General features: G+C 42.1%; 4 protein-coding genes across 5 annotated transcripts in view; 1 reads left to right on the top strand and 3 right to left on the bottom strand.

Annotated features, from left to right (window-relative positions):
- Positions 1-5,155: 5,155 nt before the first annotated feature.
- Positions 5,156-40,883, bottom strand: LOC130485468 (trifunctional purine biosynthetic protein adenosine-3). 2 transcript variants are annotated; one of them, XM_056858674.1, is made up of 21 exons: positions 40,738-40,883; positions 37,064-37,159; positions 35,248-35,422; positions 35,011-35,122; positions 32,217-32,285; positions 31,247-31,372; positions 28,970-29,057; positions 28,278-28,363; positions 27,823-27,991; positions 26,647-26,878; positions 23,578-23,672; positions 22,461-22,570; positions 21,119-21,317; positions 19,350-19,601; positions 18,567-18,719; positions 17,252-17,455; positions 16,699-16,812; positions 15,200-15,330; positions 14,015-14,156; positions 8,022-8,137; positions 5,156-5,383 (listed from the first exon to the last, which is right to left on the bottom strand). In XM_056858674.1, the coding sequence occupies exons 1-21, from the start codon at positions 40,880-40,882 to the stop codon at positions 5,186-5,188; spliced, it is 3,012 nt and encodes a 1,003-aa protein (XP_056714652.1). In that variant the 5' UTR covers position 40,883; the 3' UTR covers positions 5,156-5,185. The 2 variants fall into 2 exon arrangements, with proteins under 2 accessions (XP_056714652.1, XP_056714653.1); XM_056858675.1 differs by lacking the exons at positions 5,156-5,383; positions 8,022-8,137; positions 15,200-15,330 and having other exon boundaries at positions 14,028-14,156.
- A 12,777-nt stretch (positions 40,884-53,660) lies between these two features.
- Positions 53,661-92,803, top strand: SON (SON DNA and RNA binding protein). The gene is made up of 12 exons (XM_056858218.1): positions 53,661-53,760; positions 59,102-59,262; positions 62,843-70,693; positions 72,240-72,403; positions 72,849-72,992; positions 73,656-73,838; positions 74,249-74,359; positions 76,447-76,563; positions 85,363-85,510; positions 87,608-87,676; positions 87,758-87,873; positions 92,277-92,803. The coding sequence occupies exons 1-12, from the start codon at positions 53,681-53,683 to the stop codon at positions 92,433-92,435; spliced, it is 9,303 nt and encodes a 3,100-aa protein (XP_056714196.1). The 5' UTR covers positions 53,661-53,680; the 3' UTR covers positions 92,436-92,803.
- Positions 92,804-97,493: 4,690 nt separating this feature from the next.
- On the bottom strand, positions 97,494-109,679 carry DONSON (DNA replication fork stabilization factor DONSON). The gene is made up of 10 exons (XM_056858219.1): positions 109,359-109,679; positions 107,059-107,136; positions 106,076-106,276; positions 103,500-103,678; positions 102,322-102,500; positions 102,103-102,226; positions 101,302-101,409; positions 99,824-100,022; positions 98,227-98,439; positions 97,494-97,646 (listed from the first exon to the last, which is right to left on the bottom strand). Exons 1-10 carry the CDS (start codon positions 109,677-109,679, stop codon positions 97,509-97,511), a joined length of 1,740 nt encoding a protein of 579 aa, XP_056714197.1. The 3' UTR covers positions 97,494-97,508.
- Positions 109,680-121,979: 12,300 nt separating this feature from the next.
- The window catches only part of CRYZL1 (crystallin zeta like 1), a 41,173-nt gene continuing 18,973 nt past the window's right edge, over positions 121,980-144,179 (bottom strand). The window contains exons 6-12 of the mRNA XM_056858430.1: positions 143,158-143,291; positions 141,023-141,134; positions 137,748-137,846; positions 135,159-135,277; positions 133,424-133,529; positions 130,906-130,951; positions 121,980-122,148 (exon numbers count right to left, since the gene is read on the bottom strand). Of these exons, the coding sequence (XP_056714408.1) occupies positions 122,049-122,148; positions 130,906-130,951; positions 133,424-133,529; positions 135,159-135,277; positions 137,748-137,846; positions 141,023-141,134; positions 143,158-143,291 (716 nt within the window). The 3' untranslated portion in view covers positions 121,980-122,048. The remainder of the gene's footprint in view (positions 122,149-130,905; positions 130,952-133,423; positions 133,530-135,158; positions 135,278-137,747; positions 137,847-141,022; positions 141,135-143,157; positions 143,292-144,179) is intronic.

The following is a 144,179-nucleotide window of genomic DNA, read 5'->3' on the forward strand; positions in this document are numbered from 1 at the left end:
TATCAGTTCACCTGGAGAAAATGGCCGCTTTGGCAATTGGACTCTATGGCATTGAAGTCCCACTCCTCCCCAAACCCCGCTCTCCTCAAGCTCTGCCCCAATCATCTCCAGGTATTTCCCAACCTGGAGCTTGCAACCCTAATATCACAGCAGGACACCTGCCCAAGCTTTGTGCATGTTCACCATCCCCTCCCTTCTTATCCTCTTTAGCAACTCAGTTCCTGTGTACAGTATGTGAAATCTAAAAATGGGACTGAGATACTGTCAGGTTAAATGGGGCAGTTTAGGAGGGAAGGTGGCATGGTATAGCCCAGGGGTCGGCAAACTCATTAGTCAAAAGAGCCAAATATCAACAGTACAATGATTGAGATTTCTTTTGAGAGCCAAATTTCTTAAACTATCTAGGTAGGTACACTGTTTATTAACTTAATAAACTTTAATTAAAGTTTTAAGTCTTAATTAAACTATAGGTACACTGAATAAAACTTGATATCATACTTAATAGTGATCTTATTTATTGATAAAATTAAATTGTAAGTCCCTGCCATTTCCCCCTCCCCGTCCGGAGTCCTTGTCTGGAGGCCTGGTCTACCGCCATAAAAGCCTATTGGTAGACCTGGCCTCCAGCTGAGTCCCATTGGGAGTCCCATTTCCCCTCCTCGGAGTCCAGGTCTACCACCAAGAAAGCCAGTGGGTAGACATGGCCTCCCAATGGGACTCAGCTGGAGGCCAGGTCTACCAAAGGAAGCCCGCCCCGCCCAACAGCTGATAGGCGGGCAGGCCCAGGAACCGTCGAGCAGCCCGCCCAGCAATTGCCGGCTAGAGGGGAGGGGAGGCTTTAGCCTCCCAACCATTGAGGGCAAGGGAAAGGGGGACCCGGCCATTCTCCACAGCAGGGGGGAGAGACAGCGCGCCCGCTCGCCTGCTCTCTCGCGCTTGCTCTCTCTCTCAGAGCCTGGCTCCGCAGCCTGGCTGCCGGTGCGAGAGTAGGGGCTCCAAACCAAGTTCGGAGAGCCGCACTCAACGGGCCAAAGAGCGGCATGCGGCTCGGGAGCTGCAGTTTGCAGACCCCTGGTATAGCCTGATATCATGAAGCTAAACAGGATTGGTACTTGGAAGAGATACTACCAAGGAAGACTTTGCAGAGGAAGGCAATGGCAAACCCCCTCAGCTTATGCATTTGCCTTGAAAGCCTCTTGCTGGGGTCGCCATGAGTCAACTGAGATGATGGCACTTTACACACACAAATAGGGCTGTTCAAGGTCAACTTGTAGTGGAGATGTAGTAGTTGACCTAGATAGAATAAACACATGCATAGGGACTAAACGTATCTCAATTACATATTAATCTGTTCAAAGACAAATTGTTACCTTTGACTATGTTTACTGACCAAAGAGTTCAATCCCATAAAATTATGAGTTAAAGTGAGGAAGAGCTCCTGAAGAACCTAGGTTGCTTTCATTGCCTCTGCACCTTTTATTGTAGGACAATTGACTATATAGACAAAAAATATGCAAACATAAACTGGAAGAGCTGTGCAGAATCTATACTGGGCACCCAGTTACCAGAAGCAGTAAGCAAGGAGGTGCAGGTGAAACTGGGCTTGTTCATGTGAGCTACAGGCTTTAATTTAGTGCACAAATCTCCTCTCTGCTGTGGATCTACACCCCCTAGGTCTCTCTTTTCTTTCAGCTGACATTTTGCAAGCATTCTTGTACAATGAAAGTAGGGAAAGAAAAATGACTTGTAGCAGATCCTCTTCCTCTGCCTTTCATGTAGAAAGGAAAACTTCAGCAAGTAATAAATTTGTAGCAATATTTATTTTGCTTGACATTAGTCTCCTAACATGATCTCCAGGCTAGCCAGTGAATACAATTTATCAATGGAATGTGTAGAAATTAGTTTTGTCTGCTGCTTTCTTCTAATTAAACTACCACAGTGAATACTATTTTCTCTGCTTCTCATTACCGCATGACAATTCAATCTAATAAAGAACAGCCTTGGTAATATTTGGTATTATTAGCCACTGCCCCATTTTTATCCTTGTAACTTGTAAATACAATGCAGATCAATTCCTTTCCTCTTCAGATTCTACTGTCAGATGTCTATTTCTGTCAGGTCTGTGTCTCAGTTTGTTTCGTTTTCCCACCAAGTAGCCTTCAAGGTTTGTTTTGCATTTTTGGACTCTTTGAAGCCGACAGTAACCCGTGAGAACCATGGCGCCTTTGTGCTGTTTGTAATCTGTAATCTCTTGAAGCTGTACTGTGCTGTTGAATGCTTTTTTCAATGCTTTTATATTATCAAGTGCAAGCCAATTTGCCCCATTGCTGTCTTAGGTTCTCTGTGCTCTGTTAACCTATATGACCAGTAAAACCAGCTTCTTTGGACAACTTCGTCTCCTGTTGTGGTTTGTGGTTCTTGTTAGGCAAAGTGCTCACATTTTCAAACAACTTAAACTAGACCTTTTGACAGTGGTTTTACATATTTTGCATAACAGATCTGAATTTCCTCCTAAATAACTTCCCTCATGAAATTTGTGCTGATCACCTAGCATATGGTGCCTAACTGGAGTGTCAGGATTCACATACATGTCACAGAAGCCAGATTGATTCTTTCCCCACTTTGTCTGTATTTAGCTTTGATAATTCTCATTATCCAAAGAGTTCATTACAATCAGGTTCTTTAAGAGTACATCAATAATATATCTAATTCCCAACATGGCCCCATCTGTGGATACTTAAGGCTGGAGATTGGAGTTATGAACATACAAGACAAATCTTTCTACAAACTTGATAAAAGCCCCAGGTTTCCAGAAAAATCTGAACTCTAACACAAAAAATACATGGGGGGGGTGTAACCTCCCCCCAAATAAGGAGCACCTGTACCTTTAAGAAACTACTGCCTTTTGCAGTGGCCTTTCTGGGGGTTGCTAGGCAATGATAACAAAACTGCCAGCCTTCAAGCCTTGATTTCTGTCAGTAAAAGGCAGGGCCCTTTCCAGTCCTGGCAGCAACCACTGACAGGCCCTGCTGCTTGCTATTATACAACAGCAGCCTCTGCAGGAAAGCCAGCGTAGTGTAGTGGTTAGAGCTTCATACTTGCATCTGGGAGACCCTGTTTTGAATACCCACTCTGCCATGGAAGCTCACTGTGTGACCTTGGGCAGTCACAAACTCCCACCATAACTTACCTCACAGGGTTGTTGTGAAAATAAAATGGAGAACAGGAAAAAACTGTAAACCGCTGTGGGTCCCCACTGGGGAGAAAGGTGGGTTATAATGAATAAATAATCAATACAGCTGAAGTGAGGGGCAAATATAAGGTGGTTTGGGAGGAGACAAGGAAGCAGAGAAAGGGAAGAGGATGTGGGGGATGCCAGAAAGTGAGAAAGAGGAAATATTGGGGGAAGGGAGACACTGAAAGATGTCCTTGTGGATCTCCCACTTGTTAAACCCATATGCAGGGATTTTTAAGACAGCCTGGATAAATATTGTACGCACTTTGGTTTTTGTCTGTGCTACATATTCATTTAATTAAAGTGTCCTTATCAAATTATTTAACAGGTACAGTGGTCCTGATGTATAGATATCCCTCCCACCACAAAAGGCCTACGGAGCAATCCTAAGTCAGTCTACTCAGAAACAAGTCCCATTTAATTCAATGGGACTTACTGCCAGGAAACTGGCTTTAGGACTGAAGCCTTGGTAATGCAGTTGAATGGAGAAATCACAGCATTAGTAAAAGGACAGGTAAACAAAGCTGCTCCCCTTATTGAATGCAATGGGTAAGCCTACTGACTTCATGCCTGCCTGCCAGCCAGAGAGTAGAGCTAACCACAGGTTAGCTGCTATATTGTTTTTCCATGACAACTCCCTCTTGATAACATGACAAAAACATTGGCTGTAATCCAGGTACAACATGCAAGCTTGTCTCTTTGTATGACCTTGTGAGTAGGTTTAAGACTGCTGTTTAGAACCTGATTCTCAAAACCAGAAGCTCGCAGGCTTGTTTTAGGCACCAGTTTTTCATGAATGCTTTTTTTGTACACACTTTGCAGGTTACCTTCCACTGTTGCAAGGAGAAAATATTGTTTATCATCTAGAAATTTTTTAAAAGTATACTTTCATATTGGTACAACATTTTATTAGAAGAGATTTGAGATCACAGAACATTTGCATGTAAAACAGGCCACAGAAATGTATCAGTAGTGTGGCTCTACTGGTGCTTGTTAGTATTTTTGCAATAGCATAAAGCGCTGTACAATGTTCATATCCATTTGTTCCTTTCACCAGACCAGGAAATGCTTTATGAAAAGCACAATGAATATGTTCACTTTCCATTAACAGGAGTTAGGCAAGTTTCCACGAGACCCAACTGGCTTACTAACCATGATAAAATCAACACCAAAGTGATGAGTTAAACTGTAATAGTCATTCAAATGTGTCACAGTATTTCATATCACATATTTTGAAATGTGTGTGGCAGGGGGGACCAGAAGAGCAATCTAAGAAGAGTTACTAACTATAGCACTAGTCTTTACAAATACTGCAGAGTGTTTTTTTAATTTTTTCATAGGGGATTACCAAATACAATAAGATTTACCACCAATACTATGAAAAAAAAATGAATGGGGTTGATTTTGCACTGATCTGGTATTTAGCTGGAAAATAACATGGTGAGTGTTAATTTGATAATACTATATGATCACAAATAGTTTTAATCTGGTGGTACTTTCCTGAAAACGCACTCAGTCTATTAAAACAATGGTTATGAGGCCTAATTTAAGAATGGACGTGTCGCATGGCTGACCACTACAAGCAGAACCATGATGTTACACACCATGTAATCTGTGCCCTATTATTTGAGTGCAGAGGTTCCCCCTGCCAGTTAGGAAAACATTTTATGCACAAACCATCACAATGGTGTGGATGGACTTGTATAAAGCACAGAAATAGCTCGCTGCATGAATCTGCACCCGTACAGTTCTGTTTTAAGCAGCCAGAGCCTGACCTCTGGATAGTACAAAATACATTCCTTTCTCAATCTGGTTCTGTCAGCATTCTCACCTTGGCTTGGTCAAAACTATAAGATGCTGCTGCCATAGGCTAAAAAATTAAACAAACAACCCCCCTCACCCCCAATGCTATCCCTTGCTTCTTAACACCATTATAAATCCTGCAGTGGGTCAGTTTTGTTTTTCCGAAGTCCAGATTATCTTCCCATCTCCTCCTAGCCATACTGCTCCACTTGCCACTAGCTGCATAGCAGAAGGGAAGGCTCTGTGCTCTGCTTCCTTTACTCTTTCGGACAGGGTCTTCTCTGAATCTCCAACCTTCACTGGAACTGCCTCTTGAAAAATGATTGCTCCAGCATCAACTTCTTCCTGGAAAGAAAGGTCAAAAACTTTGGAGAGGGGGACAGGCAGTAAACATTATACATTCTAACCCAGGACATTCCTTTGTATGAACCTGTGCTCTGAGTTCTTTGCAGCAGCCCCCTTTGGGGGTGTCCTCCAATTAGACTGTACATATATCCTCCACCCAGTCCCGGATCTTTTCTCTGGTAGCCCCAGAACTTTGGAAGGGATTGCCTGAAGTAAAATGGAGGATACTTTCTCTAATAATTTTTAAGAGTCTACAGTACAGCTTCAGTTTGTATGGCATTTATGGACATAAGAATAGTCCTGCTAGATCTGACCAGTGGTCCATCTACTCCAGGATCCTTTCGTAACCAAAGGCCAACCAGTTACACTGGAGGGCCAAGAAACAATGCCTTCCCCTGATGTTGTCCCCTAGCACTGGGTTTCAGAGGTTTCACTGCCTCTGAATATGGAGGTTCCCTTTACTCTCCATGGCTAGTAGCCATTGATGGACCTCTCCTCCCTGAATCTATTTAATCCCTTTGCAAAGCCATCTATGCTCACGGCCATCATTGGCAGCGAATTCCACAGTTTAATTACTTGTTGAGTAAATAAGTATTTATTTTTGTCTGTCCTGAACATATTGCTCATCAACTTCACTAGGTGCCCTGAGTTATCGCATTATGGGAAAGGAAGAAAAAGCTTCCTCTATCCAGTTTCTCCTCCCCATGCATAATCCTATCAAGTCCCCACTTGGCCTTTTTTTTCTAAGCCAAAAAGTCCCAGACTCTTCATCCTTTCCTCATAGGCAAGGTGCTCAGATCCCTTGATCCCCTTGGTTGCCCTCCTTTGTACTTTTTCCAGCTCTGAAATATCCAGAACTGTACACAGTATTTCAGATGAGGTATTTGTTGTTCTGTCCTCAATCCCTTTCCTAATAATTCCCGGCATGTTTACCTTTTTCACCACTGACACACAATGAGTTGACATTTTTATTGAACTATCCACTATAACCCCAGCTCAGACCTCATCAGCATATTTTTAGTTAGGAGCTGTTGTTCCAGTGTGTACCAACTTACACTTACCAGCACTGAACTTCATCTGCCACAGTGTTGCCCACTCACCTAATTTTGATAGATCCTTCTGTAGCTCTTCACTTTGGTTTTCACCATCCTGAATAATCTGATATGATCTGCAAATTTGGCCCCTACACTGCTCATCGCAATTCTAAATTATTTATGACCGCCATATGGGACCATCGTATCCGTGGGATGGGACTCTCCTGTTAAGTCCCCCAGAGAGCTCTTTGTTCTGCTGGAGAAAATCTGCTAGTGATCCCAGGCTTGAAAGATGTCTGTCTGTCCTCACCCAGTGCCAGGGCCTTTTCAGCTCTGGCCCCGTGAGATTTGGTAGGGCTGCCAGCCCCACTCCCTTGTCACCAGTGGGAGCTTCGTGGAGGCAGGGCTGGCGATTCGTGTGCGGCGGCACAATGACATCACTTCCAGGTTTACCCTGGAAGCACTGGCATTGCACAGGACACTGTAGCACTGTTCTCCAAAAACTATGGAAACCATAGAGATTGGGGGGGGGGGAACGCTAGAGCATCCCCATAGTGATGGCGGCGCTTCTGGGGTAAACCCAGAAGTGATGTCATCATGCCGTGAAAACCCGGCATGTGCGGATCATTTCCCCCTTTCAGTTGGTCTGCTTCCCCGCCCCCCCACCAGATGAGGGGTGGCAGGCAGCTCAGTTAATTGGCGGGCAATTGCAGGTCATACCCGGACAAATGGGAAGCCTAGATCCTGCTCCTGCGGGACAAATCAATTTTGCAGGGCCTGCAAAACAGAGTTGCTCCACTGGGGATATAGCAACAGTTTTTGTCCTGCTGGCCTCGCTTCTCTTCCTTCCTCCTCTTCTTCCTCTACTGCTGGGGTGTTATAAATGAAGGGCGCTGTTGATTTTAACTGATGTTTTAGCTTAACTTATATATTTTCATTTTAACTGTATAACAATGTTGTAAACCGCTCTGAGCCTGACTTGTCAGAACAGAGCAGCCTAAAAATCTAATAAATTATTATTATTAAATTAAACAGCACTGGTCCTCATAATGATCCTGGTGGGACCCTACTGCTTACTGTCCATTGTGAGAACTGTTCAGTTATTCCTACTCTCTGCTTCCTTTAACCAAACTTTTAAGCCATAAGACAACCCATTCTTTTATCCCATGACTGCTAAGCTTACTCAGAAGTCTTTAGTGAGGTATCTTGTCAAAAGGAAATCCAAGTAAATAATATCTACCAGATCACACTTATACACTACTTATAAAGGGCGAAAGATATAAAGATGTTTGTAAGTTTTGTGGCAATTTGTTATGTTATATTTTTGGACTGATGTGACACTCTATTTAGGTTTAACTGTGTTGAATTTTAAGCTTCTTTACACTTAGGAAAAGCAGGGTACACATTTTAAAATAAATACAATAAAATTTTCACAAACTCTTATCACACAATTTTCTTGTCAAAGTTTCCTGCAGTAGTACAAAACACTGAGATAATAACTTAATTCTAATGGTTAAAAAAAGAAAAATGTAGGCGAATTAGCAATTCACAATGCCTTCAAACTGGGCTTATTATTAACAAAGCATTAGAAAAGGCAAACTTACAGCAACAAAGTGAACCGTGCAACCAGTGACTCGAACGCCAGCCTCCAATACCAGCCTGTGGGCATTGGCGCCTTTAAATGACGGCAGCAAAGAAGGGTGAACATTCAATATTTTTCCTAGGGAAAAAAGGAATGTATTTTTCTTCATTCTCACCCCAATTCCCTCAGAACCACAGAATTGATGCTGCATTTATCAAAACAAAGCAGGCAAAAGTGAACACTATTTCCTTTTTCTTGTACATCTTTAGTTAAACAAATAGAAAGATAAGCAACCCAAACTTTGTTTGATCTCTTTATCTTTCATATTCTTGAAAGAACTGATGGCAATTAAAAACACACTACATGCTCTTTTATTTGGCAGATGTCTTTCCTTTAAGCCAGTGGTTCCCAACCTTTTTTTGACCAGGGACCACTAGGACTTTTTTGTTCAGTGCAGGGACCCCAAGGTTCAAAATAAAAATTCCGAGAATTTGAAAATAAACTTTAATCATAACGGTTAGTTAAACATTAAACTTAGAATAATATTTGAATATATATTTTTATAATAGAGAACTTTTAATTGAAAATATTAATTTATTATGGGTTTATAACTTTGTTTCACGGACCTTAATTTAGTTCTCGCGGACCCCTGGGGGTCCACGGACCCCTGGTTGGGAACCAGTGCTTTAAGCAAATGTAAGTGCAAATGTCAATGAAGCAGTCAACACAAGTTTTTCATCTGTGCGCTAGCATGCCCCCAACACTCATTCCATCCTGTTTACCATGCAGTGGACACTTGAGTCAGGATCCAAAGAGCTGCTCAGGTTCACCCACAGGGCTTGCACTAATGCTGTGGCATTTTTGACTTCTAGTCTTTGACTTCCCCACTCCACAATAAGTTCTATAAGCACTTTTCTATGTGGTATTGGGGGAAGAGAGGTTGCTGTTTGGGGAACATAAACCTAAAGTCCCTTAGGGTACACAGAATTAGTTCCACAGTTCTTTGAATGCTTGCCTTGTGATTGGAGGAGACATGCTGGATCAAGCACCAACATCACATCAGGGTAAAAAAAGGCACACAAAAAATAGATGTATTATACCCACCTGTGACGGATAAGGGGATAAGCAAGAGCTGACAGACCAAGAGTGGGAAGAGCCAGAGAGCTCTGAGAGACAGAAAGCATTCGAAGCTTGGGACCCAGCCTGGATAGGAGGCTGTGAAGAGAGTCGAAGCTTGGGACCAGCCAGAGAGGGCTGTGATAGATTGGAAGCTCGGTAGCGAGACTGAGCGGAAGCCAGACTGTACTCTGTGAACCTGAGGGGTTCTTTTAAAGCCAAAGCTATTGACACACACAGCCTGTGGGAGTGACAGGAGTGAGAACTGGGTTAGAGAGGACCCATTCTCAGGTCACAAGGGGAATCAGTCTCTGAGGTAGAGCTATTCCGGTAGCAGGGAGGTGTGGAGGATTACAGCCACTGAGGTGGGGGGTAGTCAGAGAGAGCTAGGCTGGGGACAGAGTCTGAGCGTCTGTAGCTGAATGACAGAGACTGAGAGTCTGAAAGTCTGAATAATAGTTCTGAGGGATAGAACTAAGCTTGAAACTGAGAACTGAAGGAACTTGAGTGAAGAAAACATCTAAGCTATTTCTCTGAAGTAATCTTGTGTATATAAACCTAACTTTGAGTTTTCCCTCCAATTTCTGCCTTTTCTTGAAAACCAATCTCTGTGAGTTCTGTTCAATAAACATCCCTGTTTTGTCTGTTTAAGTTGAAAAGCCTCTTGTCTCCTATTTCTCACTGAGGTAAATACGGGGGTGGAACTGGAGGAGAAGGAAAACAATCTCCTCACAAATATACTCAGGTCATACGGCCGGGCTGAGTGAGTGGGATATTAAAGTGGTTGAAAGGGGGGATGCGTCATACCACCACAACAACCTATTCATGCAAAATGAAATTAAGCGTTTTCTACAGACCATGTCAGCAATGCATGCTTATTGCTTATTTACCTTATTTAGACACTCCCTTTCTCCCTAATGGGGACCCAACATGCCTTACAACATCTCCCCCTTCTCCATTTTATCCTACCCTATGAGGTAGGTTAGACTGAAAATGTGTGACTAGCCCAAGGTCACCCAGCAAGAGCCAGAGTGGTGTAGTGGTTAAGACTCGAATCTGGAGAACCAGGTTTGATTCCCCGCTCCTCCACATGAAGCCTGCTGGGTGACCTTGGGCTAGTCACAGTTCTCTCAGAGCTCTCTCAGCCCCATCTACCTCACAAGGTGCCTGTTGTGGGGAGAGGAAGGGACTGTGATTGTAAGCTGCTTTGAGACGTCTTAAGATAGAGAAAAGCAGGGTATAAATACCAACTCTTCTTCTTCCATGGCAGAGCGTAAATTTGAACCTGGCCCTCCCAGAGGAACAGACCATATTAGCAATGCATGTTTGTTGCAGGTTGGTTACTGGCTTTTATGCAAGTGTAGACTATGCTATGGCACATGCGCATGAATGTATATATATCCAGCATCATCTATACTGGTGCAACTGAAAACCCTCATCACTATGTGACAGCATGCTACATTTTACCTGGTAGATGAAAGGAGGCAAAATTCTTTCCTCCTACCTGCAAAGACTATTGTCACTATGTGGAGGGGGTTTTCTTTGATTTGCATATATGCACAAAGATGTGCTGCTTCTCACCACTGTATTTTAAAAAGTTAAGAGGTAGATAGATGGGTCCCAGCCCAGAAATCCAGTTAGCCCTTTAGTTCATTTTTTTCAAGATGGGATCTATAGTGCAACCCTCCAACAATTACAACAAAATCTCTAAGATGGAGGTGAGCTTTAGTTGTGACGCCGTCTCAAACAGGCTGTATTTGCATAGCTGTTAAACCATGCAGACACTGACCTTGGAAGTATAACAAGGGCCATTAAGTACAAATAATAAATGGTCTTCAGAATAGGGGACTTTCTTTAAAGGAAGTTGAGGTGCTAAGACTTCTGTGTTTCCTTATTCTATTTATTTTATTTTCTCCTTGAGGGAAAAATTAGAGGGTAAAACACTGAAAAATATGTATTTGCCATACCTTCCCTCACATTGTTCACAAAAACTCCTATCTATTCACCTAGCCTAAAACATCTCCATTCATATCCCTGGACTGTGTACAAGGACCTTTACAATCTTTTCAGATAGAGCTTCGCCTTAATGGTATTTGTTATGCTGTTTTGCATCCAATGTGGTGCCATCAGCCAAAACAACACACTTTGGGTTCAGAGATAAAAATAAAATAAAAAATTCTCTATAAAGGCATTTTTTATGGAAAAGGCCTGTAAAGCTTGAAATTAAGTTTTATCAGAAATAAAAGTCAGTTGTAGTTATCTTATTATATAAAGGCTCAGAAAGGGAATCTCTCACTCTCAGGCCTCTCTGATGTATTGATCTGGATGGAAAGCGAACAGGATTTGTTTCCTTATTTTTTTTCTTCAAGCAGTATCAAAATTAAAGAAAACAGAATTTATTGAATATCACAGTAAAATTAATTGGTTCTCGTAGGTTATCCGGGCTGTGTAACCGTGGTCTTGGTATTTTCTTTTCTGACGTTTCGCCAGCAGCTGTGGCAGGCATCTTCAGAGGAGTAACACTGAAGGACAGTGTCTCTCAGTGACAAGTGTGTAGGAAGAGTAATATATAGTCAGAAAGGGGTTGGGTTTGAGCTGAATCATTGTCGTGCAAAAAGTAACAAAGGTAATGTGCTAACCATTGTCCTGTAAGTATCAAGATAATGTGCTAATGAGGGTGTGGTATGTTAATATGGAACCATTGTATCCTGAAGTGATCTGTTAATGTGTGAAATCCAAAGCTAATCTGCATGACTATTGTGGACTGTAGTCTTTGTTAGTCTGGAGGTTTTCAAGACAGGAAGCCAAGCCTTATTCATTCTTAAACTCTCCTCTTTTCTGTTAAAGTTGTGCTGATGTTTATGAATTTCAATGGCTTCTCTGTGCAATCTGACAAAATAGTTGGTAGAATTGTCCAGTCTTTCAGTGTCTTGGAATAAGACCCTGTGTCCTGTTTGTGTCAGTCCATGTTCAGCCACTGCTGATTTCTCAGGTTGGTCCAGTCTGCAGTATCTTTCATGTTCTTTTATCCTTGTTTGTATGCTGCGTTTTGTTGCCCCGATGTAAACTTGTCCACAGCTGCAAGGTATACGATATACTCCTGCAGAGGTGAGGGGGTCTCTTTTGTCTTTGGCTGATCGTAGCATTTGTTGTATTTTCTTGGTGGGTTTAAACACTGTTTGTAGGTTATGTTTTTTCAAAAGTTTCTCCATCCTATCAGTGACTCCTTTAATAAATGGCAAGAATACCTCTCCTATGGGAGACTGTTTTTCCTGAGTTTTCTGATTTTTGTTTGGTTTAATGGCCCTTCTGATTTCATTCTTGGAATAGCCGTTTGCTAGCAGTGCGTGATTTAGATGATTAGTTTCTTCCTTGAGAAACTGTGGTTCACAGATCCATCTTGCACGGTCCATTAATGTTTTTATTATTCCTCTTTTCTGTCGGGGGTGGTGGTTGGAGTTTTTGTGTAAGTAGTGATCTGTGTGAGTTGGTTTCCGGTAGACCTTGTGACCTAACTGAAAGTTTGTTTTACGGATGACAAGGGTATCAAGAAATGGGAGTTTACCCTCAATTTCCTTTTCCATGGTAAACTGAATGTTTGAATGGATATTATTAAGATGGTTTAGAAAGAATGCCATTGAAATTCATAAACATCAGCACAACTTTAACAGAAAAGAAGAGAGTTTAAGAATGAATAAGGCTTGGCTTCCTGTCTTGAAAACCTCCAGACTAACAAAGACTACAGTCCACAATAGTCATGCAGATTAGCTTTGGATTTCACACATTAACAGATCACTTCAGGATATAATGGTTCCATATTAACATACCACACCCTCATTAGCACATTATCTTGATACTTACAGGACAATGGTTAGCACATTACCTTTGTTACTTTTTGAAGGACAATGATTCAGCTCAAACCCAACCCCTTTCTGACTATATATTACTCTTCCTACACACTTGACACTGAGAGACAATGTCCTTCAGTGTTACTCCTCTGAAGATGCCGGCCACAGCTGCTGGCAAAACGTCAGGAAAGAAAATACCAAGACCACGGTTACACAGCCCGGATAACCTACGAGAACCAATGAACTCTGACCGTGAAAGCCTTCGACAATAGTAAAATTAATGTCGTACCATTATGACTGAGGAGAAAACTATCAAGAAATAACTTTTAATGTGTGTGTGTTGTGTTAAGGGCCATCAAGTTGCTTCCGACTCATGGAGACCCAACTTTTAATAGCATTGTAGAATCAGTATTGATGGAGGCAGCAATAGTGTACTTGGTTTGTTAATACCATGTAGGATACTAATGTTCTTCCATCAAATCTGTAGGAAATGTCACAATCATAGAACCATAGAGTTGGAAGGGGCCATACAAGGCATCTAGTCAAACCCCTGCTCAATGCTGCTGCTTGAAGACTGCCAGAGAGGGGGAGCTTACCACCTCCCTAGGCAGCTGATTCCATGGCTGAAATACACTTACTGTAAAATTATTTTTCTTAATGTCCAGTGAGTACCTTTCCGCCCATAGTTTATACCCATTATTGAGAGTCCTACCCTCAGCAGCCAACAGGAACAGCTCCCTGCCCTTCTCTAAATGACAGCCTTTTAATTGCTTAAAGAGAGCAATCATGTCCCCCCTCAAGGTCCTCTTCTCCAGACCAAACATTTCCAAGTCCCTCAGCCTTTCCTTGTAGGGCTTGGTCTCCAGGCCAATGACCATCCTCATGGCTCTCCTCTGCACCTGCTCCATTATGCCATTTTGAAACTAGGGAAATAATACAAAATCTCTCCGATTAAAAGTGACTCCATTATCTGCCTACTTCATATGCTATCCACAATGCTGAATCATATACACATTTTAAGATAATATACAGATTATTCCCATGCACTTACCAGCCCACTTCCTGACAAAAGGACCAGATAAGATTCGCATAAAACCTGCAAGACAAATCAGTTCAGCCGAGAACTCTTCAAGGACTTTGTCAACTGCACTGTCAAACTCTGTACGACTGCTGTACAGCTTGTGGTCAATTACCTAAGACATGAAACAGGGCAAAAGAAGATTTGTGGGGGGAATTAATTTAGTCTTTTTTCACTGAAGTGCAAGGAATGCTAAGAATTTTGAATAAACAAGCGTAGACATTTAGAATTCCATATGAATCTGAATCAAGATATTTGACTACCGCAAAGGGATCGAATTCAGGTTGTGAGCAGAGCTTGGACTGCAGTACTGCAGCTTACCACTCTGTGCCACAGGGCTCCTATAATTTTTATACCGACATATTAAGTCTGTTTCTCCTTTGTGATAGAGAGATTATACATTCAAAATCTTTTGTTATTTTATATAGTCTTGCAGAAAATGCCCATCAGCAGTCTATGTTGGGCAGAAAGGGCTGTATCTGAGAAAAGATTAAATGGGCATAAATCTGTAATAAAAGAACAAAAATTATTTTAAGAAAATGTATGGGCAAACATTTTTGTCTCTCAGTTGATTCCACCAAAGACCTTAGATCACCCCTTGTCAAAAACTGTTGTTTGGATGGATGTATGGAATTCTAGTTGGTAGACAGGAATTTATTCAAAAATGTGAAGGTCTCATTCAAGGCCTGAACAGGGATTATAATTTAGCTTCCCTATCTGCAATCCTTATAGTTAAAATCCTTACTGAATGCCTTTTAATTACTGTACACAAATATTCTGCTAAATAATTTCCCAGTCTACATCTAATAGTCCCACCAATGAAGTAGAAATTAACTTATAAAAATCATGCTGCATAACTAAAAACATTAGCTTTAGTGGTGCAACTGGATTTTCTTGATATTCAGCTTCACATCTTGGTTTCCGATTCTGATTCGCTAGCCAATCACAAATCTTGACTTGTCAATTCAGACATAAAACAAAGCCATAATTACATTTTATTATTAACCTTGGGTTGGTGCCACATCTCAGTGAGCCAGTATTAATGGCATAGGATCCAAATGATAGATTTAGAACTGACAACAAATAAATCCTCTTTTTGTTACTATGTTTGCTTCTTTCAGTCAACAAGAAGTGCTAAGTTAAACATGAGCTTCTTACTTTGGTAGGAATGCCAGCTCTTTCAGCTTTCTTCAACCCCTCCACACCAGCTTTGTTAGAAATGACAAGAACTATTTGTGCATAGCTGCTTGGCTTCTTAGTGCTGGTTATTAGAGCTTCCAGATTTGTACCTGAAGAATCCCAAACAATAAATATTGAAGATGTATTTACATGTTCTGAAAAAGTTACAAAGCAGTAAAATAACAGCCTTAGTCAACTCAATAAGCACCTTAAAAAAATAACACTTTAATAACGAATCCAACCTACCCAGTATCTTCAGAAGGACATCCATCCCTAGCTATGCTGTCGTTTAAATAAAAAAACAGCAGTGCATCCCTAAAAAGACCCTGGCTGAGATGGATTTACATGGGTATAACTCTGTTTAGGCTTACACTGTTAATCCTACAAAAGAAGATTACATGCAGCCCATTCCAATGAATATTTTCTCAGAAGTGAGCCCCACTGAGTTCAATGATGCATCACCCATGTAAGTGTGCACAGAATTTCAGGCTTAGCATTTCCAGTGTGGTACAATAGATAACATTTTGCAAAATGTTATCCAAAAATTTCAGCCAAGCTTTTTTCTTCCCTACCACTTGAGGCATCTGTTTTTAATCAGCAGCACTTCCCTAACACTTGCAAACTAATAGATGATTTTAAAAAATTCTGCCCTACTTCTCTTTCAGATCCACACTGATGTAATTCTAGGCAACTGTATTTTCATTAGGACCGGCATTTGATTTGTGCAGCATGCGTTCTGGTGCTAAGAGATTGCCCAAATCCTGTGAAGATAGATAAGAACACTTACTCCCCATCCCCTCAGTCTGCATGTTCCCTCTCAGTCCTGACTCACAAGAGTCAGCTTGCTTATTTAGACAGCCACCACTTTGCAATGTGTGTTTAGGCAGACCACTTACAAAAACAGATACCCAAAATGGAACACAAAGGTTTCTTTGCGGGTTGATCTGCCATTGTTTATAATTATCATCATGATTACCTTTATTAATAACAAAAACAGAGAATCTTGTCCCTATTTAGTCTCAGCAGCCTATTTTAAAGTTTAATTGCAAAAATTATATCCAGTCTTTCTTATAGGCAGGCAGTTAACATAATATAAAATAAACATAACCTCATTACATAAAACAATGGACTGTTTTCAGCAACTCTGCTGACATCTGAGCTTTTCTCTGCAGAAGGAGCTTTCTACCAAGAGAGGAAATCTCCTTGCACCAGCAGAACTGAGTAATTGGATATCCCTATATCTCTCTCTCTTATTGTTTAGGACTTTAGGTTCTTATTATGTGATCTCACGTTTGTTTTGTTTCAGCTTGTCATTAATGCTTCTTTAGTGTTTTGTAAGAAATCTTGTAAACTATAAGGAGGAGTTTTTAAAAGTTCAACATTTTTAAAAAGTTGCCTGCAAGAAGATCATTGACTAGAGCCCTCAAGATGCCCAAAGCCCCCCACACACACACTTTCGTGCAATGCAGGTGTTTCACCTGTTCCAGAGATGAGGACAGCCACTCTTGTTTTGCTTTGTTGACCGTGCAGCATCTGTAACCTATTTGCATGTAAGGCTTGAAGCAAGTTATTGACTTCAACATGGGGAGACCCTTGAATTCACAGAAGAAATATTAGATGAAAATAAACAGGATGCACTACAAGTATACAATAATGACTGGACTTCTAAAGTACTATACTTAACCCAAAACACTTGGATACACACAAAGTTCATGTCACAGTACTAGAGGGGATCCAAAAGACCATTTGAGTCAATCTCCTTCCCCAAACCCAAAACATTCTATACCTAAAGCATCTCTAGGAAACACCTATCCAACTACTTCTTCCTAGGGCTAGGAAGTTTACAAATTTCACATAAACAGGGTTCAAACAATGAGGAAATCTACTTCCCTTCAAGTCACATCTATCTATTCTGTCTGGCAATTGCAGAATTCACAGCTGCTACCTTAGCACATCACAGTTATCATATAATATCTACAGGCAAGCAAGCTTCCAAAAAATCCCCAGAGAGATGCAGTTCAGCACAGTAACCTGATCGATGGGGTACAACTTTCCCAATCAACCATGCATCTTCATGCCTCTGGATGTCCTTCAAAATCTGTCCAGCAAGCTCTTTCTGCACAACCAGGATTGCCCCAATCCCACAATTAAATGTTCGAGCCATTTCCTCTTCTGATAGATTTCCTTCTTTTTGGAGCCAGGAAAAGATTTCAGGTATCTTCCAACTCAAGGCATCTGAAAATAGAGTTGTATTTTAACAAACATTTTCAGTCAACAAGAGAGATAAATATAATTCTCATGTATCAAGTTTACATTTTGGATGTACTTCACAAATGTAAAATACACAAACCCAAGAGCAACATCAGCTTCAGCAGACAAATGAGAGAGAAAATATTTCGTCCCTAGCTTCTTTTTATCCCTGTCTTGGCTTAGCCATAGCTTCAATGGGTAGGATATGTCTCTAAGATATAACTAATAAAATATATGAAGTTTCTTGGGATACTTTTTTGGTAATTTTTAGACTGATGGCTGCAATATTAAGAAGAGAACAAACTGGGATGGAGATTCTCTTATTGCAGTTTTTGCTCTGAATTTGTGCTTGGCATATGGCCTATAAAAGTTCAGTCTTCTGAAGTCTAGGTTTATCAGACATGCAAAGAATTAGGTAGAATAATCAAATACTTTCAGATAAAAAAATGAAAGCAGCTCAAAAAGCAGCAGAAAACTTTGTGGGATAATAATTTATTATCTCCCTTAAATCATGGAATCTGCAATCTATTACAAAAATGTACATTTTTTGTTTAAGTGGAAAACTTGCATTGTTGAATTGTTCACTTTTTATACCACTATTGAAAATCCTTTCCTGGAAACATGTTTGCGCCTTAGTTATATAAATTTGAACATTGTTTCATTTCTTAGCACAATTGTCTAGTGCACAAGAAGGACTGAACTCGAAATTGCATGTATTGTGTGAATGTAACACAGATTGCTCATTCGAAATAGCATGTATTGTGTGAATGTAACACTTTCTGCTTATATTCTTGTTTTTGTGTATGCATTTAGTTTGCATAAGTAAAGGGACACCAACGCATTGTGAGTATATTCAGTATCCTTATTAATAGAGCCCTCGTGCTGCTTTTTTGGTATAACTAAGTTAATACAGCATAGGTTTTTTTGTACTTATTAGTTATATAAATGCCAGAAGAGAATTTTTTCCCAGAAAAGCAAGTTACTGAAAATGTGTCTCCTTTTAGTTTATCAAATCCAATATAGACAATAAAGGGGGGGAGCAGTACTTGAGAAGTAAATTTCATTATCATATTTACAGATGTTCAGATTTCCTTACCTAAAACTACACCAAATGATCCTGGGAGGACACGTGGAATGTTCTCCAGCAACCCTCCTCCAGTGATATGGGCATAGGCCTTCACACAACCTGAACGAAGGACTGGCAACAGAACCTTGCTGTAGATTTTAGTAGGGGTAAGCAGTTGTTCTCCTGTGAAGACAAGTAGTTAGAGAATCACTGCAGTACAATAAACACAAGCTGAAACAGGGTGTGGGGGCCTTACTTCAATCTTATTAACAATGAACAACATGGAGGTATATGATCGAGAAAAACAAACAGAAAGATAAAATTACTCCAGCACAGAGTTGGCAACCTCCAGGTGGGGCCTGGAGATCTCCCAGAATTGCAACTGGTTTCCAGATGTCAGAGATGAGTTCAGTGGAGAAAATGACTGCTTTGGAGGGTGGATTCTATGACATTTCACCTTGATGAGGCCCCTCCCCTCTCTAAACCACACCATCCCCAAACTTCAGCAATATCCCAGCCTCAAATTAAAGTCAAGTGATTCAAATTTAGTAGCCCATAAGCCATACACTGTAATTTTAAGAATTAAAAATCACAGTAAGACAGATGTTTGCCATGCCAACAATACAATTGGCAACCTACGTGAACATAAAGCATAAATAGTCATTTTCACCACCGCCAGAGTTTCATTCAAAGCAAAGCCTTAGATACAAGGCTCAAACAAAACTATTCCAGTAACTGTCAACAAATGATGGCCAGAACTAATCCTTATGTTTTATTCAGAGGATCAAAAGTTTGTATTTACACAGTTCTTACCTAATGTCTGGTCCCCGTGGCCACCCACTGAAGGAGAGGAAAAACTGAAAGGGGAGTTTTCGACGATCTTCCTCACAAGGCTAAACCCATTGCTATGAATGCCAGAAGAAGCAATTCCAATAACGGCATCCCCATCAACAACTCTGTCTAGTTGTGGGAGCATCTGCCCCCGTTCTACGGCACCAACTGCAAAGCCACCAAGGTCATATTCTCCAGGGGGGTACATGCCAGGCATTTCAGCAGTTTCTCCTCCTAGAATGGGATGAAGGGGCAGAAAAAGAAAATGCGAGGGCTAGATAAAAGTCAGTGTGGCCATCAGGAGATGCCTGATTGCTGGATTCCTATATGCACAAGGTACAGCAAGCTCAACCAGTCATAAATATGTTTTTCCTTAAACAAAGATACCTGTTGTGAATCACACTATGATAAACTGTTTCCGGTTCTGAACAAAAGCGGACTAATGAACAATGGAGGTTTCTTTCTTTCTTTCTTTTTTAAGGAACAGTTTGAACTCTGAGGACACAGCTGTGCTTTTAGGGGACGTTTTGTTATGGGGAGAACCTAGAAGGCCATACACTGAGAGGAAGTCGAAGCATCGAAATCAGGAGAGTCACATAGTAGTTCCTGATGAACTTTAACGGATGGCTGGGAATCAAGTGTCTGAATGTTCCTCGTAGAGGGAAAAACCCTTCATGGCTATAGAAAACAAAACGCACAATGTTGGTTTCTAGACAGAAGGCAGCACAAAGCATAAAGAGGCCTGAATTAAGGCACACTTTGGTTTACCCAAAAGCAGCCCCTAGATTCTCTGTAGAAAAGCTACTGCAAGTAACGAAGTGTAACTTTTATCTGTATTCATAAGAGGCAGTAGGGAGTCAAAACGCAGCTAGGCACCGAAAGTCATCAGTGCAGGGTATTTTATCATTTCTGTTTTTCTTCTGATGAATAGGATAGCTATTTGCTTTCCACACTCCCTTCAAAGAACAAATGTGTGTGTGTGTGTGTGTGTGTGTGTGTGTGTGTGTGTGTGTGTGTGTGTGTGAAGTGCCGTCAAGTCACAGCTGATTTATCGCAACCCCAGCAAGGGGCTGTCAAGGCAAGAAGCAGAGGTGGTTTGCCATTGCCTTCCTCTGCAGAACCTTCCTTGGTGGTCTCCCTTCCAAGTACTGACCCTGCTTAGCTTCTGAGATCTGACAGGATCGGGCTACACCATGCCGCCTTCCTCCCTTCAAAGAACAAATACCCACTCCTTTTCCCCTTTGGTTCGATAAGCACTTAAATCTGCCCCCTTCTTCTTTTAAAAGAGTTCATAGAATAAATTCTACTTGAATTGTTGGGTGCTGCTGTTCCCCAAGGAGTCCCATGTCATGTCAGAAAAGGATGTCTATATGGGTGTAAAAAGCTGTGCAAAGAAACAAATAGTGTGGTTTCAATAAATATCTTGAAGGGAAAGTGGCATGATCTTAATGTCAGTATTCAAGGAGATAACATACAATTGGCTCCCATTTCTGTCTCCTCACAGAAAGCATGTCACAGGGCAGGAACACGGCACTAACCTAGCCTGCTCTCCCTCTCCAGACAGCTGCCTTTCTCAGTTCTTTCTATCAACAATGCAGTACAGACTGTGATAATCCATTACAAAGTCAATGTGCAAAGTTCATACTAATGAAGACAGCACATGAATTCTCTTGAACAGCAGTTGCTTGTTTTAAACTACCAGGGAGTATAAAGCTTTAAAAAAAAAATCCAGAGAGAAAGTGACATCATACCAAGAAGGGCACATCCTGCCAGTGTACAGGCTTCCGCTATTCCAGCTACGACTGCCTGAGTCACCTCAACATCTAGTTTCCCACAGGCGAAGTAGTCAAGGAAGAAAAGGGGCTCAGCTCCCTGAGCTAAGATATCATTTACACACATGGCGACCAAGTCCTGGCCAATTGTGTTGTGTTTGTTGCACAGTTGGGCAATCTAGAAGGGAAAAAACCATTTCAGAAGTTGACACAGATCACTATGGGTAGCCGTGTTTGTCTGTATCAGTAGAAAAGAGCAAGAGTCCAGTAGCACAAGTGGGGGCCCACAAGACTCACAGGGGGAATCCCATCCTCCCCCCCCCACTTGCTCGCTGAGCCCTGCACAACTCCCTGTCACCGCTGTAGCCACCTCTGTGCCAAGCATGGCTCCCAGAGTCCACCGCCACCATGGCTGGGCCTTGTAAAGCTCTTGGAGTCTGCCACTGAGGCCAGGCCCCACTAACCTCATGGCGTCTGCAGCTGCTGCAGCTGAGCCCAGCCTGGCTCCCGGGGTCCACTGCGGCCAAGCCCAGCCCAGCCCAGCTCCCAGTCACCACCACAGATGCCTCCAGGTCCCACATGCCTCCTGGAGTCCTCTACTGACGTGGCTGGGCCCAGCGCAGTTCCTTGAGTCTGCTGGTGTGATCAAACCTTGCAGGGAGCACTGAGTAGGCCATGGTTGAGAGTAGAGGGGCAGGGTGGCAAAGCCCCTTGAGGGATACTGTTGTGCATTAGTTCCAGTTTAAGAATATGACACATATAATGGAAGAACAACACAAGCCATCAGGCTTTTTCATGTAAAATTGCCAGTAACCTGGAGAAAAAACTTACATTTAACTCCTCCTCCGAGGAACCTGGGGAAACAGACATGGTTTCCCCACCTGCTGCCGTTTAATTCTCATGACCATCCTGTATGATAGATTAGGCTGAGGCCAACCACCTTGTCCCAGGTCACCCTCTGAGCTTCACACCCCTATGAAAGTGTGAACCTGGCTCTCCCCAGGCCTAGTCCTGCACTGTGACCACCACACTACACTGCCTCTCAGAAAGCATCACAAGAAAACATAAGGGAAAGTCAGAAATACAAACCATGACTTGAGATTGTTTTTAGAAAAATTAAGCCAGCAGTGATTTTTCAGTACTGCACTCTGCATACCGACGCAACTATTCACACATTAGTGGATTTCCTAGTTTCTATCAATATGTGAATCTTGAGGATTCTAAATCTTGAGGAATCTTGAGGAACTAAACATTCAGTTGCTAAGCAAGGTGCCAGGTGTTAAGGTGCAAAGAAATCCATCCATGCCCTCTTCCTCATTACCTTGAGCTTTGTTCCAACACCATCAGTTCCAGATACCAAAATTGGATCTTTGTACCCAGCTTCTTTCAAGTCAAAGAGGCCAGCAAACCCTCCAAGGTCAGCATTACAGCCTACCAATTAGAGGAAAGAAGGGCTTGTTAACAACGTAAGGTATATGTTGAGTGCCCTCAGTCTTCTTTTTCAAATGTGATCTCAGGCTTGCTTTTTCATAAGAATAGCCATGATGCATCAGACTAACTGTCCATCTGTCTAGCAGCTTGTTTGACACAATGGTCAGAGAGATGCCCCTTCAGAAGGGTTACAAATAGGGAACTCCCCATGTTGTGGCCTTCAAACACTGGCATTCAAAAGGTTACATTAAGTCCGCTTCCCCCTTGCTCGGATCCTGAAATATCACTGTAGAAAGCAGAGCACAATGGGCACACAGAAGGACAGAATGTCTTTTCACTATAAAACTCCCTCTTATTGTCTTCCATATATGTAGTTGCCAACTGAAGGATTATTGTACAGTCAGTCAGAAAATGATAGCTGAGGAAACAGACCCCAATTATCCAGGGTATCTTTTCTTCACTTTTATCTTATCAGATTTGTGGGTAGAAAGTGCCATCAAGTCGCAGCTGACTTATGGCGACCCCATAGGGTTTTCAAGGCAAGAGACTAACAGAGGTGGTTTGCCATTGCATGTCTCTGCATAGCAACCCTGGACTTCCTTGGTGGTCTCCCATCCAAATACTAGCCAGGGCTGACCCTACTTAGCTTCTGAAATCTGATGAGATTGGGCTAGACTGGGCTATCTAGGTCAGGGCCTTTTACCTTTCATAAAAAGCAAAATCAAAACTGATGCAGAGATGAGTTAAAGGATTGTTATGAAACACTGAATAATTATGCCAAGGAAATACTGTTATTAGATGTATATTTGCAGTACAATTAAAAAACCACTGCATGGTGACTAATGGGGATGCTTAACTTTGACCCCTCAGTGGAAGTCACAATAATACAAATTTTACATTATTACAAGCCATTTGTGAATATTGATATTAAGGCCTCAGTTGTGAATGAATTAATGACACAAGGGTTTGTTTGTTTTTTAAATTAAATGAACAAATTTTTTTCTTACCTGGTCTGGACGTGGCAGCTGCTAAAGGCTTAATTTTCTGAACCAAGGTGTTACCAGCTGCAATGTCTACACCACTGTCTTTATAAGTCAAGCCCCTAAAAGGGCAGAATAGCTGGTTATCAATGGATGCATACACAGATTTATTTTATAGGGCAAATGCAAGGCTGTAAAGAATTATCTGGAACGCTACCAGGACTGCCTACTGGCTCGGCTCTGGTGGCTCTGGTGTGAGGACCTGTTTCTCAGATGGTGGACTATGGGTGTGTTCTGATAAATCTGAGAGCAGAGATCAGTACCTCTGTTCTAGTGTCTATGGTCCCTTTGCTCCTGTTTATGTGGTAATTTAGCTGGAATCGGTTCCCTGGAAGTTCAGACAAAGAATAGTTCAAATGATGGAGTCTCACTCTTCACGATTCTGGATGTGCACAGTACAGCTACACTGTGGTATCGATAGCATGGGAAAGCGGCTTCCGAATATGCCCTAATGTGGAGAGAGTAGGGGCCCTAAGGCACTAGAGCTTTAGGAAATCAGCTGGGATTTGAACTCAGGATTCCCAAATCCAAATCTAGCACTCTCTTGAATGTACCACACTGGCTGTTTCCAACATAAATACAGTGGGGGGGGGGAGGAGACTCTTGGCATATTAAAATGGGGTTAAAATGCAGAGAGATACATTGCATATACATGTCTGTGAAAGTATTGTTACTAAATGCTTTAAGTACATGTATGACCTGCTCATTTACTGTGCAGTCCTAAGCAGAGTTATATTCTTTAAAGCCCATTGATTTCAAGAATAGTGTAACTCTGCTTCAGATTGCACTGTCAAGAGACAAATCACTCAATAGCTTCCGAAGGGAGGCATTATTTGAGGTTGAACAATGCTGAAGCCCAATCCGGAGCACATCATGTGGAATCTGAGGTCTCTTGACATCTTTCTCAGCTCTAGCGAACCTCTTAGAACAGGGGTCACCAACGCAGTGGCAGTGGTTGACACGACGCCTGCCAACACCTTTCCTGATGCCTGCCAACTGCTTTTACAAAGTGGGTGAGGCCAGGTGGGGCTTTTGCCCAGCAGGGCTTCTGACTGGCTCTACAGATTTTTTAAAAGTTACTTTGGCAGCACCTGCCACCACAGCACAAGGATCTTAACTCTGTGATTGAAGAAGTATGCCAGAATTTTTTTAAAAAAACAACACAACATTTTTAAAGGCCTGTTAAACAGAACAACTGTTTGAAATGTCTTGAAGACTTACTATTAGAGGTATGCATGACCTCACTCCCTGACGTTTTGTGGTTGGCTCCGCTTCCTGCTCCTGTGGCAGACATTTTATGGTTACACCCACCATCCTGTGTCAAAACTCCAAAGATGTCCACAGGCTCAAAAAGTCTGTGGTCCCCTGACTTAGAAGCACATGCTAGATCACCCACAACCGTTCAAGCACCATGCTTAACATACATGAGGCTATATCTGATGTGATGATGAGTACATGGGAAAATTTATCTCTCTGGACATACTGCACTACAAAGGTTATTGTCATTGACCAATACAATACATTCAGGAAAGATAAAACTAGATGTTGTGCCATTTTTAGTATACAAGTCTATTTTATTGTATATATCATACAGTATACTGATGTAAGGCCTTTTCAAGCAAGGACAGCTTTATATCAACAGCCTTTCATATGTTTCCAAGTAGCAGTATTGTTGTAATGGTTTAAAACTGGCAACACCAGTCAAAAGAGGCTGCTGAGTCTGGTTTTTAAGTGATGGAAACATTAGATTAATTTGACTGTGGTGGTGTGTTTGTGGAAGACAGTAATTGAAGCAATTGTACTGGTACAAATATCTTTCTCTCACTCAGTGTTTACAGGAACAGTCTCTATAAATACTGTGTGTGTTAAGTACCATCAAGTCGCTTCCGACTCATGGCGACCCTATGAATGAAAGTCCTCCAAAATGTCCTAACTTTGACAGCCTTGCTCAGATCTTGCAAATTGAAGGCTGTAAATCCATCTCTTGTTGTGTGTGTAAATCGATCTCTTGTTGGGTCTTCCTCTTTTCCTGCTGCCTTCAACTTTTCCTAGCATGACTGTCTTTTCCAGTGACTCTTGTCGTCTCATGACGTGGCCAAAATACGATAGCCTCAGTTTAGTCATTTTAGCTTCAAGGGTCAGTTCAGGCTTGATTTGATCTAGAACCCACTGATTTGTTTTTTTGGCCGTCCACGGAATCCGTAACATTCTCCTACAACACCACATTTCAAAGGAATCTATTTTCTTCCTATCAGCTTTCTTCACTGTCCAGCTTTCACACCCATACATAGTAATAGGGAATACGATGGCATGAATTAATCTACTGTATCAAGAGTTTGGAAATGTTATAAAAAATTCTGTTAGCACTTTCAATGTATTACAATCGATGTATTAAAAGTATGAAACTGTTATAAAAAATACTGTTCGCACATTGTTTGGCCCCTTTAGCTGTGAAGACGTCTTCCAACCATTTTTTAGCCGGGGTATCCAAAAACCAAATACTAACCAAGGCTGACCCTGCTTAGAGTCTAACTCTAGTATACTGCAAACGAAACTCTGTAAAAGTGATTCTGCTGTGATAGCTTTTCTCAAACAATCTGGGCAATAATGGCTTGAGTGGCTACTGACAATTCTCCCTTTCAGGACTCTAACTTTCTAATACAATTTCTAGACTTCTTGGGGAGCAAACCAGGACAGATATTTTTAATATTTTTAATATCTTTAATATTGTGGTATAACTACGCTCTAAATACCTCTGAAATAATCTATCCTTGGATGCTAGTCAATGTTTTAAAGGTCTTCAGTAAAAGAAAGACATATGATTAGAAAATGAATTTAATCCTTGATTTCTGTCTTGAAATCAGAAACAGGACAGTAATTAATTAATTAGAATATTATTATGTGTTATATAAAGTGCAAGAACAAAATGATACTAAATCATGCAATAATTATGTAATGAGATAAGATAGCAATAGCTTTGGTTAACGTAAAGTTAATGCAAATTCTTATGACAGATCTTCAGCTTCAGAAAGATACCTGGATTGTTTAAGGAAAGCTATAGCTCGATAGCCAATATCCTTTCTATAAATGGCCCCGTTGAACTTAATAACTCCTACTCCTTTGTTGGCTTCTTCCAGTGCAGACACAAGGTCTTTTTTGATTGCAGTCACAGTGAGGACTCTGCCCCCGTTGGTCACCACTTTGCCGCCTTTTATGGTTGTGCCAGCATGGAAAACCTCCAAGCCGAGCTCTTTAGCCTGAGAAAGTCCTGTAAGGGGTCAGTGCAGGTGCAAAGACAGAAATTATATTCAAAAACGTTCCCATATACCTATTGTATGACCAAATAATTGTAAAAAGACATGAACAAAAAGACATACTATTTGTATTTGTAAAGATCCTTATATCTCGAATCTCTGTCTATGAAATTATATTTCCAAAGCTAAGAAACTATACTGTTAGACATAACCGCCCACAGAAATCCACACAGAAACTGTGGTAAAGGTTGTCGACAATTCTCATTGTACTCTTGTGCATTGTTTTTGCTTGATGGCATGGGACAAATGTAGATCTTCTGGATTCTTGCCCCTTAACCCACACGACTGCAGTTGCTAGCATTTCCATCAAAAGGAGGCCATACACACAAATACATGCACACATTCTTACTCTCCCCCCCCCCACCTTATGCTGCCATGTGCTTATTTGCATTCTAGCAGTTGCGCCCACTGGCCAGGTAATCTGTATTTTAAAATGGCTTGTCTAGAAAAAACAGACACTCTTCCCTCTGGCCTTTCAAAAAGGCGATATTCACCATGTTAAAAAGACAGGGCACTGAGCATAATGGCTACACTTTTTCACAGGGAAATTATACTGTAGAAGCCCTAATAAAGTACTTGGCAAAAAAGGTTAATCTATCCCTCCATAGGATTACAACAAACAAGTTTAAATTATGCAAAAAACAAAACCCTTATCAATTTTAAATAAAACTTGCTTTCTCTCTGTGTATAATCAGTTCAGCCTCCTCCAGCAGAAATGAAAGTTGCTAGTTCTGTGAAAACTATCAGTGGTTTTCCATTGGTTAACGCACAAGCCTCTGTCACTTTAGTTCAACAGCCAAGCTCAAAGAAACTCATAATCTCTAGTTAATCATAAAAGGTGGAAATGTACCGCAAGCTGATCAAGTGGCTACATGATTACGTTCTATGCCTTAAATACCTGTTATTTCCAAACCTTTGGCATAGCTTCCTGGGTAGCCTTCACTAGCCATGACCACTGTTACAGCTGCACAGTCTTCATGCCAAACTGGCATGTGACTAGATAACTTTCTGTCAATGATCGCTTGTACAGTCTCATGAAGATCATTCTTGAGTAGTGGCAGAATTACCTATGCAAGGATAAACACAAGATAGGTGGGCAGGCATCATGAAATAAACATGCAATAAAGCTAGGAAATGAACTCCCCAATGAAATAAAAGGAAGATCATGAGAGTACAGAGGAAGCATCTGAATTTATACTACACTGTTTACAAGACCTTACATATCTTACTCGGAAGTACTGTTTTTTCTTTTAATATCTGTGCAATCAGTTGGCTTTGAGATAGCAATGGGTTAACAATATAAAAGTGTTAACAAGTGTTAACAATATAAAAAAATTCCTTATAGCCACTCACCTGACATTCAGGGTCACCAAATCTACAGTTGAATTCTAAAACTTTAGGTCCATCCTTGGTTAACATTAATCCAGCGTAGAGCACACCTAATTAAAAAGTCACAATATACTGAGGACCTTCATGACTGGCAAGTGTATTTAAAATGAATGGCTAGTCTTTCAAATATCTAGCGGTAACTATATAATGGGTCCATAAAACTTTGCCCACAACAGTTTGTATTTACTGAATACAACAGTCACTGAAAAGACAACAGACCTTTCACTTTATGCAGCAGATGTTTTCACTGTATAAAGATACAAATTCTATAATATATCCCTTCTGCTGAATACTTATGGAACAATCAGGGAGAAAAACTGACTAGAACTTTCACGCTGGATCTGAATGGCTTAGAGTTGCCTGCTTATGGTTCCTGTTCCTGCTGGTTGCATCATGGGAGAAGAGGCTGTGCTGTGTTCATGTATATTCTAGTCTTCTCCAAGAGAAAAAAGAATGTGTGGGATCCACTTCCCCAGTCTAGGAAAAAGAGATCTGCATACAGTTCAGTAAAGGCTGGGCATACACATCCTGGTGAATTTCTTCACAGCTTTTCCAGTTGCAGGAGGCATCACCGCGGCAGTCCCATGTCACCACTGCTTGTGATGCTACTGGAAGGATATGATAGCACAGGATATGATAGTACATCTCTCACTTACCAGCATAAGGAATGCCCTCTCTTCTCATACCATCGACTGTTTTCTGAAGAACAGAATTTCTGATTTTCAGAAGCAGGTCCTTGGATAGCTAGTAAGATATTTAAAAATAGCAATTTTAATAGATGATGTCTAATTGGTTTCTCTTTTTTCCTTTTTCTTTTTTTTGCATTATTTCATAGAACTTCAGGGGCAACATTGTGGGGGTATCTGTTCATAGACTCAAGGGTGACCCCAGAAAAAAATATGGGGCTGGGCAAGATCTCTTAAATGAGGCCTTACTTTCTGCAGTCCAGGGGGACAAAAAGTCATCTGGGAACATCTGTGTATGAACAATTCACAGTTTAGTGGTAGACCATACCCTCAGCATACATATAGTCCCAGGTTCAGTCACAGGAATTGGCTGGGAAAGATTTTTATCCAAGACCTTGGAGAGTCACAAGAGTAGACAATACTGGCCTAGATGGATTGCAATTTTTGATTGAATATATAGTCATGTGGGATGTGGAATAGTATAGTATAGCCTGATTTTTGTCAGATCTCAGAAGTTAAGTGGGTCAGTACTTGGAAGGGAGACCTCCAAGGAAGACTCTGCAGAGGAAGGCAATGGCAAACCACCTCTGCTTAATCACTTGCCTTGAAAACTCCATCGGGGTCACTATAAGTTGGCTGTGACACATGGTCACGCAGGCTGTTAGTTTTTCCTTAAGCTTTAAAAACCAAAACTACCATTAATCAAGTCTTTTTTGATAAATAAAAGGCTTATGTAACAATTCAGCAGTGCAAGTATTTAAGGGACAATTCAGTCCTCCTTGCTGCACATTTATCTCTCCCTCCCACATCATCTGTTGTGGTTGTGGAGTATTACGTGGAAAAAAATAAAGTTAACTAGTTAAACAACTAAAGAGACAACTTTGAAATAAAAAAAAAAAAAAAAAAAAAGCCAGATACACAATTCAGGTAAACCAGAAATTGGATCTAATGCTTAGTGCAGGGTTTTCAGAGTATGTAGAATCTTACAATAGTACATCTCTCAAAAAAACCTTGTAAATGATAATACACTATTCTCTTCAAAGACAATGCTCTGCACTTGTACCATACAAATACAAATGTGATTTCTTCTTGACCGAGTAACGAATTGTTTGTGCGTATGTGAGGTGGAGACTTGCATTTGCAATTGAACCACCACAGAAAAAACTGTCATATCATATTAGATACAACAGTTTTCAACTGAGTAAGACATCTGACTGCAAGTCAGCAAGTGATAAGAAACTATTAACCCGCCCTACCCTCCAATTTGTATGCCATGTTATTCTAGGACAGCAGCCACTATCAATTTGTCTAAATGTGCAACACTTATACAACCAGCCGGACTGTAGTAATCAGCCAGAGAATTAATAGCTGCAGGAAGCAGGATTTCCCCCTACGGCTGCCAACAACCTGGAGGAAAAAAGTCCTGCCTCCTAATACAGTCTTAATGGGACGTTATGTAGCAGGTGATACTGTTTTCCTCCATGACCTGAAAACCTTCACCTGCCCATATCCACGCATTAAACCTCTATTAAAGGGGCAGGACATCTTTTCTCCAGGATGATGGGCAACCTTAATTCCACCCCTCTCCCCCAGCAAGAACATGGCTCATTTCCCTGTGACTTCAGAGGTGTGTGGGGAGGAATTCACCATTAAGAGAATCAAGGGCTGCTGGGAAGTTGCACCAATACCTCCCAGGAAGGACTAGGGGAAGACAAGTATGTCCCAAACTGATGCAAATGCTGCTCCAGACATATTTCCCTCCTATGGTTTCCCCTCCACCTCCTTTCCCCCGACTGTCACGTCTAATCCTAGGGGTTTGGGCCTATGCCTTATTTTAGGTTTTGTCCAGTGCCTAGTCAATGAGGGCATTCTATAGAATAATGATGACATTATTTGTGATCATGATCATTATCACAGATTACTGCCTCATTACATCTGATTATTATCCCATAATGGGAGGTAAGGTGAAAGGCGATAAGCCTTAACTGATGGTGGATATCATTAGCCTAAATGTGCAACATCACACTTAAGGCTATTATTGTTTGATAGTATTCATTCTCCTTAAAGATTATGGCAGACTCAAGTGAGCATGAGGAAAGTTCAGAATTTCACCAGGTCTGACAAGAAAAATAACTGTGCCTTACTTGTTTGTTTCCACTGGCACAATGCTGTTTTTCCACTCCTCCATTCTCACTGCAGAACACATCAGAACACTGCCAAAGGAGCACTGTATAAAGTGCATCTTACCTGAGGTGCTGGGGAATAGGCTCCCATGCCACCAGTGTTTGGACCCTGATCCCCATCCATTAACCGTTTGTGATCCTGGGCAGGTGGCATGGGAGCAACAGTGACACCATCTGTGAAGCATAAGCACTACAAGAAAACCAGAAATAATGGACTACTTAGAGAATTGTACTCAACAGAAACACTGGAAATGCATTTGTTTTTCAGGCTTAAAAAGCTGGCTATTAATAAGCCCGTCATTATGAACAATACACTCCTCATAATGAGAGACAGCAGACCTTTGTGTATGAGGCTTTTATTCCCATTGGCATTACTCCAAGGGGGGGGGATTTGGAAGGCAGCAGAAACTTCTTGTACAAGTTAGGAGCACCAGACAGATTCTACTGGCATAGGGCATAATACTTTACTGAAACCATTTTTATTGCAGAAATGTTAAGTGCCAATCCCAAAAACAAATGACAAATGTTACATTTTAAAACAGAAGTGTCCTTAGAACTATTTTCTGCTACTTGCAAATTATTATTATTTTTATACTTGTGAAAATTCCTTTGATTGTGATTTAAAGCAGCTTTTTAAACAGTTATGCTTGCTTAATCACATTTAGCAAGAGACATGGAAATATTCAGGCCCCACCAATAGGAGGTCACTTAGAAAACACTGTTTATAGGGCAACATAACACTCTGGTAATCAGAACAGGATATAGAACATTTTGGTCTGGTAACTCATATTAGGAAGTGCTTGAAACAGTACAGCCATTGTCTTTCCCAATTAGAACTAATTTCTTAGGTATAAGAAGCTTCTACTTAGTGTACAGAATGGCCATGATGCAAACAATGTTAAATACATTTAAGTTCCATTGATTAGAATAGGGAAGGGTTAAGCACACACTAAAATTTCTCATTGAAATACCTGAATCATAAAAAGGATTAACTGGATCATACCCAGGGTAAGTTCTAGACATTATGCACTTACAGAAATTTCTTCTCCTTCAAGAAGTTCTTCAACAACAACAACTTCTCCAGCTGCTCCAAAGGTTTTATCCTGCAATAGATATATGCATGTCTTATCTTATTTGTAGATTTGTCATTTATAACAGTATTTTGACAGAGAGAATTGGCCTAATCAACCAGAAAAGACAGAAGAAAACTTTTTAACATGTTCTCGATCCATCTATATCAGAAACCCAAGCCATAGTAGAGATTTATTTTGTTTTAATTTTTAAATGCTGACTGTCGTGGTCTCTTGTCACATTGTGGAGAAAGACTAACCACTGTTTTGCCTCCCTTTAATGCTGCCAACACCACTTTGAGTAAAATTCTGCCCCCCCCCCGCTCACATGGTTTGCCCAATGCCAACCTCACATGGATATTGCTCTGTAGCACACCAAGCAGCCAAGTGGGTGGGTAAGGATTGGTGCAGCCTCTCTCAAGTTAAGCAAACTTTATTTGTACAAGGCACATATTCAAAGTATTGCAAAAGACAGAAGCTAGGTACACTAATAAAATACAACAAGAAGACAGTTGATGATTAAGTGCTCACAATTCATGTTACACCTGATCTTTGGCAGTTGCAAGATATCCCCTCCCTGGTGCAATTCTCTTTTGCATCATTCTCCTCTGCCAACCTTCATGGCAAAATCCACACTCCAAAAAGTTCCCAAACAAAGAGCCACCAAACAAAGGAACAGGTCCCGTTTTCAGACCCCACCCCACATGTCTCAGCCAATCTGGGTGCTAAGCCTGGGGGCTCCAGCCCGCCAAACCTGGACTCTCCAATCAAGAGGTGTTCACACATCAAAGGACGAGTGTCTTATTCCTCCCTGTTGGAAAAGGATGCTCTGAATCTGGCAAAGAACACATACATAAGCATGTGACAATTCAGGTTTTTTTTTTGGCCAGGAGAGTGATTTGTGTCTTAAAATATAATCCATTACTGTATTTTTCGCTCCATAAGACACACTTTTTTCCTCCTCAAAAGTGAGGGGAAATGTCCATGCGTCTTATGGAGCAAATGCCGGCTGGCCTCCCAGCTGGCCATCGGGGCGGGGAACTCTGGCTCGCGCCGTCCTGACGCGCACGCGCCCAGCCGGCTCTGTGCGCCCTGCCAGCTGAGAGGCGGGTGGGGCACACAGAGCCGGCTGGGTGCGTGCGCGTCAGGACGGCGCGAGCCGGCGTTCCCCGCCCCGACGGCCAGCTGGGAGGCGGGTGGGGCCGCACAGAGCCGGCTGAGAGCGTGCGCCGGCTCACTCTGTGCGGCCCCGCCCGCCTCCCAGCTGGCCGTCGGGGCGGGGAACGCCGGCTCGCGCCGTCCCGATGCGCACGTGCCCAGTTGGCATTCGCTCCATAAGACAAGTTTTTAGAGGAGGAAAACAAGATTTTTTCTTGTTTTCCTCCTTTAAAAACTAGGTGCGTCTTATGGAAAGGTGCGTCCTATGGAGCGAAAAATACGGTAAATACTTCAGTATGAGTTTTGCTTCAAGCACATAATCTGAAATATCATTCCCAACATCATGATTAATTGTAGGATGTTGGTCATCAACCCTCCATTTTTGTTGGCCTTTCTCTTCCCCTGGCAACCAAGACAGCCTTCTCTACTTGCCCCAATCAGAAAACAAGCTTCAAGTCATCTACAATACAAAGGTTGTAAGCAAACAGAGAAGGGGCAGGATTGTGCATGATCTCCCATAATTTCATCACATTCATTAGGAAACAATGGCATTCTCACAGTGAAACTCGTTACTTCATATATTAATATGTTTTTTAACTTGGATTTCGGTAGTACTCAGTGTAGAAGAAGAAGAGCTGGTATTTATATGCCGACTTTCTCTGCCACTTAAGGGAGAATCAAAGCAGCTTACAATCACCTAGTTGTTAATTTCCTGCATTGGGCAGGGGGTTGGGCTAGATGACCCTGGTGGTCCCTTCCAACTCTATGATTCTATGATTCCCTTCCCCGCCCCACAACAGATACCCTGTGAGGTAGGTGAGGCTGAGAGAGAATGACTTGCCCAAGGTCACCCAGCTGGCTTCGTGTGTAGGAGTGGGGAAACAAATCCAGTTCACCAGATTAGCCTCCGCCACTCATGTGGAGGAGTGGGGAATCAAACCCGGTTCTCCAGATCAGACTCCACCGCTCCAAACCACCATTCTTAACCACTATACCACACTGGCTCTCTTAGTGTAGAGCCTTTAGAGTCTGTTCCACAGTTACAATGCGAATTCCTCCACCAGAAGTTCTTCCCATATACTTTAACAAGACTAAATGCATTCCCCATGCAGGTTTTATATGGCCACTTTCTAAAAATCCCATTCAGCGAGCACCTGTGTGACTGTGGAGTTGGTGAAATTGAAACCCTAGGGCATCTACTTATTTTTTGTAAAAATTGGAATAAGGAGAGAACCAGGTGGATCACACCCATTCTAATAAAGTATAATCTTCCTCTAGAACTCTGGATCGTCCCTTTTCTCTTATCAGATGTACAGGTAGATACTGAGAAAATTTATCAGGTGGCAAAATACTTAACTCAAGTAACGGCTTTAAAACTGTCCTACTAAATGATACACGTATTTTGCTCCAAGAGGTATTGTTGAACTTGTATAATTTTATTATATATATTTTATGTATTTATGAATTTTAGGTATTTTATAAGTTTATACGTATTTGCTTGTGTATTTGCTTATGGCTTTGTTAATGAGCAATAAACCAAACTTAAACATATATATTAAGCATTCATGCGTTTTTAAGTCTTGGGATATCTTCAGCTCACCTGCATTATTTCATGTACAGCTTTGCAAGCTTCTTCTTTATTGGCAGCAACAATCACACCTTTCCCAGCAGCCAGACCACTTGCCTTTACCACAAGGGCAGGGAAGTCTGCACTTGAAAGAAAGAAAACGGAAAACAAAGTAACTAACAGGGATTGCATATAAACATTATGCTGTGGATACATTTTCAAACGCAGGGATGACAACAAAATGTTTAACAATTCTGAGAGCTTATCTACCTAGTAATAAAGGTACAAGCTTCTTCTGCACAGGTGAACGCTTTCCATCTTGCAGTTGGGATGCCATGCCGATCCAGAAAAGCTTTGGAAAAGTTCTTGCTGGATTCTAGCTGAGCTGCCTTTGCTGTAGGACCAAAGCATCTGACACCAGCAGCTGTCAAATCATCAACAATTCCTAGCAAGTAAAATATCTCAAAGTTATATTCCTCACCAAATAATTATTAAAAAGTAACAATAATTCCTAATGCTGCGATTTTCTATGATTTATAACAGTAATGAGGTGAGATTTGGACATCTATAACCATTGCTGGAGCTAGCAACTAGAGATGTTCAAGGCAGAAAATATAGCCCATAATTGTATCAGTTCTTTGCTAAATAGTCACATGTAAATTCAGTGACATAAATGTATGAACTGGGTGTCATGGGGTAGGACAAAAAATTGCACCCATATGCTAAGCAATTCTTAGACAGGTCCAACTTTGTTAGTCTTTGAACTGTTTGCCAAGCACGAAGGCTAACAAAGTATTTCTTAATGAACAGTTGTAGTATTCTGCTTTGCACACACTTTATCATCCATGTAGATTTTTAAACATTCACTAATAACTATTTGCTGTTATTCACAGCAATTATTTAAAAATCAATCCATGAGTGAATACTTTCAATAAGAAATAGGAATTGGTGTAACATGGGAGAGCCTGCCAGGACTTGCAGGAGGCATCTCATTCCCTCCTCCCCCACTATTTCCCTTTCCTGAAAGGCCCCATAGCCTCTCCCCTTTCCCCCACTTTCTTCTCTCCTTCTAGGGTAGCCAACATCCAGGTGGGGCCTGAAGATCGCCGAGAATCACATCGCCCAAATACAGAGAGAATTTTCTCCTTAGGGTTGCCAGCTGCAGACTGAGAAATTCCTGGAGGTTTGGGGGTGGAGCCTTGGGAGGGCAACAACCTCAGCAGGGTATAAGGCCATAAAGTCCACCCTCCAAAGCAGCCATTTTCTCCAGGGAAATTGATCTTTGTCATCTGGACAGCAGTTATAATTCTGGGTGATCTCCAACCCCCACCTGGAGGTTGGCAACCCTCGTTCCCCTGGAAGAAATGGCTGCTTTGAAGGGTGGAGTCTATGGCTTGATACCCTTCTGAGGTCCCTCCCCTCCACAAACCCATCCCTCCCCAGGCTCCACACCACCAATTTTCCAGGTATTCCTAACCTGGAGGCAGTAACCCTATCTCCTTCCCACCCAACAGCCAGCCTACCTTTATCTGCCCCTCTGTCTTAAGCTCCCCCCTCCCCGGCAGTCTCGACCTAAGAAAACTGGCCCATTTGTGGTGCCAGCCACTGGGCCAGGCCTGCTTTGCGTGGTAGGGAACAATAAAAATTTATGGGGAGCACCTCGCTTTCCACATATCCTCTTCCACACACTATTTCCCTCTTTCCCTCCTCCTGGTAACCCCATATCAGGCCTGGCCCCAATGAGTTCTCCCTCAAAGGCGAAAATAGACCTGGAAAGGGCCCTGCTCCCTTCCTCTGCCTTTTACTGACAGAACCAAGCTTGGAATCTGTGGTTGCTTATCAATGGCCTCTGAGGTAAATAGTTGCTTAAAGCTACAGGTGCTCCTTTTTGGGTTTTTAAAAACCCCAATGTATTTTTTTTTTAAGATTTCATGTTTTTCTGCAAACCTGAGGAACTTTTCAGGTTTGTAGAAAGATGTTTTGCCCGCTCACAGCTCCAATCACCGGATTTAAGTATGCTCAGATCTGGCCAACTTCACTATTAGTTTATAGGTAAAATACATTTTACAACTTAATGTAGACATACCCTCAGCAAGAGGAACTTCTGGACCAACCACCACAAGTCCAATCTTCTGGTCTTTGCAATATTTTGCAAGGGCAGCATGATCACTGATAGAGATCGCTAACAGTAGAAACAAAGCATAACTTACTTGTAACTGACTGTAAAAATTATTTCTTACATTTGTTTCCATGGGATTCAGACTAGAACTCTGACCACAAGGCAGCCCACTAATGTAGGTTAAGCTAAGAGACAACGTCTCAGTGGTATGTGAACTCAGAACTGAACTGAACTGGGATCTGAACATACAGCCTGTACCATTCTCATTAGAAACTAGCAGAAAATAATGGACTATTTCCTAAGCCTAAGGAGGCTTCCTCCAACGGAAGTGGCTCTGCCGCTGAGGAAAGAGTCACTTGAGTTGAAGAAAGACTCCTTAGGCTAAAGGAGGGCTTCACACTCTGTTTGGTGAAGTGTTAGGATATCAGCCAATTTTTCTATTATCTCCCATGATAACAGGCTTAGTTACAACTCTAGAAGGGTATGAACAAAGGATTTTAAGATTTAGCTTGTACACAGCAAAGTTCCAAGTTATGCTTTACTCAGAACGCTACAGGTTCCTTTGGGTCTAGGTCATAGGTCAGGAGCCACCACGGGAACATTAAGTCTTTGTGCTACATAAAATCTGGGAGAATGCTCATGGAGAAAAGGGGACTGCATTGTGAATAAAGTTGGTGAGATCCACCCTTCTTTTTGTAGGAGGCATTGGAACATGTTAGTTTTAATAAACAGTGTGACAGCCATTTCAAAGAGCAATGTTTGCATGTGTGGAAGATCAAACAAATACAGAAGGGCAACATTACTTTCTGATTTTTATCAACAGCAAATAAATCCAAAGTCTGAAGTGAACTGGTTCTGGTGCGCTAATAGGCCAGGACAAAGTCCTGCCCCTCAGTCTGCATGACAAGTATTGGCTTGATGTAGGGGGCGGAAACTGTACCTTCCTTGCCAAACATGAAGCAATATTATCTAACTAACCAACAGCATTTGCTTCAATACCTGGGTTGGTTTCAGATATTACAATTCACTGGACAACAAGGAAGCACAAATGACATATGCATCTACTTTTTGCCTTTGGGAGGAGTATTTGAAAAGTGCAGCTGTATATATTCCTAATGAGTTGTACACACTGCATCTGGGTGGTCAGAATACAGCTACACAACTCTGGACATTACACTTAAAACACAAACAGTGGATGAACAAATCATAATGCTCAAAGCTTTCTTTAAATGACCTTAACAGTGATCTGTCATTTCAAGAATACCTCATTTTGCCTGTAAGCTTAAAAATATATATGAATAACACATTATGCAACGTGAAAAACTGTTGTTCTACATTCTTAGAACTGTGGCTTTGTAGTATAAATTATCTAATGATTGCACATTTGCCTATTTCTGTTGAACAAATCCAGCCTGATAAAACTCTTTTTTGGCATCTTCCAAACTACAAAACTGGGCTAGAAAAGTAATGTCTACGCACTGGTCTATTGATCATGCTCAATGTGCTGCCATAATAATTAAGTCTAGAATTTCAAAAGACCCCTATAGCATGCCCATATTTAAATGAAATCAACGGAACTCTTTCCAACCAAGGTGTTTACAACCATACAGATTGAAAATGAAATTGTTTAAGATTTTCTGTTCCTTGGCTCCATCATCAACCAAAAGGGAGACTGCAACCAAGAAATCAGAAGGAGACTGAGACTGGGAAGGGCAGCCATGAAGGAGTTAGAAAAGATCCTTAAGTGTAAGCATGTGTCACTGGCGACCAACATCAAGATTCATAATATACTATTCCCCATTACTATGTAGGGATGTGAAAGTTGGACAGTGAAGAAAGCAGACAGGAATAAAGATTCATTTGAAATGTGGCATTGCAGGACAGTGTTACCATGTATTGCCAAAAAGACAAATAAGTGAGTTCTAGATCAAATCAAGACTGAACTCTCCCTAGAAGCTAAAATGTCCAAACTGAGGCTATCGTACTTTGGTTACATTACAAGAAGACAAGACTCACTGGAAAAGACAATAATGCTATGAAAAGTCATCAGCAAAAGAGGAGATGGATTGACTCTATAAAAGAAGCCATGGCCCTCAGTTTGAAAGACCGGAACGAGGCTGTTAATGATAGGATATTGTGGAGGTCATTAATTCATATAGTCACTGTAAGTTGGAAGTGATGTCACTTAACACACACATACACACGAAATTTTGGCTTCACTTTTCATTGGGACAGTAGCAGAAAAATGTACCACTTTAAAAATGGTATTTTGCAAAGAAAAATGCAATCATGACTATAATACTGGCTTTTTCATGAGAAACAAGGTTGCTGGGAGATGAAACCAATATTAACACAATTAAATACAGAGCGGAGTTTGCTTGATGCTCTGGATCATATGATAGTCACATGGTTATATTTGGAACTACACATGGTCACATTTACAGTGCATACCAAAATTAAAAATTTAACTTTTGGATGAAGGCCTCAATTCAGAGAAGATCCAAATGTGGAAGCAGACTTCAGTATGTGGATCTGTTTCTTTGAATCAGGAATAGCAAGCTGAAATTAGACATGCGTCTAGAAGTGGATGTCATCTGTCAGCCCTGCTTATTCTTTCAATAGGATGTAGACCCTGATGCACAACCTCATTCCTATTCTGAGGCAACTAGAGCAGGATCCGGGTTAAAATGTGCAGAACTGAGCAAACATAGGCAGCAGCCACATTTAAATGCTTATTTAACACATTAACACATTATATGTTTAAGCCCATATATGTTTATTTTATCAGATATCCTCACATAAAACCTACAAGACAATTATTAAATATGCTCAATAGTTTTATCAAAATGTGTATGGGTTCTCTATGTAACCCAAGAACAGCAAAAAACATTAACAGCCAAACAGTGATTCCCACAACTTAATATGAAACTGGATCAGGAGGCCAATTTTATTTTCAGTTCATGACATATAACAAGTAATGAGAGGAAGCAGGCAGGCAGCATATTACTTCCACTTAATATACTGGGTTGAATCCTATGAAAGTTCCATTGATAAAAGAGAGAGGCAGGGTCATCTTGCCCATTTCCTCTCCTTACCGCAGCGCTCCATTCCATGTATGTTTGTGAGACTTCACTGTGGTTGTGTCCAACCCACAACCGTGCCTTTTCACCAGGGGAGAAAGATCTGCCAGTGGAATATCCAATGGGTACAAAACAATGTTCAAGTGTCACAGATGCATACAAACCCAGACCCTAATGCAGGTGAGATCTGTATGGAGAGTTTGGAGAGCACCTCTTCTAGATACTTCCCCTTTTCAGAACTGAGGCAATACAAGGTCATTGAAAAGCTAATCTCTATCATAAGAGTCCAGAAGAGTCAATGGGAATAATTACATTATCTTCCAAGTGTGAGATATCATGAAAAGGGGTACTATATATACAGAATGAGTTTGTGCAGAGTTCAAAATGAAGGAGTTTGAAATGACTGCCACCATTAAGAAACAGACAATGGAATAATCAATTCTAGAGTTCTGCTGTATTTTAATTGCTTCAGCAAACCCACAAGGTACACCTTAGAAGAAAATAAATCCAAAATGTATTGGTGGAAAAGACTGATATATTCATTCACTTTTTAAAAATTACCTGAATTAGCAATTTTCCCACTATTAGCTGTTCCGGCATTTCCTGGAGCAACCAATACCTGCTTCACACAAGGTGACTGAGCCAGTTTCCAAGCCAGAGAATGTTCTCGACCGCCACTACCAACCACAAGTACTTGATCAGCCATCTGGATGAGCAAAAGCAGGACATACACAATATTAAAAGTTATACTGAGCAACAGAATAATATGCCATCCTGCCTTGACATCCTGAGACTTGCCGTTCAATCCCAAAAACCTGGGAGTAAGCCCCACTGAATAGACCTAAGCAGGATTCTGAGCAGACCCCGATCTCTTGGTTTGGCCTGTTTGTTTTCATATGATAATTTTGATTTTTACATCAAGCTTGCATAGAGAAGCTACTGAGTTGGAATTCATATGCTGATTTTAACTTATTTATTATGATGTTGTTTAAATGTGGTAAGTTGCTGCGAGACTCATTGAATGAGCGACAACTAAAGAAATCTAATAAATAAATAAAACTTGTTTCTAGCATATTTGACCATAAGGCTCACTACAAAAAAATGTTCTCATAGGTTTTGCACACTATTCAGATTTATCCTGCTTTGCCAATTCATCAATAGTTGGGAATGGTCCAAACGGACTGACTGAATTGTTTATTCTCCTACGTTTTTGCTGTTTGTAGCTTTGGTTATAAATCTCCCTGCCAGCTAAAGATGACACTTCATGTCTCTGATGATGTGAGCTCAGACTCATGAAGACTTATGTCCCAACAAATTCAGTAGTCTTTAAAGTACCACAAGACTCTCTACTATTCTAACTATAGAATTCAGCATGTCACTGCACCATGCAGTCCCTCTGTGGCAATCTTAGCAAACATGGCATTTACCTTCCCCACCCCCACAGAGTCATCCTTAAAAAGACTGGTTGTTGACTTTCTAGAGTTAGGCAGAGATAGGCAGGATTTGCTTTTTTAGGTATTAAGACATACATTTGCAGAACGACAAAGGTTATATTTTATTAGTAATGTGTATATTTTATTAGGGCTGTCAAGAAAGCTCCCCCTTTCAAACACTCTTCTCAAAACTAAACATGAAGCTTTTCACAAATAAGACAGAGCAGGCCTTCCACCAATAAGCAGTAGCAAGAATTTGCCAGACCCTAACTATGTACCAGCCCTGACCTGCATGGCCCAGGCTAGCCTGATCTCATCAGATCTCAGAAGCTAAGCAGGGTCAGCCCTGGTTAGTATTTGGATGGAAGACCACCAAGGAATACCAGGGTTGCTGTGCAGAGGAAGGCACTGGCAAACCACCTCTGTTAGTCTCTTGCCATGAAAACCCCAAAAAGGGGTCGCCATAAGTCAGCTGTGACTTGATGGCACTTTACACACACACAACTATGTACCAACTTTTCACAGTGGAACAGTCCAACTTCCAAGGATGTTTTTCTTACTCAATCTTAGGTTTCCACAATGATGACTGGTAACTGCAATGTGGGGGGAAGGGAGGGGACAAGCAGGACAACTTTTTAGCTATTAGCAATTCTGATGTTTGTTGTAGTTTTAGTTCAGTAGAAGCTTGTCTAACTCCTCTTTTAAGCAGAAATTGATTCTTCAAAACCTTATGCAAATGTACATCACTTAAAAAGATTCTTGAAATAACATGTTTACTGTCAGTGGCATGCACCCAATCATGCAGCTCCTCTGATAGAAAAGCATTTCTATTTGGGGAGGGAGGGTGGTGGTGGTTGCAATTTCTGCTGATTCCCCTGTCCCACTGCAAATGCCCACTTTGCCCCTTATACTGTTCCAGAGGGTCTGCTGACTCTCAGGAACAAAATATGGGGTATCTTAGCGGGCTGCAAAAAGGGGGTAAAAGTCCTGCTGTGAAGTCTGTGGTTGGTTACATAAACACCAGGATACAAGAAATGTAAGTCAAAGTAATTATCATCCAGCACTTTCCCTTCTTAGACGGATGTTAAGAGGCTGAAAATAAACTTCTGATAGCAGAAATAAGGTGTTTACCTTCCACTAAAACTTTTAATTAGGATTTGAGAGATAGTACAATAACGGACAGTTTACCCAACTGGCACTCTTGGGTTCTGCTGCTCATTGTGCCATGAGGCTCACTGGGAGAACCTGAACTAGGCAACCACAACAATATTGTCTGCCTTCAAACCTTGGTTTCTGTCAGTAGAAGGCAAGGGAGAAGATATAGTTTTGTCTCCGAAATAATTATATCCGTTTCTATCCTGCTCTCAGTGCAGTTCATAAATTACAATTTGTGTATTACTTAACAGAGTAATATGCACTAGTTCCACTGTTGTAACTACTTTTATTTTGTAGAAAACCCAGCAGATTTATACTGAAGACATTTCTCAGAATACACGCTTAGCATTGCAGCAAATCAATGGGACCCTTCCAGGTATGGATTGGTCTACAACATCAAAAGTATCAGATGACAAGGAGACATAGGAATAGACTGGTTTAAAAGATTAGAAACAAACAACATACTTACTGTGATGTAGCGTGATGTAGCGTGGCAAACTGGATTTTTCAGTAAGCAGACAAAAAAAGAGAGTGGGCGAGCGAGAGAGAGAGAGAGCAGACTCCAGCTATAAGCCAATTAGAACTCTACTGATGACACAATCCAACTAGCCAATGAACAGGAGAGCATGGCTTAAAAAAAAAGGTGAATATACCTGTAGGGTTCATTTATATGCATTTTCCAAACTAGACGAGATCTTTATCTTTACTAAGGAAATCAAATTGTAGCTAGTGGAAAAGCTGGTGTGGTGTAGTGGGACTTGGAAGCCGTGGGATCAAATTGCCACGAGGTTCAGTGTGTGACTGAGGGTTAGTATCTCTTTTAGCCTAACCTACTGCACAGGGCTGTTGTGAGGATAAAATGAGGAAGGGGCAAATAAGTCATGCCATTCTGTCCTTCTTGTAGTAAGGGTGAGATGAAAGAGTAACAGACAACTGACGCCTTCTAATTTGCAAAATCATGGGGTTAAAAGAAACTGTAGGAGCCCCGTGGCGCAGAGTGGTAAAGCTGCAGTACTGCAGTCGAAGCTCTGCTCACGACCTGAGTTTGATCCCAACGGAAGTGGGTTTCAGGTAGCCGGCTCAAGGTTGACTCAGCCTTCCATCCTTCCAAGGTTGGTCAAATGAGTACCCAGCTCGCTGGGGTAAAGGGAAGATGACTGGGGAAGGCACTGGCAAACCATCCCGCAAACAAAGTCTGCCTAGGAAACGTCGGGATGTGACGTTGCCCCATGGGTCAGGAATGACCCGGTGCTTGCACAGGGGACCTTTACCTTTTTAAAAGAAACTGACAACCAGCTCTTCACATCTAGAGTAGCTTTGGGCTTGTGTTTCCCAAAAAGCTGCACTTCTCCAGTTTGTGACAATGTTTTAAATACATAAACACCGTAAAAATAAATTCATTCATTCATAAATAAAACATTTTTTAATTTTAAGAGGACTTTCAACAACAGCTTGACATTTAAACAGACTCATTAAACAGGATTATATATTGTAGGATATCTGTGCACAGAGTGGATTCTGCTATCTAATTCCATCTAACCTGTTCTAAAGATTCTAGCACTGTATATTATTTGGAAATGAAACAATGCCCTTTACAGCATTGGAAACATTCTTAGTACCAGCTACATAAAAAAATTACATAATAATAATTTCATTGCTTCTGACTAATATTCTGAAAAACAGTATGGTCATGTGATGTTTCAGAAAGCATAAGAGTGAACAACAGGCAGCACTCTTAATAATACTCTGTTGAAACAAAACTTATGTAACACACCAACAGTATGAGAAAGTATGCAAAAATCCCAGTGCAAGTATTTGTGGCAGTGGCAGCCATATGTGAAGCAATCCGCTGGCCATTTACCCAGCAAGACAAATGTTAGCCTGGAGAAGGCAGTAAGCAGGGTTCTGTCATTAGGGGGGAAAGGAGAAAGGAAAACTGAACACCAGAGAGAAGACTCAAGAGTTTTAGGAAGGATTCCACAATATGGAGACCTAGTCCAATCACATAAATGAGCCCAACATCACAACGTACTAGGGCTCCCAATTGCCCGGTACTGGCAGGCAATTACCCGCCAATTCCTGTGGCTTCCCGCCAACCCTCAGCTGGTCGGTGGGCGGAAGAAGGACAGCGGAAGGGAGTGATCCATGTGTCCGTTTTGCCATAAAGTTTTTGGGGAGGATCCCTGGTGCAACACTGGCACTTCTGTGTCAACCTCCAAGTGATGTCATCATGCTAGGTGTGCAGATCGCTGCCCCCAATCCCGCCTTTGCGAAGCTTCCACCGGTTGCCAGGAGGGACCTTGCCAGAAGGGACCTGCCAGGAGGGACCTGGCAACCCTTCAACATGCAGGAGTGATGTTACAATATTCCACATACACCCTTGTAAATATGGCTTAGAAATGGGAAGAGTTATAAACCGCTCCTGCACTTGACTGGTATTGCCATATTTACAGCTCTTTGAATATGGCAAGGACTATTCTAATGTTCAGATCTAGCCTTCACCAGTACATCTGCAACCAGAGGTGGCCCAGTGAAGTCATTCTTTCCCCCGATAACCTTCCCTACCTAGAAGTAGCAGACAAATTCCTCTTCATCCTGTCTCTTCAGTGTAAAAAGCAAGAAAGACACCATACGGAGAAGAGCTCTTAATAGGCTCAGGGGACCAAGAGCTCCCTCTGTAAAGGTCAGAAAATCCAGGAAAAGTAGGGCATAGCAACTTTATTGTTTTCAAGGGGTAGCCATGTTGGTCTGCAGTAGAACAGTTAGATTTGAGTCCAATAGCCCCTTAGAGATCAACAAGAGTTTCAGGGTGTACACTTTAGAAAGTCAAAGCTCCATTCCTCAGAAACAGTAGACTAGAAGTGGAGATCTGAGTCCTTTTACCCTAGTCACAAGGTGGGAGAGGTGTTGTACCTTTGGATCCTTTAAAGCATCCTTTACAATATGGTATTCAGCACAATTAGAGCTGAGGGGAAATGCTTGGGAGCAGAAAATTAGCATCTGTAGTGAGGTAAAAATCCCATGTCCCTTTTCAGCCCAGGGGGGTCCATTCTGAATTTGTGAATTAACTCGAGTTCAGCAATCTCATGCTATAATTTCCCTTTGAAATTTCTTTGAGGACTGCCACTCCTAGGTCAGCAATGGAATGACCTGGAAGATTAAAATATTCTCCCATTGTTTTCTGAGTGTTGTGGTTTTTAATGTTGTATTTATGTCCATTTGCAATTGCATTATGTCCTTTTGCATTTGTCCTATATAGAGAAAGGAAGGGAATTGCTGACATTTGATGGCATATATGAAGATAAACAAGTGAATGAACCTGAGATTTTATAGCAGGTGTTGTTAGGTCCAGTTATTGTGTTGTTAGGGCGTTATTGTGTTGTCAGAGTGGCTATGGGGACAGAGCTAGTATCTTGGTTTGTTGCAGTCTCTGGTCCCAGAATCCGTGTCCATGTTTGGGAGGGTACTGCTGTTGGTGACCAGTTATTTAAGGTTAGGAGCCTGTCTATTCACAAGAAAAGGTTTGCCTCCCAATGCCTGTGAGAGAAGAGCATCATTGTCCAGCATAGGTTGTAGGTCATTGATGATGCATTGAACCAATTTGAGCTGAGAGCCGTATGTGACCATGAGTGATGTTCTGTTGTTGTTTCGTTTGGGCATGTTATCCCTTGGTATTATTCTGGCTGCGTTGATCTGTTTCCTTACTACATCAGTTGGGTATTGTAATTCCAAGAAAGTCTGTTGCAGATCCTGTAGGAGAAAACCTCTGTTGGAGGGATCGTAACAGATGTGGCTGTAACATAGAGCTTAGCTATAGACAATGGATCGTTTGGTGGGTTTAGGATGGTGACTGGAAGCATGTAGATTAGTTTGACGATCAGTAGGTTTGCAGTATAGGGTGGTTTTTATGCTTCCGTTATGTATTTGTACAGTGGTGTCTAGAAAGTGTATTACTTGTGTGGATAGGTTCATGGTCAGTTTGATGGTGGGGTGAAAGAGATGCTAATTTTCTTTTCCCAAGCATTTCCCCTCTGCTCTAATCAAGCTGATTACAATATTTTTTCCAAGATTAAAAATTCCTAGGAAATTTCAAAGTTTGTTTTAAACATTTGTATGCCAGCTTTCCATCTGATCAGGTTCCCCAAGGCAGCAAACATTAAAATATTTGAACAATTAAAACATTTCAAATTATAAAATAATTCATAAAAACACATAAACAATAACAGAACCAGGGAGGAGGAGTAATAACCATTATTGGGGGTATGCCAGATGAGCAAAAAGAAAGGGGGGCACACCAAAACAAAACAAGATCTTGACTTTGTACTTTGCTTATGCTCTGAGAACAGTCTTAGATCCCCCTGAGGAAGCTTGTGCGAAACGCATAGGGGTACTTTATTTATTAAATTTTATTCCCTTGCGCCAATCATTGCTTTTTGTCTCGGGTATGCCAGATTAAACAAAAAAATCTTCATGCACTGGAGGAAGACAACAACAGAGGGAGACACATGAATCTCCCCGGGGAGGGAGTTCAAATGTTTTGGTGCCACAACTGAGAAAGCCCTTTCTCAGGTTGCCACCCATAGAGACTCAGATTGTGGGGGCAACAGAAGCAGGGCCTCCAAAGCTGACTGGAGTTAACAAGTAGGTTCATGTGGGAAAAGGCAGTTCTTAAAGTATGTTAGTGTCAGGCTGTACATTGCTTTAAAGGTCAAGCCCAGCACCTTGAATTGAGCCCGGAAGCAAATTGGAAGCCAGTACAGATGAAACAAGACTGGAGTGATATGATCCCTACAACCCACTCCGGTCAACACTCTGGCTGCAGTGTTCTGTATCAACTGTAGCTTCCGGACAGTCTTCAAGGGCAACTCCAAGTAGAGTGCATTGCAGTAATCTAATCTAGATGTTATCAGGGCATGCACCACAGTGGCAACATCTCTCCCACACAGGAATGGCTGGTGAAAAGCACCCCTAGTCACCACTACCACTTGTTTATCCAACAGGAGGTCTGGGTCCAGGAACACTCCAAACCTACGAACCTGCTCCTTTAGGGGGAGTGCAACAACTTCCCGAACAGGAAATATCCCATTTTCTGGGTCAGAACTTCCTCCCACCAGATGTACCTCTGTTTTGTCAGGATTAAATTTGCTCACTGTCACATTTTGGTTAGTCCTAATAAAAAGTATTACTACTACTATCGGTTGTACATTTCCTCCCTTCATTACTATTTATAATCATTGTTACTTTCAAGGATATATCTTGGAAGTTCTTTTTTGGTGCATAGTTACTCTTAGTTATTAGATGCTAAAAATTCTGAAAGAAATCTGATTAAAAATAGCTGATTCCCATTTATCACCTAGAGCAATACAAGATTGGGAGCAGGAAAAAAGTCTTTCTCACACTGCCCTGAACTTAATCCCAGTGGGATTTTGCACTCTGGAGTCATCAAGTCACATTTTCTAGAAGAGCAAGATTTGGAAAGCACAATGAAAGGGCACAAGGCAAGGTCACAACCAATACAGAGATTCCCCTATTATTTTAAAAAATATGGACTCAGGACAACACATGCAATTCCAGCGGTCCATGCATTTATGCATACATAATACACTGGATATAAGAGGAATTGCAGGACAGCAGACTCCAACGTTGGTAAACATATGCATTTCCTTTGAAATGTGCACATGTAAAATCTAAAAATCATTACAAATCACGTTGACATAACTTTTAAAATACTTCATTATGAACTTTAATTAAAAAAAAATCAAAACTAGATTCATACCAAGATTTAAATTCATTTTTAAGCTGCAGTTGCCTCACTGCACATATCTCTTGCCCTGCAAGCGACTGGTAAGAGATACAAACAGTATTCAAAGCACAGAGCATGGGACTTGTGCACAGGAAGAGCCATTTAAAAGTTGCAGAGAAACGGCAAGGAGGCAGCGTCTAAACTCTGAGCACATGGCCACCTAAAACTGGAAAGAAAGAAAAACCTCCCCTTTCACACAGAAACCTTAAAAGAAATGTCAGGGCACGAGCTTTGCTACATATCCCTTAAAAACACATTGGATTCATGCATTACGGTCGATAACCCCCCCACCCCGAGAGAGCAAAAACTTACTTTTTGGGCAGGCAGCTTCTTCTTCTTCAGAGTCCATGCCGAGAACTACACTTCCCAAAATGCTGCAGTTTCATCGCTCCTTAACCCTTAACAGGGAAGACAAAAACAACTCAATCTCGTAATAAGGGTGGGATCGTGCTGAATATGGCGGAAAATTGACCAATGCCTATGTAAAATTTAACCAGGTGAGTGTAACATACTGCTTGCGTTATGAAAGCAACGCATGAAGATGTGAAACGAACCAACTCCATAAATTATGTACCTCCTATACAAACACAAAGCAGATTTGTCGAGATCAAACGCCAATAACAGCTACAAGGCTACAAACGCAATAACAGCGGGTAACACAAGTCAAGGGGCGATCTTCTTTTTTTAGCACATGTATAAAAGGAGACTGCACAGGAGGAACCCAAACCAATCAAAAGCAAGGGACTTGAGCAGTAAGATAAGGGCGTAACATTTTCTCTTTGAGCTTGCAGCCATTCCATTCCTCTGTAAAAAATTTCCCTTCTGTGTGGCTCTCAATTTTTACAGGAGCAAACAATATACCTTTTTTTTTTTTAAAGGAGAACTAAAATATGATTTTCACAACACATTTCTCTGGCTTTCGTTGATCGCTTGGCACAAAGCATGCTGCAATCCTATAGATATTTTCCTTGGCATAAAGCCAGAGTTTTATTTATTTATATACTTATATCCCACCCCTCCCCGGGGTCATAGGGCTGGGGTGACTCACAAATTTCAATAAAACAATTTATAGAGCTAAAACATACTTACAAAACGTTAAATGACAATCCATAAAACAGCATTCTAGCTCAGGTACCAGAATAAAACATGATCATTCGGCATCCAACAACCAACTTCCCGGACTGTGAGCAGTTTTTGACAGCACTGCTAATAGATGGTAGCAAATTGGTCTCAGCCATCCTTGCCTGGCAGAACTACTCTGTCTAACAGGCCCTATGGAATCTAGAAAGGACAGTCAAGCCATCCATGGGCCAGGCACCACCAGCAGACCACGTGATGGAGAACAAAGCGTTCTTGGAGGGACATATAGGGAGAGGTGGTCCCGTAGGTACGAAGGTCCCAGACCGTTTAGGGCACTGGTTCCCAACCAGGGGTCCATGGACCCCCAGGGGTCCGCGAGAACTAAATTAAGGTCCGCAAAACAAAGTTATAAACCCATAATAAATTCATATTTTCAATTAAAAGTTCTCTATTATAAAAATATATATTCAAATATTATTCTAAGTTTAATGTTTAACTAACAGTTATGATTAAAGTTTATTTTCAAATTCTCGGAATTTTTATTTTGAGCCTTGGGGTCCCTGCACCGAACAAAAAAGTCCTAGTGGTCCCTGGTCAAAAAAAGGTTGGGAACCACTGGTTTAGGGATTTGAAGGTGGCACTCAGCTCCAACCCCCATGACAAGCGCCACAAGAAAGCACATGTAGATTTAAATAGCATTGGGGATTGGCTCAACCCCTGCCACTAGAGCACAAGGACCTTCACTGTGTAATTGAAGGTCAGCTGCAGCATCCATTTTGTGGCTGGCTCTACCTCCTGTGGCAGCTGTTTTGTGGCTGCGCCTACCCCAATGGGTCAATTCCAAAGGTACCCACAGGCGCAAAAAGGTTGGGGACCCCTGGTTTAATGAATTTATACTCTGCTTTTCTCTGCAACGACCACCAAAAGTGGCTTACAAAGTTCTCTTTTCCATTTTATCCTTACAACTACCCTGAGAATTAGGCTAAGCTGAGTGCGCGTGGCTGGCCCAAGGCCATCAAGCAAACTTTCCCCAGACCCTAGCCAGACATTATAACAAATACACCATACACGGGCTCTCAATTTCGTAAAAAAGATTTATCTGTAGAGGCTCCAAATATACATTTAATTAGTTTTTGATTGCTATTATGGGGCATATATTTGGAAGACCTGTGTTTTGAACTATATTTTGGCTGTATACGCTAACAACAGAGGCAAGCACTACATAGTACACAAAACTTATTTGGGAGTTAGCTACGACCGTATGTAGATTTAGTTCCAAGTAAATACATATAGTATACAATGTACTATTTAGAAACATTTATTTTTTAGATAAGGAACAACTAGAATTGAGGACTTCCCCTAAGGTCAAATGACCTTCATTCTAGAAGAGACTACCATGCGAGATGTTTATTAGTTGCTCTTTACAGTTTCACAGTTGTTTTATACCATTCCTCATTCTGGCAGTCTGTGGTGATGGAAACATCACACACCGAACTGGACATGCACCTTTTATCCTCAGACTCAAAACCTCACGAGTTTCACCTAAGATAATTTCTAGGAAAGACACAATAAGCCTTGCGTAGGCTCACATGTGTGCCAAGGAAATCCAACTTGGGGGAGGGGCTGTGGCTCAGTGGTAGAGCATCTGCCTGGCATGCAGAAGGTTCCAGGTTCAATCCCTGGCATCTCCAGTTAAAGGGACCAGTCAAGTAGGTGATGTGAAAGGCCTCTGCCTGAGACCCTGGAGAGCCACTGCCTGTCTGAGTAGACAATATTGACTTTGATGGACCGAGGGTCTAGTTCAGTATAAGGCAGCTTCATGTGTTCAGTCTATATTTAGGGAGGGGCTGGAGCTCAGTGGTAGAGCCTCTGGTTGGCATGCAGAAGGTCCCAGGTTCAATCCCTGGCATTTCCAGCTAAAGGGACTAGGCAAGTAGGTGATGTGAAAGGCCTCTGCCGGAGACCCTGGAGAGAGCCGCTGCTGGTCTGAGTAGACTATACTGACTTTGATGGACTGAGGGTCTGATTCAGTATAAGGCAGCTTCATGTGTTTCATGTGTTCCGCCTCTGTACAGCCCCGGAGCTGGAACGGGCCATGGCGGCATCAACAAAAACATGGCCATTGTGCTTGGGTGGGGGAAGGGAGAAACGAGGGTCTCGCCACTTAAACAGCCAGTAGCTGTTTCCGTGAACCCAGTGGCGGACTGGGTCTAAAAATATTGGTTGCCAGGAGACAAAGGGGGCCCACCCACAACTATAAGGCTATCATTTAATTTTTATTAAAAAATATTTTAACATATTGTTTGATGTTTAAGGGGGCCCACCTCATCAGGGGCCCACAGGGCCCACTTGCCATCGGGCAAGCTGACACAATGGCCAGTCCGCCATTGCGTGAACCTTTCGATTTGTTTCTGCGCGTATGCGTTCACATCAGGTGTGGTGGCACACGGAAAACCACTTCGGCCATTAACGTGATGAAGAAAACCAGTAGCTTCTTCTGCCTCCTCTAGTCAATTAAATCACCGCTGCGATCTTACTGATGTTGTGCGTGTTAAGTGCCGTCAAGTCGCTTCCGACTCATGGCGACTCTATGAATTAAAGTCCTCCAAAATGCCCTATCTTTGACAGCCTTGCTCAGGTCTTGCAAATTGAGGGCTTTGGCGTCCTTTATTGAGTCCATCCATCTCTTGTTGGGTCTTCCTCTTTTCCTGATGTCCTCAACGTTTCCTGGCATGACTGTCTTTTCCAGTGACTCTTGCCTTCTCATAATGTGACCAAAATACAATAGCTTCAGTTTAGTCATTTTAGCTTCTAGGGTCAGTTCAGGCTTGATTTGGTTTTTTTTTGGTTTTGGCTGTTCTCAGTATCTGTAACCCTCTCCTCCAACACCACATTTCAGAAGAATCTACTTTCTTCCTATCAACTTTCTTCAATGTCCAGTTTCACATCCATACATGTGTGTGTTAAGTGCCATCAAGTCGCTTCCGACTCATGGCAACCCTATGAGTGGAAGTCCTCCAAAATGTCCTGTCTTTGACAGCCTTGCTCAGATCTTGCAAACTGAGGGCCATGGCTTCCTTTATAGAGTCAATCCATCTCTTGTTGGGTCTTCCTCTTTTCCTGCTGCCTTCAACTTTTCCTAGCGTGATTGTCTTTTCCAGTGACTCTTGTCTTCTCATAATATATCCAAATTATGTCAGCCTCAGTTTAGTCATTTTAGCTTCTGGGGTCAGTTCAGGCTTGATTTGATCTAAAACCCACCGGTTTGTTTTTTTGGCGGTCCAGGGTATCCGTAACCCTCTCCTCCAACACCACATTTCAAAAGAATCTACTTTCTTCCTATCAGCTTTCTTCAATGTCCAGTTTCACACCCATACATGTGTGTGTGTGAAGTGCCATCAAGTCGCTTCCGACTCATGGCGACCCTATGAATGAAAGTCCTCCAAAATGTCCCATCTTTGACAGCCTTGCTCAGATCTTGCAAACTGAAGGCTGTGGCTTCCTTTATTGAGTCAATCCATCTCTTGTTGGGTCTTCCTCTTTTCCTGCTGCCCTCAACTTTTCCTAGCATGACTGTCTTTTCTTGTCGTCTCGTGACGTGACCAAAATAGGACAGCCTCAGTTTAGTCATTTTAGCTTCTAGGGTCAGTTCAGGCTTGATTTGATCTAGAACCCACCCATACCTAGTAACAGGGAATACGGTGACGTTAATTAACTTGATCCTGCTCTCCAGCGACACATCCTTCCACTACTGAGGTGACGTACGTAATAACGGCCATTTCGTGACCGGGGGAGGGGGGGCTGAGTTAGGACTCTATGGCTCCTTTCGAGGGCAGAGCGGCCGTCCACGGGCTGACTCGGGCTCCACCCCTGACTGTGCCTGCAATCAGCATCCAGAGAGCATAGCGGAAGTGGAGGGCGGGGCGCGCGCGCCCGCGTCTACTTCCGGTGTTGCATTGTAGAGCGCAGGCGGATCTGCATCTCGGAGGGAAGGAGGAGGAGGAGGCGGCGGTGCGTGCCGCGCGAGGCTGTCATGGCGACTAACATCGAGCAGATTTTTCGGTCTTTCGTGGTTAGTAAATTCCGGGAGATTCAGGAGCAGCATTTCGGCAGGTAAGCGGGGGAGGGGAGCGACACTAGCGGGGGGGGTGCGGGGGGGAGGATGTGGTGGTACGCGGGGAGTAACGGGCGAAGCGGATGGGGTGGGGGAGGGGTGGCGGAGGCAGGCCGGAAGGGCCCCGGAGTGAGGAGCCAGGCGCGGCGGCCGTGCGGGGACGGGGGAGCGCGGCCCTGGTGAGGGGGTTTATGCAATAACGGCGTGTAAACGCACGGAGGGGAGGCCCAGAGAGAGAGAAGGGCCTCTGAGAGGCGCCCGAGGGTAGGGGCGGTTAGGGGCGGGATTTGGCGGAGGCCCGTAGGCGTTCATTGCCCGTAAAGTCGTTCTTGAACTTCAGTGAGGTATCCAGATATCGAATCACCAGAAGTTTCGAAGTAGTTAAGGCTTCTAGGCACTCTTAAGAATAGGTGATTTTATAAGTGGGTCCAAGTCCCTTAAGCCCTGACCTGGATGGCCCAGGCCAGCCTGATCTCGTCAGATCTCAGAAGCTAAGCAGGGTCAGCCCTGGTTAGTATTGGGATGGGAGACCACCAAGGAAGACCAGGGTTGCTGTGCAGAGGAAGGCACTGGCAAACCACCTCTGTCAGTCTCTTGCCATGAAAACCCCCAAAAAAGGGTCGCCATAAGTCGGCTGCGACTTGATGGCACTTTACACACACACACACACAAGCCCCTGAAAGCTGCGAAAAGCTGTTATTTAGTGGAAGTAGTCTGAGTGGAAAACTCCTTTTCCAGAAGTTTCAGGTGGAGGAAACTTCAGGGAACTTAGAAAAACCCTTTGCTTGTACGCTAAGGCTGAAGGAGGATGGCCAAACTAAAAACAAAAGCAGAGCAACAGTCGAATGAACAGTTGAATCAGACACCTCCTATAGATCAGTAGGACTGGGATTACAGAATTTTGTAAACAGTGCAAGTGATAAAAACAGGACTGAAAAGGGGAAAAATTGTGTAGGCATACAGTACACTGCAAAAAGTGGTTACAAAGATAGAATACATTGCAGTGAAAGGAAGATAATGCATACATTAAACATATTTACTGGCTCTTGTTAGTGAATAAGCTGTCTTGATGGACCTGATTGGGCAGAAAGGCAGGCTATACATTTTTAAAATGAAACAACATCAGCAGAAGAGTAGCTAGAAGTTCCTTTGTGATTGCTTGGATGGAAGGTTTTGTAAGATTAGATTAAACAGTTCTTTATTTAGGTTGGAATTAAATCACTTGGTCTTGAAATGTTACACTATAGATTTTGGTGAGGATTTTTGGTGATTTATTCAAAGATCTAAAAGTCTTGGAAGTGCTTACACTTAAACTGCAACTACTATTTTTTTCTGAGTGTATGAAGATATTGGTCATAGAAAAAAATAATTTACAGAATTATGTCCATATAGTTGTGTAATGTTTAGTGTTTTGTTCACTACAAAAATATTTAGATTTTGGGAATGATGAGAAGTTATGTTTATTAAAATGTTTGATGTTTGACGGTCCTGGTTATATGCAACACCCAAGAAAAAGTGGGCAGTACTCACTAGCAGCATCTGGTAGCCATACAGACTTTCCAATTTGGATCATATGTCTTAGAAAAAAATAGTGAAATACTGTAAAAATTTAAATCATATCTATTATGTCAGGGCAGATTTGAAAAGTAAATGCAGTATTTACAATCTGTAGTTGGACATTAATGGTAACGTACTGTTACTAAGCCAAGCTGAGTCCAAAGTATAAAGAACAAGAAACCCTTAAGAGAAACTCCCATGTTGGTTGGTATGCTAAATTTTCTGGTTAATAATATGTAAGATTTCTTTAATATTAATGCAAAAGGGCGCCTATGAATTTTTTTGAAAATCTTTAAAACAGTTCCAAATGCCTGAAGGGATATCCATCTACATCCAAAAAGTATTATAAGGTGTTTTTGTGAACAGCATGGTAATCCTTATTTGTTCACATGCCGTCATAGAACGCTTTAAAAGGGTTTTTGGATACCACGGCTTATAAATGGTTAGAAGACGTCTTCACAGCTAAAGGGGCCAAAGAAAGTGCGAACAGTATTTTTTATAACGTTTTCTAACTCTTAATACATCGGTGGGAATACATAGAAAGTGCTAACAGTATTTTTTATAACATTTTCAAACTCTTAATACATCGCTGGGAATACAAGTGCGGTAACAGCCTAGATTTAAATCATGGTTTTCTACACTCTTTTACGGCCTGCTTCCATTATAGGTTTTCTCCAGGGAGAATAATATGTTAACCCTCAGGCTGTACACACAAAGATCCCAAGACTTATGGAGTATTCTGCTCAAAAAGTTTCACTTTCATTTTTACTGCTTGCCCCTCCCTCCTCACACTTACCTCCTTGAGCAGATCTATTCCACATCAAACAATCTTCTATTATTGAACTTCTTGAAACTTAAGAGGTAGGGGGTTGATTCTGTGTACATTGATTTGTAAAGGAACAATGGGATTAAGGTACCCTCTACTCTGTACCTTTATTTTATAATATTTTTGCTCTGAAAAAGAGGCATGTAATCTCTGTAGACACATATTCACAGTTTTGAAAACTTCAAAACCAGGCATCTGTGATAATATCTACTGGATAGAAAAATTGCCCAAAATAATCTTACAGAAACCTCTGGAAGAGTATGACATTGCAAACAATTGATGGAATTCATTTACCAAAAAATTAAAACATTGCATGAATATACAGCTTCATGCCACATTTTGAAAACTAATTCTTATTTCATGATGAATAACCTTTGGACTATAATGTATCTTAAATAGAAAGCTATCTTTAGATAGGTTTTTCCTCAAGAAGCATTTTATTTAAAAAATCTGATTTAAATAAAAAATCCAATTTTTAATTTTAAAAAATCATTGATTTTTATCCACCCTGATGTATTTAAAATATGAATCTTAGGTTTAGTTGTTATTGTACCAGCCTGTATGCTCTGTTTTATCTAATGTTAGCCACTCTGAGCCTGACCTTGTTGGGGAGAGCAGGGTAGAAAATCAAATAAATAAAATAAAATACTAACTTCTACAGATTTCATGCTGCAATGTATTATTTAAACCTTGGGGAAACATTGCTTTATAGTTTACATCCAGGCGTTTGCCTCTTGGTATCAGTTGTGCCATAGAACCTTCATTGCAGCATTCCCTTCTCCTTCTGAATGTTCTTGGAATAATGATGTTGAGCTAAAGATGAATATAGCTTCATATTTCTAATTCTGCTGTTATGCTATGGAATTCTGATCAACCACTCATGATTAATAGATTATATCAATCCATAACTACATAGTATTATATCAAAAACATGGTTGCTATTACATGTGTTAAAATGATTTAATATCTATTTTGTCAATTGGTTTAGAAGGAAAACATCAAAGAAAGCCTGCTGTTAATATGTCTTTGGTGTCCAGTTTTCTGTTTCTGTCTCTTTTTGTATCTGAACGTATGATACAGCTGCTGATATCTTAGTTTAAGTAAAAATAGAAATGATGGGCACCACTGTTACTCTGACTGTAAATATGAAAAGGATATTTATTGTGTTTTCTACAGACGTGTTGACTTACTCCAGGTGTGTAATTTCACAGTTCCTGTATTTTACAGGAGTTTTCCACAGTGATTAGTAGCAGAATTTTATGCTGCATGCAGCCTTTGATAAGTGGACCCTACAATACTGCTTAGGTGCCTGGGTGGTGAGGTGTATCTGGGTGGAGTAGAGCAGAGATGGTTCTGGTGTTTTCTTTCAGACCACTCACAAAAAGTTGCTGTGGGAGAAACTGAATGTGAGCTGATATGGGAGGGGCCGCCAGAAGGCTCCCATGTTGTTTAATATCCATGTAAGGCCCCTTAATGAAATGATGAGAAGTTTTCGAGTTGGTTATTACCAATTTGTTGGTGACACCCAGCTATATATTAGTCTGAATAAGTCACAAGCTGCTGCTCTCTTTGTCCTGGACCAACATCTGAACGTGATGGTTAAGTGGCTGAGGGAGAACAATATGAAGCAGTATTGTGATAAGACAGAAGTACTGGAACTACAAGTTGTTCTTTCCACTATTTACGCTTTGCTCTTTTGGCTGAAAAACTCTTAGAACTTCGGGAGTCTTGCTGGATCAGGTCTCTTGTTGGAGAAACTGTCTGTGACAGCAAAAAGTGCTTTTGTCCCAGCTACATCTGGTTACTAAGCAGGATCCCTGTGTGCAGATGTCTTGTCTGGCCATGCTGATCCCATGTTTCTGTAATCTCAAGTCTAAAGTACTGTAACACACTCTACATGGGGCTGCCCTTGAAGATGAACCGGAAACTGCAGCTGGGGCAAGACATGGCAGTTTGTTATCTGGGACTAGCCAGCAGGAGCATATTACTGTTATTATGGGGTCCCTTCACTCGATGCTGGTAGTTTTGGGGTCCAACTGAATGTTAGTACTAATCTTTAAAGCCTTTCACAACCCACATATTTGAAGAATTGCCTCTCCCTCAGTGTTCTCATGCAGAAATTTTTTCTTTTAGCAGGTCTATTGCCAGTACCCCCTTGTCTAAGGCATGTTCAGCCTCAGTCCAGGTGCAAGCCTTTTCAGTGGCAGCCCCTTGCCCTGGACCAGCTTCTCAGAAGAGCTCAGGGGGCTCCTGACCCTGGTTTTTCCAGTGAGTCTGCAAAACAGCTGTTGCTGAGAGATTTGGGGCTGCCTAGGCATACCTTGTTGGTTTTTTTATTGGGTTTGTAATGTGTTTTATATCTTGCTTTGATGTTTTTTTTATCACATTGTTTTTATACTGTGATTGCCTTGGATCCTGAGATGCTCAGGAGAAAGTTGAACGTGTCAATATTTTAAGTAAATATGACTACCAGATTCTGCTAGCTGACTGTTATCTCTTGTTTTGTTGGATATTGCCCTAGATAAATCTCAATTTTTGTTTTTATATTGGGTTGGATTCGATCAAACTGTGAATGGAGAGAGTTCACAGAAGGGATTTTGCCTTTCCTTTGCAGCCCCTTGTGGTCTTCCCCAAGCTGCTCCTGATGTTTTGGGGAACCCTTGGGAACAATGTGAGATGTGGTGGTAGGAGGGACTGCTAGAAGGGAGAGTCAGCAGAAATCTCCTCCAGCTCCTGTGCAAGTTCTTCATAACACTTTGTTCCCAAAGTTTGACAGGATCCAGCTCACTATTTTGTTTAGGAAATGAATGTATGTAAATAGACCTGAAACTTTAATATTTGCCAGATAGACCTGATTTGTTTCTTTTACTTTAACATTGTTTAATGTCTTCGTATGTTAAAATATTTATTTTAATATATGTCTTAAACAAGGTTCTTTGTGTATTTTTCTTGATTAGTGGAAAGATAGGTCAACAGAATGGGGAAATAGATTCATCTGAGCAAGGAAATGCTGATGATACAATTGCATCAATTGGAGCTCTTCAGAATGACCCACTAGTACAGAAGATAGAGCAAGTATTATCAGAGGTCTTGGGTGCAGAGCCACCATACAAACCAGGTAAATGAGAAATTTAATGTCAATTTTGAATCCATTTTTAAAACATTAGTATTGCTTTCTTTATAGTTTGTCTTTCAAAAGGTGTTATTTCTATCTTACAAGTAGGGATAAAATGGACATGTTTACTATTTAGGTAAATTGGCTGCACATCGAATCTTACATTCACTATTATCTAGAAATATATATTTTTCCTAATAACAAGATCACAGACATGGTTTTCTAGCTTCCACAAGCTGAATCCTGAAAGCAGTTGTGAAGTTGTGTGAGATGGTAGTACTAATTAGATGGAGTCTAACAGTGCAATCATGTGGTGAGTTAGTCTAAGCCCACTGAAGCCAGTTGGCCTAGACCAGAGTAACTCTCCATAGGATTGCATTATAAGTTGGCTAATAGATAAGACAAGTGGGAACCCACAAGGACTTGAGGGAGGCATCTCATTTCCCCTTCCCCCACTATTTCCTCTTTCCCTTTCCTGAAAACCTCCATAGCCTCTCCCTTTCCCCCCACTTTCTTCTCTCCTTCTAGGGGCCCGGAGATCTCCTGGATTCACAACAGATTCTCCGAACTCAAGAGATGAGTTCCCCTTTAGGATTGCCAGTTCCAGGTTAGGAAATTCCTAGAGATTTGGGGGGGGGTGGAGCCTTGGGAGGACACAGTTTGGGGAGGGAAGAGGCCTCAGCATGGTGTAATGTCATAAAGTCTACCCTCCAAAGTAGCCATTTTCTCCAGGGGAACTGATCTCTGTCATCTGGAGAGCAGTTGTAATTCCGGGTGATCGCCAGCCCCCATCTGGAGGTTTGGTAGTCAAACAGAAATAACTAGTGCCCCAAAGGAGACTGAAATCAAAAAATTGAGCGCTTATGGCATAAAAACTGTTAAGCCTATTTCAGAGTAGTGCAACCTTTATCTAGGTCCTTGACACTTGTAAAATATAGTGTGTAGCCAGCTAGCAAGGGAGCGCCTGCCTGCTGTACAATTGTTAACAAGTATCACAATTTACAAAAGTTCCAGTTGGAACAATCAACATAGGATCGCCACGATCCAAGAAGCAGACGTGAAATGGGATAAAATACCAGAACCCCATTGTCGGTGGCCTCTATGGACATTTCTATTGTGTTGTGTTATATACCACAAATATTGAAAAGCCACTTTATTGTGAAAAAATTGTAAATTGTGACCTGGAGATCCCCCAGAATTACTACTGAACTCCAGATGACAGAGATCTGTTCCCCTGGAGAAAATGGTTGCTTTGGAGGGTGGACTTTATATTATTTCATCTGGCTGAGGCCTTTTTCCTCCCCACCCCTGCCCTCGTCAGACTCCTCCACAAATCTCCAGGAATTTTCCAATCTGGAGCTGGCAACCTTAGTCAGCCCTGGCCCCAATGAGTCCTCCGTCAAAGGCCAAAATAGGTCTGGAAAGGGCCCTGCCTCCTCTCTCTACCTTTTACTGACAGAACCAATGCTGGAATCTGTGGTTGCCTAGCAGTGGCCACTGAGAGATTCCATTACTTAAAGCTACAGGCTCTCTTTTTATCATTTTGAGGTTTTTAAACTACCCTCAATGTATTTTTTTAGATTTCACATTTTTCTGCAAACCTAGGGCATTTTTAGGTTGATAGAATGATCTGTCTTGCCTGTTAACAGCTCCAGTCACTGGATTTAAGTAGCCTCTGATTTAGCTGACTTTCCTATTAGTATAGAGACAAGGTGGGGGGCCATGAAACTCACAGGGGGGAATCCATTTCCCTCTCCCATCACGGCTCCAGGCCTCCTCCTCCTCCCCCGCTTTATTGCTGGCTCCCTGGCACTGTACGAGGCTCCCCCTCCAGCCCCACATTTTTGCCTCCTTCCTCCCCCACCCTGCTTTTTTGCCACAGTACCAGGTGAGTGTGGCACAGCCAGGCCTCCTTCTCCTCCCCCACAGCCCCACTTCCTTGCTGGCTTGCCTGGCCAGGCCCCCTCCCCCTCCCCTCCAGCCCCACTTTCTTGCTGTCTGGCACAGTACTGCATCGGGCGAGCGTAGCCAGGCTTCCTCCCCCTCCCAACCATTTACCTAAAAGCCTGGCGCGGACCCAGGCGACTGTGGCTGCAGCAACACAGCCTGGGAGCCACTCCTGGCATCTGTTGCTGACATGGCTGGGCCCAGCTGTCTATGGCAGCGGCAGCTGAAGACTGTTTTCTGTGCATGCGCAGACACACTCTTTTAAAGATGGTTTTTTTTTTAAACCTCCCTTTTTAAAATTGTAGGTTTTACTGTAGACTCAGGGGATCCCCCTGGGTCTGCAGAAAAGGCTACAATTGGGGGTGAGTGTGCCCCCATCTGTGGATTTAAGTATCTGAAGACGGGGACACATGTGAGAATTAGATATATAGATGTTGTAGATCCATAGTTGCAGGGAATGTGGCACTAGAGACTCTTAACTTTTTCCTATTTTCCTGATGTAAGTAGTGAGCTGGAATATGCCTTAATAGGGAAAACGTGCCTTGTTTCCCTTTTGGGAGGCAACATATTCAATCGAAAATAGGTCCTCTCCCCAGTGCTGTGGTCTCAGTCCAAAAGACGATCCCCATCACTGATATCAATGGAAATGTAAAGAGGAGAGAGATCTGGTGACCAGCATCTCTAAATGAGTATTTATTCAGGTCTTTTGTTTACTTTCTTCAGCCATTTCAAAGAAATAGCAAAGATTGTCATATTACTACTTAGTAAATTAGACTGAATTTGAACTGACCCTTTGAACAGTTTTGAATTAATAAAAACTTATGATCCACTCCAGCAAAAGTGATATGGAATGGAACTGTGCTGGATTGCTGACAGCATTCAATATGTGGTTCATGGCGCTGAGTCAAGAACTATATGCCCATATGGTTGATGCTTCCTGTGATTTTTGATTACGTTTAGTGTTTATAACCCACATTTTCTCCATCATGGAATTGAAATCATACATACAATTCTGAGGTGGTCTTCCATCCTGGCACTGATTGGATCCATACCTGTTTAACATCACCTGGTTTGCTTTATTGCCTTCAGACTACATATTTTGATATGGCAACTTTAACAGATCCAGTCACCTCCTTCGGGGAGTTAAGGATATGAATATAGTCAAGCATGCAGTACCAAATTATATAGCAGAAAATTTTATTTTCTGATAATCTGGCTGATTTACTTTTTTCTTTGTGCCTTGTGTCTTAGCAGCCCCTTTACTGTTTAGAAACAGTTAGAATTTTGTATTCCTAAATATTTTTCTACTTGAGGGAGAAAAGTACTTTTGTTTAGCTTGTGCATTGCAGATAGTGATCCCAACAAAATTGACAGAATACAGTTCTCATTTAGCCTTGTAAAATCTATCCTTTCACATAGATTTTCATGTAGCTTTTTATGTTACATGATACTATTTGGCTAGTATCGTGTGAGTCTCTTCCACTGGTGTAACAAACTTTCAGCTGCAAAGAGCCTCTTCTGCCAGAAAGCTCTTTTTGCAGGTGGAAACGTCTGCTATAAGCAGAATTGAGTAATAGGGTACAACTCTTTGCATTTTTATGTTTTAATAATTTTAACAAAAATGCCTTTTTTTTAGATGCTGGACAGGATACAGTGAAAAATAAGTCCTGTTCCACTAAAAGAGGCATACCTGATGACGTGCAAGATGAAATTCCAAGGAAAAAATCTAAAAAGGACAAGAAACACAAAGACAAGAAAAAGAAGAAGAAAAGAAAGAAGGAGAAAAAAGAGAAAAAATATAAGAAGCAGTCCACGGAATCAAAATTAAACTATGACCACAAAGGGTGTGGAGATATACAGCCTGCTTCTCATTTGAATCCAGAAAGCTTAGTTTTGAGTGCAGAGAGTGTGACTGTAGGACCTGCGTCTCCCTTGAAACGTGATTCTCAGTGGTTTATGGAAAAAACTTTGTATGAAAACCTAAACTCATCTTTGTCAAATTCACATGAAGCATCTAATTCAGATACCAGCAAACTGGATGCATCTGAGGAAGATTCTGTTTTAATCAGTATTCAGGAGCTCTGTGAAGTAGAGGTAACTAACGAGAGAGAATTGGAGAGTGATACCAGTCAACATACCAACCTGGTTGTGAATTTGCATGTAGAGGATGAATTTTTAAATACTGCAGATATTGAAGAAGATGATACTAGTGTAAAAGAAATGGAACAGGCTGAGGCTAGTTCAGCATTGCAGGCTGCAGAAAATATAAATGTTTCTGAGAATAGTCCAAAGTTTATGGCTGTGGAGCTAGAAGACATGGAAGCCAGGGTGGAATCTTATTCAGTGGAGGTAAAAGAGTTGGACTCTCTCTCAGAATCTTTGGATCCAGAAGTCATGACGCAGCCGGAATCAATTTCATTTGAAAAGACTGGGTGTAAATTCATGAAAATTCCTTTAGAGACAAATGTGGAAGCTAAAGATTCAGTAACAACATTGGGATTTTTGGCTATGGTGGTAGGGAAAGATTTTGAAGCAACTTCAGAATTTTTGAACAAAGCAAAAGTGAAAGCTTCTGAAAGAAGTCCAGATGATGCCTTTAGAGATATGAACGATGAATTAGAGCAAGATTCTGAGAGAATTGCCATGATGAAAGATTTGGAAAAAACTCTACAGACACAGTCTAGAAGAGAAAAGAAAGATTTGGAAGGGGTTCCAGAATCTGTGTATAGAGTTACTGAAAAAGATTCAAAAAGAAGTACAAAATCTGATGAACATAAGTGCATTGAAGCATCTATTGATCCTGAAACAGTAGGAGTGAGAGAACTAAAAGAAACTCAGACTCCTACAATTGTGATGGAGCTAAAAGATCCACTGAAATATCAAAAATCTCTGGAAGCAGGTATGAAAGATTTCAGAAGAATGCCAGAATCGGAGGTTATGAAGAGGACAGATTCTGGAGCATATATTTTGGGTACAGAAGCAGAAACAAAAATTTTAGAAGTTGTTGCAGAATCTGAGGAGATGGATTTGGGATGTTTAAGAGGAACATCTGTACGTGAATCAGAAAAAGATGAAAGTATTCCAGAGATGATGGGTTTGAAGAATCTAGACCGTTCTCCTAAATTTGTGGGATCAATTCAGGTTAATTATTTGGAAGCATCTTTAGAAACTGCAGTGGAAAAGAAGGGAGAGATGGATGTTACTAAAGATTCTGAGACGGTAGCTGAAGTGAAAGTCTTAGAAAGCATTTCCAGATCTGAAACAGCTCCAGAAACTCTAGATATAGCAAAAACACAATACCTGGATGTTTCAAAGCAGGTAGCTGTGAAGACTGACATAAGTGAGACTGACATAAATTTGAAGGATTTGAAAAAAGTTCCAGAGCAACCTTCAATGACTTTGAAAAATGTAGACACTATTTCAGAAGTGCAATACATGACAGAAATGAAACATGTGAAAGATGTTTTACTGTCTGATGTGGTGGCACAAGGAAAAGATTCAGAAATTAATCTAAAGCCTCAAGGGCAGAGAGAGGAGAGAGATTTAGATGCTACTTCAGAATCACTGCATATGATATTTACAAACTATTCAGAACACAGTCTTGAACTTTATACAGAACCTGAAGCTATGATGGAGTTAAAAAATTCTGAAAGCGTTCCAGAATTGCTGCACATGGAGGATGCAAAAAACTCTGAAGCATTACCTGCAATAGAAGTCAAAGACTTAAATACTATAGACTCTGCAGCAGTAGTAAAGTTGAATGATTTTGACAAAAAAATTGAATATCTGCACAGAGGTGTGAAAAATAGGGAATCTAAGGCAGTGACAGAAATGAAATATTTGGAAACACATGTAGAATCTGAAGCTCTGACCAAAGGGAAAGACATGGAAATCATTTCTTGTTCTGTGACTGGAGTAAAGGAGAAGGCGTCGGATACTACTGCATATGTGGGGAGGGGCCAGTATGGTGCTCAGACATCAGATTGGGAAATTAAATCAGCAGGCCTGAACCTGAAAGACATAACAGAAAAAGAGCTATCTTCTGAAATTAAAGGTCCATTAATTTCAGAATCTTTCCAAGAGGTGAATATTTTAAGTTCAGAAACAACTCCAGAAGTGGATGCCATACCAGTGATACAAGAACTAAAAGAAACTGGAGGATTTATACCTGTTTTGGAAGTAGACAGCCCTACTAAAACCTCTGGACTGGAGATGTCAGCACTAAGTGATCCAAAAGATGCTTCCAAACGTCTGAATACTGTAGAAGATTTTGAATCAATTTCAGGCCACCATGTAGTGGAAAATCTAGAATCTTTGCAGTTTGTGAAAACAAAAGACCAAGAAATTAACTTAGGTTCTCAGCAGGCTTTGGAAGTTAAATACACAGCATCCAGTCCAAAACTTCTGTTTTCAGATGAATTAACTAATTTGCAAGAAAAACATAATTTAGAAGAAAGCACCGAAGCAACAAGTTTTATAGCAGCCCCAGATTCTTCATATGCATCAGGAACAGAACTGATTGTTGCTTCAGAATCTGGTGAGATTAATGAAGTCATAGATTCAGAATCTATGTATATGGCACAGACAAATTCAGATAACTTCCTGTACATGATGCACTTGAAAGATTCCAAAACAATGTCAGACTCTACGATAATGGAAGCAAAGGACTTGGAGGTAGGACCAGAATCTTCCCACAGAGTGGGTATAGAAACTGAAGATTTCCCAGAGTATGAATCAGTTGCACCATCACAGGTCTTGGAAGTTATTGAAGAATCTCCAAAGAAAAATGAAATGCAAGAATCAAAAACAGCATTTGGAAGTAAAGCATCGACTGTTCCAGGGTTGGAAATGAATTCAGAAACTATGTGTGTCATGGATATTGATAATTCAGAAGTTGTGAAAAAAACACACGTAGCTCCATCATCACTAGGAATTACAAGTACAGAAGGAACTCCTATCCCTGTCGGTGCAGCAGAAGACAAAAACATAAAAGCATCTCAAATAACTGAAAAAGAACTAGAACATTTGTTAGCATCAACAGCACCTGTAGGCCTAGTGAAAGAAACTTTTCACCCTACTCATGTAACAAATACAAAAGACTCAGAAGCAAATCAGATGTTGGAAACAAATCTAGAATCAGCGGACAAAAAAGAGGTAAATACTAAATTTGATCATGAAGCAGCTCCAAATGGTTCAGAAATCATTAAGAAACATAAACCAATTGTAGGTACAGGCACTACAGAAGGCATGCTGCCAGTTGTAAACAAAGCAGAAGAAAAGGGATCTGGATCAGATCTAAAATCAGAAGCAGCGCTGGTAGAAAAATATTCTGAATCGGTCTGTGAAGTTTCAGAGGCAAAAGATTGTGATGCAACACTGTCTCTGTTTGTGGTGGATGTAAAAGATTCAGAATTGAGTTCTGACTTAGTTGCGGGAGAGGTTAAAGCTTCAAACACAACATTGCGCTTTGAAACAACTCCAGAACCTCTCTGTGTGTTGGAACTGGGGAATTCAAATGATGTTGTGGAATCTGTACTTACAACAGAGATGAAAGATTTAGGAGAAACATTAAATTATGAAGTACTATTGGAAGCAAAAGATCCAGTACCCACTGCAACACATCTAATCACATCAGAATTAAAGTCGTCAGAGTCTGTGTGTGTGCTTGAAATTACAAACTCTGAAGGAATACTAGAGCTAACTACTCCAACATATCTCAGCTCGGCACATTTGAAGTCTTCTGACACAACTGCAGAAATTGAAGCGTTAGACATTATTGATTCTGAGACTCCTCTAAAATCAGAAATGGAAGTTAAATATTTTGAATCAGTTTCAGAATCAGACTGTGTGCTGGAGCCATTTGACTACAAACCTGTTCCAGAATCTGAATATATTGCAGAGGCGAAAGTTTCAGAAACTTCAGAGGCTGTCAGCATGACACAGGTGGGAGATCTGGAAACACCACCACAATCTCAGGAAAGAAAAGACTTAGAACCTTTAGCTCAGTCTGTGTGTGCTGTGCAGGCAAGATGCGTTGAAGAAAATCTTGTATATGAAGAAGTGCGGGCTGTGTCAGAAACGACTCCACAGTTCTCCGGCATCATGGAAATAGAAGATTTGGGAGCAACTAAATCATCTGTGATTGCAGAAATGGGGAAGAATTCAGACAAAAAATCACAGCTGCATGTTGAGGAAAAATGTAAAGAAACAGCTACAGAATGTACACATGTGCTAGATTTAATGGAAACTTACGCAGATGTGGAACCAGTCTGCAGAATTGAGGGGAAATATTCAGAACCTATTGCAGAAGTGGCATGTGTAGTAGATAATAAAAATTTAGAGGCAAATAAAGGGTTTATGGGTGTGACAGAGTTGAAAGATGCAGCACTTGTAAAATCTAAAACTGGTCCAGAACCTGTGCACTTAAAAGATCTTGAAGCAATTCCTAAATGTGAGTCTCTTGAGAAAGAAAAAGATTTGCAAATTGCCCAATCCTCTTTTGATAAAGAAGGAATGTATTTTGAGGGAAGCTCAGAATCTCTGTTAGTTTTGGAGAGACAGGATTTGGAAAGAGATTCAACTTCTGTGCTTGTGTCAGAAGTGGTCTCTGAAGAATCACTGAAATCTGTTCCTGCTGTGAAAGGACAAGACTCTGAAGCAGCACTTAAATACATGAAGGAAAAGGGTGTAGAAGTTTCAGAGCAAAATACAGGATGTACATATATGGGAGAGATGAAAGATCTGCCATCAGCTCTGGAACACACAGAATTAGCCCATGCTAAGAATTCTGAAAAGGCTTCAGAAGTCACTTTGGAGGTGAAAAATTTGGAAGCAACTTTAGAACCTTTGTGCTTGATGAAGGGGGGAAAATCAGAAGCAGTTACACTGGTTTCTTTGGAGGAGCAAATAGTAAAGGCATCTGTAAAACCTGTATGTGCGGTAGAAAAAAATTTGGTAGCAGGTCCACAGGTAACTGTGGAGGTAAAAAATTCAGAATCTGCTCTTGAGCTTGCGAACATGGCAGAGAAGGACGTGGAAGCAACTTCATGTGCCTCTGTGAAGGATAAACATTCAGAAGTTGTTCCAGAGTCCTCAGAGTTAACGCATGAAAATGATGAAAGTATTTCAAAAGAGAGGAAAAGTGAAAAAATAAGCAGCAAAAGTAAAGATAAAAGTAAAAGTGGGAAAAAAGCCAAAAAAAGTAGGTCAAAATCTCCTTCCAAGTCAAAAAAACGTAAAAAAAAGTCTAGATCACGTTCCACCTCTAGACAGTTATCATCAAGAAGAGCACGTTCTAGAAGCAAGAATGATTCTGATTCCCGGAAAAAGCATTCTACCTCACGTCGTAAGTCTAGATCAAAATCTGCTGAGAGAAAAGAGAGCAAAGAAAGGTCACTAAGATCTAGACGAAAGCGTTCTCGGACTTCTGATCGTCATAAATCTAGATCCAAATCAGTTGACAAAAGAGAAACTTCACTACGGTCAAGGCGAAGACAGTCCAGATCTTCTGATCGTCGGAAGTCTAGATCCAAATCTTTTGACAGAAGAGAATCAGTCAGGACAAGACGAAGATTGTCCAGATCCTCTGATAATCGCAAGTCTAGATCTAAATCTTATGATAAAAGAGAAACTTTTATAAGATCAAGACGGAGACTGTCTAGATCTTCTGATTGTCATAAGTCTAGGTCACGATCCACTGACAAAAGAGAAACATCAATAAGGACAAGGAGAAGACAGTCCAGGTCCTCAGATAATCACAAATCTAGATCCAAATCAGTTGAGAAAAGAGAGACTTCAGTGAGGAGAAGGAGAAGGCGATCTAGATCCTCTGATAATTATAAGTCTAGATCCAAATCTGTTGACAGAGGGGAATCTTCAATAAGGTCAAGGCGAAGACGGTCCAGGTCCTCTGATCATCATAAGTCTAGATCCAAATCAGTTGATGACAAAAGAGAAATTTCAGTGAGAATAAGGCGAAAACGATCCAGGTCCTCTGAAAATCGCAGATCTCGGTCCAAATCAGTGGACAAAAGAGAGTCTTTGAGGACAAGGCGAAGACGATCCAGGTCTTCTGACAACCGCAAATCTAGATCCAAGTCAGGAGACAAAGAGACACTGAAGACAAGGCGAAGGCGGTCCAGATCAGCTGATAACCGCAAATCCAGATCTAAATCTGTTGACAAACTGGAGTCTTCAGTGAGAGCAAGAAGGAGACGATCTAGATCTTTTGATCGCAAATCTAGGTCTAAATCTGTTGATAAACGGGAGACTTCAGTGAGGGAAAAAAGGAGGCGATCTAGGTCCTGTGATAATCGTAAATCTAGATCTAAGTCGGTTGATATGAGAGAGACTTCAGCAAGAGCAAAAAGTAGACGATCTAGGTCCTCTGATAATCGCAAGTCTAGATCTAAATCTGTTGATAAAAGAGAGACTTCAACAAGAGCAAAAAGTATACGATCTAGGTCCTCTGATAATCGCAAGTCTAGGTCTAAATCTGTTGATAAAAGAGAGACTTCAGTGAGAGCAAGAAGGAGACAGTCTAGGTCCTCTGATAACCGCAAATCAAGATCAAAATCTTTTGACAAGAGAGAAACTTCAGCAAGGTCAAAAAGAAAACGATCTAGATCTTCTGAGAACTACAAATCTAGATCCAAATCTATTGACAAAATAGAGGCTTCAGCAAGGTCAAAAAGGAGACGATCAAAGTCATCTGATCATAAATCTGTAACAAAATCTGGTGAAAAAAGAGAGTCTTCCCTAAAGTCTAGGCACAGAAAATCAAAATCACCAGATTGCCAGATGTCTAAATCAAAGTCCAGGTCCAAATCCTCTGAAAGAAGAAAGGACAAAGACTCATCAGATGCACCAAAAGGGAAGAGTTCCAAATTGAGATCAAAGTCTAAATCCCCTGAAAAAACAAAGGGAACTGAATTTTTGGAAGCATCTGTGCATAATCATGCAAAATCGCCTGAACATCCCAAATCTAAATCTAGGTCCAGGTCCAAATCTCTGGATAAAACAGGAGACAGGCCAAGAAGATCAAGAAGTAAATGCTCAGAACCCAAATCTCACATCCATAGAACATCATCACGCTCTAGAAGGAATCGTTCTCGGTCATTAACACGGAAGAGGACCTCGAGATCAAAATCTGATAATCGATCTCGCTCACGGTCTAGAACTCGCTCACGATCATGTTCAAGACGCTGGAGGAGAACTAGATCAAGATCTTTGTCAAGACAGCGATCATTATCAAGGGAGAGACGTAGGCGATCTCGGAGAAATCGATCAAGATCTGTTGACAGAAGAAGGAGAAGGTCAGATTCAAGAGACAGTTACAGAATAGCTCTCAGATTACGGTCCCGAAGTCGAACACCTGTCCGGCTGGGAACCTCTAGATCTGCTGGTAGAAGACGGAGCTCTAGTGTATCACCTGACCATCGGCGATCCAGATCTTCAAGCAGATCACCTAAACGACTAACTGATTTGGGTAATTAACTTTCAGAGTTTTATTGCGTAACATGTGCCTTAATTTCTTAGATTTCAGCTGTACACTTTTAGACAGATTAAATATTGCTATATATGTAATAAATAATATCTATATAGTAGGTAGTAGATATGAGGAATGTCCACACGAGCTTTCACAATTGCGTTTAACATTAACTGAGCAGTTAAGGAAGTGGGTTAGTGTTTTGGTTTTTTTTAACTCACTGTGTGCTTTAGTGTAAGAATTCATAACCATTTTAGTTGCAGTTAAACATGAATTTTGGATAGGTACTATACAAGGTTAAAATTAATCTTGTTTGTCTTTTAAAAAGTCTCCAATTTCTATTATTCATGTTTGAAGATTTCAGGTGGCGGTTATGTTGCAGTTTGAGTTGTTTTAGGTAGTGGCATATCTGATTTCTGAGTACAGTGCAACTGACATTTAACCTAGTAGTAACTTTAATAAATTGGACTGTCAAATACAAATGTTGAGAAGCTCTTGCCTCCTTTCCTTTTCAAAAGAGGTGGGAATGGAACTTACTGTGTTATAGCTGGAAAAAAAACATGAATTCAAATAGCTCACCCAGATCAATTGTTGCATGTCAACTGATCCACGTTATCTTATTTTGAACCACTGTATCAACTGCTGGAGACTTTGCTGCCATTTACAAATTGCACCAAAGAGCTGTGCTGTATCTAGCTTTGTATTAGTGTCTGCACTACTGGTGGTATAATTTTCCCACTGCTTATTCACACAGAAGAAGGAAACTTAAGTGATAAATATGATGTTACCCCTTTACTGAAAGATCTGTGCTGGCTACCTATCTGCCCAGCCTGCCAGTTAAGGTTTGCCTGCCAAGGCCTGCTCTTTATGCCCCTGCCTTCAGAAGTTAAGTGGGTGGTGACTAGAGACAGGACGCTTTCTGTGGTGGCACCTTACTTTTGAAATGCCCTCCCCTTTGAAGCTCACCTGATGTCTGCTTGACTGTCTTGTAGGAACCAGGACAAAGTTTCTTCTTAGAACGGGTTATTGGGGAAGTGGAGGGAGGGTAGCTGTGAATTTCCTGAATTGTGCAGGGGGTTGGACTAGATGACCCATGGGGTCCCTTCCAGCTCTGTGTTTTTACCCAGGCTTTTAATTAGAGATGTTACCTTTTTAGCTGTTTTGTGGTCTGCTTCTGGTCTGTAGTCTGTTTTATGGACATTTCTATGCCCCTTTTATGTCCTTGGCTTGTTTTTATATGGCTTGTTTTGTTTTTCTACTGATAATTAATTATGACTTTATTTGTAAGCTACCCACTTCAGAGGCAGCATAGAAATCTCCTAAATAGTGAGGATTAAAAGGACGTCTTATGATGATTGGTCCTGAGATTGGCTGCAGAGGAAGGGGCGAGGGAACTAGATCAAGGTCTACCACTGCTGTTTGAAATATTCGGATGTTATTTGAAACACATGCAAGTTCTATACAACTAGGAGCATTTCTGGTTCTTAATACCTCTCTAAGCACTGTATGAACTGAAGTAATTAATAAATATTTAATATTCTTGTAGACAAGGCACAGTTACTTGAAATAGCCAAAGCAAATGCAGCTGCCATGTGCGCCAAGGCTGGTGTGCCTCTGCCACCGAGCCTTATGCCTGTTGTTACTCCAGAAAAGAAGGAAGAGAAAGTTACCCAGAAGTCAGCAAAAGAGACGATCATGGAACTTACTGAGGTAAGAGTGAAATGTGAAACTTGACCTGAAAGCTAAGTAATGTGTTTCAGTAAAAGTGATTTCTGCTTCAGCCTGATAAAAAATGTGCTTCAAAACCCACAGAATTTTCAAGAAATTCTGGATATGGAATGCAGTGTAGTTTATGGGATTATTCAGATTATCTGGTGGGAGTGATCAAGTGGCTTTAGCGTGTGGGCATGATTATCCATTTGTGTTGGAAGCAAGCTGAACAGCCTTCAAACAGGCTTTACGTAGGTGTTTTATTCCATCCACTTGGGGTGATTTCATGGCAGTCTCAGCAGGGTATGCTGTACTGAGACCAGGGCTCTGACGCACCCGCTGCTCTAATCACGAAAAGGGCTCTACTGCTCGGCTGTCTCTGTCCTTGAGTTATATGTTTGTTGTCTTGAGTTGTTTAAATAAACTTTGTTTTTTGTTTTTTTAGAAATGCAAGAAGATAGCACAGAGCCAGGAAGATGATGTGATTTTAAATAAACCTCATGTGTCTGATGAAGAGGAAGAAGAACATCCTTTTATTAATCACCCCTTTAAACTCAATGAACCCAAACCTATTTTTTTCAACTTATCTGTAAGTGCTGTAAAACCACAAATTATAGGATTTTTCAATGTAATAATTTTAGAGAAAAGAATTGTGACAGCTGGGAAATTGGAATAATGCTGGTTTATTGCAAATTTATGGTATTTAACCATAAGGGTAATGTAAGATGACTCCCCAAAAACATATATAAAAATGTATAAAGTATGTAAAAAGTTTATACACATATAACTTGTATGTGAATGAAGATGACCCCTTCTTTTTTTGATGGCACACCTTTTGAATAAATACAATACTTGCAAAGAAATATTAATGCAATTGCAGCTACTCCTGAAAAACTTTATTTTATTCATTATAGAACAGTTGTATCCTACCTTTCTAGTTAAGTTCACAAATTTGTCTACGAAAGAATTCTGTAATATATAAAATGTCACATCAGTAAAACAATGGGTAAGGGCATGATGATCAAAACAGAACACTCCTTCATCCCCCTTCTGTCGCTAGGATTCAGGGGATCCCTGTGTGAGGGGGGCAGTTGGCCCAAATTGCCCCTAATACAACTGGTTAATTTGGTACACGTTTTTCAGTTTGTTACAGATGTTTTATTAAACATACTTCTAAGAATCTGTAAAGAATATATACACCAGTGCTGTCTGTGATTAGGCGTAATTGTAGTCTGCTTTTTTTTTTTTAAAGACTCCTACCATAAAACCAGCTCCTCCGAAAAATCAGGTTACTTTGACAAAGGAGTTTCCTGTCTCTTCTGGATCTCAACACAGGAAAAAAGAAGCAGATAGTGCATATGGAGAGTGGGTTCCAGTTGAGAAGAACAAAGAGGAAAACAAAGATGATGTCTTCCCTAACCCAGCTACTCTGGAGGTAGGAATCAGAAATGTCTTAAACAAGTTTTATACAAGCATGTACATCTTGAAAGAAGGCAGAAATATTAGCGATGAATCTGCAAAATGTACAGAATGTAGGTGGCAGTCCAGGAGACCTGGATTTGTATGCAAACCAAGGAGATTCTGAGGTAATCTCATTCACTTATATGTGTGCCATTAGGGTCATGGTTGAGGCAGGGACTAAATGTGCTCCCTGACTAACCCAGTAATTCAAGACACTGCAAATCAGTCCTGTATAGAGCTGCTTTATGTCTCTATTTTCCTATCCAGGATTCTGTTCCTTGGTTGTAGTAGAGTGTGACGGTATAGGGCTTTTATATAGATATGCATTAAATCTTTTACAGATAATATCTCATCTCTATTCTGAATATTATTTCTGCTTTCTAGCCTGTGGACATCTCTTCTGCACTGAATGAACGGACAGTAGCTCAGAAGAGGCTTACTGAAAATACTTTTGATTTGGAGGCAATGTGCCTGTTAAATCGGGCACAGGAACGGGTATGTTACAGTTTTTCTTCTAGGTTTTCCAGATATTTTTTGATGTATGTACTTTAAATGCTTATATCCCACATTTTGGTCCAACATCCCTAAGGTAGCTAACAGCATATGAAATGTTATTACAGTAAAAACCCAGTTGAAGAACAGAAAAACAACCACAATAAAATAAACAGAAAAATTTATAAAGCATCCAGAGGAAGCAAAAAACAAACCCCCAAAACAAAAAACCCCAACTAAGCAGGAAGACGGCTCAGCTCAGTAAGGGTGTTTTTAAACAGTCTTCCCAAGCAAGAGAATTCTGCCATCTTGGTGTCCTCACAAAAGGGCCCTGGCACTTGTTGCCACCTAATGAAAGGGTGATTCACAGAACAGCATTTCATCAGACAATATGCTTATTCATCCATGTGATCGTTTTAATTGCGGAAGTTTTGTGCTATGGGAGATCATCGAAGTCCAGGGTCATGATGCAGTGGCAGGCAATGGCAAACGACTTCTGAACGTCTCTTGCCTTGAAAACCCTACGAGGTCGCCACAAGCCGGCTGCAACCTGACAGCACTTTCCACCACTGCCACGTGGGCTAAAAAACTAAAGTTAGTTTTGCAGGTCAATATGTGGATTAACGCAGTACCAATTTGTAAAAACAGTATTGTTTTGCATACTGTGGTTCAGAGTAGTTTTTATATTATTTTACTATTTTTAATAGTAATAAAAACATTTGATACCTCTTTTATCCTATGCTCAGAGCAGTTTGCAAGTAAATTAAAACATAAAACCATAAAAACAGTCAAAACATCAAAATTAACTATTGAACATCAAAACAGCACTCAGTGAAATTAAAACTCTTCAGTCAAATGCTCATCTAAAGAGGAAAGTGTTACATCCTCAATGAAAATTAAGAACTGACATAGCTTCCCTCACCTCCTTTGGTAAAGAATTCCAGAAGGTAGGTGTCTCCACTGAATAGGCTCTAGATCTTACCCCTACCGTTCTCGCTTGACAGAGTGAGGGCACCGCAAGTGGGCCTGTGGGGCTGATCACAGCTGACGTGCGGGCTCATATGGAGAAAGGCGATCTTTCAGGTACGTCATGAAGGACACTAAAGGTTAGAACCAGCATCTTTAATTGAGCCCACCTGGAAGCACATCAGCAACCAATGCAGCTGGAGCATTCCGTGTGACAAAAATGTGGCATATGTTCTGGAGCTGCTGAAGCTTCCGAATTGTCTTCCAAGAGCAGCCCCACATGGAGCGCATGAAAGCAATTAAGTCTAGAAATTACAGACACGTGAATCAGTGTGGGAAGGTCAGACTGGTCTAGAAGGGAGAAGAGTCAAGTCTGTAATATGCCAACGGAAAACACTCCTGGCAACAGCTCTTAACTGCTTTTCAGAAAGCAGGTCTAGGTTAATGAACCTATTACTAGGTCAGACAGGGTGACTACAGTGCTATCTACCACAGTCAAGTGAATCCCTTTCAGAAAAATAATTCTCCAAAACCAGAATCAACTCATCTTGTTTGGGGGCTGTGGCTCAGCCATCTGCTTGGCATGCAGAAGGTCCCAGGTTCAATCCCTGGCATCTCCAGTTAAAGGGACTAGGAAAGTAGGTGATGTGAAAGACCTCAGCCTGAGACCCTGGAGAGCCGCTGCCGGCCTGAGTAGACAATACTGACTTTGATGGACCAAGGGTCTGATTCAGTATAAGCAACTTCATGTGTTCATGTGGATTCATTTGTGACTTATTCAACATCATCATTTGACCTCTGCTTCAAGGCATTGGTTCATATGTATGTGACCATGTCTAATTAAAAAGTTAAGGAATTAACTTCTGGTTCCTTGATAAAGATATATTCCTACTGACCTTAGGGATGAGGGTGGGGACAGGAAGGGAGAGTGTAGATTTTCTTTAAAAATTGCATTAATTGCTGAAATAGTAAATGAGGGCTTGCTGTCAGAATGTTTGGTTTAAACAGTTTTGAAATAAAATGTGCTTCTCCAGTGACGTCACTTCAAGCAGTTTATTCATCTTCATTTCCACATTTGAGAACTTGTTAGTTCATTGTATTGTTATGCTGTTTTGCCATTGCAGATTGATGCCTGGGCTCAGCTGAATTCTCTACCTGGCCAGTTTACAGGAAGTACCGGTGCACAGGTCTTGTCTTCAGAACAGTTATCCAACAGCGGTCCCCAGGCTTGGCTTAAAAAGGTAGATGATATTCAGACAGATGAGTCCAAATGTCACATGTTAAGCTCCTTTGAAATCACTGGAAGAAGTGATAATGACACACTTAGGACTCTAATAGCCTCATAAAATATGTGCAGAAAATAAACTAAGTTGATTTACTTTTGTGCTCTGTCAAGATGTGTGTGCACGCTCTTGTTTTGGAAACTGTATCTACTATGGCTAATTAGCTCTGTATTAATACTGGTTTGGTAGATAAACTGTAGAAACTGAGAGGATGTTCTATACCGACATATTAAAACGTACTACTCCCGTGGTTACTGCTATCTTGTGCTGAAATTACCCTGAAATGTGGGTACAAATGACTGTGGTAGTTCTGTTATTGACCTCATCAGAACCTGACCGGATTCCTGATTTAAGTAGAATTTGGGATGATGAACAGGGCTGTAAAAATGCATTTGCTCGCTTACCTTTGTTGGATACAACTTTGGAACTGGAGAGATGAAGCTGCAAATTGAGGCTGAGGCTCTGTATAGTGTTCAGTATTCTCGACTCTACCTTCCTTCTCATGGTGAGATGAACAGGAGGCTTGTTTTGTGCCTCAAGTTAGTAAAAGAGCCAGACTCCTGATTCCTGCCTGATCTAGTTGTGCCATCTGAAAGGGTCAGACTTGCCTGGTCAGCTCTCAGAAGAGGAGACTTTACTCGGCATTTTTTCTGTATGGGGTAAAATGTGGGAGAAGTTTGGTTTGGTTTTTTTTCTGAGGAGAACAATTGTCTGACACAGAGATACAGAAGGTAGTTGACTGTTGGATGGTGTAGTAGACTGAGAGTGTCTCATAGAAGAACGCGGGGAGGGGAGCACTTGTACAGGCTGCTGAGCCAGGATTAACAAGGTACATTGCTTATGTGTAGAGCAGGAGTGTGGGTAGAATGGAGGGAAGAGGGTGATCAGAACATAAATGTATCTGCTTTGAATAAAATTAGTAGGTGGCAAGAATACTTAGGTGTAAATTGAAAGAGGCACCAAAACAGGAAAAGAACAGGTGGCCAAAACAAAGACAACAAAACCTTTGAGGGCTTTGATTACAGTTTAGATTTTTAAGTTAAGCACTTGCATGTCCACAGAGAACTGGTACTGTATTGGATGTCTCTAAGGAGCAAACCCCAGGGGAACTGTGAGCTGGAATTGGTACTGTGAGTTTGAGAATCACATGTACTGGAGAGTTCCAAAAACCTTGAAGAGTGATCTTGTATATCTGGCAAGCATATGTATATTTTTACAGCCTTGACAAGAAATAATTTATCTCTTCTCAATGTATACTGTTCCGTCAGAATTAATTTTATCCACTTATAGCTCTGATTATAGAACACCATTTTTTGGAGCCAGCTGATATGAAAAGTGGGTTGTGGTTGATTCAATAGACCTGAGTGTAGTTGAGTTGAAAGAAGCACCTAGATACAGTAACTGGAGAGTTTTATAATTGTGTTCTGTTGATAAAATGTACTATACACTTTTACACTTTTGTAATTAAAGTATATGGGAAATAGTGTAAATATATTATCTGTAAATATATTATCTGTAAATATTTATCTGCTGAACTGGTTTTCTTTGTGGGAATAAAAGTGGAGAACCAGTGGTCATGGATTATGGAATGACAGCAACCATTTTAGCAAAGGTTTTGCTGAAGTTTTCATTGTGTGTTTGTCTTTCATCACCCTTGTACAGTTCACAAAAAGACTATACGTGCTATAATTTAATTGGCAGTGTATCCATTAGGTAAATACCAGTATTTTTAATAAAATCTTGAGTAGAATGAACAAGTGCTTCTTGAATCATGGTATCCTAAATGAAAACAGAAGAATTCAAGGTAGTGTCCTGGAGTAGTGTCCATCTTTAAGCATTTGCCACTCCATAGCAACTTAACAGTTACTTCCCTTTGTTAAGAGAGACTGTCTTTATATGGATCAAGTGGCAGATGTTCTAATTTTACATTTGTGTGCTTAGATCACATTGTAGCTGTTGTCATGCGAAATCAGTTCTTGGTTGTGGTCTCCATTTCTTAGGCTTCTCAAGAGAGGGAGAACTGCCCACTCATCAGTTTCCTGGGTTGTTGAGCTGTCCTGCAGTTTTATAGTAACAAAAATATGTTCATATAAATCAAAACTTCAACAGATGGAGAGTAAGCAATATCACTTCCCCCCCCCCCCCGTCTCCTAAGCCGTCCCTGAGTCTTAGTCCTTTTCGTCATCTGCTCTCTCAATGCAGTGATCAGTAGGATTTTGAAAATGGGTCTGCCGAGTATGGAAAGAGTGCTGCTGGGGAAATTTAGCATCATGACCAGTGAAGAGCTGTGCTGGTCTATGACTGTTTTTAATAAAGATTAACTGCATCATGACCATTTATTGAATATCAGGGTGGTAAAGCACTGGTATATCCATTGGTTATTTATCCCCCCTGTTCACATTATGTAGTTTGGCTCACCAGGGATACCAAAGAATTGTTAGATAGAGAATTTCTCCTCTGAAGTCTCTTGAGGTTGGCCTGCTGTGCTCTTTTATCATCTTTGGCACATCTGTATTTGTGTGCTTCCTGAGCTCAGAGGGGTTCTACATTAATAAGTACTAATGTAGCATACATAGATGGAAGATCCAGAGGTCCTCCTCTTGTTCACAATATAGTTTCTCCAATTATAGGAAGATCACATGCAGCTTGAAAGAGATCCTATTTAGATGTCTGAGTATTATATGAGAAGGCTCTTCATCAAAGAACTTCAGATTTATTACAGAGAAATGTGTTCTCCTTTCCGTTTTTCTAGTTGAGTGAGGCAACTAAGGAAGCTGAGAAGAACAGCAGAATAAAGGATTGGATCCTGTGGGTCTGTTCCTCTTTCTTCTGCTGCGAGCAGCTTTCCGCTGAGGCTCCGCAGGGCCCTACTTATAATTTCCTATTAAACAGTTTTAAACTTTGTAATGAAAAGGCTTTTCTGCAGCAGTGTTGGTGTTCAGTTCACTTGCACTACAATCCTATATCCAGTATAATCCTATTGAAATCAGTCGGTTTAGACTGGAGTTACTCTGCATAGTTTGTCTGTGATCCTTAGGGAGTGAGTCCCGTTGTTTTCAATGGGATTTAACTTCCAAGTAAATATTCATATGATCATTTAATTTCTTTGTAAGTGACCTCATTCACTATTGCCCAGAGCAATAAAAGCTCACTCCCCTCGAGCAAAAAATTGGTGATGCATTTGCATTTTATGAATATTATCGTAATTCAACTGTGCAGTGAATTCATTATGGAGCTGCGAGTGGTATTGATGATTTGTTTAACGTGTGAAATACTGCATCTACATTTTGAAGTTTGAAATATTTCCTTTTATTTAAAAAATTAAGAAGGAAGAACATATTGCAATTCAGTCATTTGACGTGAACTTGAAGGATATGCCTGTTAATATGCTTCATGTTGTAGAAAGGAAGCTGCCTTTTAAAAACCAGTAGTAATCTGTTGTTTGGTTTTATTTTCATTTGTTTGATATTTTTTTTAGTAATGTAATTTAAAATGTTTGGGCATTAGGTTTTTCAAAAGTGTTCCTAAAGGAACAACAGCTTCAGTCAGAATTTATTTCTGTTTTGCATTATCATCAATGATGTAATTGGTTCAAAAATGCAAAAGAAAAATTAAACTCTTCGCAGTACATATGCAACACATTCATTCTTCCTTTAGGTTTGTTTATTTGCGTATTGGTTATAAGTCTGTGGTGACACACCAGAGACCCTTGGGAGAGTGAAGTTGTAAAATACGTAGATCCAGATTTAAAAGAACTACACAACTAATCCATTGTACCCAAAGGTGGTTAGCCCCTCCCAACATCTTTAGAAACTGATTGAAATTTCATAAGCTGTTTTTGATGTGGCAGGTCAACCTGCCATTCAGCTGGAAAGTTTTTTTTAATCCCCAAGACGTGCCAAAGGCCTAAAGTAGTTTTGGATCTTTATCCAGTTATGTGTTTTGTTTGCTTTTAATCTAAAAAAAGATTTAGTTTTTAAGAGTCACCTAATTTCTCAGCCTCAAATTTATTACACAAAATAATTTTGTAAAGCTTTGATAGATTTTGTTATTCGAGTTTAATTTTCACATCTTATTACCAAATTTTGTAGGTAAACTTGCAGCATGTTAATAAAAAAAAGTTTTGGCCACTAGAAGTTCTAAAATACTATTATTTTGTACAACCCTGATTGCCAGCTTGGGGTAAGTGAAAATATGTGATTTCACTTCCCTGGGAAAGGGAAACTGGCTAAATAAGGTATTTCTGAAAGGAAGGGCAGCTCTTCAAGAGATTTTGGGTAAAGTGGGGGTGAGCATGTGAGAGTGTTTGTATGTATGAGTTACTCAGTTGACCTGAAAGCTGCACTCTTCTGAAGCTCCCCCTATTCCAGTACTGTGTCCCCCTTCAGGATCTAGATTTCATCCAGAGGGCCTTGACTGCGCTGACCATACATGATTGCTGCAATGAACAAGAGTCCTGCTGCTGAGAGTGCCCAGGTGAAAAATTTGTAGGAGAAGGGGGTAGAGCTTCATTGGTGTTGGACTATAATAATGATCTTCCCTTACTTCAGAAGTCAGTGACTGCCAATATTAATGTATCCTGAGAGCAATGCAAGATCCACCAACAAAGTAAGCATCTCCTTGTAAAGACAGGGAATTGGGGGCAGGGGGAGGCAGACATTTTCATTTCATTTAGAAGCTGGGCTGATAGATTTCTGAAGTATGGTTAGGATGTGGAAATTGCTTGCTAATATTGGACTTTTCATAAGGTTTACATTTTGATAGATTTCTGATAATTTCATTGTAATCTGGAAAATTTTTTCCAGAACCTGAATATGTACTGTACCAGCAAGTTAAAACAAGTTGGGACCTATTAAAATTCATGATTTCAATTCAGGCTGATCATGAAGTGTCACAAAAGTAGTCATCTGCTTTCTGTTGGTAATGTATTTTAGGGCAGGACTGTTTCATTTGTATATCCACATACACACATCTACAGGAGCATGGAATCTTGCATTTGGTATCCTGAAATCATCACTTTTTTTAAAAAATGCATTTCTGCCATTACAATTGCAGAAAATAACTTGGGAAAATGGGATGCACCTGCTCTGAAGACTCAAACCACAGTGAGCTGGTATGAAACCCAGTGATCTGGAAACAAGACTTAATTGCTTTGCAAAGCTCACAGTTTCTCTCACTTTAGTAGCTCTGAGATCCAAAAGCAGTGGGCTGGATCCCATGGATCTGTTCCACTATGAAGGTGCTTTCCTTTGGTGCAAGGAACATTTCTTTGGTGCAAGAACCTCCTGTGTCAATAAGAAGGCTTCTTGCATAGGAGGAAAGGGCTTCTGTTGGTGGAACAGGTTCATATGGTCTGACTCAGCTGAATCATTGTCAAAAGTACATGCATAACTTAATTTGAGCACAGAATGTTGTTTTCTTTGATGCCAAATTTGGCTTCACTTCCTTTTCCCTGTGCTTGGTGATATCTAGGGTTCTGCTACATTCCAGGCATAGAGAATTTGTTCTAACTGTGCTTTTCCCCTTCCATGTATTGCCCACCCATCTTACCAGGGCTGTCTCTTATTTAATAAAATCAGGTGTTGATGGGCAGGCTATTTACATGTGCCCACAAGAAGTGCTGGTGACTGCTTATGAGAAACACTTATTTGGGTCAGAGTAGATGGTCTGTCTGCTAGACAGCAATATAGCTAAATTTTATATAACAATTATTATAGGCTGTGCGAATACACTCAGTAGCAGACATGGTCTGCTCACTGTAGTCCATTGTTCTGTGTTTTTTTTATAGGTATTCACCCTTGCACCCAGGATTGGGTATTCTTGGAGTTCCCATTTGTGTGGGCTTTTCTTGGCATTGAATGAATCTGGTAAATTGTAATTTCTTACCTCTTTGGTTCCTAACCTTTCATTTGCCAATCTAGACATCACAGTGGACCTTCACTTATGGTGGTGATTTCTCTTTCCAGAAGTTCTTGCTATTAGATATTTATTAGGCTGTAATTGCTTGTCCTGTAAACTTAATGTAGATCAACCTTCCCCAGGTCTAGATAGAGGAAATGGGATCATCAGACATTGGCTCTGTTTATTGATAGGAGAGCTAAAATACACTAATTTCCTTTAACATAAGAGGATCTGAAGATTCAGAGGGAAAATTGCCAGAGAAGCAACGTAGTAAATATTGAAATGAGAATAACGTATGTTACATACATTACAAATGCTATCGGATAGCTAATGAAAATAAAGCTACAGGTCTCGATTATTTTAAACTAATCCTTGCTGTTAAAATCACACGACAGAATATTTTAATACATATTTAGAATATTCTAATTCTCTATCTTGCTTAGATCAGTGATACTTAATTCTACTTTGCTGTACTAGTCTGATTTTTATAGACATGCAGGTAGTACTTCGTATGAATTCTTGCAAACCGGGTACTATTGTTAAGAGAAACATTCCTTTAGGAGCAGAGTGAAAGAGAGGGTTTTCTCCCATAATCATACTGAGTTATTGTCCCAATGGCATTGTGTTTCTGTTATTTCAAGCACTTGTTCAGTTTCTAGATAATGCTCATTGAGCTTTGTATATATCACATAACTATCTGACGCTTGCCCTAAATTTGCTAATGTTGTTTCAGTCTGAAGGATTTCTGTGTTGGCAGCTGCCATATAAAATACAGAAAATTCTCTCAGCTGGATGAGTCAAACCAATTTCTTACATGTCGCTGCAGTTAGGAAATGTTCCGAAATAGTTTGTTAATCTTTGAAGGCTATTTGGATGCCAAATATTCAGTGAATAAAACTAGCCGGGTCAACTCTGGTGCATTTGGTAGGTTTCTGAGATGCATTCCAGAGGAAGTTAGGCATTCTAAAGTCACATTGAAATCAATGGCATTTAAGTACTTAAGCCCCATTGGTTCCAGTTGGACTTAAGCCCCCCCCCCCCCCGGTGCTTCCTTTAGCTTCTCCCTTTAAAATGCAGTAGCATGATAATCACTGGACTGGCTGAGAAACCATTTAGGAAATGGGATACCCCTGTTTATATTGTTGCTTTTCAGAGCTGAACTGCAAAAATATGAACAGACTGCAATATATCCTTTTAGGGTTTAAATTGTGCTGTCTTGCTTTTAAACCTGAAAAGGCTATCCTTACTCTTCCCCCCCCCCCACTGCCGCCAATTTTTTGGGAAAGGGTACGATAAATTCCTGCACCCTCTAAAAGACCTCGTCAAAAAGGTTGGCCTGTGTCGTCTTTGTGAACTGGGTGCACATTGGTGATGAAACAGACGTTGATGAACATTCTATCATTGCAAAGCAGGTACAAAAGAGGAGTCGGAATCCCTGGTGACAATTGTCTGGGGTTTGTATCATTCTCTGCATGGTTGCCTTTTTCTAATGAGAGGTTCCTACAAAAAAAGAGGGAGGATGAAAATGGAAGTAAGTAAAAGCCATTCTAGGTGTATCAACTTAGGCAGTTGGTATCTGGCATTGGCTAATGTGTCTCTGTGTACACAGACTGCATGGCTTGCACCAATCAAAACATTTTAGTGAGAGAGGTAATGCCTGCCTCAGTTCAGCCTGTCCTTGTATCAGAGTATCTTTTTCTAAAGTAATACCCAGTTGCATGATGTACAGGTATTCTAGTGGAATTGATGTTACACACGTTCTGGAAATTTTATCATTTGGTTTCATAATGTGAGTAAATGGGGAGCTTGAATCGTATCGCCAAGGGTGTGTGTTGTAATTGTGATGAAGAGCAGACCACTGATCTGTGCTCTTCATTTGCTTTCACAATATTTTTTTCAGTAAATGAAAATAAATTCAGCCCCAGATTGAAAGCAAAGAATTACTTGATGTGTAGGTTGATACTTTTGTATCTTACAAAAGACTACATGAGAATGATGACTGTTTTCGTTACCGATGTATATATTTAACACTAGCACTTTGTTGCATTGGGTCATTGGGTGGAGCAGAAAAGAGAGATGATAGTTCACAGAATAGCCTGTGAACTTTCACCCCTCTATATGGAAACTTGTTTCAGGGCCAAATCTGCCTTGTAGCTGCCTCCTTGCCACGGTCATTGCCAGCCCTACTATTCACAACACTGCGGCCATCGAGGCCTAGGTACGTAAACGTTTAAGGAGTTTTTAAAGTTCTTTACAGCAAAGAGAATGCCTTTAAAATTTGTTTGATAATCTTACACCATCAAATAGTATGACTAATAATAGTTCAAGAAAGTTGTTACATGATATTGTTGAATTGTGGCTAAGTTCCTGTTTCTTTTAAAGAGAGCGTTGGACCTTTCATGGGGATTTTCAGAACAAATTAAGTGTACACTTGGTGTAAAATGGGGAAAACGTTGGATTTAAAAAAATATATCAGAATTTTCATTTCTAAATGCTTCCATCTTGTTCAATAATTAGGTACACCCGTTGCCAGTTACCTTTATCACAGCCTCCTTTCACAAGATGAATAGCGATTCATTGGAACCAAGTAGCATATTTTAAATTCTTGTTTTTATTTTTGTAAATGCAGTAGATTATTTTAAATTTCCAATTTTGGATTAAAATATTTACTTTTATACTGTTTCAACATAACATTTGCGGGAAAGTCTCTAACATGTGAAACCTGACTTTAAAAAGTGAGGGAAATGTATCTTTGTGTCAGTTGTTTGGTAAATTAAAACTCTTGAAAGTTTCTGTAATTTTATTTTTTAAGAAGGGCTAAACAATGTGTTTCTTTGTACTTTTTTCTTTGGGTAGGATCAATTTCTCAGAGCTGCCCCTGTAACTGGAGGAATGGGAGCCCAACTGATGAGAAAGATGGGATGGAGAGAAGGAGAAGGCCTGGGGAAAAATAAAGAAGGAAGCAGGGAGCCTATTTTAGTTGATTTTAAGACAGATCGAAAAGGTGAGCCTTTTTTTCTTGAGTTTGACTGCTGTGTACGAATCATCCACATCCAGCAAAGGTGTTCCAGCTGTAAACAGTTTTTTGCATGAGGATCACTCGTCTGCTGTGGCGCTGTGCTGCTTATAGAGGATACCATCCAGAATAAAGTCCTTCCATACAGTACTTTCATCCAGCTCTTAGTCCATTTTATTCCAGATGGTCAGCAGGGTTAGCATTGATGGGTCACCTATGCAGGTGGTGAAGGGTGTGATTTAAGCACATATGTGTCCAGGCCATCACATATAACTTGTTCACTATGCAAGGTGTCTGTGTGTTTTTCAATGTTCTGTGCAAGGAATTACATTGCAAAGGAATGTCTTTTCACAGGTTAGCAACATGAGTCAACAAATTACATTCTACTGAATTTCTCATTGAGTGTGGCTTAGAAGGTCACATTTCTTTCTTTAGTAGAGCTTTATTGAGAGAAATGCAAAATTCATTTACCTAGTGTTCTTCTAAAATGACAACTCTTTGCTATTATTTTTCAGTCTGGTTCACAAGCAGGTGCAACCATTTGTTTCTCTTTAAACAATATTATTTGCCAACTAAGTTCACTGCTGTGAATGCCAAATGTGACTGTAAAGCCTGACAAAGGTCTGAGGTGGTACAGAAGTGGAATAGAGGCTCATTACAAGCAGTTGGCATGTATGGCAAAATATTAATGTATTCCTCTAAAGTACTATTTTGCTAAAAATTTAAAGATTGCTTTAAAAGGTGAGGCCATTTCAGCAAGTTAGGTAGACCAGTGGTGATTAAGCTTAATTCTATTATGGATCACTATCCTGATTTGCCGTCACTTTGCAGACCACTGCATTTTCTTAGGTTCTGGCTGTTACACCAGCACACTAGAAAGTTTCAAGTTGCAGCTCAGCTCCATCAGCACTCTGTTGAAGACATTCTGTGTGCTGCAACCCAAGTAGTGAATGTATGTGGGCTAAATGGAAAAGTGTTGCTAAGTAGCATGCAGTTTTTGCTATATGCTCTTCTCCAGTGCAAACTTGAAAAGTGACTACAGACTCTTTAATTTTTTCCTTTATTTTAGTCATGCACTTGGATCTCTTTCCCCTGCAGTCTCCCTCTTCCAAGAGCTGCTTCAGAGGGTGGGGGCCCTCAGGAGCAGAGGGAAATATTGCATGGAGGGCTGCAACAAGGAAGAAACAGCCAAAATTGCTTCCCCACACTCTTTCTTTGCTCACTGAAGTTCATGTGCCGGAAGGCGGGTGGCATCTGCCCATTTTACCTCAAACTGTATCTTCTTCAACCCCAGCTTTTTGGGGGGCACAGAAGGCTGCAGAGCAATGGGCCAGAGATTCTTTCATGGTTTGTCAAATCCTGTCCAATCTACCTGAAAGCACAGTATAGATCAAGTTGCTGTTTACAGAAAACGTCGCAAGAAGGACATGCCTAGATAGGGGTCTGCTGTTTTTCTGTCTATGAAAGCCACTCAGTGCTCTGATGACCTATAACAGCACATTCCTGAGGTTTTCGGCGGAAACATCTTAGGAGGCGGCGTGACCTCACCCCCAGTGTAAGTGCGTGTAATAACGGATTTACACGCATTTACGTTGACGGCGAGGCCAGTCCCGCTGGCGACCGAGCACCGCAGAACCGCGCCTCGCCCCTCCGCCGCTGCGGCCTCTCCATGGACAAAAAGTTGCTGGAGAGCAGGCAAATCATGCTAGGGTTTGCATGTTTTCCAAGTATTCTCTTTAGTCCAGGCACCTACTTTATACCTTTAATACAACTGGAAAGCACACTAGACCATATTTTAAAAATAACATTTCGTAATAGTGGCATTGTCATCATCTGAAAGAAGGAAAGTAAGAACATTGTGTGTAACTGGCTGAATAGCTGATTTGATGGACTGTAAGTAGGGATATTAGAATGAAGATGAGGAACAGCATCAAATGGAAAGCTTTGAAGCCTGTGCCCCTGCTCTTGCAGAGTGCAGCTCCTGCTTGTTCTTTTGGGACTGTTTTAAAAAGCTAGCTTTTTGTATATGTTAGAAGAGGATATATAGAAGAACATAACCAACATTTTCTTTTGTGTTTTGTTTAGGTTTGGTTGCAGTAGGGGAAAAGACACAGAAGAGACATGGAGCTTTCGGTGCAGTGAAAGATCTTGCAGGTGAATCTTTAAACTGTGTCTCAGTTATATTAGTTTTGGTGTTTCTTAGTAACGTCTAAAACAAAATCTATTTCCCTTAAGGCAAACATCCAATTTCAGTATTGATTGAGGCCTGTAATAAAAGAAGATGGCCACCTCCTACATTCGTGTTGGTGACTGATAATGGGCCTGATCATCGCAAATGTTTTCTCTTTAAGGTAAGATGGAATCAGAGTCAGCTTTGGGTTGCTTGTTGTACTGTTTTTATAGTTCAGAATAATACAAAGGGAAAGGGTTAGTGTGCCATTCATATCTGTGCTTGGGTTTGGCAAGAGAAGGGGCCTTGAGAATATATTGGAGGACAGTCAACATGTTTTCGATCTAAACAGAACATTTATCTTAAGTATTTTGCGCCGATTATCCAATTCACTTGCAAATCTGCTGAGACTATTGCATTTTATTGTTGCATGAGGGAGCTTGAAGTTATTACCAAATCAAAGGAAAGCAGAAATATGGATATACTTCTAATAATTTGACAAGTGGTGTGGTCAGAGGAAAGAAGTTTGTTTTTGTTCACATACTAAAAAACGTGTGTAAACTTTTTCATGGCTTTGTTCCTAACTCCTTATCTCCACATTATCTGCTCCAGCTGAAGTAGTTAGTAGCTTGTGAATTTTACACATTGTGGCTTACTTCAGAAAAATATATATTGGGTAAGAGCCAATGCCTTGCCTCTCCTCAAAGCTAATTTGATCAAATACCTTGAGCAGTCCTGTACCCACCTTCTTCAAGATTTTATGCCCAGACAATTAAAAAAAATTAGCGACAGCAAGGGTAATACTAGGAGATCTATCAGTTAAAAGGAGTGAGATTGTCTTACTGTGAGGTAAAAAGGAAATGTTGAAAATCAATTCCTAAGAGTTTTAAAGAAGGGACATTCAAATAAAATGTGCACCAACAAACCAATCTTCCCTAAAGAACAGTCACACAAATACTCTGAAAAAGGGGTCCTCATTAATCTACCAGTTAAAGAAGGGACATTCAAATAAAATGTGCACCAACAAACCAATCTTCCCTAAAGAACAGTCACACAAATACTCTGAAAAAGGGGTCCTCATTAATCTACCAGTCAATAGTCAATTTAACCAAGTCAATAAAAAAGCTCTAAAATAATTTGGGACAGACAAATGGAAGGCATAAGAAGGCAGTGATCTGCGAGGGGATTCCAAAAACAAGGAAAAACAAACCCTGCAGTCACAAAAACATGTACTCAAATAATCCATCTCCTGGACACGTTTCCTAATGAAGGAAAGAGTTGTAGGACCAAGTCCTTGAATAATGTCAGGACTTAAACCGATGAGAGGAAGTTTGGAGTAAAAAAAGACCAGAAAAATTTGAAAGGATCTGCTTTTATTAGAGCTAATATTTGGAATAACTAACAAACCAATTCCCAAGCTCTAGCTTCCAATCTGGCACATAATGATACTACAGGAATATTAGTATATTTACAAATTAAAGGAAGATTGAAAGATTAATTTACCACGGAGGGGCCGTGGCTCAGTGGTAGAGCATCTGCTTGGCATGCAGAAGGTCCCTGGTTCAATCCCCGGCATCTCCAGTTAAAGGTACTAGGCAGGTAGGTGATGTGAAAGACCCCTGCCTGAGACCCTGGAGAGCCGCTGCTGGTCAGAGTAGACAATACTGACTTTGATGGACCAAGGGTCTGATTCAGTATAAGGCAGCTTCATGTGTGTTCGAATGGCCGCCCCCAAAAAGCAAAATAGGAATATTTTTTGTATTAAAAACTTGAATCACCACAGGAATATAATGTATGTGTGTGTGTAAAGTGCCTTCAAGGTGCTGCCGACTTATGGCGGCGACCCCTTTTGGGGTTTTCATGGCAAGAGACTAACAGAGGTGGTTTGCCAGTGCCTTCCTCTGCACAGCAACCCTGGTATTCCTTGGTGGACTCCCATCCAAATACTAACCAGGGCCGACCCTGCTTAGCTTCTGAGATCTGACGAGATCAGGCTAGCCTGGGCCATCCAGGTCAGGGCTAGGAATATAATACCCCCCGTGATACCTGAAAAAAACGTAATATTCCTTCGATACAAGGTCTAGCCTTCTTCAACACAGCCTTTTGATGAAATGACTAGTTATTAATTGTGAGAAAAAAGTATCCCAAGTTACATAAACATTTTCACTTGTTGAATTTGTATACCATCAGTAGACCACCAGTGTACAGGAGGGTTCTTTTTCTTATACAGTAGTAATACTTTGCATTTACTATATTGGCAGTAACTGGCAAATTTGTGTAATAACCCCTGGAGCCCAATACGGGCGCAAGACAATACAACCGCATTATCTGCATATACCGAGTAGGATCTCTTGATTAGCTAAACAAGGAAGATGACAGTTTTTATACCACAAGCAGACAAATAATGTAAATATAAATTAAACAAAAAGGGGGCTAATAAACATCCTTGCCAAGCTTCCTTGTCATTTGGGAAGCTTTTAGATAAGCTGCCCTGGATATTACAGTGGACTTGTGCATTCTGGCCATCATGGAGATTTTCAGTCAACCACAGTAACCTCCTATCCATAGTAGATTTCCTTAATTTATCCCAGAGTCTGCTTCTGGGAATATTGTCAAACTCTCTTCTGAGATCCATAAATCCTGCATAAAGAATATCTGGCTGGGGGTGGTAGTGGTAAAAATGCATTTCTCAAGTAGATGGGAAAGAATCAAACAGTGATCCAAGGTGGAGCATCTTCTTCTAAAACTGATTTGTTGTCAGGCAGACATTGTCAGACTCCGTCGTTCCCAACAAAAGATTTGCCAAATCAGAATATAATTTCCCTAAACAAGAAAGCAAACTAATTGGGCGATAACATGCCAAATCAGAATGATGCCCTTTTTTAAATATAGGAACTATAATGGTCTGCTTCCAAGAATATGGGATAAGGGCACAGGGATTAATCATGGTAAAAACTAGAGCTAAAACTTCAGCCCACCAGCCAGGGTTGATTAAGTCATTTGGAATTAAATCTATACCTGGATCTTTCCCTCTGCCAGCACCTCGTGTAGCCACAGGGCAGTTGAACCACCATTAACTTGGTCTTCCCCAGTGTTTTCCTCATTCTTCCCTCCAAGCCCTGATTGTTAGAGGGACTGTATTCTGCATCTGTGAGTGCAGAGAAGGGGAGTTCCCCTTCCCCAGACCTCTCAGTGGGGAGAGGACCATTGCAATGTCTTTGTTGGGAGTAATGATGTAGTCGTTGCAAAGGTATAGGTGCCCAGCAGGGTAGAGTGGTGGCAGCACCATGATAAATACAACCGCTCAGGAAATACAGAATCAGGCTGGGTGTAGGCACTAGAGCAGAGACTTCCACCTTAAATGGTGGATGTGAAAGAATCATACCTGAGCCTTGAAGAGTTACTGCCATTCAGGGTGTACAATGCTACACCTTTGATGGGCCTTTGGTCTGACTCTGTTTCATGTTTTCACTTCTGTTTATAGTGGAGGGCAATAGTACTCCATTATATGCAGGAGGACCTGGCCCACCACCCAGGTCTTTGTGCTGTTCTCTGGCAGGGGATCCGAGTCAGTCCTCAAAGGCTACCTAATGGAAATGACTAGGATTGCAGGATGCATGAGTATTAAGGGTTCTTAGCCCTTTGTGTCTAGCATGTGGGACTTTGGAAGGTCTGAGTCACTACCTCTCTCTTTTTAGCAAGCCTTCCTACCAATATGAGAATCATCCTCTTTGTCAGTGTCATGTACATCATGGGCAGTATAGACCTGCCAAATCAATCTAGGGACTCTGCACCCCCAGAGAAAACTACTGCAACCTCCATTCTTCAACAACATAGAGGGAACTTCCTTTGGGTGTCTGTATGCTGGGATAATCGGTTCATGCCTTTTCTTGGCGTTTCTGCTCTAATATTTTGTCTCAGTGGATACTATTCCTTTGCAGAAAGGTGTCCCAATTAGGAATTGTAGCTCAAGTGACATATAACAGCTGGAATTAACAGCTTTTCTATATCCCTGAAGTACAGACTGCCCCACCCCTACCATTGGAGAAAGGGAAATTTAATCACTTACTGTATTTTCTGTTGTTGGTGGTATGAGGGAGGGGCATCTGCCCACCTTTATTTTTAGTACCGTTGGAAAACGTGGCTGGTATGATAACCTTGGGGTGGCCTCTGCAAAGATGGCTTGCATATAGATACTAACAGGTAGTTAAGTTCTGGTGAGAACTGTGTCCTACTCCTTCCTTTGCCTGTTTGGGTCATTTAAGGCAGTTAGATTATTTGCTTTATGTGTGCAGTTTTTCCTAGTTGGGGCTTTTACAGGAGATAGTCTGGAAATTGTTGAGGGAAGCCCCTACCTCTGGAGTCACCAAAAGCCTAAGACCCTTCCTGTGACCAAAGGAGGTGCTTCCTCCAGAAGTACAGACTGCTGTCCATATCTATACCACTGAGAATGGTCAGAACAGATTTTCCTTTTGCAGTTGTGTGATGAGGGAGGTAGCTCTGTAGCTTTTTTGTCTAAGAATGGAGAAACCAGTTTTACCTGATAATTTTATAAGTGTGTTTTTTTTCCTTTCTCTCAAACAGGTGATGGTCAATGGAATTGAACATAAGCCTACCTTTGCCAGTCCTAATAAGAAGCTTGCTAAAGCCACAGCAGCTACTGTAGCTCTTCAAGCATTGGGGATTGTACCAAAAGAGCTCTTGGCTAATGCCACCAGCTTCAGGAGTGCCTCACACAATTAACTATGATTTTTATATCAACATTTTCAGATAATTTTATTCTACACAAAATGGTGTTTCCTTCCTGACACTGTGTACATACATTAGCAGCTCATTGTAAAAAAAGAAAAAAGAAGGAAAACTGTTCAGGCTTTTCTTTTTGTACATGGAAAATGTATTTAAATCACATTTAGTTTTGGTATGTTTATATTATTGACGTTAGTGATGTAATAAATTCTTAAATGACTAAAAAATCAATATATAACTCTGAAGGTATCCGTAATGTGTTTGGAAATGTAACCAACTTTCCTTGGAATATGGAATGTAAAATTTTATTGTTTGTACCATGATGCAGTTCCTATAATTTTGGTAAAGTTTTCGTTGTAGTCAAAACCGGTATAGTCTGTTAACTTTAACACAGCAGCTAATGCTAGACAGATTTTTAGATCCTTATTTTACTGACAGAGAAAACAGATTGTTTGCTGGATTATGTTAGTCTTTTCCCCTCCCCATGCTATGCTGTTTGAAGTCTAGCAGAATAATCCATTGCAATGAACCATTTCAGGAAAATATTCAAACCTTACATGAGAAAAGAGCATATCCAGCAATAAGATGGGTAAGAATGGTACCATAAAAAGTCGCTGCATGTTTCAGTATGAGAGACATCAAATTGCCCTGTTGCCCTTCAACACACTGCCCAATGTGACTGTATAAACATGTGGTTACTATGAATTTTAATCTAAAACTAGATGAGGGATATAAATGATCCTAATATTGCTGTACTCACCTTGGTTAATAAAGCTGCACAAGTTCATTATCTTGTTTATTAATGAACAGTGCATGATGAAATTCTGTCTGCCTCCAATAAGTAGTTTGGTGATTCATGCCAATAATACCTAGTTTCCAATTGCAATTTTTCTTAGACTACTTCATAATTTGAGCATAACCTTTTGGCATAAATTTAACATAAATTCAATTATTTTTAAAGGCAAGCAAGAATGTACATTACTGAAGAATGTTTATGGATATGGTAGAGTTAAAAATCAGAATGTTTTTTATTTACACAGGCTTGATTAAACTTGCTAGAGAATTCCACTAATTTCATGTCACGATCTGTGAAAGAGGAAATAATTGAGCCTTCAATATTTATTGTATTCTGTTTTGGAATTTTCTAAGGCAGAACTTTGCCACATTTCAAGCCAGCTTTCGAGTATGTAGTCTTCAGATTATTACAGTTATGATTAAGGCTGGAAAGAATAAATTGACCATCTTCTAAATTACAGTATGCAATAATTAAGATGCTATATACAAAAAATGCCATTGAAATTGTGTGGGATAGACAACATGGAGTAAATTTATCTCCCTCCCCCTTCAGCTGTTTGATAGTGTTTAAGCTAGTGCCTCGCCTAGTATCTTTTCCACTGCGAACATGTAAGGAATTCATAGAGAAACCTTATTCCACATCTTGTAAGTGCACGTTTTATTCTTCACTCTTACTCCCTACCCAAATATGCCTTCCGAATTAATGTGAAAATTCTGTATCTTAGCTACTCTACAGAAATTTTAAAATATGAAATGGCAATCAGTCATAGCACCTTCATCTCCCACGTAAAACGAAACAAAATGTAGAGCCTGTTTTTTCTGCCCTGTATACATTTGTTTAAATTTAGTGGTATTAACCTGGGAAATAGAGGGAATTGTATCTTTGTGTGGCATTTAGCTGTGTATCTCCCATGCCCTGGTTTGGGATCCTCGTTCTGTATATACACAGGTACATTCCTGGGGTGATGTCTGGAAGACACTTGGAAAAGAAGAGAACCTTCTGAAACAGTGTTGGCTACAGTATAAGGAGAAAAATGTCAAGATGCAATGTAATGAAAATCCAGAATATAAAAAGCAGTTATTCAGTACCAGCAGTGGACATATTGTATCTACCTGCAGCTAGTAGCATTCCCCAAGGGGAGAGAAAATTGTGATAGGAGTGTCTGGCTGGCTGGACAGGAGAGGGAGAAGGGATAGGTGTGGGCTGAATGAGAGTGTGGGAGCATGGGATGTTGGGAGGGGTGGAAGGGATTGAAAGGAACTACCTTAGTGGCCAAATGAGGTTGACAGATGGCAAGAAGCAGGGTTGCAATACCAGGGACAGTCCTGGGATAAAACAACCTAAGGAGCCTCCATGTCCCCAACATTTTTTAACCCTTTTCTGGCAGGACCAGGGTTTTTTCCCCCTCTTGAATTACTTTGTTGGAAAACCTAATGGGACAGGAGATAAAACTTGATTGCTTTATCTAGCAGGCATGCAGTATTGTGGATGTTTAAGTAGGGTAGAATGTTGCCTTTTAACCCACAAGTGCTGGTCATTAAGTTGGGTTGGGTGTGAGGAGATCCATGGAGTCACAAAGCAATTCCTTGAAGGGTGTGTGTGACAGCTTCTCACAGGTACTGGCTATATCATATGGGATTTTATGGTACTTATTCACGTCATGATTTGATCAAAGATGGCATCTGTCTTCATAAGTCCCCTGAAGGGTAACTAGGACTTTCTGAAAAATAGTAGTCTCTCCATTTGGTTGCACCATTATTTCAAACGTTCTGTAGTGAAATAGTAAAAGTAGCCACATTGCTACTAGTATTAGTTTCAAAGGTAAATAGGAATACTGATTTTCAAACTTTCACTTAAGCTATCCAGGGATGTATTTTTATAGAAATGTTTTCCATCCTTATACATTGAAGAATGTTCCCATAGAAAAGGTTTGGTAACGCAAATATGTTTGCTCTACAGAAAAGCCGTCTCACACAGGATACATCACTATGAATGTAGTGATATTTTGAGAAGTGAAAAAGCTCAACAGCTTTCACAGTCACCTTTGAAAAATATTAGTATAAAGCACCACCCCAGCTAGACTATTTATATAACTGAAAATGAAATGTACCAGAGTGGTATAATTCTGCTTTGTGAATAAATAGGTGATATAGTATCATTTGTGTTGAAAAGAATGAAGCATTTAGCATGTTGATAATCTGACCCTGTAAATGTAAAGCAACTAGTTAATATTTGAGGAGTATGATGTAGCAGTAGGGCACGGCCGTTTACAGGCCTTATTTTGGCCTTTGAGGGAGGATTCACTAGGGCCAGGGCCTGAATAGGGTTTCCAGCTCCAGGCTAGGAAATTCTTGGAGCTTTTGTGAACTCTGAGGAGAGCAGTGTTTGGGGAGGGAAGAAGTCTCAGCTGGGTATAATGCCATAGTCCACTTTACAGAGCGACAAATTTCCCTTGCGTGGGGTTCAGTTGTAATTCTGGGAGATCGCCATGCCCCACCTGGAGGTTGGCAACCCTAGGCCTGGCACTCTGGATGACCTGATACCTCTGACTTCCATGACTCAACTAGGCCTGGCTGCTTGCTACTGTTCAACAGCAGCCACCCTATGAAAACCGCTTCAGAGCAGGGTCTGGGAAACCCAGGCTCAAACCCCCATTTTGCAGTGGAAGCCCACTGAGTGATTATGGATCAGTCACATATATTGTATTAATAAAAAGGAGAGACCAATATGAGCTGCTTTTGGTCCCCACTGTGGAGAAAGATTTGTTTTCCAAGGCAGAGACTGGTGGGGATGGAAAACTTAAGACAGGCAGATAAAGGTTGCCAGTTCCAGATTGGGGAAATTCATGGGGATTTGAGGGGTAGAACCTGGGAAGAGTGGGCTTTGAGGAGGGGAGGAGCCTCAAAAGGGTATAATGCCATACTCCACCCTACAAAGCACACATTTCCTCCAGGGGACCTGGCATTGCCAACCTCCAACAATTGACCTCCAGATGACAGGGATCAGTTCCCTTGGAGAAAATGGCTGCTTTTGAGGGTGGAGTGTATGGCATTATACCCTGATGTCACTTCCCTCCCCAAGCGTCACCCTCCTAAGGCTCCACCATGAAATCTCCAGGAATTTCCCAACCTGGAGCTGGCAAGCTTAAGGGGAACTGATCTCTGTAGTTAGATCCATTATGATTCCAGGAGAGCTGGGGTGGGGGGAGAAAGTGGCAAGCATGGAGAGTGAAAGAAAAGGGGTGACAGAAGGGAGAAAAAGACAGAAGGGGAAAGAAGCAAAGGTGGGGGGAACGGGTTGCTAATTCCACAAGTTTCCTGCAGGTCCCCACTTGTGAACTCATAAAACTAATTCCCTTCATCATGAATAGCCTTTCCATTAGTATGTTCAAGGTGGTTAAACATCAAACAATCCTCACCCTAGTTGTACTAAATCAATAGAAATGAGAACTGACTCTTCCTTTTTGTGAAGTTGCCACAACTGGCTTGCAAATTGTCCCTATCGATGCCAACAAATAGTAAAGGCAAGAAATACGCAGCCCCTCCCTTTGCTATGGACAGTCAGTCTTACCAGGCATATCTCCCTGTCATTTGGGGCGATTGTGCTGCTTATTAAGGAAATATTGAATATGAATCTGTAGCTCAGTCAAAAAAACAAAACAAAACCCAAGCTTTAACAGCCAGAAAGCATCTGCTGTAATTCGTCTTCAAATAAGCATGCAATGCTGTAGGTTCTAGAGCAGTTCTGATACTTGCACAAACAGGTCATCTTTGCATTTTGCACTCAGTGCTTTTAACCTTTCCCCATGCTTTTCCCCTATGAAAAAACAGGTACCCATATCTTTTCCTTCAACAAGGTAAAAGCAACTTTGAAGGGTAACAGGGAGGAGGCACAAGGAAAGGGTTAGAAAAAGTAGTTTCCCCTGGCACTGGCAGCCTCAGCAGCTACAATCCATGTAAAAGTCCTATGAAATTATAAGCCTTTTTTCTTTTTGTTTAGCCAGTAATTTTAGGAACTGGTCAGTCATGCAAAATAAAACAAGGAAAATGCACAAGGTTCTTCATTACAAAGTTTAATTTAAAAGAGATACAAATGCAGCTGTTTGATTTCAAGAGGCAGTGGTTGTGTTAAACTACACAGAACAGCTGAGCTTGATCAAGTCGTCATGAAAGTTAACCCACAGTGTAGAATTAGCCTACATTTTATAAACAAAATGTTCCTCCTTGGATGCTGTTTTAGATGGGAAACGTATTGTGTTGAGTGACATTGTTTACTTAGGATTTCCAGGTATAGATATAATTATTCATTTCTAAGAGCCGTATACAAGACTTCCCTAATGTTGGAGAGAGTGCCAGTTGATTCAAAGTGCTGGGATGCAGTCCAGTCCTACTAAGGTCTTTGCTCAGAGATTCCTGTGAAAATTCATATTCATAAGACACAGAATACCTTAATTTGCATTGCTAGTATAGTAATTTACTGGATGACAAACAATTTCATCAGGGTTATTGGATTCTTGGGGCAAAATTAGATGTGATGGTGTCCTCATGGCTGCCGCCGCCATTGTAAAGTCATTTAAAAACGATGCAAAGGCCCAGTCCTGATCAGGCTTGCAGCACAGTGAACTGTGCCCCCACCCCTGGCAGCTGTTTTGGCACATGAAAAGGCTCTGGGGGAACGTGAATGCCGCTCTGTGGGCCTGGTCACGATCTGACCCTTGCAGCATTTTTAAATGATTTTAAAATGGTGGCAGTGTCCTCGTAGCAGCCACGAGGGCACGGTCACGTCCAGATTGACTCTTACAGTGCATTCCTAAGGAGCTACTCCAGTCTAGGCCCAATGAAATGAATGGGCTTAGACTGGAGTATCTCTCTTTAGGAATGCACTGTTAGTCTACAAGTATTGAACCACTCCCCAATAGCTGAAGATTTACTAGTATTCTCCCTCCCCATACCCGAGATTTCAAGTCGGATTGATACCATAGAATCTACTTACTTTCATTATGCTCTTCTCATTGCTGGTGCCTGTATTGAACACTGCTGTTGGCTCATGTGTGTAACACACAGCAGAAAAAGCTCCCTTCTGAGCAATTTTGAACAGCATTGACAAAGAATGCAAAGAATGAGGCAAGATGGGGCCTACGATCTCCAAGCAAAATATATCTTTGTACTGCGAATGAACTTGTGTTTTCACATTTATGCTTCGAGCCTGCAAACAAAATGTTGAATATGGTGTAGAAGCTCAGAGATTTTAAAATCAGCCATCAGTCTTTGAAGAGTCAAAGGAGAGATGCAATGTGGGCAATTTCTACCTACAGAAAAACGTAAACTGGTATAGTATGGGAAAAGGAGGAAGAAAATGAACACCTGAAGCCCTAAGTACATTTCCTAGGTAGGAAAAGAAACAACCTACGAACCTGAAGGAAGGAGTATGCTGTAGCTGCAGGCCAGAGCTTTGATGCCCATTACAGAATGGAAAGCGGATGTATGGGCAAATCTATGCAAGAAAGGCTAAAGCATGATTCTATAAGGAACTGTCATAGTTACACAAGTAGACAGTTGTGGGAAATAAAATTTCTAAGCATACCCCATTCCAAATGTTAGTTTTTAAAATACCCAGTTAATTCCCGATAAGTAGAACTAAAACAACAAATTATAGGGATTGGTCAGCCCCCAGAAATGAATTAACTGAAACCAAATTAAAGCCAGGGTCAATAGAGAGGATTCCCCCCCCCCCTCAGGTCTGGGACTCGTGTAATAGAATACTGAGCATAAGGCAAAGATGGGGGTAGCTGTTTATACTGTATTTAGTTGAACGGAAGGTGACCTTGAATGTTAGATTCCCCCAATGTTACACCGTGTATGTGTGCTATCAAGCCACAGCTGACTTAAGGCATCCTGGTAGGGTTTTCAAGGCCAGAGAAGTTCAGAGGTGGTTTGCCATTGCTTGGCTCTGCATGGACTGAGAGAGTTCTAAGAAAACTCTGGCGGGCCCAAGGTCACCCAGCAGGCTTCATGTGAAGGAGTGGGGAATCAAACCTGGTTCTCCAGATTGGAGTCCGCTGCTCTTAACCACTACACTGGCTCTCATGTTACATACCTCCCCCAACTTTTTTACTGAACATAACTAACTTGTATGCAAGTGTAAGAAGACCATCTTTTTATGCATATATGGGGGTGGGAGGGGAACCTAATCTTGCATTGGACTAAATACAGTTGTTTTGTCTCGTATAAACATACTACCGTTATAGATAGGAGGTAAATGTGAGTCTTCAGATCACTAGCTTACTGCAGCATAGTAAAATCAAGAAGAGTCGCTTCTGCCAAAAGGTGGCTCCACTTAGTGGAGTGGAGCGGTAGGATACAGTCCATAGTAAATTAGATCAAATAGGAATGTAAACTTTAATGAGTATTATTAGATTCCAGTAGATAAACATTAATGAGTTGGATTCTATGAAAATGGAGCTTTTTTCCAACCAAAGAGGAATGTTCCACTGGAGGATCTAATACAATTTCTTTTCTCCCTGAAAGCTGACAGGATCAGGTATATGCAATGTTAAAAAAATATATATCACATGACTCTGCTTATTTACCTTGAGTGTCTGCATTGTTGCTCCTCTAAAAGCAATTGGAGACAGCAGCGTAGGAGGAATTCCAGCCTGAGGGCCTGCAGAAGCCACTAAACTTTTACAGTTCATCAAGAAGTTAAGTAAAGTGAAAGTGTTTGTTCCTTGCACTAGAACAACAGATTCAGGTTTGTGATCAAGGTGTACCCCTCTTCTTTCTTTACAGCTACAAAGATGTCAAGGAAATATTAATGGAAACGAAGTAGATATAACACCATCAAAACTCTACAAGGCAATCTCGAAATTTAATTTCATGTGCTATTACAGAGCAAAGGCCTGCTTAATATATCCCTGTGTTGAAAAGGCAAGCAAAATTCTTTAGTTTTAACCAAAACAAATCTGAAGATACAAATATAACTAAGGTTGTTGACTGTTAAGTACGAAACATGACATAGATATTATATGGCAGATGAATTATTTTTTGAAGCAAAGCTCTGAATAGGCATGTCACAAACTTTTATCCTGACAGCATTTCTCAACTGGTTGTCAGGATGCTGCCAGTAAATGTTACAGGCTAAATCTAAATGTCTTTTCCACCAGTACAAAGTGAGATGGCAATATCTGCTGATTTTTCCTCTCACTGCAGACCCAACCCCCTTTGCCCTCATTCTATTCCTGAGGGTCCCTGGTCCTATACGTACAGCGTTTTGAGGAACTCAGTAAGCTAGTGTAAGAGCCTCCACTAGCAGAAGTGCTTTCCTTCCGTAAAAATGTCCCCTGGCTACCTCAAGTGCACCACAACAAAGACTGTGATGGAAGTCCACACTGGCAAAGAACCTGCTTTTTCTACCAGGAAAGAATGAAGTACAAACTTTTCATATGATGCGGCATCTTGTGCATATTCTGGAGGCACAAAGCCAGGGGTACAAGAGAGAGTGTGTGCAATACACACATACTAATGCTGCCGAAAATTTGCAGAGATCCAACTAACACACATAATTTTCCCTTGCACTGCCATGCGGTAGGGGGCAGAATATGTACTTGCTGACCACATCAAGGGTTCTCTTGCCCACTGACCCTGGAAAGACCCCTCTCTTGTTGACAATGGCTGGGCAGTTTGCACATATGTGTATGAGCAAACACAAGAAGAAATCAAGCAGCAAGTAGAGGGAGAAAAGGAAGATAGGAAAATGGGATGTTGTGAATGGAGAAGGGAAGGAAGTGGAGGAAGGGATGGCTCAATTAATTCAGGACCAGGAAACAGAAGGAGCAAACTACATTTCTGCCCGCCCTCCTTGGCCCTGTAATTTTTTGAAGGTGCATATTCATTTCCTAATGAATTTAATAAATGATCATGGTACATGCAGTGCAGAATTACCACCAAGTTATAGTCCATAATATGAATTTGTCACTAACTTCTCATGCAATTAATTTTGGTTAAATGAACCACATCAGTAGCTATAAATTCCTGTTTAAAGGAAATGTCTTGCCTCAAAGAAGGATACAGTTTGATATTAATTGCGTCTGGTTGTTTAATTTTGTCTTGAACACCCATCTCTTCCAACCATGAAAATCCCTCTTCGTCATCGTCGCCACTACTTATCACTTGTTCCCTAAGCAATGAAAAACCACTGTAAGAATCAAACCAAAAAAGTGTTTTCCTAACAGACATTTCTGGAGAAATAAAATAACTACCTCAGGAAGAAAATTAAATGAATGGAAGAAAAAGAGGCCAAGAATATTTGCCTTATTCCCTGAGGTGGCACCAGAATTCCCTACCCATCAAATAGTTTACATTTCTGGAAATTTAAAGGTGCGTTTTGATGCCATTTCCACCTTTTGATACTCTAGTTATGCAAGTAAGCATGTTGTTAAGAGGATTTTATTAAGAGTTGAATGAGAAACTCAGATTTTAGTACTAGAATACAAAAAGAAAGGGTTGGATTCTATGAACTGTGAGCACAAGGTTGCTCACAGATTTTCTCCACCTGCCCTTTCCTCCAGTAGCCCCCTTGAGCTCTGAAAAGTTGATACGAGTCATGCAAACACAGTGAACCAAAAGTGATGGGGGAGCTGATGTTAAGAAGCGGAAACTGGGTGACATCACACCTCTATGCTCTTCTGGCTGCACCAGATGGGGGGGCAATGCCACCCCATTTTTCTTCACAAGATCCTGGATGCATTGCCTGCAGGGGCCTTGAAACGATGACCACCAGATCTTCAGAGGCTACTGGGGGAAAAGATCTACTTGTATTTCACCGGATCCAACACCTTGATAGCCAATTTTAGATTATTTTATTACTTACTCATCATTCTCCGCATCCTTGCCTATTGTCTCAGAATCACTAGTAAGTCCTGATTCTAAGTGGGATGCTGAAGAATTACATTTTCTTTTTTTAGTTTCTTGGAAAGGTAAATCAAATTCAATACCTGCAAAGGGAAGAACAAACGCTCAGTATATGTGTTCGCTACATGCTAGAGGGCTTAGTAAATCATGGAGACTTTATAAGATAGGTTTCTCATACCATCGTTTTTCATGGCTTCTCTTAAACCTCTGGTTGTGGGAGAAATTAATGCAGTGATCTTATCATTTCCACCAAGCCCTGCTGCACGGAACAGCACAGTAAACTGGTAAGTGCAAACGTAGAAATAGGGACATAGTCTGGCTCTCAGCAGATTATAAAGTGAGGTAAAACTGAGAGACCTGCAGGTTAAGGAACATCATACAGAACTGGTCAGCTTCATTTGGAAGCAACAAAACCCGGGTTATCTAATAGTTAAAACAAAACATACTGACACAAAGGCCGTAGCTGGTCATTACTTATACATCATCCAGTAAATGCTTGTGGCAATTTCAAAATCACAATTCATAAACCAGTCGCAACAGATAAATAGAAAAGCATTGAACTTTCTCTAGCTACAGATATTGCACTTTCAGAAGAAAATGTACTGTCCTATATAAATTACGTTTATCTTGAAGACCCAGGAACTCTGTCAACATACACCAGGTAAACTTGGAAAAAAAAGGAATGGCTCCGTGCTGTATAGTAGGTAAGGCAAACCAGAAAGAGCACGCAAGAACAATATGATATAAATATATTAAAGTGAAGTGAAAAGGTGAAATAAGCAAAAATACAAACAAAATGCACAAATATATACAACAAAAAATTCCCAGCCTAGACATTTCAAACAATCGTCAGAAACTGATATAACAAGTTCAAAGGTAAGTATTCAGATCACAGATCTCGAAAATGCTTGTTCTATATAATCTTGTATATCATATTGTTCTTGCGTGCTGTTTCTGGTTTGCCCTAACATACACCTGGTAGCACAGTGGTTGTACGGAAAGATGCAAAGCAATACAAAAAACTACCAGGAAGTAGTTAAATGGTATAGCATGGGCAACAGAGTTTGAACAGGAAAGCCACAGATTCCAATTTTTGCCTTAGCAATGAACTTGCCTGGGAGCTATAAGCAAGCCGCTATTTTCCTCAGCCCCATAACACCAATCTGCCTTACAGAAATGTTTTTATATGTTACATAAGTACATAAGAAATGTTACATAAGTACAACATACTACCAAAACTAGAGTAAGAGGGGAGCTTAACCTTTTCCACAACCTGCCATTATTATGCCCAAAAGTGCTCCTCTCCCAAGGCATGTTTCCTTTGCTGCTTGAATGTGCATTTTCATTTCAACTTACCATTCACTCATAAGAACTTGCTGCAGTGCTTCATCATGGGACCAAGGACTATATTTTCCTGCAACTTTTCTGTCTGCCCCAATACGAGGAAACAGCTGTAACCAAGGCAGGAATGGATGAAGCCAATATACAAGGCTTTGCTGAAAAGCACATCGTAGTTCTGTGGAGAGTTTTGGTTCCTAAGATTGCAACGTGTTAAGTTATACGCAGAAAGAGATTTACAAGAAGTTCAAAAACATTTACAGCAAATAATCACAATCAGAAGCAGGTATTATCTTAAAGGGAAGATGGGAACTATTTAATATGTGAATGTGTGCCTATCCTGTGACATTTCTTACACAGAATATGGAATACAATTTCAATCTTCAATGCCAAGCCTTTTTCATAGTCCAAAAGGTCTGTTGAATGATAAATCATATCTTATTGCACTCTTTGTAAGATTAAATGCTGATTTCTATACCATCTGGATGTCATTACAAGTCCAGCATCAATGGAAAGTGTCTATCAATCATTATCACATACCCATATCTACTATTTGTACACCCTATTCAGCTTTTCAGAGGTCAAAGGCCATCTACAGCGTGATTTTATCCATCGCTTAATATAAACTGTATCTTTAACTGGAGGTCTTGTATTTGGCTCCATTTTAAAAAATCAGTATACCATGCACATTTATGATAAGGCTCTGAACAATAGCCTATAGCCCTTTAAAGCTTATACATAACTCAAAAGTTGTAAGGAAACTTCTAAGACCAGCCCCCTTGGAGTTGAAAAAAACAAAGCAAGTTTTTCTATGCTATAATTCCTGTATACCCAGAACTCCATTGTTATAAAAGAATAAGATTGTTACACTTAGACTTAGCCATACCTCAAAAAGTAGCATAATGCCAATTTTTAAAACTTTGTTTTTGAACTGAAATAACACATTAGTCACAAAAACAATGAGCTACCATTTGTGTTTCACAGACTATTTCTTAAGGCAATGTTACAAAGAAAAAAAAGAGGGAGGGAAAAGATTTCACTAGCTTGTGACAGCAATATGTTATGTCTTAAGAAGCAGATTCAGGATCCTTTTTGTAAACTGATTATGTTTGCTATTATAGAAAAATGCAGAATACCTTGGTTAACATTCAGGGAGGCCCAGATCTCCAGGAAAATGTACTTACCTGGGAAACGAAGCAATAAACTCCTCAGATTTTAGGCTGAGATAAGTTTCTATATGGAGGATGCAGATGACCACTTGACCACTTGCCAGGAAGGGGCAAGACTGTTGGCTATTTGGATATCCTGAGTTGGGCTATAAAGATTTTGGGACATGCACCTTGATTAGACTGGCAAAAAGGTGGAGAGAGCTACACTCATAATAGGTTAAAATGAAACCCTCTCAGCTGGGACAGAGGTTGGAAGCTCTGGGTACCCTGTTACGAGGTGTAAAAGCCAAGGGCTAAGGAACAAGGGGAGCAAGTAGAGTGAAGTGTGTCTTGATGAGCCTCTACTTTGAAAATTCTAAGGAAGAGAATGCCAAGGTAACATCAGTAACTGTACAACATAGGCAGAGTTATGTTTTACTTCTTTTCTTAGTTGTGTAGCACCCCATAATGTTTTGATCTAGTTTTCAATTCCTTTGTGTTCCAGTTAATTGAGATTGTACTTTGGTAAATAAATATCTTTTCCCTTTAAAGATCTCAGGCTGTGGTCAAAGATCTCATTCAAGGCACCTGCACAGAATAGAAACTCTCCACTGGGATACAGACATTTAGCAGCCAAGGAGAAGCATGCCCATAAGCCCTATCTGTTCCTCAAGCCACAAGTAGAAAAAGGAAGGGCATAGCTTGAGTGGTTGTGGCCACCAAAGTAAGGAGAGTGAGTAGAAATAAGCTGGGGAAATAAGCAGGCCTCTCTCTCTCTCACACGTTTCCCTCTGCCTCTCTAGCAAAGACAGTGGGAAGAAAGGAAGAAGGGATCACTTTACAATGTTGTACCTAGCATAAACCATTTTGTGCTGCACCAAAATATACTGGGTCAAAGGAACAATGGCTGCTCTTCCACTGGAAAAAACACCATCAGTTATTCAAATCTGTGCCTGACACTAAGCAAGATTCACAAACTGCTCAGAAGGCAGAAAAGAGAAGTAAAGAAAAAGCACGGTCAGCATGGTCCTTATGTTAGCAAAGGTGTTGATTAGAGGATACACCAGGTGTAGAAGCCAGGATGAGACCTGGTATTCTATTTTTATTCAGTTATCATGATCAATCACTGATGGTAATGTTGCAAAACAGAGTTTTAGATCGCCCATTCCATATTGACTATTTTTCTTAGGTACTTATCCTTAGCATGATAGTCTGATATTTGGAAGGAATCCATGGTAGGGCCAAGTTCTTTCTGTAAGTATTATCTTGCTCAATAAATAACTCTAAACACAGAGAGGCAAAGAACCAGGAAATGTGTCTGGCTGTTCTTATTTACAACAAAAAAATGGATTTATGACACAAATTGCACAACTACCCTTTGTTTCTTTCCATCTCAAGTTAGATGTGATCTCAGTCTTTACAATCCACAGTAAAAGAATAAGTTACCTGAATACTTTGGGGTAAATGTACTGATGTTGCTCTACAATGCTGGACAAATCCTTGAGATTCTTCTTGTGCTTTTAAATGATCTGCCCATGCAAATGAATGGGAAGATTTGAAGAGCAGACGAGTTTTAATGCTCCAGTCTGCAGGAAATTCATAACTTGGCGAAGAAACTCCAGTAGGGGAAGTGGTCTGATGTGGGTCCTTGCAAAACACAAATATTTAAAGTCACAACAAAGCAGCTGCTTTATTAATGCCATCAGTTAAATATTTAGAACTTATCAGCATGAAACACAGGGTAGACATATATCCACAGCAATGATCATCTGCATTAGCTTTTAATCAGTTTGAAATCTGGAAAGAGGAAGACTTGTTTCACAGGACTAGCTTGCTAAAACAGCAGGGAGAAGGAAGGCTGCTGCTTAAAGAAAAAGTAGGAGACCTTATTCAGTACTGGACAGGTCGAGCATCCACTATTAAAAGAAAAAATGGACCATAAAAAAAGAAAAGAAAATATTATTGAAATAGCACAGCATTACTGTGGCAAAACACATATTTTTTTAAAAAACAGGTTTGTATCAATGTTCTTAGGGATAAATTATTCACTGTATTTATTCTCCTTCCTTTTACTGCTACCCAATGAGCATGATCCCCTTAACCCTGTCTCTTATTTAGTTCCCAGCAAGTCTCTGCCAATGCTCCAGAAAGTCACAAGTATCAACAGTTTACCCAGCAGAATCCCCAGAAAAGTTACACATTGGGCAAATTCTGATCTCATGCTTTGACACAGAGTACTAGATCCAGTTGGAACCATATATGCATTCTTAGACATGCAGAGCTGTCCCATGAATGCAGCTCTCTGCTAGTAACATGCCTTGCATATGAGAAGATGACTCCTGCACATACAGCAGAATGTGGCTAAGATAAACTTCATGAGATTAAACTTCAAATATCCACAGACATCTAGCAGTTGCAGTGATTCTTACACCGATTAAAGCTGGAGCTGATGTTTCATAAAACTCTTCTTTCCCAATGGGCTTGTCTTCCTGAAGACCACTGAAGAACTAGGGAAAAAAAACATAAAGTGCACCTGTCATTATATGAGCATGCCTGTCCTTATTCTGCTACAGTCACTGGGACTACTTAACACAGTTGAGCATTTGATTATTTACTAGACCTGTATCTGTTGAAATGGTTTAATTAATTAAAAGAGGTCCAATCCAGCTAAAGTTGAGCACCTAGAAAAGTTTTCTGTGAAGGAAAAAACTCAATAGGCGATATAGAATGAATACACTAAATAACTCAATAACGATTTGAATTCAATATACATTATAGCAGATTTCCTTTTTGCATCTGTAAGGTGAAGCTGCACAAATGCTTTATGCTACTGGCAAAAATGTTTTCCATTTTTTATAATTACCAAATGACTGTTAGAAGTCCTTTTTCTCCAAGTCTCAACTTTAGTACTGAGATAAAACTCAAATGCCAGGTTTATAGATGGTGGCTTAAATTGTTACCATGCCTCCCCTCCCTTTTGATATAACTCAAGGCGTTTTCAATTATGGTTAAGTGATACCAACAAATGCCCCTCTCGTAGGGGAAAAATGGCAGGACGAAAACTGCACCGGGGGGGGGGGGGGCGCTTATTTCTGAGTTTTGAGAAATTGTTATGGGGAAAATGTGCATCTACAGAGCAGCAAATCCAAGGCGAAACCCCCTGTGTGTTTTTGCCTGTATAGTTTTCTGGATTCTGAAGTGTAAGGATGTGCCACTGCCAACCAAGATCAGGTTAATTCGTGCCATCGTATTCCCTAATACTATGTATGGGTGTGAAAGCTGGACATTGAAGAAAGCTGATAGGAAGAAAGTAGATTCCTTTGAAATGTGGTGTTGGAGGAGAGGGTTACGGATACCCTGGACTGCCAAAAAAACCCATTCAGTGGGTTTTAGATCAAATCAAGCCTGAAGTGACCCTAGAAGCTAAAATGACTAAACAGAGGCTGTCGTATTTTGGTCATGTCATGAGAAGACAAGAGTCACTGGAAAAGACAGTCATGCTAGGAAAAGTGGAAGGCAGCAGAAAAAGAGAGACCGAACAAGAGAAGGATGGACTCAATAAAGAAAGCCACGGCCTGTACTGTGAAAATCATTTTTTAACGGGACCATTTAAAGGATACTCTTTGATCTAATCCCTTATCTATACTTTGTATTAATTTTTATATTAGGTATTGATTTAATAATGTTGGCTACGACAAGAACAGGTTAATTAAAATAATATTGGGATTAGTTCCGTCAGCAAAAGTGTATACAATTTAATTTTAGATGGAAGAGGGAGAGGGGGAAGTCACTTGATTGTTAAAGTAGAGATATTACTTGTTTTTCTTTTTATTATTACTATTATATTGTTTCTGTTGATATAGTAAATGAAGAAAAATAAAAAAAAATATGAGTTGGACCCAAGAGCACTGCCACGCGGCATGCCTATTGAGACAGGGTCGAAATCATGTCATTCCATACTGAAAAACGTGCCTGTCCCAGAGGCAGAGGCTCCTGGCAAATATAATTTTTGTCATAATATTGTCGAAGGCTTTCACGGTCAGAGTTCATCGGTTCTTGTAGGTTATCCGGGTTGTGTGACTGTGGTCTTGGTATTTTCTTTCCTGACGTTTCGCCAGCAGCTGTGGCAGGCATCTTCAGAGGAGTAACACTGAAGGACAGCGTCTCTCAGTGTCAAGTGTGTAGGAAGAGTAATATATAGTCAGAAAGGGGTTGGGTTTGAGCTGAATCATTGTCCTGCAAAAAGTATCCAAGGTAATGTGCTAATCACTGTCCTGTAAGTATCAAGATAATGTGCTAAGGAGGGTGTGGTATGTTAAACGGGACAATGATTAGCACATTACCTTGGATACTTTTTGCAGGACAATGATTCAGCTCAAACCCAACCCCTCTCAGACTCTTCCTGCACACTTGACACTGAGAGACGCCGTCCTTCAGTGTGACTCCTCTGAAGATGCCTGCCTCAGCTGCTGGCGAAACGTCAGGGAAGAAAATACCAAGACCACGCTCACACAGCCCGGATAACCTACAAGAAGCAATAATTTTTGTCGTCTTAAATAATAATAATAATAAAGGAAGCCACGGCCCTCCGTTTGCAAGACCTGAGCAAGGCTGTCAAAAAGAGAGGACACTTTGGGGGCCTTTCATTCATAGGGCCGCCATGAGTCGGACTCACACACACCGTTTTCTGGAGCCCCCCCCCCCCCCCGTCACGGAGAGGCCGCCTTACCTCTTCCCCGGAGCCGTCGGCCGCGGGCCCCTTCTCCGCTCCTCCCAGCGCCGGAGAGAGGCGCGGGCCGGGCCCTGGCGGGGGAGGCGGGCGGGCGGTGGGGTCCCCCAGGCCGCAGAAGGGGTTGCGCCGCCCGCGGGCGCCGGGGAAGGGCCGGGGGCGGAGAGCGGCGTCGGCGCCTGGCGGGCGGCCGGGAGCGGGCGGCGCGGCCTGGCCGGAGGGGGAGGCCGGCTCGCCCCTCCGGAGCCTTTTCCGCCTCAGGCGCAACGTCTGGGGGGGCTTCTTGAAGCCGGGCGAGTAGCCGGGGACCACGGAGCCCATGATGGTGGCGATGGCGGCGGCGGCGGCGCGGGAGAGCAGCGCAAGGAGAGAGGCCTCTCGGCAGCCGGAGCCTCGGGAACGAATTTGGCGCGCAGAGGCGAAGGCGCCTCCCTCCTCTTTCCCTCAGGCGGGCGGGCCCCACGACCAATCAACGACAACGACCAGGCGGGCGCGGGAGAAGCGCGAGGAGGAGAGGCCGACGGGGATTGGCTGAACGAATTTGGCGCGTAGAGGCGAAGGCTCCTCCCTCCCTCCCTCAGGCGGGCGGGCCCAACGACCACGCCCACCCAACGACCAGGCGGGCGCGGGAGAAGCGCGAGGACAGGCCGGCGGGGGTTGGCTGGCCAGCCAATCCCCGCCGGCCTCTCCTCCTCGCGCTTCTCCCGCGCCCGCCTGGTCGTTGGGTGGGCGTGTGTGTGTGTGTGTGTGTGTGTGTGTGTGTACAGGGTGCTTTCACACAGCCCAAATAACGCACTTTCAATGCATTTTGAAGGTGGTTCACAGTGGGTAGCCGTGATGGTCTGCCTGCAGTAGTAGAAAAGGGCCAGAGTCCAGTAGCAACTCAAAGACTAACAAAAATATTTCCTGGCAGGCAGGGTGTGAGCTTTCGTGAGCCTCAGCTCACTTCTTCAGATACAGCTAGATGGATTAAAGACAGATGGATTCACATTCTTTTTCTCTTTTTTTGAATTTTTTTAAAATTATTTTCTTCATTTAATATATCAACATATAAATCAACCTGTTACTACAAATGGATAAAGGTAAGAAAAATCTATTAATAATAGTAATTTAAACTTAAAATGACTTCCCCCTCACTCTCTTCTATCTAAAAATAAATGATATATACTTTTGCTAACAATTAATCCCCATATTGTTTAATTAATGTATACGTATTTTATCTTGGTTCTAATTTGTTAATTTAGTACCTTAATATAACCATAGTACACACCTTAACGTGGTGAGGGGGTTTGTGTGTGTCAGGGAAGCTGAGAGCAATACCGTAAGGGGTCTAGACTCTATCAAGAGACTAAACTCCTAGCAGAGTCACTCAAGACGGAATGGTCACAGCTGAGGCACCAGACGAAGATGCATCCACCCCCTTAAGGGATCAATGGCCACATCCGCAGAGAACAGGCAGTTCCAATGGGGATGGGGGCAGAGGAATCCCTGAAGGTTAGCTACTGGGTAGCAGCAGTAGTGGAAGGTGACACTGGCGGAAGATCTTTCATAGACAACGGCAGTGCCACTATGGCTAACCCTGGTTAGTACTGCGCAGAAGAAGGCACTAGTAAACCACTTCTGACCAACCTTTACCTTGAAAACCCTATGATGAGACAATCCAAAATGAAAAAAGATATAGTGCTGGAAGATGGGACCCCCAGGTCGGATGGCACTCAATCTGCTACTGGGGTAGAGCAGAGGACAAGTACGAGTAGTGCTGTTCTTAATGATGCGATTGGACTAAAGCCGAAAGGACGTTCAGTGGTTGACATGAATAGATGCAAAAGGAAAGTCCGAAGCTGTTCGACGCATATAATAGGAACATGGAATGTGAGGAGCATGAATCAGGGTAAGCTTGATATTGTTAAACAAGAAATGGAACGTATGGACATTTCAGTCCTGGGAGTAAGTGAATTAAAGTGGACTGGATTAGGACATTTTCAATCAGAAAATTACAAAGTGTTTTATTCAGGGAATGACAAAAAGAGAAGAAACGGAGTTGCTTTAATAGTGAGGCACGATGTAGCAAAGGCAGTCAGGAGCTATAATGCAAAGTCTGACCGAATAATATCAATCAGACTTCAGGGAAAGCCTATCAACATAAGTATCATTCAAGTTTATGCCCCAACTACAGATGCTGATGAGGAAGAAATTGAAAGTTTTTATGCCAGTGTTCAGGAAGAAATTGATCAGACTCCTAAACAAGATATGCTGATAATCATAGGTGATTGGAACGCAAAAGTAGGAAACAAAGCAGAATCAAATGTTGGCAGATTTGGGCTAGGAGCACGGAATGAAGCAGGAGAACACCTCGTAGAATTCTGTGAAGAGAACAATCTGTTCATTGCAAACACATGTTTCAGGCAACCAAATAGACGATTGTATACATGGACATCACCAGATGACCAGTATAGAAATCAAATAGATTATATAATTGGAAGCAGAAGATGGAGAAACTCTATTTCCTCGGCCAAAACAAGACCAGGAGCCGACTGCGGTACAGATCATGAATTGTTAATATCGAAAATCCAGAAAAAGAGGCTCTTTGTCAGGCTGCTATCTCGGTTTCGTTATTGCCTCTGTCTCTGTGCTGTATTGTCTGCTCCCCAAGGTCACATACCTAGGCCTGGGAATTCAGCTCCTGGGAAACTGTATTCATGCGTGTAATCTCCCGCCTTTCCCGCCTTATAATATCTCCCAGCTAGTGAGCCTTTCATAGCTGTCATTTTATTCGTTTGCGCTGTATGCCTATTTGATCAGTAAAAGCCATCTGTTTGGACTCTATATGACTTTGTGGTGATTTCTGGTTCTGTGGGCCAAGGGCTGACATTATGACAGCTATCTCTCCCCTTCATCTTCACCGTTCTCCTAGCCAGGCTGGAGCCCAGGGGGGTTCGCCTGCCACTTGGATGGGAGCTGTGCAGCTCTCCAGGTGATCTACTACCCTGGAGTCCTTCACAGAGGACCCTACTCTGTTACAAGACCTAATCGCTGAACTTTTCCGGACGACCCAAGAGGTTTGCCGCTTGAGGGGACTGGTACAGACGCAGTGGCAATCTCTTACAGGACGTCTCTGGATGTTAACATCGGAGGATACTGATGCTCGTTTAGATCTTCAGGACTTGGATCAATTACTGGACGATGCCCGATTGGCGACTGAGGATTTACAAATATTAACTGGACTTTTGAATAATCTTATTTCTCGACAAACTCTTTCTACCATGGCGGGAGCCCCGCCGGAGGGTTTTTCCCTGATCCCGGATGCGGCCAGCTGCCAGGCTGAGGCCAAGCGAGTCGCTATTAGCACTGCTCTTCTCCTTGTGGAATGTACAAAGGACACCCCGGTAGCCACCTTGGCTCAAGTTTTGACCCCGACGTTTGGAGCCGAGGCGTCCGCACTGGCGGTTCGAGTGCAACCTCTGCTGGGCGGGGAACCTGATCCCATACTCTTGCTCCTCGAGACAGAACTTTTACCGCGCATTACGGCAGAGGCTGCCTTAAGACTTGAGAACGCCAAAGTTCTTGCGGATCAGCAAGCTGCCGAAGCGGCTAGGGTCGCAAGAGAGAGAGAGGCGGCGGAAGCAGCCAGGGCGGCTGCAGCAAGGATTAGGAATCAGGCGAACGTGGACACGCGCCCCAAGGACTATGTACTGGGACTATCAGGTCTAACTTTTTCCCCGGCGTTTGTTCCGTCGCGTGCGACCCAACGCGCACGTCGTTTGACTGACCGACGTCGAGACTCAGATGAGTCTGAAGACGAGGATTTATATGGGGATAGCTCTCAATGGGCCACGAGCTTCCGAACCAGTAAGCCTCATCTTACTGGTGGCCCAAGTGAGGAGGTTCATCTTTTACGAGCCCAGAATCGGGAGCTCTCCGACCGTGTTGATCAACTCCAGGAAGTAATGGAACTTATGCTTCAAGAAAACCGGCAATTGCAACAAACCCTGATAGCTCAGACACAGCCCGTTCCGATACCGGGTCAAGGGATACCCGCACAACCACCCGCTAATGTGCCTGCTCCACCCTTACCTCCTGGAGCTCCTGTTGCTCCTCCGCCCGGACCACCCGTGCAACCACCTCCTAATGTGCCTGCTCCGCCCGTGCCTCCTGGAGCTCCTGTTGCTCCTCCGCCCGGACCACCCGTGCAACCGGGTCAACCCGCGCCCGGCCCTTGGAAGCAGCTCAAATTGAGGACTACGTATGACGGATCTCTTGAGACTTTGCCTTGTTTCTTGCATCAAGTGGACAGTTATATGCGAGAACAAGGTCAATTTTTCCCAACGGAAGATAGCCGGGTGCGGTACGTAGCTTCCCTCCTGACAGGCAAAGCGGCTGACTGGATGGTTCTCCAGTTTGACACCCGCTCTCGTGCGATTCGTTCCCTTAACAACTTCATGACTGCCCTGAGAAGGAGGTTTGAGGACCCCTTCCTGGGGGAAAGAGCCAAAACGGAACTCTTACAATTAAAACAAGGCTCTGCTACAGTTCGGGAATTTGCCGATGAATTTCAGCGACTGGCAAGTAAAATTGTAGGTTGGCCCGAGACCACCCTAATCCATCATTTCAGGGAAGCCTTGCATCCTGACATTCTGAACTGGTCTTACATGCGGGGCGATCCCGATACCCTTGAAGGCTGGATCTTATTAGCCGAGGAAGTGGAAAGCCGCCGCCGCTTTATTTCTCTCGTCCGTCAAAAGCACAAGGAGAAGGGCACCCAAAAGCCTCAACCCAAGGCACCACTGCTAGTCCCACGAAATCCCCCACGTCCGCTCCAGGAACGTGAAGCCCGATTTCAGAGGGGTGCCTGTCTTACATGCGGAGAAATGGGCCACTTTGCAGCCGTTTGCCCACGCCGCCAGGAATTATTTCGTCCCAGCACGACAACCCGCGCCCGAGGTCGTCCACCACGCAGAGGCACCGCGGCCACCCGCAGCGCAGCTCCGGGAAGGTCCACACCCTCTGCACTCCATGCCGGGGACCCAACCTCCCTACCCGCTTCCAACGACCCCGCCGGGTCTCGGATTACAAGTGCCCCATTGGGGGACAGCTCTCCCTCTTCGGATGAGGACAACCCTTGGATTTCTCCAGCCTTAAACCTGGAATCTCCCCTCGACTTGTCAAAAAACGGCTCCGGTCTGTGGTGAATGGAGCATCTCCACAGACCTCTCAGGATCTTCCTAGCAAACCGAATGCTCCTACCAAAATCAAAGAAGTGGACTCCACCGTCTACGTGGATGCAGTTTTACAACAACTTAACGGAGGTCCACAAATCCCCGTCAAAGCACTAATTGACTCCGGTTGCTGTCGCACTCTCCTAAGCGAAGCCACGTTTGCTGCACTCAGAGCCGACTCCGAAGCTTTACCCGCCCCCGTCCAATTTGCTCAAATGGACGGGAGCCATTTCAAGGGGGGTCCAGTTGATCACCGCACCGTAGGGGTGGCAATGGGAATTGGTTCCCACTGGGAACAAATAGACTTCACTATAGCCCCTATCCGATTTGAAGTGGTCTTGGGAATTAACTGGATTAAAGGACATAGTCCCAGTATTGATTGGGAAACAAACACTATCTCTTTCGCTAGTCCCACCTGCGACCAGCATCGGCAAAACTTTGCTCTGCCATTTCCGCCCGTTCCAGCATTAACCTCTACTGCCCCAGTACCACCGACTCTACCCGCTGTATACCGGGACTTTGAAGATGTCTTCGACCTTAAGGAATGTGATGCCTTACCCCCCCACCGGGCCTCAGACTGTGCGATTGAAGTAGTAAAGGACTGCACATTAACCAAAAGTAAGATTTACCCTATGAGCGCTTCCGAGCGCACTGTCCTCCGGGACTTTTTGGACAAAAACCTCGCCAGAGGGTTCATTCGCCCTTCGAATGCCCCAAACTCGGCCCCCGCGTTTTTCGTCCGGAAAAAAGAGGGCGACCTTCGCCTGTGCATTGACTTCAGAAAGCTCAATGCGGTTACCCAAACCATCGCCTACCCTATCCCATTAATATCGGATATTTTGGGACAATTACAGGAAGGTCGTGTGTTCTCTAAATTAGACTTGGTGGAAGCCTACTACCGAGTCCGTATCCGCGAAGGAGATGAACACCTCACTGCCTTCTCTAGCTGTTTCGGAATGTATGAATTCCTTGTGATGCCATTCGGATTAAAAGGGGCCCCGGGGGTCTTCATGCAACTCATCAATGAAATCCTACATGACCTTCTATATCGTGGGGTGGTAGTCTACTTAGATGACATTCTCATTTATTCGAAAACAATGGACGAGCATGTGACTCTGGTCAGGGAAGTTCTACAACGCCTGCGTAACCATCAACTGTTCGCTAAACTAGCTAAGTGTGAATTTCACCAAAGCAAACTCACGTTTTTGGGATACATCATCTCCCACCAAGGTCTCCGCATGGACCCCGCCAAAGTCCAAGCCGTCCTCGATTGGACTCCCCCCGCCAACCGTAAGCAAGTACAGCAATTTCTGGGATTTGCAAACTTCTATCGGGGATTCATCCCTAACTTCGCCCAAGTGGCTCTACCCATTACGGACCTGCTGAAAACTAAGGGAAAAGTAAGCTCGGCTGCCTTGCCCTCCGCAAAAATCCTATGGACTGAGCAATGCCAAGCCGCCTTTCTGGCCCTCAAACGCCTCTTCACTTCGGAGCCGGTGCTACGGCACCCAGACCCAAATCAAATGTTCATTGTGCAAGTCGATGCTTCCGATGTAGCCATGGGAGGGGCTCTCCTCCAGCAAGGACCGGACGGTCTTCTTCACCCTTGCGCTTACTTTTCAAAAAAATTTGCGCACGCTCAATTAAACTGGCCCATCTGGGAGAAAGAGGCCTCTGCAGTTCATCATGCACTGACTTTGTGGCGGCAATTCTTAGAAGGGTCTAAAGTACCCTTTGAAGTTTGGACCGATCACAAAAATCTAGCTGCCCTCACGGGGTCCCATAAGCTATCGGCGAAACAACAACGGTGGGCGGAATTCTTTGCTCAGTTCCGTTTCACTCTGAAGCACGTCCCTGGGAAGCAGAACGTTCTCGCGGATGCCCTCTCCCGTTTACCACAATATCCGGTGAAACTCGAAAGACCCACCAACTCTCTGTTCACCCCTATGCAACGTGGGGCCCTACCTATGCTGGCTGTGCAGACCCGATCCCAGCATCAGTGCACCTTCCCTGACTCGCAAGCTCCGCCAGTCCAACCGGCTGCCCAGCCGCCACCGCAACAGACTAGAGTTACCGCCCCTCCTGCCCCTCCGACCGCTCAGCCGCCTGCAGTCTGCGCGCCGCCGCACGTAAGCACTAGCCCTATAACTGTTTCTCAGACCTCCATGACCGATAAGGGGGCTCCCTCCAAAATCCCCATTTCCGAATCCTTTTTAACTGTCCTTCGGGACCAGTGCCTTTTAGAACGTTCCGCTCATACCCTACCTCCTGGTGTTTTGGAACAAGGGGGGTCCTGGTACAAAGACTCAAAATTGTATGTACCCAAAACTCTCCGGAAGGACGTTTTACATTTAGCTCATGGAGCCAAAACAGCTGGGCACTTTGGGTTTCTGAAGACCCTTCACTTATTGCGCAGACAGTTCTGGTGGGGGGGAATGCGTTCCGACATTGACTCCTTCATCCGCAGCTGTCCCGTTTGTGCCGCTGCGAAACGATCGCAGGGCAAACCCCCTGGACTGCTACAACCTCTTGAAACACCCAACAGACCTTGGGAAGTGATTGCTATGGACTTCATGACTGATCTCCCTCTCAGTGGGGGTAAAACTGTGTTGTGGGTTGTTACTGATTTGTTTTCTAAGCAAATACATTTGATTCCATGCGCAGGGATCCCCTCTGCTCAGAAACTGGCCCGCCTCTTCGTGACGCATATCTTTCGTTTACATTCGTTTCCGCGTAAAATAATTTGTGACCGCGGAAGTGGTTTCGTTTCTAAGTTTTGGAAAGCTTTCCTCAAGTTGGTGGGGGTGGAACAGGGATTGTCTAGTGCATACCATCCTCAAACTGATGGTCAAACTGAACGTGTCAATGCTGTACTTGAATGTTATTTGCGTTGTTATGTTAACTACCACCAGGATAACTGGGTGGAACTGTTGCCTTTAGCAGAATATGCCTACAATAATGCCATGCATCAATCCACAGGTTTTAGCCCGTTTTTTGCTGTGTATGGACAAGATTTCAGTCCCATCGCTCCTCCAGATGATGTAGAGGGGGAGGGGAACCCTGACATTGCCTCCTGGGCACACGCCCTCCGTACCACTTGGCCCTGGCTCGTTAGCAATCTCGACCGGGCCAAACGTAAATACAAAGCGCAAGCTGACAAACATCGCTCCCCCGGGGGTGATCTGCAAGTAGGCGCTTTGGTTTACCTTTCCACCAAAAATCTCCGTTCAACCCAACCGTGCCATAAGCTCAGCGCCAAATTCATTGGCCCTTTCCCCATTACTCGGGTCATAAACCCTGTCACAGTGGAACTGGCTCTCCCCAAATCCTTGAGGCGTGTGCATCCTGTTTTCCACATAAGCCTCCTCAAACCCCATGTTGCTTCTCCACGGTGGCATCCGGACCCGCCGCCTGCGCAACCCATCATGGTGGGGGGGGAAGAACACTTCGAAGTCTCCAAGATTCTTGACTCCCGTATTCACCATGGCAATCTGCAATATCTAATTCGTTGGAAACATTTCCCCCCTGCCTATGACGAATGGGTGCGCGCACGGGATGTCTCCGCCCCCGACCTCGTCGACGCCTTTCACATTGCTTACCCGGACAGGCCAGCCCCCTTGCGGACTGGGAGGGGGCCTTGAGGGGAGCAGAATGTCAGGCTGCTATCTCGGTTTCGTTATTGCCTCTGTCTCTGTGCTGTATTGTCTGCTCCCCAAGGTCACATACCTAGGCCTGGGAATTCAGCTCCTGGGAAACTGTATTCATGCGTGTAATCTCCCGCCTTTCCCGCCTTATAATATCTCCCAGCTAGTGAGCCTTTCATAGCTGTCATTTTATTCGTTTGCGCTGTATGCCTATTTGATCAGTAAAAGCCATCTGTTTGGACTCTATATGACTTTGTGGTGATTTCTGGTTCTGTGGGCCAAGGGCTGACACTCTTCCCCTGAGCCACAGCCCCTCCTCATGAGGCTGCCTTATCCTGAACCAGCCCATTGGTGCATCAGTACTTAGAGTTCCTTTACTCCCATTGTCATCCAATGGTCCAACTGCTTCCCTAGCTGGTTTCCTACTCCTAATATACTTAAAGAATTTCTTATTGTTTGTTTTGATGTGTTTAGCAATATGCCCCTCAAAATCTTTTTTTGCATCTCTAATTATCTGCTTGTTTGGGCAAGCAGATAATTATCGCCTCGTTTGGGCAAACCTTCCAGTCTCTGAAGGAAGACTTTTTTTCTCTAATTGCTTCCTTCACCTTACCCATTAGCCATGGTGGTGACCTTTTGGACTTATTACTACCTTTCCTGACCTGCGGTATACAAGCTAGCTGAGCCTCTAGTAATGTGGACTTGAGTAACCCCCAAGCCTTTTCAAGAGATTTAACCCTCCTAACTGTTCCTTTCAACTTCCTCTTTACCAGTTTTCTCATTTTAGAGAAGTTCCCTCTTTTAAAGGCAAAGGTAATTGTGTGAGATCTCCCAGTCACTTTCCCACTTGCATATAAATTAAATTTGATGCCATTGTGATCACTATTGCCAACTGGCTCAACTACATCCACATCCCGCACTAAATCACTGGCAGCACCACAGAGTATTAAATCCAGGATCGCCTCCCCTCTGGTTGGGTCTATGACCAACTGTTCGAGGGCACAGTCATTTAGGATGTCTAAAAATTTTATCTCTTTGGCTTGACTGGAGCATACATTTATCCAATCAATATGAGGGAAGTTGAAGTCTCCCATTATTACTACTTCATTACCTTTACATGCTTCCCTAATTTCAGTTTTAGAAGTTTTAGATTAAGAAAACTGAGTTTTTTCGCCCAATTATTACATAATTTGAAAACTGGCTCTGGCTACAAAATTTAAAGACGGTGTAACAGCTGCAATGGGCGTTCAGTAAATAAAAGTAGTGCAAAATACAGTGGGATGTGTAAAAAACCTTTGAGAACACTATTTTAGAAATAATGCTTTTATTAGTTCTTTCTCAGCCACAATGCATCCAGAGCAGCACGGAATGGGCATTTTATGTGCATTTATTTGGCAGAAAAAATAGGATATGTCAGAGGCACAGAAGAACAATATCCTAGAAATAAGAGTATGGGACAGTAAATTTCATCTACCCCTTCCCAACCAAAATTTATTTTCAACCAAAAATACATTACAGTGTCAGGTTTTAAGGCAGCAAAACCAACCAACCAGATACATGTATCATATACCGCACACCTAGGTATTAGTGATGCGCCAAGCTACAAAAGCCCCACAGAATAAATCTATGTTCTACTATCCATCCAGTGGAGTCCACTAGTCTGTGGAATGGACACTTCTGTATGATCCATGCCAGGGCCACCATCTTTTTTGAGCCTGCGGGTACATTTGGAATTCTAACACAGCATGATGGGCACAGCAACAAAATGGCTGCCTCAAATTGCTTCTGCAAGAGGAAGAGCCAGCCACAAAATGTTTGCCACATCTTAACTTCAGTAACACAGGGTAGATCTTTGTGCTGTGGTGGAAGCTGCCGCCGAATCTGCACGACCAATTAAATTTCCAATAATCAATCAGAAGCCTTGCTTGGCAAAGCCCTACCTGGCCACACCCACTTCTTAAAAAAAAAAAACTTGGCAGGTGCCAGAAAAGGTGTAGGCAGGCTGCATGGCATCTATGGGCACCACATTGGGGACCCCTGATCTATGCCCGCCAAATTCACAAAACATTTACCCTCTTAAATACTTTCTGTCAAATACACCTTTATTGTTCATTTCCGTCTGTGTCTTTGTCAAATACCTATGAAAAAACTATACTTACATCACAAATAGTTACAGCCTTGGTCTAGCAGATTCCCAAATAAAGAATCTTTAGGGAGCACATAGCTTACACACTGCCAATCCTTTAATCAAAGCTTGTGTCCCCTTTTTTACTTTGATTGGGGGTTGTTGGGGTTTAAAGAGAGGCCATTCTCCAGTCCAGCAGTCAGTTGCCTCAGAGTCCACTCCAGAGTGTCCCTCCCTTAGGCCCCCCACAATTGCCTACACACCTGACAATTTAATTGGTTTGCACAGAACAGTCTGTCCACTTGTAACTTCATGGAGTGTACACTGAATTTTGAAGGTGGTTCAGCATCAAGGAGAGTTACATGAAAAAGATAACAGTGCATGGAACTATAGCTCATTGGTAGAGTATCTGCTTTGCATGAAGAAAGTCCCCGGTTGAATCCGTGGCATCTCCAGTTAAAAGAATTTAGTAGGTGACGAAAAACCTTTGACAACCTGCCAGTCAGAGTAGACACTACTGATCTTGATAGACCAACAGCCTGATTCAGTACAAGACAGCTTTAGACACATATGTAGTTTTTCCAACTACCTGAGCATCATTTACTTTCCTTAATGGCTTCTCGCTCTCTCCCTGGCATGAGGCAGACTAACTAGCCTTGGCCATCTTGGTCTCATCTGAGCTGTGAGCGTGGTGCCAGGGAGAGAGCAAGAAGGCAGCAAGAGAAGTAAAGGGCACTTAGGTTCAGCACTGCAAGGGAGAGACAAACCTACCTGTTCAGAGATATTTTGATAATAATCTTTTAAAATTAATAGTTATATTATTGGATTTGTGTGTTGGGCGGGGTGGCACACAGGACATGCAGTAGTCACGTGGATCTTTTGGTTGATGGTAATTGCAAATGGTGTAAGTACCAATGTGTTAGTGGAATACCAGATGTCATACAGCAGTTGCTTACACAGAACTGAATCCCACTCCTTTGAGTAGGCCTTCCATGTTTATTTTTCAGCCTATGTGACAGTGAAGCAAAATTGTAGTGAACATTAAAAAGGATTTTAAGTTTGAGTTATGAATGTTATCCTGAGTTAGTCTTATATTAAAACTCTTAGACAGTAATAGTATCACGGGAGAATCAGAAAGACACGGCAAAACCACAATGAAAATCAAGCCAGTTTAAGAAAGCGCTTCTGGATGTTCTTGCCAACATGAACAGTTTTCCAGTTACGCCTTTTCTCAGTTTTAATAGGATTTATCACCTCTTGGCTTCATCCAATATACTATGTATAAGTCCCAGTAAAAGTACTACCAAATATAAAAAGATCTACAACAAAAACAAACATTGCCTCTTCAAGACAAAGATTTTACTTCAGGGATGGAAAGGAAGAGAGAAGATTAACAGTGCATTCCTAAGTAGAGTTACTCTAGTCTAAGCCCATTCATTTCAGTGGGCTTAGGCTAGAGTAACTCTCCTTAGGAATGAACTGTAAGACTCAATTTGTATTTTAGATTTGGCTACAGGCAAAATAAACAAGCTCTGATCAAATATTCACATTTCTCCCCAAGATTTACATTTACAAAGAATCTTAAAATAGCTGCATCATTAGCTAAAGATTTATTTATTCAATGATTATGATTTTATACACATACACTATACAAAAGCACATAATGTTACACCTCACACAGCCTTAGAAGCTAGTAATTTGTGTTTTACAGCTGGACAACTTGTCTTTTTCTTGCTTGATTCTTCTGAACCATTTCCATAGAAACTTTAGCTTCATACAATGGGATTGGTTCATCCAAACGAGGCCTAAAAGACAACAATCAGAAGTGTATATAATGTGTGCTCAGATGGGGGGGGGGGGAAACACATTTCAGGAAAATTGCAACAGACTTTACTTTTTAGTAGTGCAAACCTTACTGCTTAAGGAAAATAGATGTGTTATAGTTTGGTGAGGCTCCCTGGAACCACACAGAGAAACTCAGCAAACAGAAAGCAGATGTTCAATGTATCACATGCATTTTTACTTTTAAAGATGACCCTTTGTGTAGCCTTTGAGAATAAAAACGTTCAACTCTTGCATCCATCTGCATTCTCAAACACAATGGAAGTAATAATTTAGAGGTCAGGTAGGCTACATGCTAACCATTAGCAGAATATTAATTATTGGTAAGAACTACCATTAGAAACTTATTCACACCAGGACACAAGGCTCACACTACTTTTACAGTGCATTCCTGAGAGGAATGCCTGTGCCGGGCTTAGGAGGCAACGCGGCTGCGCTACCTCCAAAGTAGGGCCGAAACCTCCTCTCAGCACCTAAAATCAGTGCAACCCTTGTAGGGTTGCATGGGAGATCTCGCCAAAAATAAGGGGCATTCCCGGGCCAAAAGGGTTTTGGAGGCTGCCTAAAGGTGGCCCTGCCCCCAACCTGGTGCCATAACACCCCAGGAACACCTCCCAGATTGCCATAACACCCCGGGAATGCCTCCCAGGACGCCGGCGCAGCCTTTGACAGCATTCAGACGCCGCCAGAAGGCCCTGTCGGCGTCCTGGGCCAGCGCTGCTGTGGCAGCACCCTGCAACCGGCGTCCGGGCCTTCCTGCTGGTGTTTGGGCCACTAACGCCGGCATTAGCTGCCTGGATGCTGGTGAGGGGGTCCGGACACAGGCGCAGTGCCTTCCTGACTTCCTAAGGGCTTTCGCCCTTAGATCTCAGGAATGCGCTGTTATTCAACCATACTTCACTGTCAGATCTCAGCACCTCATCGCGTTTTTTGCATAGGGAACTTCACTCCAGACGTAGTCGCGAGTTTAAAGTTTTATTAAGAAAGCCAGCGAGTTCAGCAAGTCATAGAAACTTAAGGCTAGAATACAGACATGGGGAAATACTGGTACATTTATAGGGTACATACAATGGGGTTGATTATGTTCAGGGTACAATACAAAAGGAGCGGCAGAGTTGTCTTGATAGTTCAGATACAGGGAGACAATATGGAAGTAAACTACTGGTAACTACTTAAGAAAACGCATACAAGAATTTAACGCGTGCAATAGCTAGACGATCTCCAGGGCTCCCAGGCATTGTTCTGCGGGACCTGGTATCATACTAGCGATTATTCGGGTGGGTCTCCATTGTGGTGCAGATGCCGGGGGGGAAGGGCAGAGGCAGAAAGCCAGAAAGCCTTAGCTGACATTTCGCCTCCCCAAAGACCCCTCCCCCGGATCTCTCGGTTTGGTGGGGTAATTACGGTGGAATTCAGCTATCAGGGTGGGGGCGTTCACGTGCACAGCGGACACCCATTCATCATGGCTAGAGTTCAGATGTTTCCAGTGTACGAGGTATTCCAGCTGATTCCTTTGTATCCTGGAATCTAATACCTTGGAGATTTTGAAGTGCTGTTCCCCTTGAACCATAATTGGGGTTGCTGCCGCGGGTTCGGCGAGCCAATCGGGGGCTGGCAAAAAGGGTTTCAACAGACTCACGTGGAATATTGGGTGTACCCCCTGTAAGGTTTTCGGGAGGTCCAACTCTACGGTGACCTCATTTATATTCGGGAGATTGGGAACGGGCCCACATACGTTTGACACAATTTCTGACAAGGGCATAAGGACCTGAGATTTTTTGTAGATACACCTTTTCCTCGACCCTAAGGTCCCATTGGGGCGCCTCTGTGTTTATCCGCTTGCGCCTTGTACTTTTCCTTCGCCTGCTCCAAATGCTTCACTAACCAGGGCCAAGAATTCCTTACTGTGTTAGCCCACACTGATACTTCCGGGGGATCCCCTCCCGGCGGGGGAGGGACAGCTCCCAAGGGATCGAATTCCATACCGTAAACTGCCTTGAAGGGGCTCAAGCCTGCAGCTGAGTGTACTGAATTGTAAGAATACTCAGCCAGCGGTAGCAGGTCGACCCAATTGTCCTGGTGGTAATTTATGAAACAACGCAAGTAACATTCCACCACTGCGTTAACCCTTTCCGTCTGACCATCAGTCTGCGGGTGATAGGCTAACGATAAACCCTGTTGCACCCCTACCAGTCCTAAGAATGCTTTCCAAAATTTAGAGACGAACACGGACCCCCTGTCGCTCACGATCTTCAGAGGAAAACTGTGTCGTTGGAAGATCTGGTGTACAGACGAGCCAATTTGTGGGCTGAGGGCATTCCCTCGCACAGTATGAGGTGAACTTGCTTTGAAAAAAGGTCTGTGACCATCCAAAGAACCGTCCTCCCTAGGGGGAAGGCCAGTAATGAAATCCATCCCGATCACCCACCAGGGTGCCTCCGGAGTCTCCAGGGGCTTTAACAAACCGGGAGACTTCCCCATCAGGCGTTTACTCGTAGCACACGTTGGGCAAGACTTTATAAAACCATCGATGTCCTGGCACATCCCCGGCCACCAGAAACGACGTCTCACCAGGTGTAGAGTCTTTACAAACCCGAAATCCCCCCCGTCTTTGAGCTGTGGCTCCATTTCAACACTTCTTGCCGCAGTTTCTGGGGGACATAAGTCTTCTCCTTCAGGGCATCGTCGTCGTCCTCCACCTGGGGAGGGAGGGACTTATTCCTTCGTTCCTCCTGAAGGGCTTCCCCCACTTGGACGGTCTCGGGAAGATCCCCTGGGACTGCCAGGGACCGGGGACAGAGTCAGCCCTCTCCTGTGATGAGTCTGGGACTGGCTCCAGAGCCGCTGCACGGGCTTGGGCTCTGGTCAGGACCCCTGCGCTTGCCCCTTCCGGGTCCAAGCCCAGGTGTTCCGGGGTAAAGAGGGACCCCACCGGCCGCTCGACCTTACAGTCGTATTGCGGCATCCGGGACAGCCCGTCAGCCAGGCTATTCTCCCTCCCCGGGACGTGCCTAATTGTGAAATGGAACTTGGAGAAGTCCGCCCAGCAGAGCTGTTTGGCCGACAGCTTCCTCTGCCCCAAGATAGCCTCCAGATTCCGGTGATCCATCCAGACCTTGAACGGCTCAGCCGCCCCCTCTAGGAACTGGCACCAGATCGTGAGGGCATGCTTAATCGCCATGGCCTCCTTCTCTCCAATTGGCCAATTAAGCTCGGGACCGGAGAATTTTTTAGAAAAATATGCGCAGGGTCTGAGCACCCCCTGAGCATCCCCCTGAAGAAGCGCGCCCCCCATGGCCTTATCTGAGGCATCCACCTGAAGGGTGAATGGGCGCGAACAGTCAGGCTGGGCCAGAATGGGTTCGGAGGTAAAATGGCTTTTCAGTAACTCAAACGCTGCCTGACAGCGGTCGTCCCAAGGCACCTGATAGTGAGCAGCAGTAGCCGCCTGCCCCTTTCCTTTAGTTTTAAGAAGGTCCGTGATGGGCAGGGCAACCTTGGCAAAGTCTGGGATAAAATTGCGGTAAAAATTAGCGGATCCCAAGAATTGCTGGACTTGTTTGCGAGTCCTGGGGGGTTCCCACTCATGGACCGCCTGAACCTTCACGGAGTCCATGACCAAACCGTTGGGGGACACAACATACCCAAGACAATTGGTCCTGATTGAACGCACACTTAGAAAGCTTGGCATACAAATGGTGTTCTCGCAAGCGGCGCAAAACCTCCCGTACCAACTCCCGGTGTTCGGCCGGGTCCCTGGAGTAGATCAGGATATCAAGATAAACTATCACCCCTTTAAACAGTAGATCATGTAAGATTTAATTGATTAGTTGCATAAAGCACGACGGAGCTCCAGACAACCCGAATGGCATGACCATAAATCCGAACAACCCATAACAACATGAAAAGGCTGTCTTCGCCTCATCCCCCTCCTTTATCCGGACCCGGTAATAAGCTTCCAAGTCAAGTTTAGAGAATATCCTGCCCTCCTGGAGTTAACTTAGAAGGTCAGGGATGAGGGGAATAGGGTCAGCATTAGTTTCAGTAACAGCATTAAGCCCCCTATAGTCCACACACAATCTGAGGTCCGAGGTTCCCTTCTTCTTTACAAAGAAGCAGGGCGACGAAAACGCAGCCTTGGACAACCGTATGAATCCCCGGGCCAAGTTCTTATCGAGGAACTCCCGTAGTACAGTCTTCTCTTGGGGGCTCATGGGGTAGACCCGGGCTTTGAATGGCTTAATGTCCTTAGTTAATTCAATAGCACAGTCCGTCGTGCGGTGAGGGGGTAGAAAATCACAGTCCTTCCCCTCAAATACGTCTCCAAAATCTCTATATTCAGGAGGCAGGGTTGTGGGCTCGGCCGCAGCGGCATCCCCATCTCCCCCAGGCATGTCTTCCCTGCCATGCCGTTCGCACTGGGGGGACCCGAACACCACCCGGCATTGCACCCAGTCGATGGTAGGATTGTGCCCCGCCAGCCAGTTACTACCAAGAACCACCGGGTAAGAGATCCGAGGAGCCACCGTAAAGCGGATCTATTCCCAGTGTTCCCCCATCCCCAACAACACCAGGCGGGAATGTAAATGGACGGGGGGCCCCTGTAGGTCACTGCCATCCATTTGGCGGAAATGCAAAGGGTGGTCTAGTTCCTGAGTCCCAACCTGCAGGCGGTTTACCACCTCCTGGTCTATCAAAGTCCGGGAGCACCCAGAGTCCAACATCGCCACGACCGCAACGGGATCCCCTCCCCGGGGGTTCCGCAACACAACAGGCAGCAGGAGGGTGTCTCCCTGGTCACTCACCCAGTTCGGAACCGGATTGGTGTTATCAAAGGTAGCCTTCTGTGCCAGTTCTTTCATAGAAAGCCCTCCTCATTTTTTGCCGGCAACGAGTCCCTGGAACAGTAGCGATGGCCGTGGTCATAAGGAGCAGGCACCGGGTCTGCGTGCAGAGCAGCCGTCCTGCGCCGGGTGATCGTCCCCTCCGCTCCCCTCTGGTCCGGTATCCAGGTAGGGGTAGACCCAAGTCCTCGGGTTACTCTGTTAGCGGACGAATCCGTCGATCTGCTGGAACGTTTTGCCATGAAGTGGCCCATCTTGCCGCAGTTTAGACAGGCTCCCTCCTTAAAGTGGCGCGCCCTCTCCTCAGAGAGTCCACCCCGGTTCCTGCCGTCTCGGCGAGGTTCCGCTGCCGTGATCCCCTTGAAAGGACCTCGGGAGGGCTCTTTTGCTGGGCGATCTTTGGAGAACTGGAGCGTCTGTTTGCGGGTTTCTACCTGGGCCGCCAGTCTGATCCAGTCGGTGATCGTCTTCGGGTCCCCTAGGGTTAAACAGCCGTCCAGCACTTCCCACCACAGCCCTTCGTGGAAGTGTTGGACCTTGGTGGCTTCACTCCACTCCCGGATCCTGCAGGACAGAGACTGGAACTCCTGGGCATACTCCATGACAGAGCGGGCCCCCTGCTTCAGCCTCCACATGGCAATCTTGGCCCTTTCTCCCCTATGAGGGTCTTCAAAACAGCGTTGCAAGGCCGACATAAATGCATCCAAAGACTTTAGGATCCCGGGTTTGGTCTCCGTTGCCATCACCGCCCATTCCACCGCCTCCTTTTCCAACAAGCTGATCACATACCAGACCCGGGCTTCTTCCGAAGGGAAAGTTTCTCCTTGATCTTTCATGAAGCCGGACAACTGGAGTACGAAGTGGGACAGCTGGGCGCCGGACCCGTCGAAAGACACCTTCAGGTCCCGGGCTGCAGGTCGCCTTGGTGGGATGGGTGGGGGTGTCTCTGTGCCGACGGGTGGTTTGAGATCTCTCACCGCCCCCAATACTGCCGTCATGTCCCTCTGTAGAGCTCTCAGCTGCGCCTGGAGGTCCCGGTTCTGGAGAGTCAGCACTTGGTTCTGGTCTCGCAGCAAGGCTACTTCTTCCCTGGTACTGAGGGCTGGGGTAACCGAGGCGTGGATGGTCGAGGGGTCGTTCCAGCGGTCGATCGTAAACCATTCCCGGCTCCGCTCCTCTCCCTCTCCGTACATGGCGGTGAGCGGTCCTCGGTAAAAACAGCCACGGTCTGGGTCTGTCGCTGACCGTCGGTCGACCCTCCCGAGCGCACCATCGGTTCCGGTCCTGCATCGTAGCTCGGCGTGCGTCGGCAAGGAGGTCCACGCCGGCCCCCCGGGGAAATTGGCGAACTCGGACGGGCGTCGTCCCAGAGTTGCCTCTCCCTGGTTCCCTCCATCGAGGTGAGTTGCTCCCTGCCAGTAACTCTGGTGGAGGTCCTCATCCACGAGGAATGGATTAGTGGATCAAGCGGACATCCTATTCTAAATCTAAACTAGTACCAAAAAAAAGTGATTCTAGCCTACTGTCAGACCTCAGCACCTTGTCGCGTTTCTTGCATAGGGAACTTCACTCCAGACGTAGTTGCGAGTTTAAAGTTTTAAGAAAGCCACCAGTTTTACTGTTAGTGGGAACAAGAGAACTGCTGGCCCAATTAGGAACACAACACAGTTTGACATTCTAGCCACTATGCTGGCCCTCTTGAGCCCTGGCAGAGATGTCCATAGGAATTTTTTCCAGTGCTTTATTTTTCTGTGGAAAAATTTCCATTTCTAAAGATTCATTGTTTCATAAAATTAATAATAATGAATTAATGTTATTGCCAATACACTATTAGGCAAGCGTGGTTATTTCAAAGTTGTAATTGTTCTTCCAGTGAAGACAAAAGCACAAACACATATAAGAATCAAAATTTAAAAGTTATGAATTAATACAATTGCTGTGCAGGCCAAATCAAAATCAAACCTAAAATTCTTATTTATGTGTCTCGTCTCACATGGTGGAAGGGACACTGTAATCATCAGTCTCATATTGACTTAGTAGCTAATGCAAATGCTGATGTGCCCCAGTATGAGGCTGTGCAACATTTGTCCTAATTTTCCCTCCCCCCTTCAATGTTTCAGGATAAAATAAACCACTAATGGTTCTGCCCCCTTTATGGTTTAAAGAACCCTTGGGAAATCAATTAATTAGGATGTGAAGGCTATTTTAACCCAATCCTCCCTTCCCCCCCCCCAAGACTCTGCCCACTTTTACCTTCAAAGTGGGCAGAGTCTTTAAAGGCTGACAACAATTTTGGGCTGGTGTTAGCGGACAATTAGAACAGTATGCACCATCCCCAATTTCATTTCCCTAATGACAGGCACTCAGCTCTGTGTATTAGGAGGAGGAACGTGGGAGCCTGCAACCAACCATTGGGAAGAAGATAAATTCATGCTTTTGAGTTCTGACAGCAGCTCACATCTCCCCCACTAGGATACTATACACCAAGGGTGCATAACAAACAGCATCACCAGGTACTAGCAGGGTTGCACCTCCACTTCAGCCACCCCCACTCCCTTAATAAAGGAGCAGGAGCAAAATGGGGGTGGGGGTGGTGCACATGCTGCGATACAAATGTGCTCCTGCCTGGCAACCCTAGGTTCCAGCCCATAACATCATCAGGCTTAGACCCAATATGTCAAGGTTTGAAATTTCAGGCTTTGGCAACACTTAGGGCTTAGCTGTATCATCAGACAGGGTGACAGATAACACTGCAAATTTCAGGCTCATGCAGTTTAAATTTGCCTTGGGTTTGTACAGGGAAGGAAGAGGAGGCTAACTGTTCAATCTACTCTTGGGTTTCACTATTTGAAACATGGCTCCCTACTTTGTTATCATTTTAAAGGAAAAAATATGTCTTGTATATGTCCTATATATCATCTTCTCTGGTGCTGTTTCATTGGCACATTTGCTCTGACATGTTCGCAGCTCTGTGCAGGAGGCAGGTCAGGAACCATGTCTATGGAGTTCAGCAATGCCAGCTGACTTATGAAACTGGCGTTGGGGCTGCTGGTCACACCACACATGCTGGTGATCCACCATGTGATGTAAACTCTTGTTGCTGTAAGCTGTCAGGCTTGAGCAGATCAATTATATTTCCAGCTGTTTCCTCCCCTTTAACTGACTCAAATGTTTCCAACCTTCTCCGGGTATGTACACTCCACATCGGGCTATTTGCCCCTCCCCCCCCCAAATAATTTTCTGGTTAACTGAGAAGTTCCTGAGTACACAGAAACGTCTGTATGGCTTGTGGGTGCCTAATTTTGTTGGTTTTGTGATTGGCATAAAGTATCCCTTTTACTTTTGAATATAGTAATGATGATCAAGGCTGGGACCCAAAGAGCAGCTTAGGTTCATCTAGAGCAGAGGTGTCAAACATAAGGTCTGGGGGCCCGATTTGGCCCCCTTAGAGCTCTTATCCGGCCTGTGAGCCAGCCAAGATAGCCATCCCCCACTCTCAATCTGGGCTGGTGAGGCATGGACCAGCCCTACCACATGACATTTATGTCATATCCGGCCCTCATAACAATGGAGTTCAACATCCCTGATCTAGAGGATTTACCATTTCAGTTGGATTTTTGCCTTTTTTCTTTTCTTACCTACCATGCAGGGAGCACCTGCTTTAAAAACAACAACAGAAGTTGTTGTGAGTCCTCTAGGGCTCACAACAACTAATTTCATGGTTCTTTGGATCCTGGTCAATAGCTGCAACTATGTATCATATGTGTGCATTACAGAAATACCCATGAATTTTAGTGATGTGGAGCGGCACAAAGAGTAAGCATTATTTATGTTGCAGCTTGTGGAGATCTATTTCATTGCAGAAATGTGTCATACCTAAAAACACCACTCGATAACTTCTCCATTATATCTTCCAGAATGCGTATATAAGAAGATTGTCAAGGAAAACAACCCATCTGTGAGCAGGTCTTCAACTTGCATGTATGCTAGTACTCTCAAAATTACAGCTCTTTTATAAGATGTATTTGGTCATACATAAGAAACAATTATTTTAAAGTAACAGCAATGTGTTTTGTATCAAATACAATCATGTAACTCATATCTCATGAGAGCCTTACTCCTTTACCCATCAGTAACATGCCCATCAATGTGATAGGCAGCATTTACTTTCTCCTCTAGAAATCAATGGAAGCCATTTGGCTTGTCTGGAAGAAAGTAAGTGCTGTATTGAGGGAGATAGAGTAGAAAGCAAAAACTCCCCCCCCCCCAGTCTTCCTGATGCTAATGATGCCACTTGTCTGGCACAGGAGGCCAAGATAATCTATGCATCAATTTTGTTTCATAACATTTCAATAGAGTTGATGTCTAGTTCAAGGATAAGCATGGTTTGTCATGCATGAGGATTCTTTAGTGCAGCAATTCTTAATACACTTCAAGACCATGACTCTAAGAGCCTCTTTGTAAATGAGGCAATAAAGTTGAATACATGTTATCAGTCTGGGATTTCACTAAGTTGGCTGAGGACTGGAAAGTGGCAAACGCAATACCGGTTGTTTAAAAGGGATCCAAAAGGGACCCAGGAAATTACTGGCCTCTTAGCTTAACATCTATTTTGGGTAAATTAGTAGAAACTATTATTAAAGGCAGAATTACTAAGCAGATTGTAGAACAATACCTGCTGAGAGACAAACAGCATGGCTTCTGCAAAGGGAAGCTCCTGACTCACCAAACTTTTGGAGTTCTCTGAGAAACTGGATAAAGAGAAAAACATTTCTCCCTGTCCCATAATACTAGAACTCAGGGGCACCCAATGAAGTTGATGAGGCATAAATTTGGGATGAACAGAAGAAAGTACTTCTTTACTCAACAAATAATTATACTGTGGAATTTACTGTCAGTAGATACAGTCATGGCCACTAGCGTACTTTTAAAAGGGACTCAGACAGATTAATGGGGATAGGTCCATCAATGGTTACTAGCCATGACTAAGAGGAATCCCCACATCTAGAGAAAGTAAATCTCTGAATACCAGTGCTGGGAGGCAACGTCAGGGGATGTAGGCCTCTATGCTGTTTGTTGTCCCTCCAAGGGAAATTGGTTGGCTACTTTGTGGTCTCATCCAGCAGGACACCCTTTACGTTTTTAATAGGGTCTTAATAAAAGACAATTATGCCAATATCAACCACACTGAAACAGAATATTAAAAACACTTTATATAAAGGATATTAATTAATTAATAAGCAAACTTCCCATAACCCCCTGCCGTTCTTGGCAATATATTTAACTTGGCAATATATTTAATTGTACAGTTTGGTGGGTGGTATGGGAAACTGTCCTTGCTTCAGTAGTCTTTTGATTTAGATTATTACTGTCCTGGTCCATCTTACTGAAATGCAAAGAATGATTCAGCAGGATTTGTGGCCTGCGGTGCGGTGCAATAACAGGTAAGAGTCCTTCAAATCACAGCTTTGTATTAGACTAGAATGCAGCCATATAAGAAAATGCACAATAACACTGAAAATACTTTTCTGTATGTTTGCATACTTGTCGTACATATAGATATGGTACATCTTGATGTAAAATAAAAATGTGATTGAATGCTCTCATAAAAGCACTGTCCTAGTAATGACTTACTTGGTTATACATTGTACTAATTAAAATTGCTGCAGTTAAATTTAAACAGAGTCAAGCACATTAAGCCCATCACTAGGTTGGGGTAAAAAAATGTATAAAACCAAACAATGAGGAAAAGTCTGTAAAGTATCTCTCTTTATAAGCTGTGCTTAATTTCTACAATGAAACATACTGGGACCCAGGCTAGCTTGAAAGTCACGTTCTCTGTTCTGCATGCTCAACATATTAGTTGTGTGTGAGCTGACTAAAGTACATGAAACAGAGACATTTAAAATATCCTCAACATTTATCTATTTGTTTAGATCACTTCTATCTGGCCTTATTTCTCAGGTTCAAGGTAGCTATTTTTCACATTTCCTGTAATGTTTTAATCAAAATATTAATTTTTCAGTGTAATATGGTAAGTCTCCCAGTATATAATGAATTAAAAAGGTAAGCTGTATAAAGTACTATTAGAACGACAACAATGTAAGCTTGTTCAAATGTAGCCTGCCCATTCTCTTTACCATGTTTAAGAGGCCAAGAATGGGCTGTATGATCATAGTTAAGATTTGTACTGGTTTTAACCATAATTAACACTACTGCTCCCAATCTTGTTACTATAATAAAGAGATAGGAACTTCTGCACCAAACCCATTTAAGAAAATACTGACATGTTCTGATGATAGTATGTCAATATATGTAAATTTTGTTACCACTCTGTTCAGGTAAATTATTCATCAATTGGATGATCATTCCAACAGAATCTTAGAAAGGATATAAAGATACTTTCCTTGTTTCATACTTGACAGATTCCATACTTCTTCATTCAGGAAAGAGACTGTAGCACCTTTGAGGAAAAGGCAACGACTATCTGGAGGATCCAACTTAAAAACAAAAAAATAAAACTAGTTGATTACATTACCCAAAATAATATAAACAAAGCACATGTGGATGACTGACATAAATTTCCTGCTAACAGGTGATTGGATACATATATTAAATTTGTTTATTGTTTTTAGTAAATTTATGATCTGCCAAGCATTGAACTAGTCATTATTATGCACCAAGAATACTTACTATTCAATGCTGCAACAATGGATTCATGCTACAGTAGCAATTTCAAATGAAGTGTCCCTTGTTATTATACGTGCGTCCATATACTGCTGTCAAGTCACAGCCAACTTATGGCGATCCCTTATGGGGTTTTCAAGGCAAGAGACTAGCAGAGGTAGTTTGCCAGTGCCATCCTCTGCATAGCAACTCTGGTATTCCTGAGTGGTCTCCCATCCAAATACTAACCAGGGCTGACCCTGCTTTGTTTCCGAGATCTGATGAGATCCAGCTATACCATGCTGCCTTCCCTCCCATCCTTGTTATTATACAGAATGCTTATTTATTTAGTCCGCTAAGCTCATGCTAAATAGTGTTGCAAAGGTTAGTTGACTGGTTGTTAGGAATTTCCTTCTGAAAATCATGACTAGAAGTACAGTGCAGCATTAAGGTGGCAGCATGTTTCTTGTTTTTTGTTTGCTTGAAAGCTACTGAATCGATTTGCCCTTGCAGTAGCCCCTATCCTATCTTCTCTAAGAAATATCGTGCACAGAGACTAACTGAAAATACTACTTGATATGGACTGGAAACCTCCATGTTCAAAGGCAAGACATGGTGTTAAAGGAACTGGACCATAAGCTGGGGTGTGGAGAGGAACACACCATCAATGATGTTTTACAGATGCTTCCTTTTATGCTGAACCTCACTTTCCAGGCTGAATCCCACTATCCATTCTCACAAGAATTGGGAGCTTTCTTAAGTTCCCCTCCCATGATGCAGCGCCTTCTGACTCTGGGAAAGTTGATTCCCAGGCTCACAAGACCTGTGTGGCTTGATAGCTATGCAGGTTGAGTGGATGTAGTGGGGAGGAGGTGAAGTTGCTCTTTGTGAGCTGACAGAATAGGAAGGAGTGGACAATTTCACCCCTGCCTCACTACAGCCCCCTGACAATTGTGGCTGTTGGTCCACAAGGGTCCTATAACCAGGTCAATCAGCTTTCATAGGCTTCGAAGGGGCTGCTGGGGCAAAGGGAATGTGAGAAAGCTCTGTAACCATCAATGACTGGCACTGAAATTAAAGGATCCAACTCACCAATAACTGCTTTTCTACAATTCTCCATCTTGTGCCCTGACTGCATCTCTTTCATGACATCCTCTCGCAACCTTCCTCTTCCCATCTGCATAAGCACATCTACTGTTGCTTCTCCTCTTCTTTTCCTGATCTGCTGTATCACCTTCCCTACTTCATATGGCTGCTTCTGTACTTGAAGACCTACTTTTTATGACCCCCTGTCCTTTACTCCCTATTTCATACTTTTCATGCACTGACAATCCCGTACTATCTCCCAGTACACCTTCCTTTATCCACGTAATGCAAAAAGTACAAGATGATGAGACACTATTAGTAGTAAGTTTGAGGCCAACATTTAGCAATGACTGTACAGAATAATAATCCATTCTTACTTGAAGATTTTCTTCTGTAGTAACCCAATGGCCTCCAATGCTCAGCAGTGTAATGATATCATGTTTGTGTGGTAGCAATTGTTGTGAAGTTGTTTCATTTTCCTTACTGTATAATCTCACTGAAAAAAGAAACAAATTTCCTAACAAATTTCCTAAGAAAATAAGCATGGCATTTAAGAGTTTCACGACTTCTTTTTAACATATTCAGGATTCACCTATGTTTATCCTATATCAATATCTGACACTGACTTTCATTTTTGCTCTGTGGTATTTCAACTGAAAATTATGCTGTGAAGATTAGTTTCCTAGCTTACCTCACTGACTGCTGGTGATTCATGGCTAGTGACAACATTTGGCCAAGTTGGGCAGCCCAGGACCCAGCATGATCCCCAGTTTAGCTTCACCACTGTTCTCCTCATGCTCATGGATGTCAGGGAATACAGATTAAGATTTGCAGAAATGATGCAAGTAGCACTCTCTTGCTGGGGGCAAGGGGAGAAGGATCAGTCACTTGGATGCACCTCCCCCTGCAAAAGCACGCCACTTACATCATGTTGATTCCAGTGTGATCCCTAATTCACCCTTCTCTCTTAGTATTCTGGAAAGAAGCAATGAGAATGGATCAAGGCCTGCAGAAGTGAGCAAATGGCATAACCTTGATAGAGGAATGGCAAGACTTCTGCTCAGGAACTACTGCAAATGTCTAACATGGACAGGAGCCAGGTGAAAAAATCTGTACAAATGGAGCTAGCCTCAGCTATAATTTAAGATTCTACAAATCCAGAGGAACCCCCAGACTTGCAGGGGCGGGGAAATCAGTTTATTTTAAAAACTGTAGGGAACCTCCCCCAAAATACAGGTAGAGAACACTGAACTTGGACAGAATTTTAAAGTGTCCAAGCAACCCAAAATGGCACGTGACATTGTAGCAGTGGAGATAGCCAACAGCACCATGAGGAGGAGGAGGTAAAAGGTGGGAATCTCAGTGTAGTACTCTCTCCTGAGTGTCCCATTCCTGAACTCTGTTAGATCTGCCAAACTTCTAGCACATTCCTTTCTGGTCTGCTGTTCTCTGGAACAGTGTCTCATAGGAGGCCAGGTAGATTTTCATATTGGTACAGTTCTGGAGGCACACTTGGGGCCCAAACTACACAATACATTTGGCCACGAGTTAGGTCAGGGTTCCCCTGTCCTGACTCCCCCACATGGCAGCTGCGGGGGACTTACCCAAACATTTTAGGGCCCAATTCAGATAAGAACAACAGAGCCAGCGAATGAGGGGCTTCGACCTACCCCGTCACACCATTTCCCCCAAGCAGAAATGCATTCGGGGGCACTTCTGCCCTGTTGCTGGGCCTGCATCTGAAGTATTTAGCAATGCCACCACGGACCTGTTTTGGTTCATGAAAACAGTGTGATGGGGGAAGGTCAGAGCCCCTCCTGCCCTGGTGCTTCTATCCCATTCAGGCCCCGCAGTGCTTGGGTACGTTCCCCACAGCTGCCGTTTGGCTGCAGGAAAGTGTGACAGGTCAGGATTCCCCTCCAACCTGACCTGTGGCCAAATGTATGGTGTGCTTTAGTCCTCAAATGGGCTTTTGAAAGTAGTCTTTGAAAAGAAATGACATTATACAGCTGTGTATGTGCTATGGAGTTAGACGTCGTGCTATTTTATCTGTCCATGTGCAGTGTGGTTTTTGCTAGCTGCCTTGAACCATAGTTTGATGATCAAAATGGCAGGGTATAAATATTTTAATTAAATAAAATATTCTTAACTCTGTGGTAGAAACAGAACATTTTAAACTTAATGAATTTTTTTAAAAAAACCTTTATGCACCATAGACTTCTTAAAAAAGAAAAATGAAGTCATAAATCTAAGTTTTGGTCTCTGTTTGAATACTACCCCAGGATGTTCACGCTCCTACCATATATATTGTGGTGTTCAACTGGTCAAAGCTGTAACTTTTTTTTTGGTAACTTTTTAGTATACAAAGGGGGGGGAATCACGTTTTAAACTGCTATAACTCAGACATTTTTGAAATGATTTATCTGGAGTTTAGTCTCTGTCTACCACTAACTCAAGAGAACCCCCCCCATACCAATAGTACACATCATCTAGGTTTTATAATGAATAGAATTATCAAGGATCCAGAGAAAATCCCTCATGCAGCTGCTAGCCCTCCTCTAGACCATACAGGTTTCACTAGTAGTAACTGAACATTTATGACATACACCTTGCCCTTCCTTCTGTTTTTGTTGATTGAAATAACTTTGCTATATTTCATTAAATGTATCAGAATTTATCTTCTGTATCTCTCACCCAGCCAGTCCTTTGTACTAAGATACTATCTGATAGACACATAATCTCAATTTAATCAAAACAGAATTCATGGTTTTAACAGAGAATGCCTTGTACATCAACTCTAGAGCTGCTCTTGTGACTTCATAATATGCATATATACAAATGACATTATGCATGACATATGGGAATAAATGATTTAATACACACAGGTATATATTAATAGAGTACTACTGGATGTTAGTTAGTATTTAAGTACTATATTCAATAAGAGTTTTTCAGCAATTACAGACCTCCTGCATCAAGGATAATATCCAATCCCAATCCACCAGTTTCCTCCAAACAGCTTTCTGTCAGGTCATACTTTCCATTTGACTCATCTATAATGCGAGCTAGATGAGATAAGAAAATTACCACAGTACTTAGGCAAAAAAAAAAAATGCAGTTTCGATTCCACCCAGGCTGGGGCCATCTCCATCTGTTTCCTGTCTGTTCTAGTCAAATATCTAGGAAATAGTGAAATCTATTGACCTCACAAATAAGTACAGCCTTGGTCTAGAGGTTCCCAAATAAGAGATCTTTAGGGAACACAAAGCTTACATGCTACCAATCCTTTAATCAAAGCATGTGTCCCCACTTTTATTGGATTGTGGGCAGTAGGATTTAAATAATCTAAAGGAGAGGCCAGAGTGGGAGATTGGAGACTCTTCAGTTGTGACAAAGCCCTCCTGTCACCCCATTGCCACCACAGTCTCACCAATTCAATGAAGTTGCTTAAGAGAAAATGGTCTTTGGACAGTAACCTCAAACACTTAACTGTCTTTGATCAGTAATGTGACGCCATTCCATCTGTGACTTTGATAATCTCTTCCAGAGTACCACTTCCCAAAACTTGGCCTGGAGGCAGAGCTGTTCTCAGTGATACAAACATTAACATTATTTTCCTACAACTTCTTGCAATACTCTGTCCTTGATTATTATTAATTGTTATTTTTATTATTTTATTATAGAGAATGGAAAGTGAATGAGGGGGGAATAGGAAGGAGGATTGAGAAAAATGAAGGGGGATGTGGCCTGTGGACCTTCTTTATCTGACATTTCAGGTTTCCCAATGTAGCTAGCAGCACCCCACCACCATTCACAGAAATTACCGAACAAAGCAATGGACTTAGTAAAGTAAAAGTGCTCACTCAGAAGTCCCTGATACTGCATGCCTTAGCATGAGTCTTTCCCACCACTGACAGTGCAGGGATCAAGGAGAACAGAGGGCAGAGTGCACTGGGGCAGGTCAAGAGTGCAATTTGAAATCTGCTCATATTTCAGGACAAGGATGTGGCATTGGTGATGGCCTGTGGGGGGGAAAAACTTGGATAGTAATATTTTTGTTGGTGGAATTGGGTTGGGAGCTAATATTTGGGTAGCAAACAGTGACATGTGGGAAAAGCTTATAATAGTTGGGGAAGTTTGGAATGGCAAGGAATTGCATCAAGTCCCGCAGGGCCTGGATCTCACTTGATAGTTCCACCGGGCTGGTGCTGAGCCGAAAAGACACTGACTCTGGTTGAGGACAGCTGGATGCTTTTTGGGCCAGGGACCACCAGTAAGTTATTCCCAGCTGAGCATAATGCTCTTTGGCTAATAGGAACCACTTAGACTTCAAATGAAGCATTTAATGTTTTTATTTGGGTCACTGTGTACCATGTTTAAAATTCATTGTGCCTACAAACCATTAGAAGATACTCTCGGTCATACCGTATACAGCTTGGCTATGTTATAAATATTTTATAATACTTTGTTCTAGTCTGAAATCCAACTGTTCAAATCTAAATTTCCTGTGAAAACAATTTCTAACTCAGTTCAAAAGTGAAGTTTTTTTTAGATAGGGAAATGCCATTAAGTTGCAACTGCCAATTCAATTCAATAAAGTTCAGTTCTCTCTTGCTCTCTTTTTTGTACTTGGCAGACTGTTTAATTTCTTACACTTTTACAAAAGCAAGAGGTTCAGCTCTCAGACTAGATGCCATAGTTACAATATATAACAGTGCACAGGACAGAAGCTGTCCAAGAAGGTAACTGCCATTCACTTTACATGAAGTTTGCAAAATACAGTTTCAGAATGAAGGGACATACGAGGAACTGTGGAGTTTCATGAAGATGGGTATTCTAAAATGGGGTGAGGCATTCATTCACCAGTTCCATGGAAATGCAATCGTCCAAAATTAAAGGTAAACCTTTAAAATGGGATGTGTGCTTAAAAAAAGAGAGAGACATTTGGCACCTGTACAAAAAATGACATTAATATACAAGGGGAGTCTTTGGGAGATGCAGAAACTCTGCAGCTGTTTCATTAATGAACAGACATTTTTTAATTATGCCATAATCCATCTGTGCAATTTCCCCCCCCCCCCAAATTCTGTTTTCTCTTCTTCTTTTAGCAGCTTATATGCAGGAGGATATTGCAGGATCTCAAGTTCTTCCACTCTGTAAGCCAAGACCTACATTATCCAGCAAGAAGCACTGCTAACCACTTAATTCATCATGGGTGTCACGCTAATATCATGCTCACATGAAAGATGATTGTGGACACATCCATGGATTTTTTCCTTCCTACCTGTACATTTTGACACAGTGCTTGTAAAATACCTTGAAAACTGTCTTGTTGGAACGGCATCTCATAGCCACCTACTTTTCTTAACTTCAGCCCTTGAGCTCACAATATTCAAACAAGCAGAATAATAAGGGAAGTGTTATGTACCCTGACAGGTTAGCAGTGACTAGTGCGCCACTCAGCGTAACGGCTAACATTTTAAAACTGGTGCTGCCCAACTTTTTTTGGATGGCTGAGGGGAGAAAACAAATAAGCTACCAAGGAATAAAAAGGCTATAAAGAAAGGTACCTGCATTTTACGAATGTGAACTTCTGATTACTATTATATGAGGACAAACACAACAATGTTGAGCTTATATTTTGTCTTTTATCAAAGGTTGTTCCATAAACTGACCATTTGTACATTTGGAATAAATGTTTATATGACAGGGGCTTACGAAAGTTTTATAAAATGCCTATAGCTCATGCCTACACAATCTGACACACACTAAACCAAATGCCTCCCAGAAGGCATGCATTATGGCCTGCCAGCAGTTTGAACCCCTCCCCCATTTTCCTCAAAGATCCATGAAAGGACTAAAGAAAGGAGGCTTGTGGAACAATCCTAAGCAGATCTACTTAGAAGTAGGTCACATGTTATTTAATGGGTTTTGCTCCGAGGAAAGTGCAGACAGGATTGCAGCCGTATTAAACCACAGGTAGGCAACCACACTGGTTGACCATGTTGGCTTGGTAGGTCACAACTTTGTACAGGTCTCCTATAGCCCAATTCCCTCCTTCTCCCCCCAAACGTAGAAGTAAAGTTAACAGAAATATTTCAGAATAGTGTGTGTCAACATTTTAGCTACTGATGTCTTACTGTTTAAAACGTAAGACTTATTTCTCATGAAAAAATTTTTAAAAATATATTCCAAGTTAGCTTTTTTGTACAGTTTACTAGCGTCAGACAGTGTAACTCACCCAAAGAAGGTGTAAGCCTCTCAAGATACTGTTTGTCCTCAAGACTATAAACAGTAGAAATGACCTTGGCTCCTCTGTGCTGTGTTAACTGAATAGCTATTGTGCCAAATGGCTGCAAGAGAAAAAGCAATTTTGTAAAAAACAGTCACACTGAGCATATACACACACTGTCCGGGTCCTGGCTTGACTCCCCCACCCACTGAGTGAGCTGTGAATAGCGGGGAGCACAGAGGGACCTTACCTGGAGCAGCCAGGGAGAGAATTAGCGGCAGCCGTCCTAGCTGCCAGAGCAGTGGGACCATGGAGGAAGGAGGAGGCAGCTGCAGCAAACAGAGTGTGGCTGCACCTGAGGTGCTCGCCGATGACCTCATCGGCTGGCACCAGCTTACTGAAGGCCTTGACAGCTAAAGAAACCTCTGGGGGGCCAGCTAGTGGGGGGAATGGCAGTGGCTGGGGGAAGGTGAGGGCCCCAACTACCTTGGCAGTGGCAACAGTACCAGCAGCAAGAAAAGAGGTGGGGAAGCTACCCCCCCCCCCCACACACACACGCATGCCCGCGGGAACGAGATCCTGCAGACGAGCCGAGTCTGGAGGAAAGACAGGGAAGGGTGGCTTCCCACTCTAAGCAGCAGGAAGAAAGGGAGGGGGATGGAGGACCTTTATCATTTCCAGAGGGAAGTGGAACCAGGGCTGGATTGGGCCCAAGGAAATGGGGGTGGGGCCTGGGGGTCAGATAAAAGGGAGGTTTCCAGGCCATAAGAAGTGAATGAATACACATGACTTAAGAGAAAGGGTGAGTGAGCCAGTCAAGGGAAGGAAGAGGCCCAGGTTGTTCTCATTCTGAGCCTGGTTGGAAAGCCTGTCTGACCCTAGCTAGGACGGGGTGGGCGTGCTGAGTTAGAGCAGGGCAGGCTTCTTTTTCTCTCTCATATCAGTCACATATTGGAGAAATAAAAAATGGGCTATTTCTTTGTTCTTTCTCCAAGAACTTGGTACAGCTCAGAGATTTGGGACCTGTTCAGATGATCCTTGCCCTCAGTAATTCTAGTCCCAGTGAGATGGGGAGCAAGTTCCCATCCACTTTGAAGTCCCCAATTATTATTATTTTTAAAAACCTTGAAAATAGAGATTTTCTATATATTTCTCATACAAATGGGAAGAGACAATGAGTACATTAAGCTGTATTTTGCATTAGCCAGAAAGCTACAATTTGACATGCATGTAGCCTAGGATGCTTGTATTTCTAGAGACATTTGTGCTGGCTACAGAACCTCCTCACAGGAGTTTCGTGCAGGAGTGTCAGCCACCCTTGCATTTCCCCCCCCCCTCCCCGCCACTGCCCCTATGCAACAGCAGGGCTTTGTAACAAAAAGGGCCAGACACTTATGTTTCTGTATAATGAAACTTGGGAATTCAGAGAAACTGCCATATTTACCCAAAAGGCAGATAAACCTGAATGTAAAACAACAACAACCCCAAAGTTATACATGAAATGGTTTTTATTATATTTTGAGTAGATACTAGATTACGGCAATAAATTATTACACTCATTGAGCTGTAACACAATAGTAATTACCATTATTTAAAGAAAGCCATCAAAAAGTCCTCTGGTGACTTGGCAGGAAAAATGGCAGTTGGAAGGGGCTGGTGGAAGGAAAACAACACCAATATGGGCAGAACCTTTAAAAATGAACACCTTCCCATCTAGACACTTGGTAGTTAACTTGGCCTTCTTTCTGGGAAGTTCACATCAAACCATGTTAAGAAAGAATATACTAAGAGGAGGGAAACCTTGAAAGTGGATGATTAGAGGATGATTTTGTATGGCTGTTCACCCTCCCAACCCCCAAATCTACTATAGTTTAGAAGGCAAGTGGAGAAAAACCTCCACTTGGATTAAGCCTTTAATAAACCATGGATTTAGGGCGGGTTTCCAGTGACAGTGAATTATGAAACATTTCCTCCCTTTTCTGGATCTCCTGTAGGAAAAACAAATAAGGTTTCATGGGATTCCACATACCCATTCTAGCAAGACAAATGTACATTGAATGAGAGTTTGAGAAAAATAAAACAAAACAACAGTTTCCTTAGTAGTTTTCATGGCATGCCATTAAAACAGTATTTCTGTTACCTACACTTGCTCCATCCATTACAAGCACAGTTTTTTCAGGAGAGATGTAGGAAAGGTAGTGCAGAGCTGTATATGCACGAACACCATCACGTATGGTCCCCACTGCTTCTAGCCAGGAGACCTTTTCCGGTTTATGAACTGTTTCATAAAGGAAAATGAGGGAAAGAGTAACATACATGTTGGAACATGTTTTAAAGCAACCTTTAAGCTTGCCTTGTTGGCTGTCACCCGTTTTGACACAGAATGTTTAATTTACAGTTTCTAAGAGCAAATCTTGCCTATTACAAAAAAAATAATTGGCCAGTTTACAATTCACTGATGCCCATCTACAGGGAATTAAATAAAACACTTGGCAAATGGGCAACTTTATTAGCAGATATGTATGTTCTGTCTTTAAAACTGTTTGATTGCAAAGTGTTCAATTATTTTGCAGCATTTTTTAAAGAGTGTGATGACTGAATTTATAATCAAAATGAGAAACCAGGATATCAGAATTTGGAAAAATAATTACTGTAAAATGGTTTGTAAAGTAATTGCTAATCTTTTGTAGTTGGATAGTTTTTCTAGGACTGTGTTAGAGTTAAAAAGATATATGTTTAGACACTGTAGGCGTAGCCTAAAATCGCTTTGAATAATGGGAATCCCAAAGCCAGTTTCATTGAGGTTTGGCAGCAATTATTCCAAACCAACTAAAGTGTTGATGTAATAAAGCCATATAGATGGGAAAATCTGGTCCTTATTTTGATTGAATGAGATCTAGGCTAACAGCCAGTTTTTGTTACTAAACAAAAAAAGATTGTAGTATTAAATGGGAGTGGGGAGACATACACAGTCTCCAGAGTATTCAAAACATCAATGAAAGAGCACTCAATTCAAGCCTTTTAACATTATAATGAACATGTTTCCCTTCCACATCCATTGGTGCTGCAGAGTAGTTCAGCTAGTTAACTTGGGAGTTCTTAACTCTAAACCAAACCTGATTGTGTTTGTTGAGCCAGGATAAAATTTGTGCTGGCAAGTATTACA

This window comes from Euleptes europaea, chromosome 12 (genome assembly GCF_029931775.1).
Source record: "Euleptes europaea isolate rEulEur1 chromosome 12, rEulEur1.hap1, whole genome shotgun sequence".
Classification (NCBI taxonomy): domain Eukaryota; kingdom Metazoa; phylum Chordata; class Lepidosauria; order Squamata; family Sphaerodactylidae; genus Euleptes; species Euleptes europaea.

What these genes read in the sequence shown, in the direction of transcription:
- LOC130485468 (XM_056858674.1), bottom strand. Translation starts at nt 40,882, where the DNA reads ATGGCTGATCAAGTACTTGTGGTTGGTAGTGGCGGTCGAGAACATTCT. An exon ending in AGTTGTACCCCATCGATCAG is followed by an intron (nt 16,813 to 17,251) that starts GTTACTGTGCTG and finishes TGTGAATTCAAG; the next exon opens with GGTCTCCCCATGTTGAAGTC. An exon ending in TTTTGTCAGGAAGTGGGCTG is followed by an intron (nt 8,138 to 14,014) that starts GTAAGTGCATGG and finishes TTTTTTCCCTAG; the next exon opens with GAAAAATATTGAATGTTCAC.
- DONSON (XM_056858219.1), bottom strand. Translation starts at nt 109,679, where the DNA reads ATGGGCTCCGTGGTCCCCGGCTACTCGCCCGGCTTCAAGAAGCCCCCC. An exon ending in AAGGATGCGGAGAATGATGA is followed by an intron (nt 101,410 to 102,102) that starts GTAAGTAATAAA and finishes TTCATTGCTTAG; the next exon opens with GGAACAAGTGATAAGTAGTG. An exon ending in CAACAATGCAGACACTCAAG is followed by an intron (nt 98,440 to 99,823) that starts GTAAATAAGCAG and finishes TTTTGTTTGCAG; the next exon opens with GCTCGAAGCATAAATGTGAA.
- SON (XM_056858218.1), top strand. Translation starts at nt 53,681, where the DNA reads ATGGCGACTAACATCGAGCAGATTTTTCGGTCTTTCGTGGTTAGTAAA. An exon ending in CAGGAGCAGCATTTCGGCAG is followed by an intron (nt 53,761 to 59,101) that starts GTAAGCGGGGGA and finishes TTTCTTGATTAG; the next exon opens with TGGAAAGATAGGTCAACAGA. An exon ending in CTATTTTTTTCAACTTATCT is followed by an intron (nt 72,993 to 73,655) that starts GTAAGTGCTGTA and finishes TTTTTTTTAAAG; the next exon opens with ACTCCTACCATAAAACCAGC.